General features: G+C 38.1%; 2 protein-coding genes across 5 annotated transcripts; one reads left to right on the top strand and one right to left on the bottom strand.

Annotated features, from left to right (window-relative positions):
* Positions 1–6,681: 6,681 nt before the first annotated feature.
* On the bottom strand, positions 6,682–34,523 carry LOC306994053 (uncharacterized protein). Its single transcript, XM_079604355.1, has 16 exons — positions 34,233–34,523; positions 31,238–31,441; positions 30,802–30,870; positions 27,632–27,674; positions 24,573–24,718; positions 22,530–22,724; positions 21,278–21,364; positions 20,923–21,118; positions 15,154–15,377; positions 14,480–14,722; positions 12,848–13,093; positions 11,982–12,180; positions 11,330–11,535; positions 10,379–10,479; positions 9,214–9,385; positions 6,682–8,675 (listed from the first exon to the last, which is right to left on the bottom strand). The coding sequence occupies exons 1-16, from the start codon at positions 34,438–34,440 to the stop codon at positions 8,287–8,289; spliced, it is 2,928 nt and encodes a 975-aa protein (XP_079460481.1). The 5' UTR covers positions 34,441–34,523; the 3' UTR covers positions 6,682–8,286.
* A 4,272-nt stretch (positions 34,524–38,795) lies between these two features.
* Positions 38,796–118,676, top strand: otud7a (OTU deubiquitinase 7A). Of its 4 annotated transcripts, none has more exons than XM_079603254.1 (13): positions 38,796–38,927; positions 68,223–68,344; positions 72,574–72,704; positions 89,709–89,891; positions 90,809–91,027; positions 94,316–94,417; positions 94,588–94,715; positions 98,609–98,721; positions 101,479–101,606; positions 102,906–103,055; positions 111,940–112,054; positions 113,326–113,410; positions 113,727–118,676. In XM_079603254.1, the coding sequence occupies exons 3-13, from the start codon at positions 72,620–72,622 to the stop codon at positions 115,242–115,244; spliced, it is 2,826 nt and encodes a 941-aa protein (XP_079459380.1). In that variant the 5' UTR covers positions 38,796–38,927; positions 68,223–68,344; positions 72,574–72,619; the 3' UTR covers positions 115,245–118,676. The 4 variants fall into 4 exon arrangements, with proteins under 4 accessions (XP_079459380.1, XP_079459382.1, XP_079459383.1 ...); XM_079603256.1 differs by lacking the exon at positions 38,796–38,927 and adding an exon at positions 46,431–46,623; XM_079603257.1 differs by lacking the exon at positions 38,796–38,927 and adding an exon at positions 46,431–46,645.
* Positions 118,677–119,742: the final 1,066 nt, after the last annotated feature.

Genomic DNA, 119,742 nt, shown 5'->3' with positions numbered 1-119,742 from the left:
AGAGTCTAAAACTACTGAATATTTTGGGCAGGTTAAAAAGAAAGAGCATAATGCTCACAGAAAGAGATGAATGGATTATGTTTGTACTTGTTAAACTTCTTGAGTTGGCAGTGTTGCTGTCACATACCAGTGGCTGAAGTAATGTTTCTGAATATGCAAAATTACCTTATGTCCTAAATATGTGTAAGCAGCTGCATTTATTATTATTTTCATACCTTTGCATATGGCTGGGCGATACAGCTAAAAAATGTATCATGATATAATGTTTCATTTCATTTGGTATCGATAATTATTGGAAATGTTTTTATCATTTTTAAAATAAAAACCTGCAGACAAAAGCCTGTAACCACTGTATTTATTAAATATCCCCTGTTTTTATAGCACCAAATAACCAACTAAAACCAAACCTATTTCAAGAACGAACACTGCCTAAAATTACAGAAACCATCTTTGTAAAAAATTATTTTAAGTGTAATTGATTGTTTAGTTTGTCTCACTCCCATTACATTTCATGGAGAGGTTTATGGCCTATACTGCATCCAGCCACCTGGGGGGCGATCGAGAGGCTTTGGCTCCACATTTCAGAACTTGTGTGGCACGCCGCCTTTCCACTGCACACGACAAACGACAGCCGTCGGACCGGAAGTCATTAATTCCAACTTCAAAATTGTCCGACATCATTGTTTTAACTTTTATTTTTTTTGGTAAAGGGTCTTTGCACGTTCACTTTGTAAACACTAGGTCGGTACTTCCGCCTACGTCACACGCAGTGGTGTGCGGTGCATTTCACACAGGTGTGAAAGTGAAAGTGTGAAAGTGAACACCACTAGGCCTTCAGTGGTGTCCTACCTGAATTAATCCACCTCTTAATATGCTTTTAATAGCACACAGACTCTTTATAATGGTTGTGAAAATGCGGTTTTATTTTGCACCGGCAGTTAAAGGGTTAATGCAGTGAGTTCGGAAAAGGCCGGTAAGTTAAAGAGAAACGAGCCAAGTCCCAAAATCCATCCTTATTTCTTTCCTCAAGAAGACTTCAATTACTCTGTTGTACAGATTAGCATGGGCGTTTCAGTCCCAACAACATTTTCTATCGCCATGGAGGCTGAAAGTCGAGTCTGTCCCGTCCTATTTCTGGCATAAGTTTTAATTCGGTTTAGAACTCCCACCCAGGCTCCCTCTCCCACCTCCTCCCATCATCCATTCCTCAACCATGCTGTCGCCATCTCCTGCTAGCCCCCCAGCTCACCCACATGCCACCTTCAGTGAGGTGAGCTTTACGCGGGTCTACCAGTGTTCAGCTCCAGCATGGTCGGTGGATCCCCGGTCTCCACCTCCAACCTCCGCGACCAGGACTCTACCTCGGCCCGTCGATCCATCAGCTCAACCTTGGCTCCTACCTCCCTCATCTCCACCGTGGCCCATCAGTCCACAAGCTCTGCCGGGCTCCCTCGTCCCCTCGGCTCCGCCTTGGTCAGGTCACATTGGTCACATAAAACAGAAACAAAACACAACATAAAATCTGGCATAAAAATTCCTCTCTCGATCTCCACTGTCGTCGCTCCTCCTTTTATGCTTCCGCTCCTCCGTGAGAGATAGAGACCGGTGCGTCGCGCAAGTGTAAAATAGTATCGTTCAATAGCAAAGACGATAAGTTCAATAGCAAAGTCTCTGAAATAGCAAGAGTATGCTTTGTACTGTATGCTTTCATTTGCTTTCATGCATTGTTTTCCTTTTGCTTACTATGGTCTCTGGCAAAAAAAATTTTTTTTTAAGTTTACTTGAAAGGAGAATACAGAACAGTACATAACACAATGGATGGTTATTACATTACTACTGTGATTATGTGACTTTATTATATTACTTACAACTGAAATAAAATGATGTGCCAGATCTTTAAATCATGGTAATTCCTCTCTGGCTACTGTAGCAAACGGGCCAGCTGTGCGTGTCCATACACACAAACGCCATTTTCACGGCGACCCCAATAAAGCACATAAAGAGCATGTTTCAAGCACACAACACACGGGTTCCCGGTCCCCCTTCACTAGGTGGCCCCCTCCCAGTTGTCACTATGACTTTGCCCGAGGCGAAAGCCTTTTCAGTCAAACCAACACTCAGTATGTGCACAAATCACAACATAAAGGTATCTGTTCCCCTGTGTTAGGCGGCCCATCCCTGAACATGTGTCAGACCATTCCCGGTGTGTTGAGTTGGGTTATAAACACAATAAAGCGAAGCTACTCGCTCCAATTCGCTCGCAGACACCCAAAGTTTCAGGCGGTTCTCGAGACTTTGGTGAGAAGCAGAGTGTCACGTGCTTCGCTCCGAAATACAAAATGTATTGGCAAAAGGGGCGATAGAATTAGTCCCCCCCCCCACCCCGCGCTAAAACATTTGTGGTTTTACAGTCGCCATTTTCTGGTACCGAAAAAAAAAGACGGCGGCATCAGACCCATATTAGACCTAAGACATCTGAACAAAGCTCTCATGAGACGGCCATTCAGAATGCTAACTATCAGACATATCCCGAGGCTGTCTGTGCATTGCGCTCAGGCTTGTGTGCTCGTCAAATTTAAACCGGGAAGGCGCGCCGCCGCGTCTCTCATACACAGTTTGAAAGCACACTAACAAGTATCTTGCGAGTGTCCTCGATGGATATTGCATAGCATCCTCGATGTCGGATTCATTTAGCAAGGTGATCTACGGTGAAGGTGAACATCATGATAACAACTAAGAGGTGAGTGGAACTTGTTTACCCGCCGGGGTCACATTTAAGCCACAGTCATTTTGCAAACAGTTTATTCGGTCCTTGATGGCATCGGAGGTGTTATATTCGCTTGTTGGACAGATACACATTTTTTAACCTTGATTAAGATTGAATAAGACCCCCCTCTCGATCTATTATGCTCTTGATATGCCATTTTGCTGGAGCTGTCAAGGTAGCCTACCATGCCAGTGACGTCACGGACCGTTGAAGTTCAAGATGGCTGCGCCCTAGTAACAAAACAACTAACTAATATCACTGTTTGCTCCCCTTGTAACTACTTCAGCAGTTTTAAGTGTCCTACCACAAATAACAATGATAACACATCTGTTATATCTCTCTCAACACTGTTTAGAGCACAAGTTATTACACTATTGACTCTTCCCCCTTCCGATGGGGATGGGGAGGATAATTTTCTTTGCCCCGTTAGAGCTCTGAATGTCTATTTGGAGCGCTCCGTGTCCTATAGGCAGTCAGAACAGCTCTTTGTCTGCTTCGGTGGCCGATCCAAAGGTTCTCCAGTCACGAAGCAGAGGCTGTACAGATGGATAGTGGATGCCATCTCTTTACACCTCTGTGGGTCAGGCTTGCCCCATAGGCACCATATTCGACTAGAGGCATGGCCTCGTCATGGGTGTGGTGTGGTCCTCTGGTTTTCCTATTCAGGACATTTGCCGTAACCCGAACCTGACAGGCATTACGATATTTATGTCCGAGCCCGACAGTTAAAATCCCATTTTTTTCTCATACTAATGACACATGTACGTTTGTTTGTGTGGAAAGCCCGCTTTTATTAAGCAACTGTAGAGGCATTCGGAAATGTCAACAGATGAGCGCATCAGCGCGCACGGAGCAACAAGCACACTTAACACAGGCGCGCGTGCACGTGTTTCGTTGTCACAGCTACATGAACAAATTTCTGCGTAGACGGATGTTAGGGTAATATTTTACATGTATTTTAATCACCAAAACGAACGTTTGCATCAAGTGAAAGCATCAGGCTATACATAATAAGCTGTTTTAAATGTAAAGTTCAATGCTTTATCGCGCTGATGTGACCGAGCCCGACCCGAACCCGAACATCATTTCTAAATATCTGTCCGAACTAAAAAAACAGTCCTAATGATGTCAAAACAAAAAGGAGAAAAGAGATAACTCTTTTTAGTCTTACCAGTTTTAGTCCTAACAGTGCTTGTCAACAAATTGAATCTGTGTTTGTACATGACATTTTGGAAATATTAACTACTTTACTAGGTTTAGTTCTACTAGTTTTGATAAACATAAAGAGAATGTCCAAAATAGACATAAGATCTAATCAGATCTGGACAGTTATCAGAGTTCTATGTAATCCATAATATTTATCTTGCTCTACCACCCCTTACTGTAATTTAACAGTTGGTTAAGGAATAATTCATTTGTTTGTAATACCCAGTGACGCCATATCAACTGTGACATAATGTTTGTACATTAGTGCAAATTTGACAGAGTGTTTGGCATGTGGGGTGTGATGTGAACCATTTCTTGGCAATGACGTCTGTTCAGATTCACGTCAAACATTTAATGACCTTTCAAAATACAGGGTTGTAGCTTGAATGATGACAGTTGTTGTTGTTGACAATAAAAAAGGCTGTGTCAAGCAAGCAATGTAATGATGTGAGTTTAGGTCATTCACACTATAGAGATGGACAGGAAACAGCTCTTGCAGTCAGAGGCTCCCGGCCCCTCCCAGGATACTAGGATTCAAATAGAGAAAACTGCACCTTGAAATGACGCAATATTTAAATTCAAAGTCACTGTAATCTAATTTCCATTTACATACAGAAATAATCCCATTGTAAACACAGGGATAGATAGTAAACAAGATAATAGAACAGGGAAAATTAAAGTGTCATGACAGGTTTTTAGTGTTCTTGGACCATTGTCTCTTGTTGGTTAAGTTTTGTCAAGGATCTCAGCAGTAATACACATTTACACATACACAAGTATTTTATACATTTGGGTGGGTAAATGTGTTTCCCTCGCTTCGTTGGCTTGGAATTCCAATGGGAATATAGGGGGAGACAAGGGGCCTGCACCATGATGATAGTTGAACAAACTCAGGGTTACAGGATTAGTTTCGAGGTGACAAAACCAAACCAATCCAACCAGGCTTTGTTGCTACCATGCCGATCATCAACTTTTTTTTTGCCAACTCAGGCTTTGATACTGAGTTTAGGAGTTTGTGTGACATCAGTAGCGAACAGCCAATCACATGCAGAGAAAGGGTGAAACTGCAATTCATTTCTCGTGAGAGAAGCAGCGCGATTCACTTTTCTCTTCTGCAGAATATGAAAAATATTAAGAATTTTAACTAATTACACATCTAACATATGGCCGTCATGACATAGCGTAACTCGTCCATAAATAGATGCCAGAAATGTGCATCGAAGTATAACATTTATCATAAGAAGATGCACAGGCATAACTGGGGCATGGCAGCGTGACACAGTTCCTTGTTCCCTCTCAGGGAAACGGATTAAAAACGTAACCTGAGATGCGTCATGGTGTTGAAGCTATGGGAACTTCAGTTTCAACGTCGCCATGCCCACAAGTCTGTGTATAAGCACAGATACTAATTGAGCGGAGACTGGATTTGGGTCAACCCTGAAGGACATGGGATTCTTTGATTCGTAACCAAACTGTAGAACCTGATGAATGTGTGAAGAGAGTACCAGCCTGCCACACCACAGACGTCCTGTACAGGTACACCCTTTGCAAGTGCTTTGGAAGACGCTACTCTTCTAGTGGAGTGGGCCCTGACTTAAGCACGAAGCCATTTTGCGCCAATCTATGTGACATACACTGCTTGGTTGACCGCATTACCTCTATTGCCACCACGAAAGCATACCAGAAGCTGAGAGGATATATGCCAGTGATTTCCAACCTGGGGTTTGCTAAATGAAGTTCCCAAACGTAATTTCGGGAAGAGTGAACCCATCTAATCTTTCTATTAACTGTCGGAGCATATAAGCACCCGCTCACCTTGCTCTGGCATCAGCTGTTTTGGGATCCCTTCACCTCCTCAACTCCACCAACATAATATCTGCATCTTGCTACCAGACTCATCATCCAAGCATTAGCAGTCCCAATGGGGCGTAACAACTAAAGTTAACAACAGTCGCATGCTGGCACAGCATGAACCGTAGGTTTTATTTTGTGTGAAAACATGGCTGAAAGAAGTGAAAGCGCTTTACATCCCGAGTTCTGAGGGAAAGTATATGAATAAAGTAGTGTTTATAAGCGATGCGCTGCTTTGCGTACAGCGGTTACCGGGAAACATGCTCTATTTCTGCTGTTCCATAAGCGCCATCTACTGTCAGAGTGTGTATTTACATTTTGATATCGACTGCCTGCAGTTTTTGTTTGTGAAAATCTGACCGAATTTCTGTGCTGTTGTAAATTAAGTCCAGTTGATGGAATATAAGCAAATGAATCATTAAGAATTTTGATTGTTAAAGGGGTTTCCTGGAAAAAAGTTTCAGAACCACACTGATCTATGCCACTGACCTGAGCGCTTGACATAGATTCTCAGAACACCGACCAAACATAGCAGGTGGAGGCTCTCTTGCTCCAGCGTTTCATGAGACAAAGGAAAGAAAGCCCCCAAAGTGACCAGCTGAGGAACCGCAGTTTGGTTTGTGGTCCGGTCTGGTGTGCAAAAAAACTCTCTGACATCTCGTGGTGCCAAGTCTAAGCAGGATGAGCTGAAAGAGGGAGGTCTCCTATTCTATTGAGTGATGTTAATGCTAATAACAGGGACTTTTATAGTATTCTTTCTGAGATTGACTCCAAGGATTTAAATGGGGCTTCCGTTAAGGCTCCTAAGACCAATGCTAGGTCACAGGAAGGACAGTTAATTTGACAGAAGAAAGGTTGTGATCATGAAAAACTTTTTTTTTTTATGTATGCAAAGACATTTTCAAGACTTCAAGAAACAACTAATAAAAATACAGAAATAATCTTAATCTGAAATGGATTGAATATTCTTTACTAAGAAAATATAGGATCTCTAAATAAACTGTCACCTTCTAATCACCCCCCAAAAATGTTTGGTACCACTTTTTAGTAACCATCATTAATAACATTAACAAACATTACATTACATTACATACAGAGTTATATTACAATAACATAACAGTCTACATAGATGCTGGCATCAATATTCTGAAATTCCAGATAAATATATACAGTATATAAGAATAAACATATGAAGAAAGAACATAAAAAAGATTCTATCATGTATCGATTTAACATTAATTACACAGTTGTCTGTTGTTATCATCTTCCAGTCCAGTGGGTTTTTAGTGGTCGACCGATATATCGGCTAATATTTGGCCATTTTTAATGATCGCATCGCCCAATAATTTTTTCTGTTTGGCTGATAGGTTGGAAGCAGGTTTTTTTTTTTTTTGACAGCCAAGACTTTAATTTTGAAAGAGCTGGGAACGCCAATGCCTAAGAGTCTGAGCTCCCATTTACGTCTTTATTAGTTTGCTGTCTGTCCTGTCTAATAAATTATTAGACAGAGCTGTTAAACACAGAAAGTAAACAGTATTCCAAAAAGTTTTTGCTATTATTAATAATTGAAAGACACTACCTATACTTTCTCGTACTGTCAGTATACAGCAATACGCATTTATATAATTTAAACAAGTCTTTGAATCTAAAAAAAACATTTTAATTTCATAAACCTTGCAAAATTTGGCAAATCCAGCTGTGAAATCTTTTTATAGCCATACATTTATACATTTGTACATTTATAGCCATTATAAAAACGTGTGTACTCTTATTATTTATATTTTTAACAATTTCTTTATTTGCGAAATACACTATATTGGGATTAAAAAAGCAAGAAGTTGCGATCTAAAGTATATATATCGGTTTATTTCGCAAATGTCATATTACATTTCAAATTATGTATTTATAATTTAGTAAACATTATGTAAAATACATATACAGGTGAAACTCGAATTTTTTTTAATATCGTGCAAAAGTTAATTGATTTCAGTAATTAAATTTAAAAGGTGAAACTAATATATTATATAGACTCATTACATGCATAGTGAGATATTTAAAGCCTTTATTTGTTATAATTTCACAATATTCCAATTTTGTATTTGGGGTTTTCATAAGCTGTAAGCCTTAATCATCAAAATTATAACAAATAAAGGCTTTAAAAATATCTCACTTTGCATGTAATGAGTCTATATAATATATTAGTTTCACCTTTTAAGTTGAATTACTGAAATAAATGAACTTTTGCACAATATTCAAATTTGAGTTTCACCTGTAAATTCAATTTGAACAATTAGCATGCGTTTTTACTATATTTAAATTAAATAGTGTGATGTATATTGGCCAACCAGCGAAAAAATCGGCATTGGCATCTGTGATCAAAAAATCAATATCGGTCGACCACTAGTTTTGACCACAGAAGTGTACGTGTAAAGAATTAGTAGAATTTATTTAGTGACCATATTTTAGGTTCTGTTGAGATGTGTATTCTCAGTAGCGTCCTCCTCATCTTGCTCCTCCTCCGTGTCTGGCTCGTGGATGAAACCGTAGCGCCGATAGACGGATCCATCTCGGCTGGTGTAGACCACATCTGCCTCGTCTCCGCTGTCCTCTGGTTCTGGTACTCCGTGGGGCATGGGCCGGGCACTGGCCTCCCCGCTCAGCCGTTCATAGCTCTGTCTCCAGCATAACCTTTTTTTGGCCCTTGCCTGTACCAGAGCAAACACAACTAGAGCTAGCACTACAGCTAGCAGCAGAGCAGCGGGTAAGGCTGCAGATGCGTGCTGTACCGCTTGGGACCTTAGAATAACTTCATCCTGAGTTTTACTCGGAACAGGTGCCTCAAGACACAATGCTGTAAAAACAAAAACAAAACAAAAAAGCTTTTTCACTGTAAAACATGTACAATAAATATTATAGACATGCATGCACATGCACCTGTACAATAAATATTATAATATTATACTCAGCAGCATTTAACTAGATAGTTAGATTTTGCAAAATAATTGCAAAAACATTTATACAGGTGGTTAAGGGATTTAACTTTTCAAACTTAATTATACATTTTTGGCTGTGAAACTGTGCGTGCTCACAATATGTGACTGAAACCTATAATGTATAACTAAAACATGTTTTTTTGTGTGTTTTGTGACTGTTAATAGTAAAAAAAATAAAAATAAACCACAACAATTTGACAGCTATAGCAGAAAGGAGTATTTTCAGTGAATTATGGCATATGTTTTTCATCTGTTCCTCAATAAAAGCAGTTGTGTGGCTTGCAAGTCATATAGAAAATGTGGTAAAACAGGAAATATATGACTCCCATTGTAAAAATGCATGGCATTGTGTGTTTAATAACCCAATTAAAAACTTAAAAATTAAATTAAAAATACCTGAGGCTGTATCGCAGAGACAGCAAGTTCTGTCCTTCTGCCCCCCCTGGCAGCAGGGCACACACTGACTGGCAGTGGCATGTAGAGCAAAACCCGAATGACAAGTGAGACAGCTCTTTGGCCCGGAACTGGAACAATGTCTACAGGTCTCGTCACAGGGTTCACACACTCCCTAACACCATTGAAAGAGATAAATGTGGAATTAAATCTTTTGTTCTGTTTGACAGTTCCAGTATATTGTTGGCTTATTCAAAAAAAAAAGGAAGCGAAAGGGCCTCACAGAAATGTGAAGCATATCATTTTCTAAAAACTTGAATTCTGTGAAAAGTTGTATTATTTGATCTGTAAAGCCATTAAAAAAATTATCACTTTTTTTGTTTCAGGGTTTATAGTGGTGTATGCTGACAAAATTTAATATTACCTTATACAAACCTTCACACTAAATTCGTGTTCAGGTTTTATTCACGTCTTGTGTACACTATTGAAACATCAAGTATTTTAATGTTTACGGACAGACCTCACTGTAACCTAGAATTTGCTCAAAGAACCAGTTTTGATGATTTGTAAATACTGCATGATCATTATCATTTATTATACATCTGATGTGTTTTAGGACACATACTTAATACAAACAAGACATGATGATTATTCTGGGAATTTTGTAGTGCCTTCAGATCAAAAGATTCTTAAGAAAAATTCCAGTCACACATTTTTTTTTTTGATGGTTTCGTCTTGATAGCCAACGCTAAAATAAATCTAAAGAGAAAATTCTGTTATAAAGAGTTTAATAGTTCAGCATTTACTTTATAATCTTTAGACTTGTTTATACTTTGTTAAATTGTGTAAACTTAAAACTGCATACTATGTTTTAGTCACAGATATTGTTGTCTTGCACAATGAACATGACACTATTTTGCGAGCAAGAAGCTGTAATCTTTTAAAATGGCTAATCGGTATATTTCCTTCCTGATCAATGAATGACATTCTAACAGACGAACATTTGTTACAACAGCCACGTGATGATGTCTCGCATATGGATTAGGCTACATTTTTCAAGAATTAGTAATGATAGTTTTCATCTTTCGACATAAATAGCAGTAAATGACGAGTTACTACTATAAATACAGGGATAAACATCCACACCCACTCTGACATGAGCACTTACTCCCTGTGAGTAATATCGGCTCTCCTCGCAGCGAGGGTAACACACGCCATCCTGCAGGACGCTGCCCCAGTCGCACGTCACACATCCCTGAGGAGTGGTATCTGTAAACAACACAGAAACACGCAGATGAGAAAGGGCGAGGCGTATGTGGTTTCCTTCAAAGAGTTTTTCTTCCTTCAGGGGAAGTAGGCAGGTAGAAATTAATTTTCATTGTTTCATTGTATTGTGCCATAAGTTCAGTTGATTAAGCTTAAATTCTGAACCCAAAATATTCCTTTTAGAGTGCGAGGTCATTAGTAAGTATGAGTGTCTTGTAACTACTAGATTTCAAATCTCTTTCTTTTCTGGGAATCCTGTTCCGGCTGAACTTCCTTAGACATGAATGCTAATAGATTTATCCAGGAATTATTTACTTTGATGGTTAGGTCAACAGGTTTTATTTCATAGCAGTTTCTATAGACCTTGTGTGTCAGAGAAACGAGGGCGCAGCCATCTTTAGAATACTGTCTTTGAACTTCCATGTTTGCGGTCGCTCTGTATATTTCTATTCTTTGGCATTGCGGTCCATGAGTAATGAGCTTTTGAAGTGGATTTACTTAATGTTAAGTTACCGAAAGTTATCATGAGGATTGTAATGTTTAAAGCAGATGTCTTAACAAATGTCAGTAGACCGGGAATATTTTGAAACGAGCAGTTCGTTCATAAATACGCAAGATCGCTGTGAAAACAGACCGAAAGACAAAAAAACGCAGAGCTGAAAAGGAGCGGGGCTACATAAGGTCTATAGCATGCGTTTTAGCACATTAAAACCAATCAGCAAACTGAATATCCGTTTGCATTGATATTTTCAGATCAAACAAGGGCCACCATATAATGATAAGAATGAAGATTGTAGTAGATGCTGGCATTACAGAATCTCATAAAATATAAGAACAATGATAACAGAAGCACCTGTGCAGGACTTGCAGCTGGTGTGGCACTGTCGGCAGCTGTGCCCGCTCTCAAAAAAGCGCTGTGGACACTGATCCACACACTGTCTGGTGCCCTGCAGGTCCATCAAAGGAGGTGTGCACACCCGGCAGGCGTCCGGCCCTGGGCCCGTGCACTGCTCACAGGAACGGTCACACTTCTCACAGCGCTCCTCTGAGCTGTAGTACCTGAGGACGGGACATCAAGACATGTATCTCTTGTTGTTATATGCAGGCAATGAAGAGGAGGCAGGAAGTTTCTGTGGAATAAGATCAAAACAGGCCAGAATCGAACCTGAATTTCACATTTGAGCAACACAGCTCGACATATCGGTAGCTACGCCACTAGGGGACGGCTCTGATAGCTGTACAAACCTTGCCGTTTCACCAGGCCATAACAATTTGACCCATGTCAAAGTCATTCTTTACCTCATTCTACTTTAAGTTATGAAAAGTTTTAGGAGCAATCAGCTTAATCTAACTCTGGTACTAGTTGCTTTCCTATCTCTTAATTAGCCATGGATGGATGAAGTTGTTTGTGTGTGTGTGTGTGTGTGTGTGTGTGTGTGTGTGTGTGTGTGTGTGTGTGTGTGTGTGTGTGTGTGTGTGTGTGTGTGTGTGTGAGATGATCTCACCCTGTGGGACAGTGGCTAACACAGAGATGAGAGAGGAGATGAAGGTATCCTAGTGCACAGCTCAGACAGTCTCTGGGAGACGCCCCAGTGCAGGTGGCGCACACATGATCACAGGGCATACAGAAACCCAGATCTACCCCGTCGGCCTCCTCATGGGCACTGTAAGTTCCCACAGGACACTTGCTCACGCACGAACCATCTGGAACACAAACACAGTCTATTTAAACCAGTAAATTTAAGTAGAACTTGTACATTAAAACACCACTTTTTTGTTTCTACTGCACTTTAGATCCAAGAGAGGGATTAAAAGCCAGATCACAACTGATGAACACTTTAATTCAGTATTAAAGCTGCAGTCGGCAAGTCTGGCAGATTGAGGAGACTGTTGAATGTTTACAACTCTCATGCCCCTCCCCCACTATCACAGAGCACCCTCCCATCGAGTTTGCGAGCTCATCAGTGATTGTGCATTTTTTCTCTCCGCCATCACGCTTCGTATAATCCAACACACCTGCGAACTTCAGGCGTGTGCATGTGATATTGTAACATGCGCGAGGGGGGGTCTGTGGCATGTGCACGAACTGTGATTGACAGTCAGATCTCACACAGCCCTGCGCTGATTGGACCAGAAGAACCGGGAGCGGTGGATTTTTGCTAAACAAATAACACGTTGAAAATGTATACATCAATAATTAATCACAACTACAGGTTGTGATTCAGAGGAGTAATTGGGTCCAAATAAATTGGGTACAACCCCATCTTTAAAAGATAAAGTTTTGCAAAAGCATAATAGGGGTTTACACTTTAATAGTAGATCTAAAGTAAATAAATAGAAATGTATTGACACAAGTTCAAGTCATACGTACTGTGGAGGTAGTTGGGCAGGGCACAGGTCTGGCAGTCAGTGGATCCCGGCCCCTCGCAGGACTGGCAGAGCCGATGACATGCTTGGCAAGTGAACTGGTTATTTTGGAGGAACGTTCTGGGCGGGCAGTCTGAATCCCCGGTAACCCCACACATCATGGTGTTGGGATCAAGAACGAGACTCTTTTCGCACTGAAGACACTGGGTGGGCTCAGGACCCTCACAGCGTGCACAGGTCTGGTGACATTCTACGGAGCCAAATATGGGACATATAAGAAAATAGTTTATATTTGTTTGCACATCAGCCACATTTATCTACATATATTAAATTATTGCGATTATAAGCAGTTTTTCATATACTGTAGACAGTATGGTTAGCGTATGTGTAGTTGGTTGTTGTTCCATCTAATCCGTTTCTTTTTTTAAAACAACAGGCCGGGCTAGTGTTGCCACCTTGTGGACAAACTAATTAAAGTGTGAAAAAATTCAAGGTCCATGTGCGAGCTGAACCGAGTATGCCATGTTAGAAAAAACACAATGTGCACAGTATGTGCACTTACATCACGTACGCTGTACGCGTAAACAAAAAAACAAATGATAGACTGTGGAACAACAAGCCAGGAGCAGTGTTGCCATGATGACAAACAAATGCGCATGTGCAAGGTGAGCGAGCGTACACATGCACTCTTAGAAAAAAATGGCCTGTGCATGCTATGCTGATAATGAAATTTACCTCATGCACACTGTATGCATACCTTACCATAAACATTAAGCTCTAAGTATACTTTAGGTGTACTTTTAAACTGGAGTTGCCGGTATCTCTTAATTCCTTCACACATACGTTCTTCAACGCGGGCATTTATTTCCGTTGCGTCTTCAGTAGTTTCTTGTTATTTTGTCTCATCCAGTTCCATTTTACCATGTGTGCAAGCTAAATATACAAAAATGTAAAGAATGTGATTAGCAGATTAACTGTTTTGTCTTGCCAATTTACACATTCAAACTATTTTAAACGCGGAAGAGGCGAAAACCTGGACTCGCACGCTGTTACCTGTGTACGCACAGCTGCACACACACCCAAAGTTTCAGACAGCGCTCGGACACCAAATTTATTCCTTTTTCGCGTTTACTTGAATGGACACATACACAAAATGATGTCAAAATACCCGTCTCGGCAAGAATTATCTCAGTTATGCCATAAGTCAACATTTGAGAAAGAAATCGGATGTGTGTCAGTGTATTTGGTCCTTGCATTCGGTCTTAAAGTGGCAGCAGCCTAATATTCCTGCTTTTGTCTGTGTCATTAATATAATGTAAAAAAATAATAATAATACAGCTCTAACCAAGATGACCTAAATATATTATTTAATATTACTAATATTTAAATTCTACAGTGAACAAATATATTAGATGCACGTGTGTTATTGTAGGGACATAGACATTATATTGTCATGCCCCTAAACATGACGCGGAACAAAACAAACTGTGATTGGTTGCGTTACATGTCAGTCAAAAGTCCTCTTGGGCGGTCCTTGGCCAGAGTCCAGACCTTCTGCCGTCAGTCTGAAGGTCTGGCTACGCGAGACTATGTGCACCCCTGCTTATAATACATTACATTACAGATAATACTTCACCCTGGCATTCTTTATCAGAGGTCTGGTAATAAGTGCCCATTGGGCACACCTCCAAACACGTGCCCTCGTAGAGTTTTGGGGTGAGGGAAGAGCAGGTCTCGCAGTCGTCAGATAGGGGACCGGAGCAGGTGGCACAGGTGGGATGGCAGCTCACACAGACCCCCTTATCCAAATCTTCAAAGTAGCCCTTCGGACAGACCGCCTTACATGCCCCGTTTAGGAGCAAATAGAGAAAACTGCACCCTGAAATTAAATAGTTACACAATATATTTAAATTTCAAAAGAATTTGAATCTAATCTCCACTGAAAGTAATTGAGTTGTATTAACTGATCTGTAAATTTGCACATGGATATATAAAGCACACAAGATAATATTACATGGAAGACTAACGTAATGTCATTCTACAGAAGTGACACTGACAGGTTTTCAGTGCTCATTTTGGCTGTTACTGTTTCTACTCTTGTTAGGGGATATTCAATTTAATGAATCAATCAATATTACTATTGATTAGCATTACCAAACATGGACGTTTTATAATTATTTTATTTTAATACTGTGAAGCTGCTTTGATACAATCTGTATTGTGAAAAGCGCTATACAAATATTCTTGACTTGACTTGACTTGACTTAGTGACGTTTTGGCAGAGGATCTCAAGCAGTAACAATCACTCACTAGTGCAGGTGTTAAAATTGGAGCACACGTCACAGTGAGGAGCACAGCGTCTGCATGTGCCGTCTTCTGCCGCGTAGCTCATGGGGGCGCAGGTTTGCGTGCACTGCCCGTTGGCCAGATGAAGGCCTTCTCGACACGAAAGGCACTGCGTGCTCGTGCCATCGCAGGTCAGACAGAGTTCATCACAGGGTTCACATGTCCCCAGCTCAGTCTCAAAATAACCTCTGCAAGAAAAACAAGATACACGTTTTGTCATTGCATTGATGAATGTATGCTACTGAGCGACGGTTAGGATTAAACAAGGTTATTTGGCTTTCAGTTTTGCTTATTTTCTTAGTGATAGACTAGACGGATTTCAGAAAAATGGCCTTCTATAAGAAGTGAGGAGCATTTATGGGTACAAGTCGGGAACCGGCCTACCTTACATATTTCAAGGGTGCTGAGTCCAAAAAAACTGGTACCCAAGCGAAATTTTGAGTTTTTTACCTTCTAATTTGCATATCAAAATGGCTGCCAAATTGCCTATCTTGCTCAGTCGTTGGACCATTTTCCCCTAGTTTTTTTGTAAGTAGGCAATCAAGATGAGGAAATTAAGTTTCTAGATCGATAGTCAAGGGTCAGAGCAAAGATATAATGGAGGCTCACTGCCTTTTTTATGTATATATATGCAAAATACCAACTTTTAAGGTGAAATTAAGCATTATTTGTGTCATTTTTTAAGGCTGACATAAATATTCAATCAATATCACTCTTAAATGTTCCCAGTGTATATATGATATGTGATGTATTCCATATTACATAATAACTAAGAAAAACACCATTGCAAGTTGTCTGAGATTAAAAATTTTTATGCAAATTAAGCATTTGTTCTCTAAATTCTAAGACGGGAAAAACCCAGGTGAATAGTCTCTCTGTCACTCACATGCACGCGTGCGCAGGCCGCATACACACACCCCTCCCCTTCCGTGCACGCCGCGTCTCCATGAGAATGAGTGATCAACGTTGAAAGCAAGTTCGCAAAAGGTTGGTATCTCGTGAACACCTTTACACAATCACGCATTAAAAAGTGGTATATTGTCCCGAGAAGCGATTCACTTTTAGAAAGTTAACTAGTCGCAAGTTTGAGGTAAGATGCACTTGGGCTGTCGATGTCAAAACACTAGCCTATAGCCTAAGCTGTGATTCAAATATTAAATAATGTTATGTTATAACACATTACTGTTGTTTAAATACACTGTTGATGTACAACAGTGTATTTACAACAGTAAACAGTACAACAGGGGAAAACCTCTGTTCCACAAGATATTGAAGCCAAAAATTATCCTTAATTTTGAATTAATGTAAAACGTGTTGCGGCAGCATGCAGACATAGGTAAGACGGCTCGCGTGCCTATTGGCTGTCCTGCGGCAACTGCAGCAGCCTATCGAGAGAGGCCCATCGTGACGTCAGATCCAAAGGGGGGGCTTCGCGCCCACTACGTCACGTCCCGCCGAAACGGGCGTGGCCTGGGCCTATAAATACAGCTCGATGGGCTGATATAATCTGGTTTTTCGTCGCCGAAGTGAACCAGAGCGTGTTGCAGGCACGGCAAAGATACACAGTACTCGTTCCCTCTTCTAGTAACCGAGTACGTTCTCTTACGAGAGGTTCTCTCATACTGCGTAATATTTTATGCTACGGGGAACACAGTGTAAAACGGAGAGTCTGAGAAGAGAGGCTGGAAGCATCATTCCCCAATAAGTAGCATCCTAAGGGAGCTAATCACATCAACAGTGTTCCACACAGTCAGGGTGAAAATGTTCAGTCTTAACTGGGTAACAGTATGGGTCTTACTCAATGCCCATGGAGTTATTTTATCGATCAGCGAGCGGTGCTCAAGCAGTTTCAGTATTCTGAGCCGAAGCAACAGGGCAGACAGTACTGATTTTTAGACCGAAAGTAGTTTAGCCTGCAAGGCGGGAACCTCTAGGTTAAAAAACCTTATAAATGTAGACGGGGAGGCCCAGCCTGCCGCCATACAGATATCCTTGCAAGGTAATCCCGCTAGACCACGCCCACGACGAGGCCATGCCTCTAGTGGAGTGCGCTCTGACACCCAAAGGACACTGCAAGCCTTTAGAAGTGTAGGCCAGTGCTATGTCATCAACTATCCACCTGGATAGGCTCTGTTTCGATGCAGCTAGTCCCTTAGAACGTCCGCTGAACGAAACGAAGAGCTGCTCAGTCTGTCTGAAAACAGACAAGCGAGACACATAAGCTCTTAATGCCCTGACTGGGCAAAGGAAGCTCGCGTCCTTTTCCTCGTTGTAAACCGGCAGGGCAGACAGGGAAATATCCTGAGCCCTGAACGGTATGTTGAGGGATTTAGGCACGTAACCGTGTCTTGGTTTGAGTGTTTCAAATGTTTCATGTCCGATAAATGGATTGGCTCGAACGGGGCACCTTTCATGGCTTCCAAAACCGTAGAAAGGTCCCACATGGGGACTGAAGGGGGTCTGGGAGGGTGCAGCCTCTTGGCTCCCTTAAGGAAGCGGATGACCAGATCGTTCCTCCCTAGTGACTGGCCAGTCGCTGGTTTAGTAAACGCTGCTATGGCCGCCACATAAACCTTGAGCGTGGATGGAGTTCTGCCCTTATCCAGTAGCTCTTGAAGGAAGGAGAGAACTTCCGTAACCCCACAGTCTGGGGTGAAAAGCCTCGAGCTCTGCACCAGCCAGAAAACACAGACCATTTTTGAGGAATAGAGTCGTCTAGTAGATGGGGCTCTAGCCTGCGTGATCGTGTTTAACACTCCCTCCGGGAGGTTAGCGGGTACCCGTTGATGGCCCACACATGTAGGGACCAAAGATTGTGCTGAGCCCAGACCAGGAAGCGTTCCGTCAGCCTGTAAAGGTTTCGGGACCTGACGCCACCCTGGCGATTTATATAGGCCACCACTGACATGTTGTCCGAGCGGACCAAGACGTGGTAGTCCTTTATCTGGGGACAAAAGCACCTCAGCGCGTTGTCGACTGCCATCATTTCCTAGACAGTTAATGTGTAGAAGCTTCTCCCGTTCTGACCACTGGCCAAAGAACGGTCTGCCCTCGAGCACCACTCCCCATCCCGAGGTGGAGGCGTCCGTGGACACCACCTTCACACTCAAGGAAGTCCCCAGGTTTACACCTGACTGATACCAGTCGATTGCTCTCCAAGGTTTCAGAGCTGAGACGCATTTCTGATTGACTGTGAGGCGAAACAGACCAGAGGCCCATGCCCGAGGTGGTACTCGCGCTTTTAGCCATAACTGCAGCAGGCGCATGCGAAGCAGACCCAACTGGAGTACTGATGATGCTGACGTGACGCTATTTGTATTTGGAAATACACGTCCTTCAGATCTATTCACATAAACCAGTCCTCTTGGCAAATCTGCGCGAGGATTTTCCTGGTTATGAGCATTCTGAACTGGCGTTTCACAAGCACTTTGTTCAGCTGTCTTAGATCTAGAATGAGTCTGAGAACCCTCGGGAAGCTTTTCCCACGCATTTGCGTGAATAGCTTGGGGTAGACACTGTTGAGTGTCTACATGCACTGTTGAGTACAAATACACCAAAAGTACATCGTGGAAAGTCTGGAAAATGCACCATCAATTGCTCAGCAACCTCGGAATTGGTGATCTCACGGAGGAGACTCAAAGATCTTCAGAGGCTTTTGTCTGCAGAATATATGATGTGCATAAAACAGACTCTGATGATGCAGCAAGGCATATACTTTTCTCCAGGACAGGTAAACCTGAAGCAATGCCGGCAACAAGCGATGCGATCTCTGTGATTTGGCGGGATCGTATATAATTTTTTCAATGTTTTTGTTTCATGCGCGCCTTTTTTTCCATCTTTCGCGAAGAATGGAGGCTGCGTTGAAGTGATTTGATAGTGTTTTGGGTGCCGGGTCATATCGCTATACAACTACTATTCAATTTGCAGAAAGAGAAAGCTGAAAATTATCAGAAGAGCAAAAACAAAAAGAATGATTAGATGGAGATGAATGACATGTATACCAGCATGCGGTAAGGAACATTCTTCTGTTTATAATATATCATACAGCTAGACCTATAATAACGGCAAGGCATTTCCTAGTAAAGCCTATTGACGTCATATCAGGGAGATAAGTCAGTAAATTTGAGTAAAATCACAGGCTTTGGTTATCCCGTGTGAATGCGCCACACGAAATTCAGATGTGTGGGGGTCATTTCTAAATCACACGTGGTCCTCAGATAGTACTAATCCCGTGCGAATAGGGCTTAAGAGTGATATTGATTGAATATTTATGTCGGCCTTAAAAAATGACACAAATAATGCTTAATTTCAACTTAAAAGTTGGTATTTTGCATATATATATATACATAAAAAATGTATTATATCCATTATATCTTTGCTCTGACCCTTGACTATCGATCTAGAAACTTAATTTCCTCATCTTGATTGCCTACTTACAAAAAAACTAGGGGAAAATGGTCCAACGACTGAGCAAGATAGGCAATTTGGCGGCCATTTTGATATGCAAATTAGAAGGTCAAAAACTCAAAATTTCACTTGGGTACCAGTTTTTTTGGATTCAGCACCCTTGAAATATGTAAAGTAGGCCGGTTCCCGACTTGTACCCATAAATGCTCCTCACTTTCACTTTTTGGGTACATCCCATCTAGACTATGATACATTCCATTACATTTTATTTGAAGGTGTCATTGTTTCACTGTAATTATAGATTTAAGTATTGAGTAATAGCAATTAACTACATGTACTTTCTATAGGGTTGGGATTAGGTTTCAGTTTTGGGTCAGATGCATGCTATACATAATCTATAGTTATTACTTTAGTAACTACATGTAACGTGTAACAAGGACAATGTAAAATTAAGTGTATATTTTCAAATGATCCAATCAGCTAAATTTCAACTTTAAGTGTCACAGGAAAAATATATAATATATGCTGTATATTGTAGAATATATTTCTAACTGTATTTCATCAGATAGATAGATAGATAGATAGATAGATAGATAGATAGATATCTTTTGCAGATTTTTGCATGCTAAATATCTCAACAATATTGAAGAATTAAAAATCCTTCAATAGAGTCAAATCACAGTAATATTTAGAGTCTATAAAAATATGAATGTTTATAAAAAATATACAAAGTTTACATTGACATTTCTAGCTATGTGAGCATTTATTAATGTACATCAATGATGTTATATAAAGCATTTGATATATTATTGGGTTCAGTAAGAGATTGTGTTGGATCAGCAATACAGTAAAACAGAAAAATTGTAAAGTATCATTACAATTTAAAATAACTTATTTCTGTTTTGATATATATATATATATATAATTAATTTAAAGCATTAATTATAACACCTTGCTGTATAAAACTATTGATTTCTTAAAAAAAAGAACTCGGTTACACTTTGTTTTAAGATGTCATTGTTACAGTGTAATTATATATTTAAGTACTGAGTAATATTAAGCAACTACATGTACTTCCTATAGGGTTAGGGTAGGATTATGATTTGGTTGAGGGTTAGTTGCATGTAATTATGCATACTTTACTGTTATTACTACGGTAAGTACATTATGTAACAAAGACACTGTAAGATAAAGTGTTAACAAAAACCCTTACTGAACCCAAACTTTTTAACCGCCAGTGTGTATACAGTTGATTATATTTTAAATATATGATAAATAGGAGCGCCTGTAAAGCATGTTCCAGAAGTCACAGCCACAGCGACTCACTCTGGGCACTCAGACCAGCAGCTGCCCTGGAACAGATAGAGCTGGTAAGAGTCCGTCTTACAGCTCACACACTCGTCTCTGCTCTCACAGGCCTCACAGTTAGCAGAACACCTCTCGCACAACAAACTGGAGCTGTTTCCAAAGAAGCCCAGAGGACAACGGTCTACACACACGGAATCCTGCTCCAGCATGTATCCTAGCGCAAAAGACAGTTATTAGAGTGGATGGAAAAAGCAAACAGGCGGCTTATAAGTATCTTATGTATTCATCAAGTTCTAATGAAGCAGGAACCCATTACAGGGAAATGTTTATGTTTATCCAGTGGGAGGGAAAGGAAAGCTAACCTATACGTTACCGGTAGCACAGGTGATGCAATTCTGAGCCTTGGGACCGTAACACGTCAGGCAGGATCCATCACAGAAACGACAAGTGCGACTTTCCCCTTTGAAGTAGAAAAAAAACCCACACAGTTATAGTTTTCCTTGATTTACTACAGGGATTTTCACACTTTTTGATGCCAAAATATGATGATTTGATTAAAACCTTAAACGAAAATGAGAAGTGTTGCTTTGATAACTGAAATAAGTTAAATTAAAAACTAAAACAGAAATATAGAAATGTTACAAATGATCAAAACAAACTTAAACTAAAATGATTTAAAAAATGTGATATAAAAATAAAAGCTCCATCAAAATATACTATAATACTATAAGAATTACACTATAAAAATATAAATACTGTAATATAATATAAATGATAATAAAATAACATTGATGAGGATCTTCTTAATGTAAAGGCAGCTGTATATTTTCATATATACAGCTTTTTGTCAGACTTAAGGTGTATATATGAAAAGCATTTTTCATATAGACCTTTATACTGTGTTATGAAAAATATAAATTGTGACAAAATTAAACAATTGGGTTAAAATTTTATTTCAAATTTCCTTCTTTCACTGTATTCATATATATATATATATATATATATATATATATATATATATATATATATATATATATATATATATATATATACATACATACATACATAATCATATATACAAATATGAAGGAGGTTTTATGCATGTTTATGACACCTGTCATTCAGTGTCATTTGCTCAATTATTACATTTTTAATGCAAATATGACATTGTTTGAGATGTCTTTGTCTCAGAAAGAATCGCCACTATTCACTGCGCCATCATTGCACGCGCCAGACGGAGTATCCTGAATAACCCCGCCATTTTTAAATAGTTTGGCCAGAGATTGCGTGATATACCCATTACTAATATTATGTAAAACAGCATACACTCGATTTCCTCCAATGTCCTGTGTGTGTGTGTGGGCAGCGGGTGTGTGTCGCGTCGCTATGACGACCAGGTACTATTGAGGAGGTACAATCTGCAATGGAAAACGGAGTGAAAAGCGAGCCGAGCCGAGACGAGGCAAGTCGAGTTGAGCTGGTACTGGTAATGGAAAAGCGCCATAAGTGTAGTACTACCAACAGAGGGCAGTATTACACCAACTGTAACAGGCATGAGCAAATATAAAACTGAGGGCAGACTTATTCTTTTTATTGTTCTTATATTAAATGTCAGAAGTTCTCACCATCAACATATTGGCCTTCGAGGCAGCTGATCACCGGGCACTTCCCGTAAACTGGGCGGCTCCAGCCACTGCATCTGTCACAGTCTCTCATTCCAGAGCCGTGGCAGGTCAGACAGGAGCTGTGACAGGGCTGACAGCGCCACCCTCTGGTGTCTTTAAATGTGTCTGCTGGGCAGTCCTTCACACAGGTGCCGTCTGAAGGGTTGAATGCAAAATGATGTAAATGTATGTCCACAGACTGTTTATCCTCTTATTTTCACTTGTTTTAACTCTTTACTTTGTGTTGTGATTTTCATATATAGTTGTACAGTTGTGAACAATACGTACTGCATTCAATTTCTTCACAAAGTGTGACCATTCAAAAGTCTGGGGTCAGTACACTGTAAAAAGTGATCAGTTGACTTAACTTAAAAAAGCGAGGAAATCCGTTGCCTTGAAATGATTAAGTAATTAATCCTTAATTAAAAAATTAAGTTTGTTCACATAACTTCATTTTTTCAATTACGCATAAAGTTTATTACTTGATAATTTTAAGCCAAGGGGTTTGTCAACTGATACATGATACATTTTTACAGTGAAATAAATTACTTTTATTCAGCAAGGATGCATTACATTGATCAAATGTGACAGTAAATAATGTACTGTATAATGTAAAGATTAAGATTTCTATTTCAAATAAATGCTGTTTAATTGAGCTGTCTGATCATCATCAAAGAAGCCTGAAATCCTTTTTTTTCCATGAACAAAAATAATAATAAAGCATAACTGTTTTCAACATTGATGATAATAATGAGAAATGTCTCTTGAGCAGCAAATCAGCATATTAGAATGATTTCTGAAGGATCATGTGACACGTTTCACAATATTACTGTATTTTTGAACAAATAAATGCAGCCTTGGTGAGCTTAAGAGACTTATTTCAAAAACATAAAATCTTACTGACCCCAAACGTTTGAATGGTAGAGGTTCACAGGTAATAAATACAGTCAGTTGTGTTATTTCACAGAATATTATTGTAGTAATAATTAGGAATAAGCGATGTTTATGAATTTTGGACTGAGTGTATAATCATGAATCTTAAATTTGCATGAATGAACCACTCACATTTTGCATTAACCATATTTGCATCCCATTTCTATTTCCTATTCAAATAAGCGAGCAAGACTGAGTGAATGCTGCAATAAAGAGCACACGCGAGGCTCTATCAGGCATTCTCAACCTTTTTTCTTGTTGGACCATTTACATAATTAATAAATACAACATAAAGGGGTTTCAGTCATAATAATTTTCGGGGATAGTTTATGAAACATTTTATTAAATGTAAATGAAATGTACATAGGTTTCGTCATGGTGAGCTGCTGAAGTCATATTGAAACGATTTAGAAAGTGAATTGTTTCATGGCTGAACTATTCATGTATGTATGTAAATAATATAAGCAATTTGTTTTATCTTTCAGTAAAAGATTGTTTTTAAACCCTTGACGTTTAAAGAAAAGTGTTCATTTTTTATTATTTTAATTGTTTTTAATACAATCTGTTTGGTCGACCAATGGTAAAAAGTTTATTTTACAAATCTGTTTGGTGATGTGAAGTGTTGCATATATTTATTATTCATTTAATATATTTCCATTTCTATAAATATATTTACATTTCTGTTGAACACAAAAGAATATATTTTGAAGAATGTTGGTAACCAGACAGTTGACGTAACCATTGACTTGCACTGTATTTTTTTTCTACAAAGGAAGTCACTGGGGTCCATCAACTGTCTGATCAACAACATTCTTCAAAATATCTACTTTTGTGTTCAACAGAACAAAGAAACTCATACAGGTTTGGAACAATAAGAGTAAATGATGATTTGTGGGTGAACTACTCCTTTAATGTAGTTTAAATTCAAATGAAAGATTTCATCTATAAACATTATACAATACTGAACGCTTGATAGACAAGACTTAACCGGCCAAAGTAACGTGACTGAAACAGCAATGGCTATCAGACAGGAAAATGAGAGCGAACGTTCAGAGGAAGCAGAGTACGCACTGTTCAGGAAGTATCCGCTCTGGCAAGTGAGACACAGGGCATCGTTCCAGCAGTCCACACACGGATCTATGCAGCTGATACACAGTCCTCTGCCCCGGTCCTCATACGTCCTCTGGGGACAGTGCTGACGACACTGGTGTCTGTATCTGTAAAGATAGATAACAGACAACAAAGGCGTTTCACATTTTGACTGCATTGTTTAAAAAGTGAGCAGGCCTTCAACATAATATGTGAGGGCTGTTTAGTAGAATAAGCATGAGCTTTTTCCAGGTAATGCCAAAAACACAGAAATTCACACAGCTTTGCACAATCTTGCAGGTCAGTTCTGAGTGTGGTTGTGGAGAATGCAGCCTCTTTTGTTGTGTTTACTTCCTTCTTTCCATTAGCAGTAATGGTGCAATTCACATAATTTGTGCCTTAACCTACATTGAAATTTGGCTGTTTATATATAATATATAAAAAAATACTGAAACTTTAACTAAACATTTAGTGAAAAAGAATATAGAAATAAAAACTAATTCAAAATATGAATAAAAACTATACTACACTCTTAGAAGAAAAGGTTCTATAGGCGCTACGTATTTGGAACCCCTAAAAGGTTCTACACTCTTAGAAAAAAAGGGTTCATTGGGGTTCTATATAACCATAGGGTTCTTTACTCAACTCCAAAGAACCTTTTATGCTAAAAAGGTTCTATAATGACAAGAAAGAACCCTTTTGGTTCTTAAAAACCCTTAAAAAGGGTTCTGTATATAGAACCTTTTAGGGTTTCCAAATACGAAGCGCCTATAGAACCTTTTCTTCTAAGAGTGTAGTGTTTCAATGATACTAAAAAAAGAAGAAGATGCTAATAGTTGGTGTTTCCCTTCAGCATTTTCTTTGCAATATCCAAAAATAAAAGTTACCGTTTTTATCCAATAAACTCCTAGACATGCATCGAAAAAGTAAAGTGACTGAATAATCTGCTTAGAGAAAAAAAAAACATGCTGCCATTTTGTCTGCGTGCACTAAATGACAGATTATTTATTACATTTAATAAAGTGTCAATGTTTAAATTTTCAGTTTTGCACCAATTTCTGTGGATGTGGCAATTTCGCTCTCTTTAAAAGCATGCTTCCATCGCCGTTTCATTTGTGAAATATTTGTCATTTTTCGCAACTTTGGAAACAAAGCTAATGATTTCATTTAAATTCAACACAGTGGCAAACTAGTGAATTGAGCTGGTGGTTAAATTGAATGGTGTGTGGTTTTCTGCACTCAAATAATGTGCGCAAAAGTGTTGAAAAACCTCAATATCTGACAAAATCAATACCCTTCTATTACTTGGACCTGTTTGAAAACTAGCTTACGAAGACTTTGGAACGGCTTCAGAGCAGCAGCTGTCTTTGTAGACTTACTTTTGAATCAAAGACGCAGTCTTGATTCACAAGCTCCACCTTCAGGGTGAGGGATATAATGAACTTGAGACTTTGGGGCTGTTTGTTTCAGTGCTTTGACAGAGGGAGCACTGGTTGGTAACCAGAGAACACTAACCACACCAGAGAAATGAACACCATCCCAAAACCACAACGCACCTGCCCTCGGCAGCATTGCTGGAATTATTAAGCCATCAATCCTTCAAATCAACCTTTGGGCAATAGAGCTCTGATAAATGAAAGCGTCAGAATGAAAGATCATCTGGGGGGCTTTTAATTCAAAGTCTTTTGTCATAATAATTATATCATGATTCTTAAACCTGTTTTATAGACCATTTGGGAAGAACACTATCTTCAAATCGACCAATCAATCTTCTGATTATTGTGTCCACATCAGTGTCTATGCTAGAAATGTGACATTGAAGACTGGAGTAATGATGCTGAAAATTCAGCTATGCATCACCGGAATAAATGATATTGCAAAATGTATTGAAATAGAAAATGTTTAAATTTTTTTATCGTAATAATATTTCACAATATTACTGTTTAGGTAAATGCAGCCTTTGGTAAGAAGAAGAGACTCATTAACATCTTACCGACCTCAAACTTTATCCAAATTCTTATTCTATTCAAAACTAAAAAATGTTTTTACTTTTTTTGTAAATCTATGAATGTGCTGATTTGTAATCTATGACTTGTAATCTGACTATATGAAGATAAAATATATATATATATATATATATTTTAGCGATTTTAGCATTTCATAGTTTTGACGACTATCATTATTCTAAAATGTGGAAAATAGTAATAGACCGCACGTTGACATGATTGGTTACAAGGTAGTTTGTGACGTAAGGAACTCCAGCGATTTCAAACCGCGTTTTTAAGACCGACTTTTTTCACTGCAGTTTTTAGGAGAAAATACTCAGCAATGGTGTTGACTTATGAATTTACACATGGTTTGTTTTAAAGCATATTAAAAACTCAGCATAGACATATAAACAACATTAAAACCTTGATTTTCACCACAGTGGGTCTTTAAACTCATATATTACTCTAGTTAAGCAGTTGATAAGCATGGCTGATCAAGTGCTCCGTCTGAGACACAGAGGTGCCTCACATTGGAACTCAACACTTAACAAGATGTTTTAGTGGGACGGCGGACAACAGCAGCCATGGCAACAACGCAAGCACAATGAAAGCATGAGGAATGTTCAGCGGGATTAACATTGCTCTTTTCCTCTCTGAGTGGACATTCATTAGTCAGGAGTCTCTCGTACAAGACACTCCAACTCTCTGAGCAAAGAAAGTCCTTCAGCTTCAACCGAGCGGGGAAAATATGGGCTCAAATTAGTGAGGAGAGAGAGAGAGAAGGACAGATTGAGTGAGTTGAGGGGAAAACTCATAAGAGGTGCCTCTATGTCGAGCAGCCTGGATCTCAGGTAACCGCGTGAGACTTAACTGAAAGTGAAATCTGATGCACACAATAGTTGGAGGCCATAACACAGGGAGAAACACACAATCAAACCTCTGTTCTCTTCAAAGTATCTCCGCAATATGCTCCAGAAGACTTCAACGTAGCTTAAATTGCATAGCAGCAGAAATGAACTGACAAATATTTCTAAAAATACAATAGTAACTTACAGGAAGTATCCGTCTGTGCAGCTGTTGCAAACCTCCGGCTCATCTGTTGTGGACACAAAAATGGCAATGATTACACAGACCTGAATCTTGAAAAAAAAAAAAGATTGGAAAAAAAGCCTAGTATAACCGGATTTGATGATGCTGACTTCAAAAATATCAATGCAACTTTCGGTAACACTTTACTTAAAGCCTTTGTGTATAATGCATTATAAAGGTATTCATAATGTACGTTATAATGCATTATACATCAATTATCATACATAATTGTAAGCAAATACATTATGTAAAATGTAAATGATGCAAAATGTAAGATGTAAAATTCTTGTTACATCTGCAACTGGTTGTTTGTCATGTGTTTGAATTATGTTTTGCACCTATCTCTGTTGATTAATCTCCTAGTGTATTAAGCCCTTAGGTTTTACATGGTTGGTTGTGCTATTGTTTTTCTCCTTCGTCACTGTGTGCTCACTGCAACCTGGAGGACCACACAATGGACTTTTTAGATATGGCGTGCCTCACCTACTATCCAGACTGCTAGTTCTGCATATATTTCTACACCAGCCTCAGCGAGTGGCCCAAGGCACGCATGCTTGTGGATGGTCCTTGGGGGAATTTCACCGTCTATGTAGAGTGGGTGCTGGTGAGTTGTGGATCTTTATTCACTGTCTGTGCTGCAGAAGAATAAATCACTAGCCCCACTCCGGACTCAGAGCCCAGCCAGCCACCAACCAAGCCCATCAAGGACAGGATGCCAGAGTCCAACTGCATTGCATTATAAGGTGCAGACACAGGGCCCGAGCCCACCTCGAGGCCAGCACCAGAGCCGATTACTGACCAGGTGCGTGAGCTGGCAGAATCATCTGTTCCTGTTGGTGTCCTCTTGGAGTTCGAGGGAATGGACAGGAGCCCCACCTATACTCCTGTGAGCTGTGCAGGGTCTCGGTAACTTTATTTAATGGATTGAAAAATGTGAATCCCCAAAGTCTCCTGTTGCCGCTGGTCCCGCCCAGCTCCAAATCTTCTGTGTCTCCACTGATCCCGCACAGCTCCAAGTCTCCTGCATCTCCGCTTGTTCCGCACAGCTCCAAGTCTCCTGCATCTCCGCTTGTTCCGCACAGCTCCAAGTCTCCTGCATCTCCGCTTGTTCCGCACAGCTCCAAGCCTTCTGTGTCTCCACTGATCCCGCACAGCTCCAAGTCTCCTGCATCTCCACTGATCCCGCACAGCTCCAAGTCTCCTGCATCTCCGCTTGTTCCGCACAGCTCCAAGCCTTCTGTGTCTCCACTGATCCCGCACAGCTCCAAGTCTTCTGCATCTCCACTGATCCCGCACAGCTCCAAGTCTACCGCTTCTCTGCTGGTCCCGCACAGCTCCAAGTCTGCCGCCTCTCCGCTGGTTCCGCACAGCTCCAAGTCTTCTGCGTCTCCACACAGCTCCAAGTCAGCCTCCCTCTCCTGCCTCCTCTGCCTATGCTAATCACTTCACCCCCACCTCTGCTGGCTCCCTTTAGTCCCTCTGGTAATCCTCTGTTTTTTTATCTCCAGCTCCACCTTAGCAAATGGATCCCCTGGCTCTGCCTCGGGCTGCTGAGCGCATCACTTCACCTCGGCCCATCGACCAGTCGGCTCCACCTTGGCTCCACTAGGAGTCCCTTGTCATCACTCTGCCTACGCCACGGTCTTCCGAACTTTCGGCTGCGCCTCGTCCCTCCACCCTTTCGGCTCCTTCTGGCTTCTTCTTCCCTTCAGCTCCACCTTGGTCCTCAGCAGACTTGTGCAAAATTCTGAATTTCAGAATTGGCCTCCATTCAATTTATGAATTGGAATTTTAATTGAATTGACTCCGCCCCACAGGAAGTTGAATTTGAACACTTCAGTTCATTTAAACACTTGTCGCTAGTGTGTGTCATATGTGTCATATGTATATGAATTTCTTTGAATTTTTATTGAATTGCAATTCTGATTCCTTTCATTCAAATTTGAATTGTAATTGCGTTTTTGACATCAATTCAAATTCAAGAATTGAATTGAATTGAATTGGAATTCAGGAGTCATTCTCAATTAAATTCTGAATTGTGCACAAGCCTGGTCTTCAGTCCCACTGGCTCTGCCCCAGTCTTCCAGCACCCTGGCTCCACCTCGGCCGCTTGTCACCACGGATCCACCTTGGTCTCCATGATCTACGGTGTTGCCCATTCTCTGTATTTCATCTGCTCCGCCTGGGTCTCCAACTCTCCTGGTGGTCAGATCTCTGACTCTACCCTGGGTCCACCCACATTCGGTTTCACCGTGGGCCTTTATCATGGCTGTCCTCAGGGTCGTCAGCTCTCTATCGCCTGCTCCATAAGGGTTTCCTCTGTCAGCCCATTCTTGGTCACATCCCTCTCTAGCTCCACATCCTCCTCCAGAGCTCCCACCCTCTCTCCTCTATTGGACTCCATAATCATTGCATAAATGATTAAAGACTGTTTTTGTTTATCTCCTTCATCATTGTGCACTCATTGCAACCCGTTGCAGGCAAAAACATCTGGGGCTGCGTTTCCGAAAAGCATCGTAAGCTTAATAAGATCATAGAACTATTGCCACCAATGGTCTATACGATCAACTTAGCTCACAATGCTTTTGTGAAACGCAGTATAGGTCATGTTTGCATTTTCTTCTGTCACAGGCCATAATTCTGACCTTGAAATCAGGATTAGGCATAAAATAATGTCATACATGTGGAAATCGTCTGAGAATTGAGCAAAGAGTTGTAAGCTTGCTCAGATTAAGACTGGAATTGTGTCTTTGTGGCAGTTTTTCTGGTGATTAAGGGATAATACAAGACTTATTCACCTTAAAAATGATCGTCAAAAGCAAAAATGCAACAGAATGCAAATCATATTGTGTGAAAAAGTGTGACATTCTAGAGCAAAACAGACTCTCTTTTTTTCAGAGCCAGCACCCCAAAAATAGTAAGAAACAATTATAGGATTTCAGCAAATATGATGCAGGTTATTCTGCTAAGCACAAAACTAGTACATAACAGATAACCAACAGGAAAATAATTGGCTGAAAGAAATGCATATTAATGAATAATTAATTGTAATGTTACAGAAATTACATAATACTGCGCTATTAATTAAACATAAAATACTATACACATAGACATTCAAAGTTTGTGTTACTTACCCGTGGAACATGCTTTACAGCCGATACCGCAGTCTATACATTCTCGCGTATCCGGGTCCTGAACCTGACCTGTTCAAGCAAATGTCTGTGAGTATCAGACTTTTTGTATGTTACATGATTACTTATAAGTTATGTAATAGCTAGTTCTTGTCATCAAATTTGATTAATTTGTTTAAACTGATGTTTAAGGCATGACACTACAGGTGAACAGGGTAAACGTTTAACAGTTAATTAATCACAGTGACAGTACATTAAGACAATTGTTTTGTATGACACAATCTCTGAATTGTTATGTTCATATGCAAATCAATTAAAATCAAGTTAGCAAAATCAATTCTAATTTAATTTAACAAATTCGTTAAGTGAATCTGGAACTGCTGCATGTTGCAACGCAGTATTAGAATTCACCTTCAGTTTTGTTAAAGGAAAAACTCACCAACTCCACACAGGACTGTCAGACAGATGCCACTTTGAAGCTTGTATCCTTCTCTGCACTTGGCACACACGTTGGCATCAGCACAGATCTCACAATTAGGCATACAGGGAAGGCAGGTGTACTGGTCTCGGTCCGGATAAAACTCTCGTGGGCAGTGTAGTCTGCAGTGACCCTGATACAGGAAGCGCTCCTTCCCCTCCTCATCTGCAATGACCCACAAAATCCATTTAACATGACACGGTGACTCATGAACTTATTTAAATGATGATCCAGTTACAGTAATCAGTGGATAGAATAAGAATTTATTTTGGATATAAGAAGCTCCGCGAGTATATATATCAAACCAAGAGTATTATAATGCCAGGAGCTTTTGTAAGAAATTTGTACCGTATGTCCTTTGTATGTCCTACCAGTCAAATGGTTGACTAGCTTTTCTCTTAATAAATTACTGTATGTTTAATAATATCACATTGGTTAAAGGTCATTCCAACACTAGCAATCTTGGGTGATTGTCATGAAAGCATGAGCATGTGTGATATTTTTAAGATTCAGAATTGTTTTGTATTTTGACATTATTAACATGGGTGCATTTGAACTCCCAATTGTCATTACTGTGAGATTTACTTGTGAGTTTTTACAATTCTGTAGTTCCAACAGTAAAAAATAATAATGTTGGAGTAAAACAAATCATTATATACTTTCCACAAAAATAAAAAGCAGCTATTTTCAACATTGACAATAAGAAATGTTTCTTGAGCAGCAAATCAGCATTTGATTTCTGAAGGATCGATCATGTGACACTGAAGAATGGAGTAATGATGCTGAAAATTCAGCTTTACCATCACAGGAAAAAATAAAAATTTGAAATATACTAAAATAGAGAAGTTCTTTTAAATTGTAATAATATTTTAAAACATTATTGTTTTATACTGTATTTTTGATCAAATAAATTCAGCCTTGGTGAGTAGAAGAGACTTCTTTCAAAAATATTACAAGGTCTTACCGAACCCAAACTTTTGAAAATATATTTTGAAATAATCATGATTTTATTAAAAACAAAAATTGTTTTCAAATTCTGGCACTGAGAACTGGGGGAAAATATTGGATGCAAATCTTTGCTGTCCTAAAATAGATTGCACTTTTTAATGCACTGATTTGAAAATTATTTTGAAGTGAAGTATTACTTCAGTTCTTGGCAGGTTTTGTGAAATAAATGCACTAAAAGATTAAAAGCCTGCCACACTATATGCTTATTCTTCCGGCAAACAAATTGCTACTATATGAAACTCAAATATCAACATCTGCTTGTGTCCATCATGAACTCTTCTTTAAATAGAAACAGTAGTAACTATCTGGCTGACAGGTTTTGCCAAGACCAGGGCACATAAACAAGGGCTATGGAGAGTGAATTGGCACTTTTGGCAATGTTGTCACACACTGATGGATGCAAGGCCTCCCCCTTCAACCGGCCCGGGCTCCAGGGAGCGAGATTAAGAGTTACAGCACTCTTCTTTGAGATGCTTGAAAAGGAGGGATGGCAACCATGAACGCCTACTAACAGAATTCAAAAGAGTGGCTTGGTTTGCTAAAGACAAGAGTTTGCGTATTCATTCTGTACTATTAAAGGAATAGTTCAACCAAACATTTAAATTCTGCCATCATTTACTCACACGCATGTCGTTCATATGCATCAAAAGGTACTGTATTTGATTTGAAAGCTATAGTGTATGGCAAGATTATTGAACAATGATTTAAATTTCGAACTGTTCCTCCACTGAAAAAGAAGTGTCATCAAAACGTAGAGATAGGTGTGTTCCAATTCGCACCTAATTCTGCACTTTTCTATGTTATTTTGTAGTATAAACAATGTGAGTAGTGTGTGCACACTGAAAATTGCAAACGACAACAATCCAATCAATTCCCGATGGACAAAATTAAGTCCGGCCCTAAAAAAAATTCTTGTTTGAGAAGCCTTTTCACTTGGATTTATATGTCACAATGGGGAAGAAAAGACTATCACAACTTCGGTTTATAGCTAACTTTAAAGGAAGGCATCAGACTTTGATGCTTTATAACAGATTAACCATTTAAAATGTAGATGGTTTAGTACATAGTGCATAGTATAAGTGCATATAGTGTACAGTACATCATTTGGGACACAACAGAAAAGATGTTACACTTTAGTATAGGCCTACGTCTATACCAAAAGGCTAGCTTTAAGGCACAGTGAATCTGAAATTGCTGAGACTGAGGCTAAAGAAAACGCAGGAGCTACTGTCAGAAGTATCAGATAACTAGAGGAATTTCCAAACATTACCAGAAACATTATCAGCTTTCCTGATACTGAAAATTAAGTGGTCTCAAATTTTCCCACTCCCATGTTTGGCAGTTGAAAGAATGCTGTCAAACGTAGGTAGATAAGGCCTACTGTTCAAAAGCATAGTCGATTCATTTGTGTGTAAAATTACCTTAATTTCAACTCTTCCTGTAATTAAAAGTGGGCACGACACTTTCATGTTTGAGGTCACTAAACAAACTCTCTTTTGAGGTAAAGCACTCTTTGTCACTTTGATAAATAGGGAGAGCGGCTTCATTGTTTTTCCACAGCAGCTGTGCAGGGAGGACTGGGAGGTTTGCCTTCCCAATTGTCTCTTGGAAAACCCTTTTGTGAACCTGCACAATGCTGCCACAGATTCGTACCACAATGGCCAAAACAACCCAAAAATGATTTTGAGTTCAATTTTAATCCGCACACTAGCGACAACACGTAGCCTACTTACAAACAAAAGTTTTTCCCTGGTATAACTTGCTTTAAATTACATAGTAAGCTAATGTTTCCACAAAGTAAAGAGACATCGCTGTGATAGAAAATAAATAAAGTTGCGCATGCGCGCTGACAGCAGGGATATGCACGGTCCAAATGGAGGCACCTGTTTTATTCAATTATACTTCAGCGTTAAACTAAAGAATATAATAGTAGTGAACTCTCACTTACCTAAACCACAAGCGGCGCACTCGTATAGCTCATGACCCTCACACTCCGTGCAGGTGGGGTGACAGAGAACGCACTGATTTTTTAGTAAGAACTGTCCGCTGGGACAGGACCGCATCGGGGATTTGGCTTGAATAAAATCGAGACAACATAATGATAAAGTAAACAGTATCAGACCGGAGTTCATCGTTCGCGATGTTCTGCAGCGCATCTATTCGCCATACACACTCACACACACACAGTTCATCCAGTGAAGTGGGTCAGTCCTGCACTGCCAAATGACAACGAGCGTCTAAATAACAAAACTTGCTCAACAAGTTGCTTTCAAGGGGATTGGTCAACGGGCCTTTGGGGTCCACCCATTCCTCTGGTCCTTTTTGCATTTAATATCTGAAGGACAAAGGTAATGTTATGCACAAACGGAAAACACTGAATTATTCAGTGCTTCAACCTCCATTCTAACATTTTGTTAAAGCATATCTAACTGAGAATATTTAACAGTAGGCCATACCTGTCAACATTTGGGTACTGAAATACGGGAGATCTGAACGATGGGGGGGGGGGGGGGGGGGGGATCTGAACGATGGGGGGGAGGGGGGGGGATCTGAACGACGGGGGGGGGGGGTTGCTTGGTTAAAAACAAAAAAAATTATGTGATTACTCACGATAAAAAAAACTTGTTTTTTATATATTTTATAATGTCATAATTTCACATTTAATCTCCAAATTAATGTAGAAACAACAAAGACCGTATATTTTAATTATTTGTCTAAAAGGTAAGAAATATACAGAAATTTTATAAAGTTATCAAACAGTTTGCACTGCATAAATGTTAAATTATACATAGATGAATCATTATTAAAGTTACAAATGTTCTTTTGTCAAGAGCAGTGAGTGTTTTTCTCTGTTCCCTGTGTTCTTTGATTAACTTTACTGACAGAAAGATTTTTTGGCTACTGTGTCTTTAAGAGCAGTCGCTGCTGACAGAGAGACGCACGCGGATCTCACACGCGCATCATTCTCTCACAACTCTTCTTTGTTCATTTAAAACTATTTAACTAATTTAAGAGTGCCCAGTCTGCTCTTATGAGGATAGGCTACTCGACAAAACGGACATTTTTGCAGAATTGCGTGTTAGTTCGGTCAACTTCAAGCCGAAAGAGAACTCGATTCCGGCGCTCAATTTGTCTTTGCGTGAATGGTTTAAAAGCATTTGCAAGAATACAAGCGCATCATATAATGTAACGCCAGCCAAAGGATGACAGAAAAAACGTATGCTGCGTTAATTACGTGAAATATTTACCACGGAGTCTTCTCCTCCCATTTCTACCAGTGATCGCTTTATTCAACTTCCCGCGTCGATCTGCGCACGTCAACAGCGCAACTGAGTTGTAGGTTGCCAGGTTTAACTCACAAATGGGTTGAAATGTGGATGATGTGTTGATTGCGCGAGTAGGATGGGTTTCATACAAGATCTGGCAACTGGGCAACCTTGGAATAATATATTGATGTGATTATTCATATAACAACGTTTGGGAACACAAATTACGGGAGTTTCACGGGAGAAAGGACAAAACGGGAGGGGGGCGGGAGATGGGTGTGAAATACGGGAGAGTCCCGGTGAAAACGGGAGTGTTGACAGGTATGCAGTAGGCTAATGCACAGTTCATAAGCTACCCCTTTATATAGCCTACAGTAGCCTACTTAAATGTGTAATAATAATAATAGTAGGCCTACAGTATTATTCATATTTAAATAATAATGCATTCTTAGTAATAATAATAATAATACTATTGTTGTATAATACCGTAATTTATACATTTAATTAAATTTAATTTAATGTGGTAGCCCACTTTAAAAAACATGGTAAAAAAGGTAACACTTTACAAAAAGGTCTTATTTTTGTTTTAACACTGTAACGTTTCTGCCTTTAAACCGTTTTAAGTACAATCAACTTGGATGTTTGAGTCATTTCAACTTAAACTGACCCTAAAAAAAATTGTTGAATCTTGTATAACATAAAAAAAGTTTAAAATAGCTTATTTTGATAAGTTAAAACAATGTAAAAACATTGCAAACACATTTATTGTTTTATAGTGAATAAACATTAACATTAACTATAAGAAATGCTGTAGAAGTATTGTTCACTGTAAGTTCTTGTTAACTATAACTGTTAACAAATGAAAATTGTAAAGTTTTACCATAAAAACTTTAAACTATAAAAATATATAACTAATTCATCTGAGATTATTTAACAGTAATCAGTATGTATTTCATAATGTACAGTGGTAATCATTTTATTCATATGACTAAATTATATAAATGGTACCGTACATTTTACAATATGGTAAAACATTATATTTTAAAAGGAACTGCAATTTATTTTATGTTAAAATGTGTGTTAGAAATAAATAAATAAGTATAATTTATTTAAATAAATAATGGACCAACAAATTATTAAGGCAATATTAAGACAATCCCCATAATTCTCAGCACAATCCATCATATATTAGATTTTGTTTTTAAAAAGTTTCTAAAGTTAGCCTATAATAGTTGCACATTCATTTTGGCAAATTTGCTCTGACTCTAAGATATATGTGAGCAGGATTTTTAAGGCATAACATAACTGGATTAAGGACATGCCCATTAAACGTTTGCTATTAAAGCTCCAGGTTGTTTTTACTCGCTATTTGGGTCACTTTCCAGTTGAAGGAAGTCTGCAAGTTTCAGAGCTTATTGGGTTTTTTTAATCTCACCGTATTTCCTTCTTTTCAACCCATTTACACACATGAGATGTGATCAGCTTTTCCCTTGACTTCATATTCCAGATTTATGAAATGCACATGCTGCATGATATTGTTGTCTCGTGCGTTTCTCATATTTCTGCCCCAGAGGACTTCAGCTCTTGTGAAGCTGTCTTGGCCTCATTGGTAAACAGATTGTGTGTGCTAACTAGCCTAAGGTATAAAACAATATATTCTCTGTGGATCATTTTGATATATTGCCATAGTTTGACATACAACATTCCTAATGTTGACACTATTTTTGTATAAATGGGTTAATAAATAAAAATGTTATATAGCTGCAATATTTTTTTTTGTCTTATATCCATTATAAGGGCTTTCAAAGAAGAGAAAAATTGTGTTTTTAGAGGACCCTGATTCATAACCTGTAAATCCTATTCTAGAGTAGGCCTATGTACTGACCTCTGTGCAAATCTATGAAGACAAATGACCAATAGAGGGCGTCAGAGTGTACAGTATTGGGGATTTATCCGTTCAAAATACAGGGCCTCCTTTGCTTTAGTAGAAAGCCTTAGTGTATTTGTAAATATTTTCTGTTCTTTACTTGCTAAACCAGCAATACACTTAACAAAATAATTAACATATTTAGAGAAGCAACACGGTTTTTTTTCCTATATATTATTATTATCATTATTATTATAGGCCTGTACAATATAATATTCTCTGCAGTTACAAAATGCTTCAATTAAATTCAATGTCATGGCATTATAATCAATGGCCATATTGTCCTTACATATTATTTCCATTTATTTATTATTAGATGAGTACACTGTAAAAAAAATTAAGTTGTTGCCTTAAATGTTTTAAGTACAATCAACTTGAATTTTTGAGTTATATCAACTTAAATTACATTAAACTGACTTGATAATTTGTTGAATCTTGTGCAACTTATAAAAAAAGTTGAAAATGGCTTAACTTATTTTGATTAGTTAAAGCAATGTAAAAACATATGTTGTCATAACTTATTGATCATATTATTGTTTACAGTGTAGGCTATATTTTGAGTTTTGAAAAATCATTCAAATAGGTACATAACTAACAAATATTACAAATTGCAATATTAATGAATAGTCAATCAACGCCAAGTACCATCTTATTTCTGTTGATTGACATTTGAGAAAAGTTTTCCATTCAAATTAAATCCAATTTTGAGGAATAAATTATTCTGAGAAATGTAATTTAAAAATGTCCAAAAACTCCATTATATATATATATATATGTGGGCGGATTTTTTTTTATTTTATAAAACAGAAAAGTAGAATAGAAAAATAAAACAAATAATACAAATTTCCATTGTCGTTTAAAAAAAAAAAAAAATATATATATATATATATATATATATATATATATATATTCTGTTTTATAAAATAAAAAAATTAAGGATGGTTTCAAGCCATTACTAGTTGTGCGAAATGGTCTTTGAATATAAATACGTAATAATTCACATAAATACAAAAAAACATGCGCCTTTATCTATCAACATTATAATATTTTAATATTAATAATAGTACATGTTCAAATAGTCTTTTGCTTTTATACCAAACAGTAGCCTATTGTTTATAGTCTATATATATATTATATAAAGTAGGCTACCACAAACTGAGCCAGCAGTCCTACAGGCAGCTGTTTTCCAGAGGTGGGCGGAGTCTGCAGCACATTTCTTACGTCAATCAATAGACATGAAAGGGGGATGTGGGCGGAGTCTCTTGCTTCTTTACGTCATTCAAGTGGGGGCAAGAGATGAGGTGGGCGTGTCTTCGGTGGCACTGCTGCATCAGTGAATGACATGAGGATGTGAAAGAATACAGCGGGTTGGGCATATGATTTTAAAGCCATTCTCGAGCGGACTGATATATGGACGATGAGGAATACACCAAGGACTGACTGAGGAACGGTAAGACGCGTCTTAAATAATAGCTTACTGGCACGAGGAGCATCTGTGTGTGCGATAAGAGGCTGTAGGGATCCTTGCGCAGGTGCACCTGTCTTCTGTACGTGGCCGGACCGCTATAAGACGCATCTTGCGGGTATACAGTGTTTTTATTTATTTATTTTCCCAATCGAGGCCAGTTTCAACAAAGGAACTTGTGTGGCATAATAAATAGCCGATTATTTGCTGGATTTGAGGTAAGGGCGTCTTTCAGCGCATCATCATCAAATCCATTGCGATATGATTGGGGATTGAATTTTCTTTGTCTGTACACACATTATATGACTATATATCAGTATGGGTTGGGACTGTTGCGTAACAGGCTGACAGGGGGGGGAAGCCGTTTGTGGATTACAAAATAATGATCAAATATATCCTATTAGGCTGTATTTGATGTAAGAGGAGGATGATAGGTGGATGCATTCATGTTCAATGCCTCTGTAGGCACAAATCCATAGAAGAAATCAGCATGCGTGTGTGTGTCAAGAAGGCTCTTTGGTTATTCGACCTACAGATCCTTTTTTAATATATTGCCAACTTTAGGTGCTATGTATGGGCTGAAGGTACCTGTAAACAACCTACTAGCTATCCAATGGTGCGTTTAGGCCCTGAGCTGGGCTGTTGAGCTCAGTATTTTTTTTTTTTTTTTTTAGCTTAAAGGTGCACTCAGTAAATTTTTTTCTCAACCAAAGTTTTAGAAATGCACAACAGTTTTGGAAAAACCTGTAAAATGCTGAGATTATTTGTAGGCTACATTAGGCTGGTGGTTCTCAACCAAGTGGTTGCATTCAATTTCCAGGGAGCTTCGAGATTACTTATTTATAATTATTAAAAATAAATTAAGGTACATAAAGCGTAATGTACAGTTAGTTGTTGCTGGTCACAAAGTGGCTAGTTACTAAATAAATAAATAATTTGAAAAAATATTATATTTGAATATAATTGTATAATCTTGTAGAGACCATCTGCGCGGGACTGCTTCCCGAAATTGTTCTCCTTAAATTATATCTTTAATGGAGCACATTTGTCATCATTCCAGAAGTAAATATATTGTCTATATTGCTGAATTGTTAAAAAATATTGTTTAATCACATAAGTTTGAGAATCACTGCTCTAGGCAGTATAAAAAATATAAAAAATAACTCTTATTTTACATGGAGCGGGTCGCCCCCTTAGGCACCATTTTGAGATCATGTGACCAGAGTTACTAATACTTCTATTACTAATTGCAAAAATACTATTTTCTTTATATAGCACTTTAAGCAAGTGCTTACAATGCTATATAAAAAATAATTTAAGCATAAAAAGAGAAACATACAGGAAAAGAAACAAAACAAAACATAAAACAACTGCAGTTAGAAAACAAACGCCATACATCCAGGCCAGTAGGTGTCAGTATAAAGTCCAAACACTACTTGTACTTTTATGACAAAAATTTACTGACTGCACCTTTAAGCTTAATTTGATTCATGAAATATTGTTGCTTTGCCTTAGTTAAAAAAATATTGGGAATTTCGTAGCTGGCCAAAAGAGTATGTTTCGCCAAAGCTGGCCAAAAGAGTATGGCCAAAAGGCTACATTTACTCTGTTACTTTGTTTGTGCAGCGCAGAGCAGCTCTCTAACACATGACATGACAGACAACTAGTCGTCCAGTCCAGTTGCGTTCACACAGCACAGGTTTTCTGAGTCCTTCAAATAACTGAACTGTGTGTGAACATAGCGTATTAAGGAGTCAAATAGTGGACGTACAACCGTATTCTGCTGCTGTCTGAACATGGCCTTTAGATTCCTGACGTTGACTCCTGAATGATTCTAACTTATATAACAGTGTTAATGTTGTGTGCTTGTGGTTTCTTAAGAATGGAAGTCATTCGGGAAGTTATTGGAGGCCTGAATTCAAGCTTGGCCTCTAACGCTGTTGTCAGTTTGTTTTAGCATCAAACAGCACTCACAAGAACGCATTGAATACCTTGAAAAATATTTTCTTTTCTCATTAACAGCTTCTCTGTAACAGGAGACTTTCATCCATTGAAGTTAGACATTTCTGGCAATGTGCAGACAGGCTTTATAATGGTGTGTGTCAAGCAACCGTTTGTTTTGTCTTTGAGTTTTTCATAATGTTGATTAAAAAAAATATACTGTACATTTATGTGCATTTTAGGATATGTATATATACACATCGGCCACTTTATTTGGCACACCTTGCTAGTACTGGGTTGAACCCACTTTTGGCTTCAGAACTGCCTTAATTCCTCGATTAAATGATTCAACAAGGTGCTGGAAACATTCCTCAGAGGTTTTGGTCCAAATTGACATGATATGATCACGCAGTTGCTGAAGATTTGTCGGCTGCACATCCATGATGTGAATCTCCCATTCCTCCACATCCCATCCCTATTGGATTGAGATCTGGTGACTGTTGAGGCCATTTGAGTTTAGTGAACTCATTGTAATGTCAAACCAGTTTGCGATGATTTGAGCTTTGAGACATGGCGTGTTATCCTGCTGGAAGTATCCATCAGAAGATGATACACTGTGATCATAAAGGGATGGACATGGTCAGCAACAATATTTAGGTAGACTGTGGTGTTTAAACAATGCTCAATTGGTACTAAAGGGCACAAAGTGTGCCAAGAAAATATACAACACACCATTACACCACCAGCAGCCTGAACCATTGATACAAGGCAGGATGGATCCAAGCTTTCATGTTGTTTACACCAAATTCTGACCCTCCATCTGAATGTCGCAGCAGAAATCGAGACTCATCAGACCAGGGGCGTTTTTCCAAACTTCTACTGTCCAGTTTCGGTGAGCCTGTGTGAATTGTAGCCACAGTTTGCTGTTCTTATCTGACAGGAGTATCACCGGTGTGTGTTCTGCTGCTGTAGCTCTTCTGCTTCAAGGTTTGACATGTTGCGAGTTCAGAGATGCTCTTACCTAGGTTATAACCAGTGGTTATTTTAGTTCCCTTTCTATCAGCTGGAACCAGTCTAGCCATTCTCCTCTGACCTCTGGCATCAACAAGGCATTTTCACCCACAGAACTGACGCTCGCTGTATATTTTCTCTTTTCAGACCAATCTCTGTAAACCCTAGAGATGTCTATGCGTGAAAATCCCAGTAGATCAGCAGTTTCTGAAATACTCAGACCAGGCCGTCTGGCACCGACAACCCCATGCCACGTTCAAAGTCACTTAAATCATCTTTCTTCCTCATTCTGATGCTTAGTTTGCTTAGTTTCGTCTAGACCGTCTACATGCCTAAATACATTGAGTTGCTGCCATGTGATTGGCTGATTAGATATTTCCGTTAACGTGCAGTGTACCTGATAAAGTGTCCGGTGACTGTGTATATAATATTTTTAAAACCACCTGAATTATCCAGCAATATTAATTTCTGATATTGTAAAATAACTAGGCCCTTGCAAACTGGATTACAATCTGAGTTGACAGCCATTATTAATCCTACTAGGGACTTAAGGTTAAACTCAAAGCATTAGAAAATAGCAAAAAGATAAAGAGATATTTTCTTAATCCCAGAAGGGAAATTTTGAAAAGGTGAATCCGTGAAAACAAGCTCCGACAGTACACTGATCCGACAAAACTCGACGAAGTGTCTGTTGCCGGCTGTCTGTGCAGACCTTCACCCAAGTAGGTGGCACACAAGAATACGAATGACCTTGACCTGATTGTTTCAAATGCTGCCATACAATCCAGGATGCCCCTATTGACCCAGCCTGCAAGACTCCAGCTTTCTTTTCCAAAACATTGATGATTTGGAGACAGATGGAACGATCAGGGCAGGGCACCAAAGTGGACACCCCGGGCCGACGCAGCCACTGTGCAACGCGACACCAGGGGACAATGTTTGGCAACTGATCAGTTACTACATGTAATTCTGTCCATGTCACAAACACTTTACTAGCAGAGCTGAGGTCGCTGAGATCGGCTCCACAGTCTGACATTCACTTTATTAATTTGTTACAAGAGATCACGGACTTGGGACGTGGCCAGAGTGAACAAACAATGCTAAAGAAATTAATAATAATAATAATATCTAATTTTTAAATATTTATTGATCTGATGGATTGCCACTTGATATCCCATATTTAATCTTGGGTTTGAAGCTAAACCAGTTGATATCCACTGTTTTGTGCTCTATGACTGATGTATTTTTCAAAATATTATCAAGATTGTGAAATACTTGATATTCCAATTCTTAAATGTGTAAGTAAATGTATTTTGTGTTTTAAATACTCTAATAATGATTATGTTAGTTGATTAGTAGGTCAACGAGCAAGGGCGCCAATGTAAGCCGATACTCCATTTAATAGTGTATAAGAACATATGCGCACAATAATGTTTCCCACTTGTCCAGTGTCTGCACTATTTCTCTCCAAATGTTATGAGCGATAAAATGTATTTGATATATTTTAAACTAGAGTTGTGTGTAACTCTTAACCCCTTCATACAAGTTCTCATCAACAAAAGCATTTGTTGTTCCTGCGTCTCCAGTAGTTTGTTGTTATTCTGTGCAAAAACATTCAAGGCGCATGTGCAAGGAAGTTGAACTGGCTAGAAAGATTGAGCTGCATGCATACAGGGATGCAGGGATGATGTATTTTTGTAGGCCAAAATTTGGAAACGAGTTAGTATTTTAGCACTTCCGGTTCCGTCGTCTTGTAGTCAATGTTTTTTTTTAAATATTTTTTGGTTAAATGCTTGAAATAAGGTCTGTGGTGAACACAAGCTCAAGTTTTTTGCATGTTTTATTCTACAAAACAAAATACCCTCTTGTGATTTAAAAAAAAAAAATCTTTTACTTGTAAAATTAGGTTGCTAGCAAGAGGCTAAATGGGACTACAGAGCTTGTCGGGACATTAAATGTCATCTCATCTACTCACTAGTCCACCTTCACAGCCTCGTTGTGTTTGTTACCGTGCTCTTACAAACTAATATAACTCAAACTTTCAGCGAAAAATGTAAAAAAAAAAGAAGACTGAAATAGTTGTTGGAAGCATAATGATGGTGAGGTTGAAGTAATGTGACCGTGGTGTAGTTCATTTATAGCCTACGTTTAGCTTTTGACTTCTGCTGATATTTACACTTCAAAATTGTGTTTTGATGATTATCATGATTATCAGATTATCATGATGAACTAGAACAAAACACGTAGCAAGAACCATAAGCTTTTGATAGTCACAGACCTTAATTTATGCAATAATCCAAAACCCAAATAAAGTCCCAAATAGCACCATAAAAGTGAGTCCATACATATATATTCCAAGTCTTCTTAAACCATATGATTTTTTGGTAACACTTTATTTTACAGTGTCCTTGTTACAAATGTTACATGTACTTTTTAATTTTGCATAATTACATGCAACTAACCCTCAACTAAATCCTAATCCTACCCTAACCCTATAGTAAGTACATGTTGTTAATTAAATCTACTCAGTAATTAATTGTATTATTACACTGTAACAATGACACCTTAAAATAAAGTGTAACGGATTTTCTTTTTTTCATTTAAATTCTGGTCCATTGGAACTTTCCATCATTATTCTCTGTCTATGCATTTGCAAACTTGGCACATCAAGAGAAATTTAACTACCAATTGCCATAAACACATTGTATGCACTTCATTGTCAGTCCCTGTTGTAGGAAAGTATCTGCCAAGAACAAATGTAAATGTAACCAAGAGTGAGGGAAAATTTAGTATATCACCGTCCTTTTCCCTAAGATGTAACTCTATAAAGCATAACATCCTCCACATTTTTAGACTAGGCTATATTTAGTGTCAACATGAAAGTGGTTTAAATATAGGAAATAGCTGTTGTATTTTGCATTTAACTTTTGGAAAAGTGTAATGTGTTGTCCTTTTTGATTGTTTGGCTTGGTAAAAGTTGTCAAGACCATTTCAGTGTTGCTCAACTGGGCTTACAAAGGAAGCTCATCCCATCAAAGGCAGAAGCTGCTTTTTTTCCGCAGAATTCCATCTGCCTCCCACCTCATTCTCCAGAAGTTTTAGTCCTTGAGATGAGATGAAATGAGTCAAGTGGCCCACAGCAATCAGTGCTCAATCACTGCACGGGGCTTTTGAAGTGCTCCCCGCTCCCTCCGCGGCTCCACAGGTGGGGAAGCAATGTTAAGTGGTCTGTCCACAAGAAGGGAGAGGTCACCCAGAGGGCAAAAGGGATTGTCGGGGAGGAGCGGTCCACGGAGAAAACGTAGGGAATGAAGGGATTGAAAAGACAGCGGGAGAAAATCAGGAAGGGTCGCGCAGGTCAGAGTGTGGGACGGGGTCGTTCTGTGATGACTTTTCATTTCCTGAAATCTCTCTCGTTCACGATCTCCGTCTCTAATCTCGGTGTTAACGTTCATGCTGATTGTCGGGCCGTGCATACAGACACTCAGATACTCCAGATCAAGGAAAAGCTTGCCAGTATAGTTATATATAGGCCAAATCAGGCCACAAAGGAAGATGGATGGATGGATGGATAGATCCATAGTAGCATGTGTATGTGATGACCTTTGAGACAATGTTCACTTTAATCCTATTTGAATTCAAAGTGACGACTGACAAGATGTGTGCTGATGAGTTTAGATTGTGTGAAGCAGAGTGCAGAGGTTTATAGAGGAGAATATGGCTTGTTGTGGGATGTGTCCTTGTCTGAGGAATTGTAATGAATTTGCAGCTTCTCAAACAGTTCATTCTTTTGTTGTGTAAAGTTTATGCTGACCTGAGATTAGGGATGTACTGAATTTTGGCAGAAGTTATTTTAAATTTGTGTTTTTATAGATTAGCCTAAATTTTAGAAACTTCCCCAGCTATAATTTTTTATTTTGTTCATATTTTTTCTGAAGAAAGACAAACATAAATAGTGACGAAAGCCAAATTTGAAATGCCACGGATAAATATATTAAAGAGTAATCCATTATTATTATTATTTTTAATACCCCTCTACAAAATAGTGTATTACACAGTTAATATTATTATAATATCTGGGCTGTCTTTTTCTTTTATGTATTTCTTTTACAGTATATGCAGTATTAAATATGGATATTTGTTTTTGAGATTTGCTAAAGATAACATTTAACAACATTAGTATTAGTGTTTTTAAAAATGAACTTCAAGGCAGTGTTAAACGATGGCAAAGTTAATCTAAATGTTAAAATAGGAGAATGAGCTGTACAATTAAATATCCAATAATGAACCAAATACAGATAAATAAATAAAATAATGGCGTAATCATACCACAGTTCAAATATTGACAACAATAGCTTTTCTAGAAATAGTTCACCCAAAAATTGAAAGTCACAATTCGCTTAATTAAGTCCTTGAGTGTTTTGTAACCAAACGTCATGACGTCACAGAACTAAAACAAGTCACTTGCTGTATTACCTAGTAGAGATGTCCTCAAGAAAGATCAGCTTGTCCTCATGAGCCGAAGTGAGAGTCAAACTTCAGACGTGACTGACAGTCTGTGGAGAAATTCAAAGTGTGGTGAGGAATCAAGCTGACAGCTCAGAGACTGGACCAGGAACAGAGGCCATGGGACGGAGGACCTGACAGGTTAAATATGCCCCTCAATCCGACAGACGTTGGGTCAGGTCAGGACTCGCTGGTGTGAGGCTGAAGAACATACTGGAGACGGGTGAGAAGTTCTTATGATGGAGGTATGAGGACAGGGTTACTGAAGGTCAAGGTCATGAATTTTAATTTGTTTGTTGATCTAGATCAGACCTGGGCATTGTACGGCCCCCGGGCCACATCAGGCCCTCTGGCTATCCTTGACCGGCCCACGTAATGTAATTGGTAAATAAAAGCTGGAGTCCGTAATTTTTTTTTATTTTCTCAATATATAAAAAATTAGATATTGAGTGTGTACATCATGAATCAATGTTCCAAACCGTGTTTGTGTCTTATCCTGAATCACTATGGTACACCTATAATCAGTGTTTATATTCGGACTATTTTAGGCCGGTCGAGTCGGCACCGCTGCAGAGTAACACTGTCCCTGAGTGACTCGTCATAGACATGAGAGAAGTAGTTCCGGCTGCAATGTTCTTCCGCAATACGCATGCAGTTCTGTTTAATAACCGCTAGAGTGCCAAAAGTTATGGACTGCTGTCAAGGCAACTGATTTTGTTTATTTTATTTACGTCAGTCACAGTGTGTGTGACATGCACCTTCACTCAACTGTATTCGCGCTCATGCAGGACAGCGTTCAAGAAATGCGAGTTTACCGTTAGCCCTTAAATATGTCAGCTAAAAAAAGAAAGTTTTTGTGAATGTTAATTAAATAGTTATATAATTGTGTGTTGTGTTAATTTAATTAATTTCATTTACTGTTTTTCTTTTTTGAGAGAGATGTAATATATTGGGCAGAACTGAGTTAAGTGTATTGGTCCGGCCCTCTATAACCGCCCCAGTTTCTCATGTGGCCCCTTGGGCAAATTAATTGCCCACCCCTGATCTAGATGCTTCTTGATGGATCTACAGAAAATTACACTCATATAAGGATCTGATTGGATTTATAATTAAACCAAGGAAGCAATATCTTGCTCATTGGTCCATCGTTAAAAATAAGTAGTCTGTAATGTATAGTTTGTTTTGGGTTCACGTTTCATGTGTCCTGTATTGTCATGTGACTCCCTTGCCATCATGTGATCCTGCCATGTGCCTCTCTTGTGTCAAGTTGCCATTGGTTAATATTGTCTTAATTATGTTCACAGGTGTGTCTTGTTTAGTCACTAGTCCTTGTGTATTCAAGCCCTCATGTTTGCCATGCGTCTTGCTCTAGTATTGTTTGTGTAACCACTGTTTGGTGAGTTTTCAGATAATGTTTAAGTTTATAGTTCCATGTCAAGCCAAGTCTTTGTTTAATTTGAGATTGTTCATGTTTGAATTTAATAAATACTGCACTTGGGTTCTTCAAACTTGCCATCAGTGGAATCATTACATAGGCAAGCACTGATGATAATCACATTGTTTATTGCACAAGCTGACTGGTTTATGTCGCATCTGGAGCCAATGAGCTTGCTGCTCAGCATTTACAGTAAATGACTGGTTAGCATTCACCATAGCGGTTTGCAGCACGTTTTCAGAGTTTCTCTGAAACCCTCCAGCATCCCCAGCTCCACCTGTATAGATCTGCTATAGGTAATTTTATATATGCTATTTATGCAGTATGTATTTGCAGAAGAATGTACCTGTACTTGTTTGTTGTCATGATAGAAATAGACATAGCCTAAATCCCGTAGCAGATCTAGGCAGGTGGAGGGTTTCAGAGGAACTTTGATAACGTGCTGCTGGATTAGTCAACAGAATTAAAATGAACCAGACTATTTAAATGTTGTGTAAGGAATCTCATTGGCTGCTGTATCATCAGAGGCCAATCAGATTGTGTCATGTGGTAATGATGTGATTGCCCTCGAGTTTCATGACTAGTTATTTCATTGTAATTATCTTTTGAAAAGGTTGACAGAAGCTCCTTAAATAACATTGGAAATATATATATATGGCCTATATGCATATTATTAAAATGTTCAATTAAATGTAAATATTGTTGGTTAATTTGAAAGCATGTAATTCCATGTCTAATTTACCAAATTTCTGAAACTTCCCTGGCTAAAATTTTTTCATTTGCTAATATTTTTTTCTGAAGAAAGACAAAATTTTAAATCCCATGGGCGGTGAATATGATTCACCCATCTATAAAATAGTGGATTACTCTGTAAATATCAATCCATGGCATTTCATATTTTGGCATTCTTCTTAATTTATGTTTTGCTTTCACCAGAAAAAAAAAATACGAAAATAAATGTTTTTATTACCATATTTAAGCAGATTCTGTAAAATTGTATGGGTGTTTCCCCTGATTTTCCCCCAGAATAAGCTAGAAAATATATTCTGTGTGGGCCTGGAAATTTAATTAGCTGACGTTTTGATTTTTAACAGGTTACACACATTAGACTCATGTGTGACTCAAACAGTGATGCATTTACAGGAATCTACAAGATGTTTGAGTAGGATGTGGAAACGAAATTGGCATTGATTCCATTGTTGTTCAAGAACAGCTGCAGGAGTAAAAATCTGAATGGGGATTTTAGTTCACACTTGTAATATTTAACCTACAGTATGTTCTTGATGTCACAAGTGTTACAGGATGTTGCAGTAATACTGTTGTTAGCACGTCATCTTATCACCATGAACTTTTAAGAAGTATTTCATGGAGTGATTTCAGTCTCCCAATGATTTCAGGAGTAAATAGTTCAGAAGTTGTTTAAGAGGTTAAATAGTGCTATGTCTTTGTCTCCTATACATTTTCACACACAGTTAGCATGCTAGTGTTGTGCTTTAGCTGTTAGACAGCACAGTAAAATCCACATTTAGAAGCTGCCTTCAATTTTGTTAACTTTGCTGTTACAGCTAAACATATTTAAGCCCATGTGTCAACATTTAGTCAACATGCACTGAATCTTGAGCATCTTGTGGCATGAACACTTCATTTTTACAACAGCAAATATTTCCATTTTCTGTTCAATATTAGGCTAAGAAATGGCCACACATGTTAGTGTTAACAATGCTAACATTATCAGTTGTTGTTTATCTTCTAATTGAGGCGGCGTTTGGACATTTTGAGGCTGCTTTTTTGCTTTTGTTTTTATTTGACACCAGTTCATCTGTTTTGTGAACAATAGCTCAAATTTGTGGAGGCGGGTGTGTTAGCTCAAATAAGGAAGCTAAAATCTGCCCTTTCTGCCTTTTCTTCACTGATGCACGTTATTCCAAATGCAGAAATCTTTCATTGAAATCTCTTAAATTACTTTCCTTTTGAGGGGTCGTTTACGTGACACATTTTTTAACTAAAAAGGAAAACGTTTAATCCATTTTGGCCGTTCATTTACACGGCAGCGGCATGTCGGGGGCCTGAAAATGCAAACAACTGTGAGAATAGGTTTCAAAGTGCAAGTTTTTGAAAACTATACCGTTATTGTCAAGATTCAAGATTGAAAGCGGTGATGTCATGTGCATGCATATTACGTGTTCAGTCTATATGTGCGTAGTCTTTCTTTACAAAGTGACATCGCCACCTACTGGCCTGGCATTAATAGTACAGGGTTTTTAGTCGTTCTCACGGGTCCGTGTGAACGGGGATCATTTTGACAACATTGTCATCTGTACATGAAAAACGAAAAGGAAAAACTTTTCAGTTTTTAGGACATCGTTGTCTTGTAAACATGCCCTGAGTTACGGTCACCTTATTTTACCTCTGTCCATAAGGGCTTTTCTCACTGAAGAAACATTTTCATAGTTCCTGTAACTATTGGCCCCTTTTTGGCGTGTTTGGACCGCAGGAACCAAACGATTATATTTCTAGAAACGCCTTTTAGGGGAATTTAATAAGCTCAACCAGTGACTTAAGTATACGTTGATTAGTCAAACGCATGCCATATGAAAGAGGCACCTTCCATTTTTAATGGCACATACTTACTCCAGGAACTATCTCCATGAACATGGAAAACAGTGATAGATAGCATTTATATTTCGCCTTTTTGTTGCGAATGCAAGCAGGAAAATGGTCCTAGGGGGAAATTTAGTTCTCGGTGACCAGTCCCCTGGTGGCTAGTTCCTATAATAACTACCCAATGTAAAAACCCTTCTAGTTTGTGATAGCCATTTGCCTTCATTTTGGGAATAAAATGAGTTGCAAATGCCATTTGTGTTGTTTTTACTAGTTAATGGCTGTCTAAATGGCACACTTTATATGGTCTCTGTTTGCACGTCCATGAAGTCCAGAGACCGTAGTGTGTCCTATTTGTTAATTTCAGTTTCAGAACAATGATCATGAGCATTGGCCACACTCTAAAAAATGCTGGGTTGTTTCAAATATGGACAAACCCTAACATTGGGTTAAAAATGTAATTAAAAAATGTAACCCAACGGCTGGGTTTGTCCAAATTTGACCCAAAATTGGGTTGAAACAACCGAGCATTTTTTAGAGTACCGTGTACACTAGTTTCTGTATTATTACCCAACAGTCCATGGCAAATAGTGGTCTGCAAATGCTGATGCTCCAAAACTTGAAGCTCCATAGATATATATACACTAACGTTTAAACGTTTTTTTTTTTTTTTTTACAGCTGGGTGAACAAGTAAACTTCATGTTCTTTCTATATTATACTCACTAGACGTAAGTAGGCCATTCCTCTACATTTGGAGAATTTCTGCATACTTCAACTAGGCAGAAGTAGGACATGAATTAAAAAAATCTAGACCGAAAGCATCTCTCAGTAGCGTAAGAGAACGACGTAAAGAGAAGAATGAAGGAGGGGTGAAGGATACGGATGTTTGGACTCTTCTCTAAAGGAAGAGAGGGGGCAATGTCAATCGTATCTGGAAGAAAGCCCTGTTGAGACACATAAGTGAGACAGTGAAAATTCAATTAAGAGGGACGCTGGGTGTTTTGGCACAAACAAACACACCCTCGCTGGACAAACGCAGGCACATGATGAAGGGCTGGTGGCCAGCGGTGACATTCGTACTGTGGTGTTTACTCTGTCATGGGGGATGGGTGCAAGAAAATGACAGCCCAGACACAAACTGACACACAGCAGGCAAAGCAAGCTCAACAGACACGTCACCTCCTCCCAATGTCCCTCTGAGCCTTTGTTTCCCATCAGCACCGTCTCAGGAGGCAACAACGAGCTGTTGTGTACCAACACTACTACATCATTTCAAAGTCGAGTATTCAAGCAATTGAGAACCAACAAAGTTGAGTAATGATCAATCCTCACCCACACTGTTTGTAAATGCGGTTTAATGTCATCAGTCAGATATGCTTGATCGACCTTTGAGGATGTTGTAGTTTTTGCTGTTTTAAATCTAACAAGCTAGCATTGTTTATGTATACTGTACGTACGTGCCTCAAACGTGGACTTGCACGTTATTTGGAGTAGGGCCCTATAAAATACAGTTTATTTTCCGTTTTGATTGTTCTGGATTCTGTTTAATGATTAAATTAAATATTAGAAAGTTAAATCTGACCCTAAATCTGTTCTATTTCCCCCAAATTCCATTTAAAAGTTTCTGGATTCCATTTTAATGGTTTAATTAAAATGATAACTAATTAAATGTATATACGTTTAACAATTTAACAGTTTATACACATTTTTTACAGCAATTTTACAGAAATTCCGTGTTGTCAGTTTTTCTGGAATTATGATATAATACAAATGTATTATAAAAAAAATGGTGGAAATAAAATGAAGGTATCAAACATTTAAAATTTAAATATCTTCTAAAATGTAATTAAAAGAAATTTTAACATGCAACACAATAAAGGTTTACTTTTAAAACTAAAACACGGAGAGAAAATGGTGATTCTAAAAGTACATTCTACTGTACAATAGTAAAAATATATCATTCACCATTTTTATTTAGGTTAAAACAAACTTTTATTTTGACAGGTTGTCATGAAGATCTTTAAGTTTCTGTGTGTTATAATATATACGAGTTTTTCTCATACGAAATGGTGAAATGCTGGTGATGTGGTTCTCAGAACAGCTAGAGACAGAAGTTGAGCTTCAGTGTGTGTGTAGTAGACAAAACTGTGGCGCTCATTCACACAGAGACATGCAGAACATGCAAACCTCATATGTAAATAGTATTGTAATATTTAAAGACACTTGTCCATATCATGATTTGATTTATTGTACAGCCCTGCTTTTGATTTATTACAGTAAAATATCTTTACAGGTAAGACAACCTGCCACCTCAGTGTCGACATTCATCTGTGAAAAATTGCACCTTGCTCCATGTGTCACTCTATAACAAATTACATTTCATTTAGGGAAATCTTTGGAATTGTCTTCATGTAAATCACCTGATGGACCCCTCTAGATTTGGGTCAACTGATGTTGCATTAGCTGAGCTCTTGTTCAGATGGCTGAAAAGTAGGACAGAAACAAGAGAGAGACACAATGAGAGAAAAGGAGAGGCCCGGTTCTGGCTCAGCCGGCTCAACCTACCGCTGCGTTCTAAGCCATGTTGGTTGTGTCTGTTCCCATGCCAATCCGTAGAGAGTCCAGGCCCAAACACAGAGCCTTTACTAGAAAAGGATTGGACCTGAGCCATGCATACAGAGACTGCTAAAGCTAGCAAGCGAAATCTGTTTTCTGCCTTTACTTCAGTGGACAGTATTTTTTTTTTTATGTGGGAAAATGTCACGATTTACAGGCATTAGCTGGGGATTTTATTTTGGACTAAATCAGAAAAGATAACGTGTTCCTCCCATCATTCAGAAACAAACCATCAACGATTTTTGACAAATGTATAGTAATTGGTCATTTAATTCCATACAAATCAACACCTCTGAGTTTAAAAGAAGAAATTGGCCCTTTTCATTTTAGGAAAATATTTTTGGACATTTTTTATTGCTGTAGGCTGTTGTGTACGGACTACAGTACATGAACAAAATAATGTTCCCATCTAACCGCAGAAAGAGAAAAAACTAAAAGAAGACTTTGAGTGTCAATACCAAAGTTTCCATTTCACTTTTTGCAAAATTCCGCAGCCTATTTCCAACCAATTAGCCTTTTACCCAAAAACTTATTTTTTTTTTTCGTTTTACAAGCATGTCATATTGATGTCATCCTCCAGTATATAAAATAATTGTCACGTTTATATAGTTTTCTGTATATTGCAAATTCTGCACATCCAAGATATCCACAAATCTATGTAAAATGGAGAAACTAATGAGACCATGACATTTTACGGCTTTTATATCGAAACTCTTTGGTCATTTTTGTGAGAGAGATGCTAACGGTCTAATCAGATTCAATGAGCTATGCTAAGCTATGCTAAGCTATGCTAAAAGTGCTACCGCCAGACCCGGAGATCGGCTGAATGGATTCGAAAACGGTAAAACTCAACTGTTTAACTCTAGGGGAGTTGTAAAATGAGCCTATTTCCAAAAAAAGTGGAGCGTTCGTTTAAAAATGTGGAAATGAGCGAAAATAATCTAACACAACCTCTTATTTACATAAGGAAAACATATGAACCAGTTACTTGTTTGACTAGTAAAATGATTTGTCGTGCAAGCCATATGTATATAACACATGTTTTACATTTGTATTGTATACATGTTGCCATAATAATAGACAATTTAAAAGGTTATTTCGCCCCGCTAGCGACAGCCCTGGTTAGACATATATGATTGGTGCATGAACCGTTTGGCATCTAAATGCAGAGATTTTATGAACTTCACCAATATATGTATTTATCAGTGTGATGAATATGAGGTAAAAAATACATGCACTTTTCCGCCTTCAATGCCAATCTCTCTCCGTCAGGTTTGTTTAGACGCCTGCTGGCTGTGAGAACTGTATTTTTGAGTTTTCCGTCAGCTGGTGGAACAAACACTTGCACGGTCTGACTGGCGGCTCTGCGGATCCAGATCACGAGCCGAGGCGTCAGGGACGAAGTTAGAAAGGGAAGGAGGGGGTGACGAAAAGCGCTCTCCTCACGACACTTAACCCCACTCGTTGTTTCCATGCGAAAAGACTTGACCTGAACCAGCAGAAGTTAGCCCTCCTAGTCCTCATGCTAGAGATGAGATGGGTCCACCGTGGCCGACCTCATTGATCTTTGGGAGTATTTGTGCAGAAATGGAACTAATGTGTCGGACGAACTAGCATTAATAAACCCGTCTAAAATTAATGAAGCCATTTCCTCAAATGCCATAGATGTGAAAAGGAATCGAATATGCAGATAGTTTTTTTCTCAGCTAGTAAGAACTAATCACTCATTTCAAAGTGGTTCATTCTCCCACAATGCTCAGCCATGATGCTTAGTTCTCCTTTAAAGGAATATTTAATAAAAATGTCATCATTCTCACTGTTACGAATCTTTTTTTTGTTGAACACAAAAGGTGAATTTCTGAGGAATATCCTGGATGCTATTTAGTTTAATTGAAGCAAATGAGAATTAGAGCTGTCAAGCTTTCAAACTGATAAAAGTAGTCCATATGACTACAGGCAAGTCTTTTGGCGTGATATGGTACACTCTAAAAAAAAAAAAAAAAAAAGTTGCTGCCTTATATTTTTTAAGTAATCAACTTGGATGTTTATGTCATTTCAACTTAAATTAAACATTACACTGACTTTAAAAAATGAGTTGAACTTTGTATAACATAAAAAAGTTGAAAATTGCTTGATTTATTTTGATGAGGTAAAGCAATGTAAAAACATGTTGCCATAACTTATTGATCATATAATTTTTACAGAGCTTTGTGTGAGAAACAGATCAAAGGCTGTTATTAAAACTCCACTTCCAATTGTATTGGAAAAGAGCAATAAGCACATCATTTAAAACATCTCCTTTTGTGTTCCGCAGAAAAAGAAAGTCACACGGGTTTTAATCTAAATAAATGATGAACTATCCATTTAAATATTCCCATTTGCTTTAATGGAATCCCGATTATGATCTACATAACAGTGCCTTGTACCTTGTGCGACTGGAGTTATTACCGAACACGTTGACATGCTCTTGATTATGACTTGAGTCTTAAGCAGATCCGGTACATATGCTCTTTCCCGTCTTCCGTCCGGCTTTTAACACACACACACACACACACACACACACACACACACACACACACACACACACACACACACACACACACACACACACACACACACACACACACACACACACACACACACACACACACACACACACACACACACACACAAGCTAACCATTGTGGCTGGAGGAGGAGAGATTGGAAGTGAGTGATTGAATAGCCTTTTCTACTCTGCATTGAAATTCAGTCATTGAATCTGAATCAGGTTCCAGCAGCAGAAGCACTTCCCGTGACTGCGGTTCAGTGTAACAGTATCCCTTCACTTTGGGAACATATGTTTATTAATAATAAGGCATGTGTTTGTGGATGATATCAGTTTCATTTCTTTAATCATTTCTTTTCACAGTAAATAGGGAACTAATACTGGAATTATTCAAAACAGAGGACCTCAAAAACGTTCCAATATGGGTTTTATTTAAAAAATAAAAGCTGTTTGTTTTGAATTTCAACAGAAAACAGTGCATCTTGTAAGAGAATTTGATATATTCACAGAAAATCTTGACAATAGATTCAGTTCACAAAACCCGTTTAAAAGATTCATTCATAATTCAGACTTAGTTCTAAAGTCAATCACTGAATATATTTTTTTAATACTTTATTTATTTATTTTATTTTAAATAAATTATTGTTTATTATTATTGTTATTATTATTATGTTTATAATATAATATAATATAATTATTTTACCACAATGCAATAGATTTAGCTTGACCTTTCATTTACAGTCTGATGAATGAACCTGAAACAAACTTAAATGATTCATTATGTGGCCAAAATTTTCACAGTTTTACACAGAATTGTATTAAAAAGGCAAAATAAACATTTATTTCTGAGATGATAACTGAACGCCACTCACAACATACAATCTAGTGAAGCCTGTTTAGCATATGTTCATACTGCATGTTTTGGGTGTTTAATTTAGGTGGTTGTGAAATTATCTTTTAGATATTTTATATTTGGTATCCATGAAAACTATGATATTATGAGCTATGATGATATCTATGCTTATTCTTATCCCATTCATATTTTTATGCACAGCTGAGCCATCATAACTCTCTTAAATTATCTATGCATTTACTGTACGGCTGTGATTAATTGTTTTTAAAATATTTTATTGTGGGCTGCTTCTTTTTTTAAGGCTTTCGTTGACCTTTTCGTTGACCTTTCAGCCATTTAGACGGTTTGTATTGCAGCTTTGTCTTGTACAGGAAATTCAAAAGAGGTTTTCAGTTCACAGCTGAGCACATTATCATAAAATGTCTGGTTTGGCAAATGTACCGTAGACTCAATGTACTGAATAAGCCTCTTACCTCATCAGTCATGTGTAGACCAGACATCATGACATTACGCTGGAACAAGATGTCACATCTAAATCTCGATCTCTCTGTCTGGTTATCCAATTTATCCAGAACTTGATTTCAAGTCCACACAAAGGTAAATGTGTGATTTCATATTCCATTAAGAACCAGAGACCTCGTTTTACAAGCATGTCTTTTGGCAGAATGTTTACTATGTGGGTCTTTACATGCTTGAATATAGCCTACTGATTTTTAGAATTGCATTAGCAATTATTTATTGTAAAGACCCCATTAAAATTGCTCAAAAAGCCCAATTATTTCCCCTGTGTTGAGGTCTTTGCTGTTGAAACAGGAAAGGTTGGATGGAACATATCGTAGCCTATAGACTACATACATGATTTGCTGCTTGGTTTTAGGGGGCGGGGCATTCTTATTCTGGGGAGCCTTTGATTGGACAAAAATCTGTGCAGTGCAGGATGAGTCATCAATCATTTTTATCCATTTTCCCAGAAGAAAAATGTGTGAACAAATGTTAAATGTGTGTATCTGGTAAGAGTTCATTTAGTCAACTTTATGCAATATAAAATTATGTTTTATTTTTATTCTAGCAATTTTATATTTTTAATATTATTATAAAATAGTACAAAAAAAAATTACTGAAAAAAAATTAATCATAAAAAAAGTAACATCTATTGCTAAATTGGTGTCATAAATAAAAAAAATGTTTGGTTTTAATTATATTTGGGAAAATATTTTTCTAGTCATAAAACATCAAAACACTATTTAAAAAACTAAAAACAAAACAAAACTAGCCAATAGACATGATTTGGTGCTGATCAGGGGGTTTTAGGGGGCAGGGCATTCTCATTCTGGAGAGCATTTGATTGGACAAGAATCTGTGCCGTGCAGGATGAGTCATCAATCATTTTTTTTTAATTTCCCAGGGAAGAGAAATTAATAAGCATACATTTTAAATCTGTATATCTTGTAAGATTTCATTTTGACAACTTTTTGCAGTACACATAAAATATGGACTTTACCCTCATAGCTGATACGCAGACTAAAGGGCACACAAATGCAACTCAAGTGATCTTTAAATAGTTTTTTAATTGATCTTTTAATAATTTGTAGCATATGGGTTCTCTGTATTGAGGCCATGCAGTGTTTAACCACATGACAGATGTGTAAACTGAAGTGCGAATGAGTCTGGTATCTGTGAAGATCTGTATCGGTGAAGAATCTGTTCCTGTGAATGCAAAGGCACGCAAAACACGATCACAGAGACAAATTATTCATAACTGTCTTTAATGTTGCGTGGCTTGTCATTTCCACCCACATTTTATTTTGTTGTTGTGACATGCGATGAAAAGGAGACTGGCCGTCATTCACTACGCTTAGTTATTTCTATTTAATCACAAAACAAATTCAAAACGTGCTAAGATTATTATTATTAAGAATATTTTTGTAATATTGTCATAATGTGATAAAAGTATCAATAAATATAATTTTAAAAATAAGTATATAATTATAAATAATAAAAAACTTTGCCAGAGTTTATATAAAAATATAAATGTATCCATAAATATAAATTTTTCTGGAATTTTTTTTATTATTATTATTGATAAAATACATAGCAAGAATCAACTGTAAATATAAATATCATTAGATATATTATTACATTAAAAAGTATCTAATTATATATTACTATTATATATTAGAATATCATTATATAACGATATATGATATTTGAATTTGTTTTATTTTGGCAATTTTGCATTATTTGTATTATTTGTTATTTAATTCATAATAAAAAACAAAACAAAAAAAACAGAATTAAAGTGACACAAAAACAGATTTTTTTTTTTTTTTTTTTTTTACAGCTAAATCCTACAATTTAAAGTGGTTTGATAAATACCTTGTTTTTTGTTTATATGTGCTTGGAAAAAGTTGCTGTCATGCTTACAGTGGTGTTTTGTTTTGAATTAGTTTTCCGAAACCAAGAGTTGCGGTAGCTAATGAAAATATTATGTCATCATCACCCTTATTAGATTGCACATTGGAGTCTAACTTGAAAAGCTGGCATTAAACTGAGCCCAGCAGAGGGGTGTGGAGACTCCATCTGGTGTTCCTGGCATCCAGCGGGCACAGTGTTGCCCTGCCCAGCCTCACTGATCTCCACAAACACAGAACACATGCTTCTGCAGGTACTTCAAGTCACCATGAAGTTGACCATTTCTATTTTTTATGGAATATTGCAGTATTTAGTGTAAATGATTTATCCGTGCACCGACCCTGGTGTTATATTAAATCAGACAATTTGATCGTGAACATGTAGGAAATGCAGCTTACAGGATCAGTTTCTATGAACAAAAAAACATCTGTAATATAGTGGAGAATACTGAGTGTTTGTTTTGGGCTAGTTGAGTCGAGATGCCTCAAGCAGCTGGGCTGTTGGCCGATTTTAGTCAGCAAAACACAAAACCCCATACCTCCCCTGTGCAGGTGCAGGTTACGTGGGTGAGGTGAACCCATGAGGCCGTGCGGCCCATAGAGACAGATCCATTCACGTCTGAGACAAGAGACTGAGAGGTTTGACAACATACAGTATCAAGTCTTGTACTTTAGTGCTAAACTCAACCTCAAACTCAAACACACAGCAGACGATTTATGCTGGGTGGATTTCAGTGGATTTTATCCTCACCAAGGCTGCATTTATTTAATCAAAATACAGTATTATCAAGATTATTACAATTTAAAATAACTGTTTTCTACTTTAATATCTTTTGAAAAGTAATTTGTTTCCGTGATAGTAAAGCTACATTTTCAGCGTTACTCCAGTCTTCAGTGTCACATGATCCTTTAAAAATCATTCTGATAAGTATAAGAATATGGTGCTCAAGAAACATTTATTATTATCATCAGTGTTGGAAATTATAGTTAAGGTGCTTAATATTTAATAAACAGCATTCATCGGAAATAGAAACTTTGGTCACATAGGTTCCAATTCTCACTATTAACTAACTACGACTTTTGCCTCAATAAACTCATAATTACGGCTTATTAATAGTTAATTAAGTTTAGGTATTGGGTTGGATTAAGGGATGTAGAATATGGTCTTGAAGAATAAGGCATTAATATGTGCTTTATAAGTACTAATAAACAGCCAATAACATAGTAATGCATGCTAATAAGCTAATAGTGAGAATTGGACCCTAAACTAAAGTGTTACAGAAACTTTTTTGTAATATTATACATCTTTACTGGAACATTTCTATATGATTTTCACACTTCACGTCCCCAAAAATGTAAAAATAAATATCAATACAGAAATTAAAAACATGCATATTCAAGTCACCAGTATGAATTGCATTTTTTAATGTATTTTTGAATAAATGGGCAGATATAGACAAAAAAAATAACCTTTGTTCAAGTAGTTGGTATTTCAAACGTTATTACGAAGGTTTTTTTTAAGTAAAATCTCCCTTTGTGACTTGCCTTTTTCCCTTTTTGATAGCTTGTGTCATTCTTAAAGCCTTCACTTGAACAGAGGAGTGTTTCTCTCTAACTAGGTCTGAGAGACTGAATCTTCTCCGGCTTGTTGCTAAATATAAAGGAGGCGCCGTTTCACAGGAGGGTGCTGGTTCTTCTTTTAAATCCCTGTACACTTTAGTGTTTTCTGATTTGTCTCACAGCAGCAATGAACATGGATGAATTAGTTGCTTGTATTAGCCGACAGCTGGGATCGGTAACCTGCAGTAACAGCTAGCCTAGCGATGACAACATTGCTTCTGAATGTTAGCATGCTAACAATCTGAGCAACAGATTGCATACCATCCACTCTATATTACGGCAATTTGGATTTAATATTTTAATATTTAGGACTGATAATTGGTTATTAGATAGTTTAGTAAAAGGCCATCTGTTTAGAATAGTTAGCATAGTTATCCTGTGTGTTTTTGCTGACTCACATCCTCATCCACTGGAGAAATGCTTCTGTATGGTCATGTCCTTTTTACGTGTCTCCGTGAGGATGTTCTGGTATGTTATGAGTCCATACTTTCATCATCGGTCATCATCCACAGACATAGTGTTGTTCGTTAACTGTTGTCCTCCAACACATTGATTATTAGTAAGCCACGCCCTTTTCCTGTATGAATATTTATAAGTAGGAGTCACCAGATGGGAAATCAGTGTTAATGTTAAGGGGTGATGTTTGACGGAAATAGTGCAGTGCGAGCACCTTAGTCTCAGGGAAATTCTCACTTGTCAGCAGCGCAAACAAGCGTGTCTACAGGGATTCAAGCTGAGAATTGGAATTTAGCTTCAATTAACGCCTAGCTATTAGCGACCATTTAACTGTAACAAAACTAGATTGTTAGATTTTCTGTAGAAAATGAGTTGTTGGTTGTCGCGCAATGACTTTAGATCAGGTTTTTGTTGGTCAATTGCGTAGTCTATTTCAGTTGCCTCAAAATATCAACGCGCCAACAATGCGCCTGAATACACTTCGTTCTCACACCAGCACATCCATGAGCGCACAAAGAGGCGCAAATGCATTTGCTATTTCGAAAAACGTGCCGGAGGACGTGAAAAAGACAACCGCGAAAATGACACCGCGCCTGGCGCTGCATTGATTGGTCCCCTGAAAAAACAACCCGCGGCAACAGTGTAAAAATAGCCTAATTTGGCGGGAAAACCACGTACTGGGGAACGCTGGTTATGTACATGTAGGAAGTTATTTGGCTATTGTTGGGATGTTTTGAATGGTTACTACTGGCCTAAATCAAAAGTTTGCACCTAGAAAATGTATGATTCCTGGCTCACTTAATGTTCGTTTCGAGTTTTCAGTATTAAGTTATCACTCGTTTGATCTTTGGACTAGTTTCTCATTGTTACCAGACAGTAAACAGGCTACAGTGGTTTGGTATTTTTCTCTTTCTCTCTCTGTTTCTCTCTACCTTTCGCCTGATGCTTTTTCTTGTGGTGACACAGGCTTCAGCACGGAAGCAAGTTCTTCTGGTCGTGAGAAGCTTCTGCACGACACGCAGTAGACCTACAACAAACCCTCCACATTATGCAAAAACACACTGTATCGAAGACTGAGCCAAATGAGCCAGCGCTGGAGCCATAATTACACTCATCTATTTGTTCTATCTTCATAATCGTCTTGCTGTAACTGCAAAAGTGATTTATGAGGAAAATGTTTGTTTAATGTGTGTTCAGTAGTATTAAGGCACATGGGAACATCGGAGAACTTTCAAGATTTTTTTCTCACATGATACACATGAAGAGTTGTGGTTATAATATAATATAATATAATATAATTAATGTATAATGTTATGTAAAATTTCAAATTTTTAAATTGTTAAAATATTTTAAATTTTATTTCTGTTTTTTACTACAGTGAAAATTTATAATTATTTTAAAAGATGATAATTATTCATATTATTACTATTATTGTCTCTACTGTATATATGACAGGTAGTTGGTGACATATATATATATATTTTTCATATTTCATAATTGAATTTTTTATTTAATTAAAATCATTAAAAAATCATAATTTTTCACACAATTATTATTTCTGCTCACACACACACACACGCACGCACGCACACACACACACACACACACACACACACACACACACATATATATATATATATATATATATATATATATATATATATTTTTTTTTTTTAAGAACAGAAAAATGTATTAAGAGTGAAAATTGTAAAGTCACTCATATTGACTTCAGATGGTATCAGATGGTATACCTTGGTACTTTGTTACTAAATGATTACCATATTCCACTTATCATTTTTAAGTTATTGTTATTACAATTATAGCATGGTATTACCATAGTACATGTCCCAAAAACATCATAGCCACATGGAAATGACTGATGCTACGGGAACAGAATAAAGATTTGTTGCTTTGAATTGAAGAATTATTATTATTATTATTTTGATAAATTATGATTTTATCGAGACCTTTAAAAACAAAAAAGATGGAATGAGTTCCTAATCAACGTTACTGTCGATAGAGCTTAACCTGCAATATTTAGCTTTTAATGACTCGATTAATATGAAAAACAAAAACAAAGAAAGCGCGTCATGCGAGGGTTTGAATGGCTCCTTGTATGCAGTCAGTGTGCCAGTCTTAGAGAAGGCAGCACACAGTTTTGTAAACTCTGAGTCTGGCCTTGTTAAAGCACACATGGATGAGTGAGCACTGCGTGACATGTCCTGAGTCTTATTTTCATCGCTGGGCTTGTATCCCAGAATTCCTTGGGGTCGCTAGACCTGCAGCTGTGTCTCTTTGGCTTTGCAGGTCTATGAGGTAATCGGCTGCATGTTGAAGGCTCAGAGTCAGGGAACGCAGCCAGGCGTGTGTGTGTGTGTGTGTGTGTGTGAGATGTGTATGTACCTGAAGAGCACCTGTGGAAGCGGTAGTAAGGAACGTTTGAATAATGCAACACACACAGATGTTGTGTGAATGCTGTGTCTCCACTGGCAGGTGTGATCGATGTTGGTCATTATGTCCAAGAGTGTCAGCAGAGCTCTTTAACCTTTCTTTACCAAAAGCTTCATAGATCAGCGATGGATTCATTTGAGTATGTACATTCATCAATTTTTATAGACATGACAGCAGTGTCGGTTCCATGTCTCTAGACAAAATAAAATATGTTGGGCATATATTGTTAGCGTGTGGCTGCTATGCACAACAACAGGTTAAACTCAAGATCGCTGCAGACAATTAGTAGAAATCGCAAACCACACCAAGTACAAAATGAGAACTGACAAAGAACAATTGAAACAGGGGTATAAAAAGCAACTAAACTATATACAGGTGGAACTAATGGGTGGATATACAAACAAACAAAGGAATAAATATAACCAAGGAACCAAATTTAAACAGAACGGAGAAAGAGGAACTAAAGGAAACAAGGCAGAAAATTAAACATTAAATTCAACAAAACAGAACATAACCCACAAATAAATGCATAATATAATATAATATAATATAATATAATATAATATAATATAATATAATATAATATAATATAATATAATATAATATAATAGCATGTTCATTTCTGTGATTCATATTTTCTCATAAAAGTTTAATTTATATTTAATATTGTTATTTTGTATATAATATATTAAATGACATTATACTATATCATTACATATATTTGTATGTATGTAAATCCAGTTACAATTTTACATTATACATTATACATCAATATAACAATATATATATATAGTTTTATATATATATATATATATATATATATATATATATATATATATATATATATATATATATATATATATATATATTTATATAAATAATAATCTTCATAATAATATAATATATATGTATAGATATTAAATATTATATTATTAATAAAGAGATGATTCATTGACATTAAGTTTAAGATTTGAACTTATATTATATTATTATCAAGTCAAATTTAATTGCATATAGTGCTTTTTAAGCTTTACAGAAAATCATGATGTTAATGTGTAATATCTTAATATCTAATTTTATTTAAATAACAATTGAATATTAATAAGAAATATTCCATTTATAAATAATAATAAAATAATACTACTGAAATATTAATTAATACAAAATAATAATTTATTAACATATACCATTATATTTTATAATATATGATTGTGAATCTGATACATATTGTATTGAGTTTTTATTATTTTATTTTAGTTTTAACAATCATATTATTATATTAAATTATTATAAATTATATTATAATTATATTATTTTTGTGCATAACATTGCTACAGTATATCATTACAATACTGTATATTATGCTGCATTTGTACAAAAATATATGTAGATACATTTAAGTTCATATTAGAGGTTTTTTTTCGTGTGTGTGTCTTAATACCTTTAAAAAATTGCGCTCGCACACACACATGCACTTACTCAATGTACATATTATGTAGAAATTGTGAGTAATTGCTTCCCATAATTCTCACACTTGCTTTGCATATCAGTTGGGTGTGATGGCACATTTTTCCACCGCTGCCAGACGTCTGACACTCTGAAAATAAACCTCGCAGCCTCTGAGCGCAATTCTGAAGGTTACTGTGTTAAATTTAGCCGTGGAAACATTGATGATCAGCGGGAGAACAGGGAAATGTGATGAATGAGTGCGTGGCTGTTGTTGATGGTGACAACGGCTCCTTTGTGGACTGTGAGCTGTGGCCGTGTGGAAAGTGTTTTATATCGGAGGTGGGGGTGAGAGCGAGGGTCTTTCTCGCACTCACACTTTTACTGTGAATGTTTTCCAGCTTGTTAACGTGGGCTCTTAAATACTAGAAGGCTTCAGGTCCTTGTGCTCCCAGGTCAATGCGACATGATGACGTGTAAGCAAACTGGTTCATGTTTTCTGTGAATGCACATGTGGGTGGAAGTTATAATTGTTTGATAAATAAAGTATGTTCTTTTTTCAGTTTTTCGAATTATCTCCATTTATACTTTTTAAAAGCTTTCTTTGGAAACCGTGGGTGGTAAAATGCCCTTTTCACAAGATGTGGTAAAATAAGTCTGATGTCCCCAGAGAGAGTGTGTGTGTGTGTGTGTGTGTGTGTGTGTGTGTGTGTGTGTGTGTGTGAAGTTTTAGCACAAAATACCCCACAGATATTTTTATATAACATGTTAAAGTTGTCACTTTTTGAGGGTTTGTAAACACGCACTGTTTTGTGCCTGGCCCTTTAAATGCAAATGAGCTGCTGCAGAGGGCGGGCTTTCAAGATCTCACGTGTGTTAGCAGCTGATTACCTCACGCACACACACTAACATGACAGAAACTGTTCTGCCTTTAATGGTAAAACGGAGTCAGACAAAGATGGAGAGACTCAAAAAGAAGTGACAACTTATAGAAGCAACAGGACGTCTCTGAATGGTTAGTTGATGAATTTACGTTGCTGATGTGGAGTTAACTATCTTCAATTAGCATATTCTGTCATTGTAATCTATAAACCGCTCCTATAGGAACTGTTGTGAGATGCACACAGAGTGACTTTCTATTACATGTGAAAAGACAGATGCTAAAGTTTGAGCTGACTCGCAAATGTACTCTTTTACAACAACTTTCCTCTTCTCAATATGGACTGTGTTCATGTATTTACATTTTAGGGTTGGTGATGTCACTAACCCGTGAGGAATGTAGTGTAGTTCCTTCCAGCCGTTTGTTGTAAGTTAGTCCTTTTCTTTAAAAGCAAAAATCTTCCTTTGCTGAATTAGAAATACTATGTAGATTGCAAACCTGTGAAGAATTATTGTTCTCCAGTGTTATATATCTTTATTTTTATAAGTTGTAGGCCTATATAGTCAACATTTGAAGTGGATCAAAAAAAGTTAAGACAAGATCGGGTATTGTATAACTTGATGAAATGTTTTGATCCACTTCAAATGTTGACTAAAAAATAGTTTTGTCAGTTTTTAGGAGCATTCTGTAACACTTTATTTTGCAGTGTCCTTGTTACATATGTTACATACCGTAGTAATAACAGTAAATGATGCATATTTAACTTACATGCAATTATTAACCCTCAACCAAATCATAATCCTACCCTAACCCAATAGTAAGTACATGTAGTTCTTCTGTGTGCTGGATGAAATGACAGGGAGGAGAGGGACATGTACAGCATGCACAGCTGTGAATTATGTCTTGTGATTCTTGCTTGTCGAGGTTACGGCGGCTCAAAGGACTCTTGCTGTAGAAACTGCTGCCGTCTGAGACTTTTGGGCCTGCTGAAGCATCAAATATGTATTGTGTATGCATAATGTTTCTGTGCCTGTAGAATGACCTCATCGCTGATAGTGTACACACGCACACACACACACACACACACACACACACACACACACACACACACACACACACACACACACACACACACACACACACACACACACACACATCGCTTACAAATAATACCATAGTTTCCACAAAATTACTTTAGTTGCTACAGTTACTACTGAAAAACTATCATAAATTATTATGGCATCTCTTTTTCTGTGGTTTTATTTCTTATTTGACACTGGCTAATAGCATAATTCAAAATAATTTGTAAAATGATTAACCAACCTACCTAATTTTAAGCCCTGGAAAAAATATCTCAGGAGTTTGTCTCAAAATGATAAAAAAAAAAATAAAAAAAAAATTGCAATGATATTTTTACTCTTTTCAATTCAAGTCTTGATTTTGAAGATTTTTACTGACAAACAGTGTAAATGACTGTAAATGATGGTGGTGTAAATTACATTTATTTATTTATTTATTATATTATTAATAAACACATAATTCATTGATATTAAGTTCAATATGTGACTTTGTGTCCTCTCACAAGAAATAGTCATATAAGCAACAACTACTCATGTTCGGGAATATTGAAATCCTAGAACTGGTCCTGTGGTTTGTGAGCAAACACACACACACACACACACACACACACACACACACACACACACACACACACACACACACACACACACACACACACACACACACACACACACACACACACACACACACACACACTCCGTCATCTCAGAAATACCTTGATAAACTCGCTGTGATTCATGTCTGTTATTAGATGGTTGACAGGCTTTGTCATCTGTCATGAAGGAGAATGATGTTCCTAGTTCATGTAAAGCATTACATCACTGTGATCAGTGAATACTGGGCTCAAGCTTCGGTCTTCACTCGGCTCTCACATTCCTCATCTCTACTACTTCAATTCTGATCTAATCAAATGTCCCATCTATCAAAAATGGATCTCATTGCCCCCCCCCTGAATGTTATGAACATTTTCCCGCAGTATCACTTTCAACACTTGAGCACCAAACCTTTGAACATGTATAATATTTATTAAATAATATATATACATATTTCAACACTGAAACGGGGTAAACAAAAAAAACTATGCTTTTAAAATGTGGCAAAATAAATGAAGGCAAAGTTGTTGACACAATTTGAATATTTTGTTGATAAACGTGTGTCTATAGCTTTCACTCTCTGTTTAGTGATGTTAGTGACTGTAAAAATGACATTTTTTACTTTTCACTTTCCGTTGCAGCTATGACCACTGCTGTGTTTGAACAAAAACAGCAAAATAAGATTGCTGGGTTTTTTAAGAGGGTCAGTGGGATATTGGGTCACACTTGCATAATGTGCCTAAAGTCAGACAACATTACTGTGGTTTATAGGGCACAAGAGTATGTGAGATTTGTGCGCTAATCGGTTTTCTCTCTCGTTTTCTTATTCTAGGCCTGCGTTTAAGCCCGAGTCTCCCTCACCTGCCAGCCATGGACTAGACCAGAGGAGTGTGTGACCGCAGACATAACCATGGTGGAGAGGTGGCTGCTCAACTCCCATTGAGAACACAGAAAGTAAGAATGCCTTTATTCATGTGCTCGTCTTTTATTTCGATGGTTTCAGAGGAACTTCACGAGGCCCACGCGGAATCAGTTTCCACGGAAGCTTGATAAAAGCTCAGCAAATTTACATAGGATTTTAATGCCGGTCATTGCATAATTTTCATTTACATTTTTCTGCACTGTATTTGTTGATTTACCTGGTCTTTAGTTGTGTAAATGTTGAAATTATATACATTTTATAGTCACGGTATGACGAACTCTAATATTTCAGCTGCTAGAAACTGCTCTTTGTACAATCTTGTACAAAATGTTTTGTAATTTTTACTAATAATTATTTTAAATAAATGTGTGGTAATCATATACAACTGCAACTTATTGTTTCAAACTGGAATTCATTGGTCAAAATATACAAAAAAGTACACTGTAAAAAAAATATTTTCATGATTTGTTATCACAACTTTTTATCTTTTGTCAAATCAACTTTCATACTGTAGAGATCTCAGAAATTAAAGTTAGCATGTTCACTGAAGATCTAGAGGGCTATTTCTGTTATCAAAATGGGCACAAACCATTTTTAAAATGCGTTTTGAAACACTAGCAGAATTTTTTATATATATAATGTATATATATAAATTGGCTGTGGCCACTTTAATCACAACATAAATCCCGATCTTAAACACATGCTAGAAAGGACATTGGGCTAAGATTGCACTAAAGTTTTTTTGGGCTGTGGCTTTTGACATATTCATGTTTGAGTTTTATCGGATGAAGATCATTGTGATGGTATTTGCCTTTATATATATATATATTACAGAATGGGTCATTCGGGGCAGTGGTTCCGTAATTTAAATTCATGTGAGGTGTTTTATAAACGGTTATACCCAAATACAGTACATTCCAGTGGTTTAAATATGGAACCGCTGGATATTTTGAGCTAATGGTTTGAGTGCGTTACCGAACTGGTTTTGCTTACGGCACGGCCCAACGCAGCCCCATACGTATATACCTCACAAAGCAAAGAGCAGGATGTAAGTGGGTCAGCTAAACTGCTGCTTAAGTGCTGGGCTTTCTGATAAATAATGCAAGGCATATGACAAGAAAAAAGTTTCCTTATCTTGATATGATGGAGATATATATGTTTTTGGTGTTTTTGGTGTTGTGTTTAAACACAAAAACATGTAATGATAGATATATACAGGTTCAGGATTAGCCGTTTCTTGTTTGCTTTCTTGGATGCATTGCATAATATATTATTGAAATATAATCAATATGGCGATATGGCTTAGTGCGACTGTCAAATAGCATTTACATGTGTAGTTCATCATGATACATCTCATGATACATCTCGCTGGCAACTCTTCAAAATAACAGCTTGATGGTTTAATGTTTGAAAATGTAAAAAATATTATTAGTGTTAGTAATGTCATTTTACAGTAAGATATTTTTTTCGGGGGGGATATTTTTACAGTACAATAGTATTATTACAAGATATTTCTTATTTTGTTTAATATTTTTATTTAAAAATAATCACAATTTTAACTTTGAGTTTATGCTTTCTGAAGTTGGTTCTTGTAAAAAGTAAACACCAGTATGAACACCCAAATTTTGAAAAAAGTTTGTTCAGCCTTACAAGGATTTTACTCTCAAAAACGTCCCGAGCAGTACTATTCCAGATATATAAAAAAATATATTAAAAAAAAAATATATATATATATATTCCACTTTTTCAAAAATCACCCCACTCACTCTTGAATGATTAATTATTTCCAAATTTAAGTAATCTAGCAAAAAATCCTGTATCTTTTAATATTGCAGCCTATATTGCAGAAAAACAAAAACAACATTCCAATATCATGCAGCCCTAATAGTAAGTATGATATAATTGCTAAATGATTTTAAATCCATAAAAAATACAATCATATTTCAAAAGCAAAATTCCTGAAATGTTTACAACTGAATATTGAGTTATTATACAGTATAGATTGTATGTATATATGTTATATTTATAATATGTTCTATATTTGTATTTTTTTAATTTATTTTTTATTTTCACACATGTATTAACCACACAGGTTGTGTAAAGGTCATCAGGCTTTCTGCGATTATATCATTCTGCCATCTGTTGGAACCTGACAAGATCTGGCATCACAGATGTGACCTACAGTTTCAAAAAGCACAAAAAGAAACCAGCCGCCGGTATTGTTAATGTGTTCTGTCTCTTAGAGGGTGAATGATCTAATCGTGCGTTTAATTCTGCAGGGTTAGTCAGGCTTCTCTAATGGCTGTAGCAGAATGTTATTACAGGTTTTGTAGTCTTACTCAAAGTGCAGTGGATTTGAATCGTTTGGAAATTCGCTCTCGGTTGTTCAGTTTAGATTCGTGGCCGAAAACATGCTTCATGCGAGTGTGCAAAAATTAGGTAAAAGTTAGATTGGAAGTGTTTCTGTGGGACCTTTGTATAATCTGCGCTTTTTTTAAAAAAACAGCTAGCTATTAGCATGCTAAATACAGCACTGCTGCTAATAATTTAACTAGTGGGACGTTCAGCTTTTTCTGTTGCACTCCGTAGTGGGAAGTTAAGCCTTTTCTTCACTATAGGCAGCTCCACATTCCTCTAATTTTTGTGTCATGCTCCTTAGATGGTGCGGAAGCTGCTGGCCATCGGTCCGGTCGCCTTACACACGGCACACGCGCACGGATAAACAGTCCTCTGTTATTGCAGCTAACCTGTAGGTGTTGCCCCCTCCCGCCAGCATAGTTGGTTTGGACTGATCTCACCAGCATCAAACAATGGCGCATTTCATAAGCCAGTGACAAAAATGGCCTTGAGCAGAATGTCACAGCCAATATAGCCCAGCATAAAAATCCCACACGGCATAATGTCATCACAGTGTTGAAACATCACACCAGTCTGTCCAGTGGTATGACTCACTCACATGGCCATGTGACACTGCGAACACACTGCGAACACACACACAACTGGTTATTGACCCACCACAACTTAGGGCCAGATTTACTAAACAGGGGAAATTAGCATGAGAGCGCATGCATAAAAGCTTCCATAAAAGCGTTGATGGGAATGGAAAGTTCTGCGACTAACGACAAATTAAAGAGCATAGAGGCAGCCGGATCATTTCCATAATGACCAACGCAATCTACCAAAGCAGCGCAAATTTGCGTCTGGTTTAAGACATGCTTTTTTGGGGGCGGTAAATAATGGCGCAAATACCAGTAAATTGACAAGCGGAAACCTTAGTAAATCACCTTGCATGATTCATTTAAACATTCTCCTCCTAAAAATTTTGCGTCTTAAAGGGAAAATCCTACAAATGCATATGCAATAAGGTCAGCCGCAAAAATAACTGTCCACGCCTTTTCACCGCTTATTTTTCACTGTCTTTAGTAAATCCTGACATTAGTTTTTTAATGCCAAAAGAGCGCAAGCTGTTAGTAAATCTGGCCCTTTATATCTTAAGGCCTGTTCACACCAAGAACAATAACCATGTCTATAAGAATAACTATTTGTGTCCACACCGATGCATGATATTAATCTGTTTATCATAAGCACGTGCTGCAGTTTTGCTGCCTGTCGCTTTAAATTCTCGAGCACTTTAAAGTCGGGTGGATTCTGATTGGCTATCAATGTTTTTATCAGTTTTCAGCTGAAAAAAATAAAATTTTGAAAGTGATTCCACTGATATGGTTCCTCTGTGTCGTTATCGTTATAGCTGTGGTGTGGACTCTGCTATTCTTTTACATTTAGAAGGATATTTTAAACTATATCATTATCGTTATTGATATCAAAGTAACATTCTTTAGCAACACTGTGACCTTAGTAAAAGCACAATATATCTCACTTTTTCTTTTCTCTAATTAAGCCACATTATGCCCAACAGCTGCGTTCCACATTGTCTTGGGGAGTCTGGAAGTTTGTTAGTATTCCTAGCAGTACGGTGGGTTAATCATACCCAGTGTCTCTCCGTCAGCTGTTGTGAAATCAGTTTCTAGACAGTTTCTAGACAATCCTCCATATCCATATCACTCCATATCACTCATTCCTCAGGGCCTATGTATCTCTGATTCATTTGAATGTGATCAATGGCAAATTTCTAAGTGCATACTAGCTTGATGTACTGGCAATGCTTCATTTTGTGCTCGGCCCATGTTGTTTTGTTGATGTTTTGTCTTTTTTATGATGTTTTACATTGATTTATATGATATTTTATGTTATTTCTGTGTAGATGAGAGTGTGAAGCTGCAGGGCAGGCAGCACAGCCACATGATCCCATGACTCTGGACATGGATGCGGTCCTGTCAGACTTTGTTCGGTCCACAGGGGCAGAACCGGGTCTGGCACGAGACCTGCTAGAAGGTAAGAGACCTGATCTGCACTTATTTTTCTTATTTTTTGGAATGATGCTTAAGTATTGGATGATAATTTTGCTCAGATGTCTTATTTTTAATATTTTATTGGTTATTAGTTTTAGATGCATAATGTTACATGGTAATGGTACCTCATTTAAGGGCCCTAAAAATATTTATGTAAAATATAAATATTTTACACTAAAGTTTGACAACCAATCCAAATATTTATCGTATAAAATTTAAACCATATATCTATTGTTCCTTGTTTTTTTTCTTGTAACATACTTTCTAAAGCATGCTGTGGGTTTGTGGGGACGGGGGGGGACGGGGGACGGGGGGGGGGGGTAATTGAGAAAGAATTGAGAAAAGTCTTGTGAGAAGTGTCAGTGTCTCCATCGTGGCATGACTGGCCATTCACACAATAAATCCCTCCCATGGTTTTTATGTGGGTTCTGCATCCACAAATCAGTTTGAACAATATTGGTGTTAATGGGAAGAGTAATTAAAAAGTGAAGAACTCACCAACTTTATGCCTTTACACTTTACACCTGCTTTATGCCACCTTAAATTACTTAAAAGTAACCATAGTTCCTTGAGAAGGGAATGAGATACTGTGTCTGATGTTGACGCTAAGGGGATGCCTCAACTACTTAAATCTTGGTGCAACGTCACCCTGTGGCACGTGATGGCATACCACGGAAGCTATAAAGGAAACCCTGAACAAAGCAGCGTTAGCTTCTAACTAGTCTCAGCCTCAGATATCACACCCACGGACCGTTGACTGAATGTCTGATGCATATGGCACACTTAACTGGAAACACTTCAGGATTTTCAAAGTCGTCACCTGGTTGGTTGAGTTTTACAGGATGTCCGGGAGACGTGTGTGTCGCTGTCTGTGTGACAATTTCTTTAATGGTCCGCCTGGAAACAATGGCATGACGCCAAACACCTTCCTGGAAGAAGAACACCGTCGTGTTTAAAACTGTGACAATGAGCGCTTACCAGGATCAACTAAATGCTGGATTTTCAAAAGAATGTAAAGTTTGCAGCTCCCTTGTTGCAATAAACTTGCACAATGTTCTTCAATTAATAATATACAGATGCACACCGTCTGTTATTGTTGGGACATCGACTTTACATTTTACATGATGCGGGCCAAAACAAACTGTGATTGGTTGCATTACACGTCACTCAAATGTCTTCTTGGGAGGTTCTTGTCCAATGAAAGCTGCGATAGAGTCCAGACCTTCTGCTGTCAGTCTGAAGGTCTGGCTACGCGAGACTAACTTCTGACTGGCTAAAGCAAGCCGCTCATAGGCATGCAGGAAGAATGGCAAGGTGACGCAGTGTCTCATTCCCTTCTCAGGGAACAATGGTTACAGTTGTAACCTGAGACGTTCCTTTTGACGGAACTCCATGCTGTGTCTGATGTCGACGCTATGGGGAACGAAATACCCCATTGCGCCATACTGACAAATGCCTGTCTTAGTGTGAAGCTCTCTGGGCACAACTTAGGACAAGAGCATTTGAGACCCCGGTGCATAGTCCAGGCCCAGGCTGTAAAAATCTATAAATGTGTGTGGGGGAGACCAGCCCTGGGCCTCAGCCCCTGCCTCGACAGGATGTCTGCTCCCTGATTCAGGAACCCAGGGATATAGACTGCTCTAAGGGAGAGCAGCTTGCCCTGAGCTCACAGGAGGTCTGGTGTGCCAGTCTGCAATGAGGTTACAATCTCAGACCCGCCTGATGATTTATGTACAAGACTACAGATGTGTTGTCTGTACAGACAAGAACATGATAGCCTCTGAGATCTGGGTAGAAGTTCCTCAGAGCTAGAAATAAAGCCATCATCTCCAGTCAGTTGATTTGCCATGAGAGATGATACCATCTCCACAGACCTCGAGTTGAGGACCCAGCCTGTGAGGGAAGCGTCTGTTGTTAGCATTTTGCAATGACACGAAGCCCCTAGCACAGGTCACAAGGACAGAAAACAATGTTTCTTCCACATCACCAAGGAACGAACGCATCTGCGCTTAACCTTGATCACATGAAATGGGTTACCCCTCTGGGAAACCCCTTGGTTTTGAGCCACCACTGCAGTGCTATCATTTACAGAAGGCTTTATCATTTGCCATGAGTCCCAACAGCTTTTGAAACTGTTTCACAGGTATGGCCTGGCCTAGCCTGATTCTCTTGGGGCTGGAGATGCAAGAGGAGAATGGCTTATTCCAGGACCACCTCTGTCTGGAGGTCTGGAAAGAATGGTAGGCCCAGACGTGGAGGTTGTGTTTTACAGGGCAGGAAACGCTCATCTAGCTTTCTTTTAGAACACGCCTTCTCGACTGGCCAATCAAGGTTCAATTAGGCCACGGCACAAGCGACAACTTCCACCAGCTCCTCATAAGCAGAGGATAGAGGTTGCAAATTCTCCAAATCCCCTGCCACGAGGCTAACGATATCCACCTCCTCAGAGCTGGATAACGCTAACATCGGGTTCTTACTCTGGGCGGAAGAGCGGGCTTCCGGATTAGAGTGCGGATCGGGCCGAATTTTTCAGTCCGAGCCCGGCCCGCGTCCGACAGAGCAGTAACCGAACCCGACCCGAGCCCGACAGGCATAAAGATATTTATGTTCGAGCCCGACCCGAGACCGGCAGTTAAAATCCCATTTTTTTCTCATACTAATGACAATTGTATGTTTGTTTGTGTGGAAAGCCCGCTTTTATTAAGCAACTGTAGGAAGGCACTCGGAAATGTCAATAGGATGAGCGCATCAGCGCGAGGGAGCAACAAGCACTCTTAACACCTGGCGCGCGCACATTATGCACGTGTTTCGTTGTCACGGCTACATAAACAAATGTCCGCACACAGGAAGACGGATGTTATGGTAATATTTTACATGTATTTTAATCACAAAAACGAACGTTTGCATCAAGTGAAAGCATCAGGCACATTGGCTACCTACATAATAAGCTGTTTTAAATTTAAAATGTTCAATGCCTTATCGCGCTGATGTGACCGAGCCCGACCCGAACCCGAACATCATTTCTAAATATCTATCCGAACCCGGCCCGGCCCGTCGGGTACTGGCGGGTCCCGTCGGGCTCGGGTCGGGTATCCATCCTCTATTCCGGATCCTGAGTGAAAGCGTTGAAACCTGCAGGTGAGAGCTAAGAAAGAGAGAGCTGGGCTCGTTTCAAACTCCTCTGCGAGCTCCATCTGCGACACCCATGATCCCAAACTACAAGGGGTGAAAACCTGGCCAATCTCATCAAAGAGGGCCTGGCGGGAGCGGAGCGTCCTAAGAGGAAGATGCTCACCGTGAGCGCAGTACATCTCTGTGTCTGTGACCACCATGCCACCTGCAATGTTTACCGAGCTTTGATGACTGATGATCTAAAAATATGTTGACTATTAAAAAAGAACAGCTAAACATCTGTTCACAATTTAAATAAAGGTAATCTGAAATTTGTAACTGCGTTTTTTAAAGTTTCTTTTTTATAGAATAAATAGAACTTGATGAGAAATATACTTGGTTTTAATAAATATAACATTTATTACATTGGTCATGTAAAAATACAAAAACTGTATTTTTTGATAGTGTAAGTAATAATGTTTATTTATTTAACCTGAAAATATCAACAGTAAGTTTAACTGGAAATGAACTTATATTGGATTAGAAAAGATAAAAAGCAGTGAGGACTTTGCCTCATTTTAGAAAATCACTACGTGCCACTGATGTACTGTATATATTGCTGAGAATGTCATTTTCAGTGTCAACGGTGCTTTTGATTTACAGTCCTCATGCTGAGATTGCTTTTATTTCTTTAATGGCTATATTAACTGCAAGAAATGTGTAATAGTATGTCAGCTACATTATTTGCAATGATTTCTTGCAGCTCAACACTTTTTAAAGAAAGTAAGCATCTTTTAAGATTTGTACCTCATCTAATATCTGAAATAAAGCATCATGTCGTACATTATTTTTTTTAATGTTTTTTGAATATATATATATATATATATATATATATATATATATATATATATATATTATATATTATATATATTATATATATATATATATATATATATATATATATTGAGGTTGATTATGATTTTTGCCTGAAGTGTGCTTCTGTGGAGTTTATGGTTCCGTCAAGCGCAAAATGCACCGTTAAATCTACAGTGCCACTGCTTGAGATTTCAGCTAAGTTATTTTCTCTAGTATCATATGTTGATGTGCAACTTTTCTTTTCATGATGTCTATTGTAATAACCTTTGTCTTGGCCAGCGCTCAGTATGCTTAGACCTGTGTTTCAACTTTCTGGTCTCTTTAAGCTTGTTGATGACGCTTTTGACTCGTTCCAGACTCACTTGAAGGTCCCAAGGCTTCTGCTTTTCTGCTGTGATAAGGGTTTTGTGCTGGTCTACTTTCTGCTCTGATTTGCAGCAAGGAGGGCCTGCCACGATGGGCGGCAGGGCAGATTTAGGGCCCGGTGTGATGGCTTTACGACCAGGCTCCCCCCAGGAGACCTTTGTGCCCATTGAGTGGAACTCATTGAGGAGTGGAGGGCGGCAGACACTGGCACACAAGTGCAGTCTGTCCTGAAGAGATGGGCCAGAGAGTGAGAGTGAGAGACATATCCACAAACCAAAAGGCAAGGCCAAGTGGAGAGAAATATTCCGTCTTTAGAAAAGATCACGGAGAGTAGAGCCAGCAAAAGAAAAGAAGTGTAGCCTTTTGAGAAACAGTGTTCAAAGAAAAACAAGAGAACATGAAGGTGGACAAGAATGAGCTACAGTATATGGCTATGTTCCAGTCCTACAGCATCATAGACATAATAACATGTTAGAAAGTCATTAATACTTCTAAAGACTTAGAATACAACAACAAGAAAGTAGAAAAATAAGTTTTTCAGAAAAATAAGCACTCAGATTATAATGGCTGAATAAGTGTACATTCATGTATGTACGTAAACACACACCTGCTTCAGCGAGGCCCTCACTCAGCATCAGCTATAGAGCCCTGCATTTCAGCCCGAGCCCGACGGGCCCCGACTTATTTACGCCCCTAGGGCCGGGCTTCGGGCCAATTTTCACGTCATAGTTCACACGCGGGCCGGGCCTCGGGCCTGTTTTAGGCTTATCCTTCTTTTTATAGCCTATTTCAGACATGTATTAAAATTAAATATGAGAAGTTGACGATGGAAAAACAAACATAGAAAGACGTTTTAAACCTATCACACTGACATGACTGACACATGACAGTCTGCTCGCGCTCGCGCTCACACACACGCACGCACACAGGTTTCCCGGCGGCACGACCCAAGCGCATTCTCGATTTAACGATTCTCAGCGCAGCTGGAATAGTTAAAGAAAAAATTACGACTGGATTAAAACCTTCCACTGTGGATGCTCGATGCTGTGCTCTGTGAGAGACTGTTCTTAGCCATGTTAGGGGGCTGTCTTGTTGGTTTTCGTTTGAAAACGACTTTATTTTCATCAGTCTGTTGGAAACTATTGGAAATAACAATGGTCATGTTCTGTAGTGAAGACTTGATTTTTAAGGTAAGATAATCTGCATGTTTGTTTTTAATTTAATGCCATTTATTTGATTTGATTAGATTGTAGGCTATAGCTCATTTCGTTTACGAGCGCTGTTGCGACTGTGAGCAGCAGAGCAGTTTGCCTCAGCTTTTAAAAAATGAAAATAAACGTTTAAACTATAACTGTCTATGTGTGATATGGTTAAGGTGTTTTATGGATTTTATTGTAGCCGAGTAAAGTGTTGATTTGAGAGGCTAACGTAAATGGATCAAACATGTTTAACTCGCTGTCGGCTGCTTGGTCGTCAATAAAAAAACAAAAAGAAACCGAACATTTGTCTAAATTAACTTTATAAAGAAATGAAAAGAAACATAACTAACAAAACGGAACTATTTTAATGGCTGCAAATAGTTTGCCCTAGGCCAGGCTACAGCTGTGTAGCCTATATAAAAAAAAAAAAAAAAAAAAACGGGTTCGGGTCGGGCTCGGGCTGATAATTATGATGAGCTGTCGGACACGGGCCGGGCTAGGGCCTGAGCGTCTCGGGCCAGGGCCGGGCTAGGGCCTAGATTTGAGGCCCGTGCAGGGCTCTAATCAGCTATAGGTTATAATGGCTGAATAAGTGTACATATACTTAAACACACACCTGCTTCAGCTAGGTCCTCTCGCAGCATCAGCTATAGTTGACTGTTCAGCTGCAAGTGTTGTCCTCACCTGCCTGGCCAAAGCCACCTCAATCCCACACCTTAGACCATCACACATCATCACGTAATGATATTACCTGTCTGTTTGGAGCCTGACACAGATAGAGCAGGACTGTTTTTAACTGGAGTAAGGAGAAACCAACTCGATCTCATTGCAATTCATACGTATTTAACGAGGTGGCTAATTCGTATGAATTTATACAACCTCACCTGTACAAATTTGTACGTTTTTTGCGAAATCGTACATATTTTAGGAGTTGCCCAATTTATTGAATTCATACGAATGACCTAGCCCTGACCCCACCCCTAAACCTACCCATCACTGGGGTTTAGACAAATCGTACGAATTCATACGAATTGGTCGTGACACAGCGTTGGAGAAACACACCAGTCCTTGCTTTACCATCATCACACTGGTGCAATGAAAAGCACATGGAATTTTTTTTTTTTGAGAGTATATATGTAACTCTTATTTTTAAATTCGAATAATTTCAGATTAATGTAAGCAGTATTTTTTTTATTGATTTGTTTAAGTATCATTATTCATTTAAATTAGTCTCGTGTCATCATTAAATTGCATTTTTTTTCTAAAATCATATACTATTGTTTGTTATTATTTATAAATGATAAAAACACTAGTTCAGATTAATTTAAGCAGTATTATTTATTTATGTTATGTACTGCACTATACTATTATTTATGTATGTACTGTTACTCAATTTATGCATTATACTCATATATATTATTATAGTTCACCTATTGTAATTTATAATATAATGTATAGCAAACATTTATATACTTATTAATATAACATTTTCAGATTTTAGAAATTAAGCATTATTTATTTAATTTAGTCTTGTATATTATCAATAAATTGGATAATACTTATGTTAGGCTCTATTTTCTATTTCCCCCTAACAAATCTAAGGGGGTTAAACCTACAAATCACAGAAAACATTCTGCATTTTCAAAAAACATTACTTAGTATGATTTACAAGCTGTTTTCCTCATGAGGACCTACAAAAAATGTCCCCACAAGGACAAGAATTTTGGATAATGCCATCTTTGTGGGGTAACGTAGGTCCCCATGATATACCTGAACCACACACACACACACACACACACACACACGATGCAACTACTACTTCATTTCCGTAGATTAAGCAGGTTGCTGAGTGTCTGATCCAGCATTTATTCTCCATAAATCATGTCATAGAGTGAATGCACCGAACCAGCTATTTTAGATGTTGCATAAGCAATCCTACTATCTGTGATCTAATGTGCATTTAAGGCCCTCTCTGAGAACTCAGTGTTGATAGATAGCTGTTAAATGCTTATAGCAAGCATGTTCCTCAGAAAATAGATCTAGGATCAGCACCTTCCTGCCCCAGTCTACAGTATCATAGCAATCGCAAAAAAAACACACATGTCTGTTCTCAGATCAGTATAACTGCTCTACTGTGAGGCACTTCTGTAAAAACAGTTAGGCTGAGGCTTGTTATTCAGAATTAGCAATTTGTTAATGCTCGTTTAATGGCCCCACCGCTGACATTTCACTGAAACCGAAAACAATCCTGCCTCTAACAAGCCGTAGTTGTGAATGAAAAGGTTATGAAGTGCCTTCAGTCCTCCTCCTAGATTCCAAATAAATGGCTCCGCTGCAGTCAAGCAAAACATACTTTGTATAAGGAAAAAGCTTGGGGAATAACACCTCTATTCACATGTTTATGGCTTATTAGGTTTAGAAACAAAATGGTGATTTTCTCCCAATGTGCAGTTATGTAATACATTTTATCATACAAATCGTATAAATGCGAGGCGGTTCCCAGAAAGTGAACAGCAGGAATGTTCTCATCATCCCGCACATGCGCTTGAACAGGTCGAACGTCGGGTACCTTTCACTCCATGCATACTTGCAGGAAGAAGTGGAACTATTGAACGGGAGCTTGTCTACTGCATCCCAGCCGCCATCACACACACCTCTCAAGTGTTCACAAAGCACTGCATGGACCATGATATTTATGTAACATGCACTCAAAAACCATATGTCTGCAATGCCCTGTTTGTGCCGCCATGTTGCTATTATTACTAGGCATTTTTGCCGCTGGATGTTTTATTTGTGGCCGGTGGAATTGTTCATAGCTTCTGAAAGTCTGATGATTTGGACAAATGATTTGGAAACACCCACAACACGCCACTAATGGTCTCTGTTGCACATGATGCCAGTGGTTTGTTCACTTCAAGTCACTGTGAACAAGTCACTATGATTCTTCTCAGAATCTTGCAGGGAAGTTTTTAACCTACAGAATGTTCTCCAATGGTTATTTTTTACAATAGAATATTTTATTTGATAGAATCGATTGAAAACTAGGTTAAAAGAGGGTAACCTTGATTTTGCCAAGTAGGACGTGTTCCTGGATCAACATATTTTGTTAATCCTGGAACAACGTTTCTGTCCGAAAACTTAGTCCTAATCATATCCCTAACCCTAAGTATCCTTCGGCCATCCGCGTTCCGCGACGGACCGCTCGCTGTCCGTGTGACATAATTTTCTTCGTCAGGAGGACGGTGCGTGCACAACAGTGCATGTGTGAGTGACTTGAGCACTTGAAAACAAAGTCCACGAGATACTGTGCACGGTCCAAGAAAGTATACTTTGAAATGTTCGCGTGTTCAACTGCGCTCGAGATGGAGAGCAGAACTCAGAAAATGAAGTATACCTTGGACTTACCCATAAGTTATCCCTAAAATCAAAGGGAAATGATAGGTGAATAGCACCGATGTAGAAGCACCTTGTACGCCTAAACCCGACAAAATTGTCCCTCAAATCTGATTGGTGATTGAAATGTTGTTCCAGGATCAGGAACATGTTGTACTTGCATGGTGAAATCACGTTTACCGTTAAAGGAGACAAGAATGCAGTCGTACAATCTTCGTTTCAATTCAACCAATTGAGACGGACACTGCATTTCCATTAATATCCTCGGGACAAATCCAGTTGCAACATATTGGACCTCATTGATGAAACACAAGCAGAAGTTTCTGTAAAAACAATAAATTCATAGCAAGAATTTACACAAGAATACACACAATTTAAACAGAAAAATACCTGAACTAACGATCAGGAGTAATAAAAGCAGGGATGTTAGCTGTATTTTTCAGTAGCATGAAGCCTTGCTGTTTTCAATATAAAGTAGCATTTACAGTAACAAGCTGTTTTTTGTGGTTGTTGTTTTGTTTCGTGTTTTTATCCTAAAAAGAAGTGTATTTTCTGTGCCCAAGTGAGCTGAGGAAATAATCAAACTGGAAAAACAGCTGGGCTAGTCATTCCACTGAAAAATGTATAGCTAGCATAACTGCTTTTATGCTAGTTACTCCTGATCAGCAGTTTGTAGGTCAGGTATTTTTTCTTTTTCAGATCTCTTAAGACACTCTCTAGAGATTCACTCTCATAAAATGTCTCTCTTTCCCAAGTAGCACTGGGAAGTCTGATCTTTTTGATGTGCTGTCACCTTTTCTGACATGCTTTTCGATTTTTTTAACCAAAAACATGCAGCTGTTTTTTCAAGTAAATTCTTATGATATATCAAAGATCTGTATATAAAATATCTGATATTTATATAATTGAATACACATTGCCCACTTAAATAAACTTATGAAAAAGAAGCGCACTTAATTGTATCGAATGTGCATTTGAAGTGCACTTCAAATCCTAAAAGTACTTAATAAAAGACCACTTAAAGAAAGTACACTCATGGCTGTTTATGAAACGGGGAAAGCTAACATAGCTGTTTTTTGTTAGCAACTTGTAGTGTTGTATACAGTACATACTAAATATAAGCTTAACAGTAGCTTAACTGCTGTAAAAGTTGGTTCTGGATTTCGCACTGACACCTGCTGGTGTGGATGGATGGCAGTATTGCTATGCGGCTGCTAATGGTGCATTCCAATCCGTATACTTTTGCAGTATTCTAAGATTTTTTGTAGTATAAATAGTGATATTAGTGTGTTCACACACTGAAAATTCCCAAAAGAAAAAGTACACTTTAAATACCCGGGAGATGCACTTAATTAACCGGAAAACAAAAACAAATTATGGAATGTTGGACACTTCATGCACTCGACTGTCACAGGTTTATTTACCGCTGCAATTTACCAATCAGACTCCAATGCTGAATGACAAAATAACCATAGAAAATTCATACAATAAACGGTTGAGTACACACACTAGTGCATAGTGCGTTTGGAATGTCTTTTGGGACGCAACTTTGTCCTGAGCATGTAAAGCTAATATATTCACATCTGTCAGTAGACTGGTAGGTTATGGTTAGATATTAGTGTTCAGGTTAGTAATAAGTTGACGTGTAGTTGCCAAGTTACTTGAACTACAGGGATTCTAGTCAGTAGAATGTCTGTTGGGGACCAACAAAATAAAGTGTTAGCAGATATTAAGCAGACAGTCTACTAATACTCGACTGCTAGTCGACATGTAGTTGCAAAGTTACTTATAGTTAGTAGAATGTCTACAGTGGACTATCGAAATAAAGTGTTACCAAAAAGCTCTTTGAGAACTACATTTCTCACTGATCTTTTCACCTACCAAACCTCACAAAACAGCTCTCCGATCAGATCAAAGATCTGCCACAAGGCTCAAATGATCCTTTGGCTTTGTGTGTTTAGGTCGGATTGACTGATAGATTGTGGCAGTGGAATGATTTGTCCCTGGTTGTCAGCGCCACTCATCATTAACACGTCATCCCACCTGGCTGTTGTTGCCCTCCAACGGCTCCCTGCGGAACCACCGTCACAGAAGCTGTTGTGGGAAGCTGAGTGGGAAGGGCCTCGGCGTTTCATCGCAGGCACAGGCCCTTTGTGTGGTTGTTCTGGGAAAAATGACTCAGCCAACACTGGCAGACATTTTGCTGTGAGCCTTGTGCTTCATTCAGAGTCACTATTGTGATTGAGAGATTACATTTCATGATGGCAATTCAACAAGACCCATTATAAATATTAAAATTAAAAATTATTTAGTTGTGTCACCAATGAAGCTATATTTGTGGTTTTTGAGGGGTGTTTGTCACCCTCTAAAGGACTGATAAGGTATCACAACTACTAGTTTATGTAGTACACTACTGTTTGAAACATTTGTTGTTAAATAATGTGTTTTACATACTATACTAGTTGAATACAGTGTGTGCAGTATGTAGTCAGCTGAAAGATTCTCATTTTAGAAACAGTAGTGATTGTCACTGTGAGATATCCAGTGTGTCGTCCCTTCACATCACATGGGTGACTGACCATTCGCACGTGTCACTGTATTAACAAAGTCTCCCCAACATGGATAAAGCGGAGTTGCTGAATAATGGGAAAAGAAAAGGTTAATTACTGAAGGAACATCTTGCAGAAGGACTGCGATTGTCCTCGTTCATTAGCAAAGACACAGAGCACCAAATTAGAGTTGTTCGGTTGCCCAGGTCCTTTCTTTACCTGCTCATTTTGTCTTGTTTGAACAAGGAAATTAGCATTGAAAGTTGGTTGTACTGCTTTAACTTTGAATTACAGCCAGGCCCTTGCAGAATATATAATATAATGTAATGTAAAATAATATAGTGCTATAGTTAGTGCTGTCTAATTGAGATAAATCACATCTAATATAAAAGTTAGTAAATATATATATATATAGACACATATATTATATATTTACAAACTTTTATGTTAGGGGAGACAAATAATCGATTTGACAGCACCAAATAATATACTATAATATATAATATAATGAATATTGTTATATTTATATTGTATTAATTACCAAAGCAGTACGGTGAACATTGCAAAATAGTATATATATATATAAATAAATAGTAATATCTGAAATATATATGGAAATATAAAGTAATTTTATTTATATTTGTTCTTATATATGTATATATAATTAAGTAAATGTAAATAAAAGTAAATCATTAAAAGATATATAAATATATAAACTCAATACTCAAGTCTCAAATTCACATTTTGAGTGATTCACAAATTCACATTCAAATTCACATTTTCAAATTCACATACAAATTCACAAATTCACAATTCACCAGGATATCTGGAATCAGTTCAATATCATTATTGATAATAGCTGATTTTTAAAATGTAACAGGATTGAACAGGATGTTTTCCTTTAAAACCCTGCAAACATTTCGCTGTCAAAGCTCCCGAGGGTACTTGTTTAATTAAATTATGTGTTTGACCATGTTTGTAACCGGAAAACGTCCAGCTCTAGAATTTAAAAGCACTGATTATTGGCATATTTTATATATTTATGTGGTCTGATTGTACCCGCAATATGTGATAATGTCTACAAAATTCAATTGTACACCTAAAGGACAGCCAGAGGAGTGATAGTCAACAGGAAGCTTCCATCCACCGCCTTCAGCACATTGATTGAGACACATAATGCTTAGTAAACCGCGAAACGCATGTATCAGAGGTGCTGAGCGGTCATTCGATTAAACCTTAAAATGTCTTTTAAAATTTCAGGCCGGTCAAAGGATGTACAAATCCATAAACTACAATGAGATTTTTATTGATTGATGTGGGTCCTGGTGCTACTAAGATTACAGTCAGAATGTAATAACCCTGTGCAGACCGCCAGATAGAAATCTAGCCAGTTAGCAGGAACATGTATGCTAAGCTTCAAATTATAAAAGATTTTAGTTTTAGGAAGATTTATTTATTTATTATATTATATTCCACTTGTTTTTTTATATTATTTATTATATATAATACATTGTAAATTATACATATTTTATGTAATTAAATCAGTGCTGTCAAATCGATGAATCGCATCTAACATAAACGTTATATATATTATATGCGATTAATCGATTCGACGGCACTAAATTAAATCCATACAAATTGGGGTCACTGGTCATTAACTGTGATGTATTTAAATATATTTTGAATATTTACATTTAAGCAACTTTAGCATTATAAATGTGCAGTTACAAATATATTGGTATTTAAATATATTGGACCTGCACAGTGGGTATATAAAAGATTATGTAGTATATTATATAGTATAAATTATAGACTAGTTTACATTTTACATTATGTAGGAATATAGGTTTTTGCTATCCTTGCAGGGACATTGGTTTCCTCAAATCCTGAAGCACACACACACACACACACACACACAGGCTCTCGATGGTTAAAAGGACCTGTTTCTTTGGTTTCTGCAAGGCCTTTGGGTTACGGAGATAAGACAGTAGCTGGAGGACATGGAAGCAGCTGTGTGTGTGTGTGTGTGTGTGTGTGTGTGTGTGTGTGTGTGTGTGTGTGTGTGTGTGTGTGTGTGTGTGTGTGTGTGTGTGTGTGTGTGTGTGTGTGTGTGTGTGTGTGTAGGAGTCTGACTGTCATTTCACGTTAGATGGTTTGGCTTCTGTGTCTTTCCTGTGATCTTCCTCCAATTTTCCTTGGTATGAACTTTCTGTAGTTCTGTACACAAAATGAACTGAACAAAAACAAATCTTTATTGTTATTTCATCAAATTGTCTTCACTCAGAGCACGCTGGAGAAAAACCACAAGCGTTTTGTCTCCCTTTATTATCGGGCTTGATGTGAAGCTGAGCATCATTGTTTAGGGTTTGTGGCACTCGTGTTGGCAGATGATGTAATTGGGATTAAACTGAAAAGCCTTATGGGAGTTGGCAGGAGTACACAAACAATGGCTCGGGGAAATGAAAAAGGGAAGACCAGGCCACATTCATTAACAATAGGGCTGCCCCCAAATAGTCGACTAAATGTTAGTCGATATGAAGAGGGCTTGGTCGAATACATTTTCATTAGTCGGTTAGTCGCAAAAAAAAAAAATCACGTGAAAAATTTACGCAATCAAGGGCTGCGCACAATGCGCAGTCATTGTATGACATGACATCAAAGCAACGAGAGATCAAAGAGATCTATGGTGGTAACTAAAATAAACATATTTCGTTTATATTTCATATTTTATATTTCTTCTTCTCACCGATTCCTGATGGTTTAGAGAGGACAATTACTCGAGTCGCCCCGTGTAGTTTCAACGAATAGTACAACGGCGAGCGCGTCAAGTATAATTCTCCTCGACCGTTTGGAGAGGCGCGCGCGCAGTCAGCGGAGACTCGCGCTCGTGCGGACGCGTCGAGTATAAACAAGGCTTTAGCCCTGCAGGAGGGTGAGCCCGAACCGAAAAAGGAAAAGCAGGCCGAGATATCCATGCTGATGCCCATTGATGAGGAGGAGCATGCAGAAGAGATGAACTAAAAATGTACTTGGCAAATAAAACAAAAGGTTGATTCGGGACCATTGGATAGGTGGCAATTTTTTTTACATCGATTTCCAAAGCTCGCTAAAGCAGCTAAACGCCTCCACTGTATCGCTTCCACATCCACTCCATCAGAGCGCATCTTTTCAAAGGCCGGCTTCATTGTGAACAAGTCGAGATCTTCCCAACAATGTGGACAAGCTGGTGTTCCTCTCACATAATATGAAAAAAATAAAATCGAATTGAAAGCTTAGGTAATAATGCTTAATTTCCTTTTTGTAGTGTTTCTGTTTGCTATCCGTTAGGCTATAAAATAAAAACAACAACGGGTGTTTTATTTTATAACGGGTATAGGCTGTACAAAATTAAATACATATTATTTTTATTTATTCGTTTTTATATAGCCTAATGCAGAAGTTGTTTTTTATTCTGTAAGAAAAATTAGTCTGATGTTTGCAATTTGTTGTTTCAGTTAACTCATCCGTCGTCTTAATGGCAGTTTGCGGCTTTGCTCTGATATTTTTGATTTGTATTAGTGTTCTTTAAATTAGCCTATTTGTTCCACATTTTGTCTTAAATATAGTTTAATTGTTCTAAACAATTTAATCAAATACTTAGGCTGTTGATTTGTTTGCAGCCTTCTTTTTTATTCTAAGTTTTGGCGTTGTGCGATGTCCCGTACATTTATTAAATTGTTCGGTTTTGTTAATTTTCCTTTTGAACAATATAAAAATTCTATTAATTTTCCACTGTATTTTATTTTTATACCAAACAGCGTTTTTGATACAGTATTTATTTTTTTTGTTTTTTTTTGCCTTGTTTTGTAGGCCTAAGTTACTAATAAGTTTATTTAATTTATTTTAAAGAACGAATTTTATTTTATTTTATTCAAAACTGACATGTAACTGTTACAGTTTGTATTTTTTTGATAATAAATTATTAAAATGCGCAGGCAGTCTGATTGCCGTTTTATGTTATAATTAGCCTATAACGTGCACGCGCTGTATGCTTTACTATTCTGTTTTAAGCGCTTCATTTTCCTTTTGAACGCGCTAATATCATGCTTTAGCATTTTCTGTCATATGGAAGTGTTAAACTTCAACTTGGACTATACCTTTCCTTGTATATACGCAAGTTTTATATTAATATCATAAATGAACGATTATTCGACTAATTGCTAAAATGCAGGAGTGTTAGTCGACTAGGAATATCTTTAGTCGGGGGCAGCCCTAATTAACAATGACCTCCCATTTAGTGGGCATGAAACATTGTTCTTGATTTTCGATCCAAGCAAGACAGGTCTTTTAATATATTTGCATATTTATATTGTTGACAACATTGCTTTACATATATGTATGTATATCCACTGAACAAAATTATAAATGCAACACTTTTGTTTTTGCCCCCATTTTTCATGAGCTGAACTCAAAGATCTAAGACTTTTTCTATGTACACAAAAGGCCTATTTCTCTCAAATTTGGTTCACAAATCTGTCTAAATCTGTGTTAGTGAGCACTTCTCCTTTGCCGAGATGATCCATCCACCTCACAGGTGTGGCATATCAAGACGCTGATTAGACAGCATGATTATTGCACAGGTGTGCCTTAGGCTGTCCACATTAAATGTGCAGTTTTATCACACAGCACAATGCCACAGATGTCGCAAGTTTTGACGGAGTGTGCAATTGGCATGCTGACTGCAGGAATGTCCACCTGAGTCACTTCCTTTTTCCTTGTAAATTGGTGTAGATTAAAAATCATATATTTTTTATCAGTGTTAACAAAGGACTAATTTGGGGATATTTGGTGCACAGCATAGTTTGGAGTGTGTGTGTACTATTATCTTATCAGTTTTAATGCAGATTAATGTGGCGCTAACAAACTACAGCCCTCAAGGGGACGATAGAGTTAATTTGTCTGTACCATTAAACAGGATGTGCTGTTGTGGAGTTAGCTAACTATGGCTGCTTCCGAAATTGCATCTTGATTAAGTGCTTTTTTTGAATAAGTAATTACATAGCGACCTCTAAAAATGTACGTTCTATATAGTATGAATTTAATCTGGATGTATTACATTCGCCATGTTTTCATTATCATGTATCCTACCAGTGTCAGTTGCATTGCTTTACTCACTGTCATTCACAAATCCTCTCCCGTGGCCTCATGGGATAGTAAAGTGTACATCATATGCACACTTCAGAATCTCACCGGAAATAGTAGGTCATCCAGGTACTTTTTGCTTTCGGACATACTTCTTGTCACATGACTACTATATAGTAGGGAAGTATGCGATTTAGGATGCAGCCTTTTAACTTTTTCTGCAAGATTATTTTCTTTGCTGCTCCGCTCTGCCATGACAGTTTTCAGTTTGACCTGCAAGAGAAATTGAAAAAGTAAGACCTTTTACACTTAAGCATTAGTATATGCTCACCATGTAATCATCAATTCTGTTGTTTATTTGTGGTGGATCAGGTAAAAACTGGGACCTGAGCGCCGCTCTCAATGACTATGAGCAGCTCCGGCAGGTCCACACGGCCAACCTGCCCCACGTCTTCAATGAGGGCCGTTTCTACAAGCAGCCGGAGCGTAGCGGCACCCCGCAGCACATCAGCAAGCCTGAGCAATGCCCCCCAAAACAAGAGGACAACACTCAGGGTGAGCAGAGCTCTCTATCGTTTTGACTTATTGGTGTTATTTCTCCATATTTTCTCTTGTACCAGTTTAAAGTCGGCATGAAATGAAAATGTCTATTTTCTAAATACGTAATTGATCTGATTGTGAACAATACATTCATGTTTCATTTTATAAATATTTTTGACCTTGTAAAGTTTCATCAAAATGTCAGAACGGTGAAGTGACAGACTTCTCTTTGGTGACGTATACTGGACTTCTCCAATAATTTTCTAACAATCGACATCAAACTCACATTCAGATCTGCCTTCATCCAGTCAACAATTTGATGAATTGAACCAAGTCCCCGCCCTACATTTTCTTCTTTTTCAATAATCAGTTTCACACGAATGTACATCACTGTAAAGAAAGAAATGTCTGTCACAACTCCTATTTCATTGTGACTTCAATATGCAGAGATACTATAAGTTAGCCATTTGTAGGTTGGTTTCTTTGAGAAGTGTAAACACTGTGGCTCTGTTTGTTTGGGAACAGCCCGGCAACAACATTGGCTTAACCAATAGCATGAGTATGGGGCGAAGGAAAATAACATAAGAGGTATAGAAGGGGTGGAATAATAATTGTACATTTAATTGATTTTTTAAAAAATTATTATATAATATATAATTATTGTATAATATATAAGCAAAATTAGCATAAAAACATTTCTTTTATGTATTTATTTTTATATTTTGCAGTGATGATTCATAAGCATTACAAGACTAAGAGCATTGATTAAGATAGTAAATGCAGTTTTAATTAAAAAAAGAGAAAAATGGATTTTAAACATTAAAAGACCAGGAACATTTATTAAGAAAGTGAATCTTGTCTGTTTTTATTTCACATCTCTTGCCCCTCTCTCTCTCTCTCTCTCTCTCTCTCTCTCTCTCTCTCTCTTCTAGAGAAGCGTCTGTCTCGGGGCATTTCCCATGCCAGCTCTGCCATCATGTCTCTGGCGCGGCTGCAGGTTTCAGGGGATTGTGCCAGGGAGCAGTTCCCCCTAGAGATGCCCATCTACACATTCCAGCTGCCCGACCTGAGCGTGTACAGCGAGGACTTCCGCAGCTTCATCGAGCGAGACCTCATCGAGCAATCCACCATGGTGGCCCTGGAGCAAGCCGGTAAACCACAAACACTGCGCTCAGATCAGTGACGGAGCGAATACAAAGCCTAGCCTTTCATTACAGTGATGATAAACACAGGTTTATGATCAGTACTATTGTCAGCTTGGATTGCACAAGATTAACTAGATTGCTAGAATCAATGCAACACAACCGCAACAGAATTAAACTAATCCCTGATCTTGGATCAACTGCAAATCCAAGCGGACCAATGAACAAAAACATGCACTTACCAAATAACATAGCTCATGCCAACACCAAAATTTAAGATTTCAACGGATAGTTCACCCAAAAATAAATGTCTGTCATCATTAAAATATCCATATTGATATATCCATACAAGTATGGATCAATGACATGACTCTTTATTTATTTATTTTTAACTTTGTCTATTACATTTAAGGCATGTAGTACATTCAACTAATAATAAAAAAATAATGATAATCATAAAACAGGAAATTATATAATAAAAGACCCCATACTGACCCCAAAGTCAAAGTCAATAAGTCTCTTAAAAGTTAGTTTTATGAAAAGGAAAGGTTAGTTTAAATTTAACATTAAATAAAATATTTTTAAAAATGACCTTGAAATAGATTTTTTTTTTAATGATTATGATGCACTTACAAGTTTTCAGGGTGTAAGAAAAAATGTTTCCTTTATATAATTACACCACTTTGCATTTTTAGAGTCATTAAACTGAATATTTTCTTGAATGTGGTACAAAACCATATGTAACCAACAAAGTTTCTAAGAAGCACATATGTTTTAAACTAGATTTAAACTACAACCCCAAATCCAGAAATGTTGGGACATTTTGTAAAATGCAATACAATCAAGAATCTCTTTAACCTTCATTTAACTGACAACGGTACAAAGAAAATATTTTAAAAATGTGCACTGACCATCTTAATTGTATTTAGTAAATATAAACAAACTTTTGATTTTGATGGCTGCAACACTCCAAAAAAGTTGGGACAGATGCTAAAAAGTGAAAAGCTTATATAATATCCAAGTTAAGACTCTTTTTACACAGTCCACAATAAGTAGTAAAAGGTGAGTGTATTGTGATTGAGTGTAAAATCAATGCAAGCAAAGATGGGTCATGGCTCATGGGTCCTTTTCTAGATTTGGGCTTGTATATAGTTAATTAGCAAAAGATCAAATATTACAAGGTGCATTTCCAGTCTGTGCAAGCAAAATAATACGTAATAGCAATATGTTAACTGGTTGGAAATGGCCTCGGGACTTTGGAAAAGCTTTTGGACTGTGGGAGGAAGACCCTGTCCCAAGGGAGGGCTGAGGATAGAGGCACTGACGTTCCCTTGCAGTGAGCTTCACCAGCTCTAGAGAAAAGAGTGGGTGATAGGTCAATGCCCAGTGCAAACCGCCTCAGGGCCGAGCGCTTGTAGAGGACTACTTATTCTGTTACTGCATGCCATGAAAAAAAAAAAAAAGCTTGAGCTACTCACTGCAGTTGTTGTTCACTCAGATGTAAAAAAGTAAGACCTTTTCACCGGTATAATGTTAGCGTACCTAAAAACGCCACCCACACTGCTGAGAGGGACTGTTAGATATTAGATTTGTACTGCACACTTTCCTCTCAATGACTAATTAAACACAGAACAAAAACACAGCGGTGAGAAAGCAGCAGTTAAGAAAGCATCCGATCATGAAGAGGATACGTTTGCACAAGCTCTGCAATTCGGCACTCCAATAAAGTCACGTCATGTTTATTTAGGGACCACTTGATTACAATAGTTTGCTTTAAAACAAGCAGCTATATAGCCTATAGTATTGTATTATATAACATTTCAAAAACAGTTTCACTGTCTCTTTCAATTATAATTACAACCTACATTTCTACTATAAACAGGCTTGGGAGGGTTACTTTAAAAATGTATTCCGTTACAGTTACAAATGACTTCATAGAAGAAGTATTCAGTAACGTAATCCAAGTACCACAATATGAAAGTAATGTAATCTGATTACTTTTGGATTGCTTCAAGGTCAAATATTATATAAAAAATAAAAAATAAACTTTTATTTTTTAAGAATTTCAAACCTACTCTATCAAGCAGCGCTTAATATAGTGTTATTATTGTCAAAATACTGATTTATTTAATTTAAAATGAAACCATTGTAATCCTGAAAGTATTCCCCCTTTTTTTCAAAATGTAACTATAATCTTATTACGTTTTTTTGACGTAACTTTAACAAATGACAGTTACTGGATTTTTGTATCCTGATTACATAACGCCGTTACATGTATTCCGTTACTCCCCAACCCTGACTATAAAGCGGCTCTCTAGTGTTCATGTCTGACCTTGATGGACAAAATAATGCTTTGCAAAAAATAAAGATGGAAGATGGCGAACGAATGACAAGGAGGCACAAAAAAATTATATAAAGTACACAAGAGTATATACAAGCATTAGTTGGTTGTTAGTCGCACACACTCAAAACCGTGAGTGTTTCTGCTTTCACGACCGTTTTCAGGCCTTCCCGTTGAGGTCTCTCCAGAGCTGGAAAGTTTTTCTAATATTAACGCGGGTCCTAAAGCTCTTGCCTGATCATGACCCTTCTGACCCTTCTTTTTCCAGCGATATTCCTCTGAGCTTTTCTCTTTTGTTATGTCTCTCAGCCATCTCTCTTTCTACAGTCTTCAAATCTCCCTCTTGCTCAGCTCACTTTCACCTCCCATTATGAGTGGACACGTCCTCCTGATTGGCTATAAGTTTGTTATGGTTCTCGGTCCAATCCACTTTCAACAGATTCTTGCACCTTTAAAGGTAGGGTAGGCAATTTTCAGAGCGGCTAGCATTAGCAAATTAGCTTTGAAAGCATGAGATCCCTTCAGAGCTTCTCCAAAGCCACACCTACTTTAATGTCACGGGTTTCCATATCTTCAAATGACAGTAGTTATGGGATGAATGCAGCATAAGCTTGTTGTTTTGGTTTCAGGAGGAACTGTAAAAGGTGGCAAACAAAAATTCGGACCGAATGCAATGATTGGACAAACATTTTATGGTCCTACGTCTTCCACAGACAATATATATGCATATAAATTTGGTTTTGCTATCAGGGTGGGGAAGATCTTTCTTTTTTTTTTCTTTTTTTTTTACAAATTGCCTACCCTGCCTTTAACCAAAGATAATTGCCAGTAGGCCTATGACCAGTAACTCTATAAAGTTTAAGACTAAGTTTTAGCTTTGAGAGTGTGATGGAATGTTGAGTGGTGTTTATTAATCCATGTTTAAGTAATGTCAGCGTGTTTAAACCGTTCCGTAGGTCGTTTGAACTGGTGGTCCACCATGTGCACCAGCTGTAAGAAGCTATTACCGTTAGCCACAACAGGAGACGGCAACTGCCTTCTGCATGCAGCTTCTTTAGGTGAGACTTTCACAATTCACATTCATTCTCAAACGTCACATGTATTACATGAACACCTGTAACATCTGGACTGAAGAGAAGTGTTCAGTGTCAGATTTAATGTGATGTTCCTTTAATTAGAAATACAAGATACATATGGTGTCGTATGTCTGACTGTCCATGTGTTCCAGGAATGTGGGGCTTCCATGACCGGGATCTGGTGCTGCGGAAGAGTCTGTATGCCATGATGAAGAGCGGAGCAGAGAGAGAAGCTCTGAAGAGGAGGTGGAGGTGGCAGCAGACTCAACAGAACAAAGAGGTTGGCAACTATCCAGCTAACAAAAATATGTTCTAAGAACATTTTGCTAGCGTAAGTTTTGAAAATGTTACTTTGACTTTTCTTTGAACGTTCAAAACGTCCATGTTAAAAAAAAGAAAAAAAAAGAATGTTTTTTCTTTTGTTATGCGAACATAAGGCGAACATTACATTTGATAATTTTGGAAACATTATTAGAACGTTACTTTTAAATGTTCTCTGGACATTCTGAAACAAGTAGTAATATAAATTGTTAAAAAGTTGGACGGACGTTTTGAGAACATTATTAAAGACCACATAACTTATGAACATTTAAGATACTGGAAGAACGTTTGTTCATAAATTTCTCTCCAAAAGTTATAAGCAATTAAAAATATATTTGTACTTATAAACTAGAGTTGTGTGTATCTCTTAAACCCCTCACACAAGGGCTCAGCTATGCAGTAGTTTGTTGTTCTTTTGTCTCTTTTCTTTTTTTAAACAACGGGCCGGGCCAGTGTTGCCACCTTGTGGACAAAGTAGTTATTGCAAAAAAATGTTTTTTTTCATAATCAAGGTGTATGTGCGAGAAAACGCTGGCTGCGAACATGTTATGCCAATGTAGCCTAATATACGTGTAAAAACTGAGGTATACTTTGAGGAATTTTTGCTTTTTTTTATAGTATAGCTGAGAGAGGACAGGAAGCGAAGTGGGAGAGAGAGGGGGGCGGGGTCACAAACCGGGACTCGAACTTGGGTCACCCGAAGCGCAACCGCGCTACATGTTGGAGTATTGCCTTTGCCCGTCAACATTTTTAAATGAATATAATTAGCATCACCATTATCATTTTCTTTCTGGTCTAAATTACTACTACTTCTGTTATAGATATCGACAGTTATAAGAGAACAAAATCAAGTCCTTTTTTTTGCCATTTTACACCTAGGCTATTACAAGTTTTTGCTATTTTAGCATCTGTTAAACAAGGCCTCAGACATAAAAATAATACTTTTTTGATTTAACATTCAAAACATATGCTAATCCCAAAGGATTCAAAAAAATGGTATAGATAAACTGCCACTTCCCTCACTGTACTAAATAGCAGCACTGCATGTTATGCCATCACTGTGTTCGTGATGGTTTTTGTCGACGTTTACATTCCTTTTAGTTCTCGATTTGCTTAGCTGCCTACTTAGATAATACAAACTCAATAAATGCACTTCTTGCAAGTACTTTGGTAAGAAGCTGTCTGCCAAGTGAGTAGCGTAAACATTAGCCTGCAGTTCATAATGGCTTTCCCCATAAACACCCCTGCTGATTAGCTTGTGCGTTTCCTCCACAGCTTTTAGCGTAAGAGCTTATTGCTGTAACAGCATACCGGAGGACAGACAATCAGCAGTGTGATCGATAGCAGATCCTTGAATTTTTTATTATTAGCGGTACTGTTTTCATTGTCCTGAAGGCCCAGAGCTCTTGAATCAGCCTTTGCTGAATGAGGATCACTGATTAAAGTCGTATGAAATGAGTGGGTGTGGATGGAGTGGAAATGTTTGTGTGCATAAGGGAGTGTGAGAGGTGGATGAGTGTGAACGAGTGGGTGTGTTTCCTTTAGAACTTGTGCATGTTGATGCCACTGAGATAACACAGGGTAGAAAACTGAAGAATTAAAAGTGCATGTGCCGAGGAATTATTTTAAATGTGTTGAAAACGTTCAGAGGTGTTTTCTTATGTTTACACAACCTTCCTGCTTTTCCATTCAGTGACAACTTGTTTTTCTCGCTGTAACTCAAGCGTGTAAGTGTGTCAGTGTATGCAATAGTTATGTGTACTGACAAATAAAGGGAAATCTAGCAATTTATTGAGACTATAGACAGCTCTCAAACTGATTTCCAGCCCAATCTATTGAATTGCCATCACTGTCAGGGCGATAATGTATAGCAAATGCATTCTTTTTTAATCACTCATGTATTGTAGAGCAGCCATTTAGATTTAATGGTGTCCTTAATAGGACCTACTTAGATAATAATAAATCATGTTTGAAATCATCAAAAAAATCCCAAAATAAAATGTGTTGGGGAAAATTTACTTTTACGTTTAAAGGATAAAAAACGTTCAAAAAAAAATTGCTGATAATTTACTCACCCCGATGCCATCTAAGATGTCCATGTCTTTCTTTCTTCAGTCGAAAAGAAATTTAAGTTTTTGAGGAAAACATTCCAGGGTTTTTCTACACAGAATGAACTTCAATGGCAACCATCTATCCCAATGTTCAAAAGAAGGTTCAAATGTCCGTCTCAATGCAGCTTCAAAGTCTCTACACGATCCCAGTCGAGAAATAAGAGTCTTATCTAGCGAAACGATCGGCCATTTTCTAAAAAAATTAAATACAATTTTAACCACAATTGTTCGTCTTGTGCTGGTCTGCGATGCGCCACGCATTACATAATCACGTTGTAAAGGTCACGTTTACGTCATCTATCTACGTTTTTTTGTCGGTGTACTCCTGTTCAAACAATTCTCATTTTCTAATTTTTTCCTCCAACTTCAAAATCGTCCGACATCTTTGTTTCAAATTTTTTTTTTTTTTTTTGTGACCTTTCCAATGTGATGATGTAATACATGGTTCGTCGCAGACCAGCACAAGACGAACAATTGTGGTTAAAAAGTATATACAAATTATTTTTTTTTCCCGCTAGATAAGACCCTTATTTCTCGACTGGGATCGTGTAGAGACTTGTAGAAGCTGCATTGAGACGGACATTTGAACCTTCTTTTGAACATTGGGATAGATGGTTGCCATTGAAGTCCATTCTGTGTAGAAAAACCCTGGAATGTTTTCCTCAAAAACCTAAATTTCTTTTCGACTGAACAAAGAAAGACATGGACATCTTGGATGACATCGGGGTGAGTAAATTATCAGCAAAAAAAATGTTTTGAAAGTGAACTAATCCTTTAAAGTTACGTTACTTTTGCATCGCTTTTTCTCACCTGGGCTGGGCTTGCTTGTTTGTTTTTTAATAGCAAATAAAAAAAACTGGTAAATGTAAAGGCCCTTTCACACCTGAAGTGAAATCAATAAGCCTCAAGCTGAAGGGAATGCAAATTCATGTCTGTATAGTAGAGCACAAACCAAAGTTCTGCTGCCATTCTGTATTCAGAAAAATATGATACTGAAGAAGAAAGGTCAAAACTCTTACTTCAGCAATGAAAACACAAAAAATGAAACACAAAAGTTATGTTTATCTAAAGTCATTTTTGCTTATTAGTACATTGGAGTGGATAATCGAAAGTCAGCAACAAAGACACTGGTTAATAAAGTGAGATTAAATACATAAAGTATATTTGTGTTATTTAACTCTTTCCTTGGCTTTCCGTGTTTTCACTGTTATACGGAAGGGGGGCGCTATAGAGTACCGAATCTCCTGAGCAAAGCACAGGAGAAAAAGATGCAGAAACATGCAATGTATCATGCATCATATGTAAGCAAATGCATATGTAAAAAAAAAAAAAAAAAGGAAAATAGGAAAGATGTCAGTAAACAAACGGGAAAACAAAGTAACTTGCATTACTTATTTGAAAAAGTAACTCAGATATTTTGTTGTGAAATTAAAAGTAATGCGTTATAAAATATATATTAATAAATAAAAAATATATACATTATATAAAATATGATATAAAGTAAAAAAAAATGCAGCTAAAGGTTATTAGAAAATGTATTAAATTATAAAATTCAATATATACATGTTTGAGCTTAATGGGTTTTTAATAAATATAAAGTATTTATTTATGGTCTAAGGACAGGCGGTTTTGACAGGAGTGATGGATATAAAATGGAGCATCTCCAGTAATATACAGAGGAAACGTTGCAAGTAATATTGTGGGACATGTTGTAAATCAAAAAATCTCTTTCTCTCTGTAGTCGGGGCTGGTGTACACTGAGGAGGAATGGGAGAGAGAGTGGAACGAATTGCTGAAGCTGGCCTCCAGTGAGCCACGCACACACTTTAGCAAGAACGGCAACTCCAGTGGAGGGTAATGCTCACCCACACACCCTCACACATTTACATATGATGTTGTTATGTCACTTTCGGTTGTCTTTCCATTCCCACCTGCTCTATAGATATTCCGTTTCAGTACAAACACTTCCTCTTTTGTCAATTGTGTAACCATTTCCAACAATACAACATCGAATGCTACGGAATAAAAAAATCATATCAGCCTCCGACACACATTTACTCATCATAATACACACATACGCACATTACATTTTGTAAGACATGAGTATGTCAGAGGTAATTTGCAACGATTTCCACTTCAAAGTTTGACTACAATGCACTCAAACTATGGGCGAGCTATGTGCTGTCCCAGCATGCCCATCTTCAGTTCCCATAGATCGCTCACACTGCACTCAGACTGCTATTAGAGGCCACTAGAGATTGACTCCATCCAGCAGCTACACTTAACACTTGACTTTTAGACACTGTCATTTTTAAAACACAAAGAACCCATCAAGAACCTTCTTTAGCGATTTGAGGGACTGTTATAATGCATGGAGAAGAATGCAGTGCATGGTATTGAGCTTATTATGTGATTGAAAAAACACTTTATGCTCATTTAAATGTGTGCCACTGCCACCTGGTGGCACTACTTGGAGTGTTACATTGTATTTGGCTTCATTCAGGATTGCATATTGCTAATACTCTTTCTGCAGTATGTATACTGTGCACAATATGTACATTTTCTGAAAGGCTATACCCTACTGTATTTGCCAAATTGTACACTGTGAGGAACATTGTATCCCGCAATAATTTGTGTTTGAAATTTTTTCCCTACTTCCATTTCCAGTGGGACACATGAACCAGAAGTAATGTCAGCCTTAAAGGGATAGTTCACCCAAATTTGAAAAGTCTTTCATCAATTGCTAACCCTCATGTCATTCCAAAGCCGTAAGACTTTCGTTCATCTTCGGAACACAAATGAAGATCAGATTATTCTCATTTTAGCTTCCACAAGAACAAATGAGGTTCATTCTCATGATACGCAGCACTTTTGAGCTTCCGGAAGAGGCTTGTTCTCGTGTGTCAAGCAGGTTCGGTTAAGCTTCTGTTTAATAAAAGCCTAAATTCAATCTGTCCATCATATAAAGCGATCAAGACTTTTCAGAAAATTTGGACTAATTTTAGGTTGTTGAGGAAAGTAAACTATCCCTTTAATTTAGCATGATAGCAACAATGTAGCATGATTAATTATGTTATAAATCATGTTAAAAATGTGTAAATTCTCAGTTTTATATGCTGAGGAAACCACTGATATTCTCTAGGCTAATTCTTCTCCAAAATGCAGTTCTGTGTCTCTGTGGTGTTTTCAAAAAAAAATTCTGTTTGAGAATTGTGACCAGTCCCGCATAGCAACACTGGCTCAACCAATTGCGTGCATTCGGGGCGGAGCTATCTGTTTCTTCGACCAATGGCAGACAGTGGGAGTGTTAGGGTAACCTGTTTGAAAACAGTCAATATTTTTGCAGTTCCATTTGGCGACGCTAGTGCTGCAGAATACAAACCAGAACAGTTGAACTCAGGTCACAGATCAGCGAGGTGGAAACTCTGCGCTGGAAGTAAACAGTTGGGTTTGGTTTCTCCTCAGTAGTGTCAACTGAAGCGCTGCGGTTGAATTCAAGATTCGACCGCAAATTCTTGAATCTTGCTTCAGAAGGAAACGTACCCCTTACCTTTAAGCCTTATGAAATCATGCTGACTGGAAAGTGAAAGCATCAACCGCCAGGTCTCTGGTCATGCTTCAGAGTCTTCTGGCTTGGAAAATGCAGCTTCCTGTTTTTCTCAGAGAGATCAGGGTTATGTGTGCTCTCACAATAGTGAGCTAAATATGAACGGCTTCCTTTTTACTTGTGTACAGGGACTAAAAGGTTGAAACATCAGTCAATGTATTCAGCTATAAACAATGATATAAACAGTTATATACAATTCTTTGTAAGTCTGGTACAGTATTTTAAAAGTATCTAATACAGTTTCAAAACACTTAAGGGATGCGTTAATAAGTCGCTCTGCGTGATGATGAATAAACAGATTAGTGTTGATACTGTGCATGAAGGTTATTAATTGGATGGGTTTGCCTATTAAAAAGCTTTTTATGAGTTTGGCAGCATTTCCGCAATGGAGAGAGGAAAGTTTTACATCAATACTGTAGGACGGTGATCCATTTCAATTTGAATCCTTATTAATTTTAGCAACATTTTATGGACAATTAGGTACGAGATGTTAAAAGTATATACTGTGAATAGTCACATGGTCATTTTCTGTGCTATTTAGCTGCTACATATACTATTTTTAAAAATTTGTCGAGATTATTCATTATATACTGTACACTACATGCAGTAACAGTCCATTCTGAACGCAGAAATATTTCTAAGTGCTTTACAATGCATTTAGACAATATGATGATAGCCTACAAAATTTCTTCTTCAGATTTTTATGTAAGCATTAAGTATCTGCTGTCTGAGTCTAAAGCTTTCTCAAATTAGTTGTAGATCATTAGACGTGAGATTGTGGTGAATTGGAAGCTGCACACATTATTAACAAAATGCTGCTTTAATTAGAAAGTATTGCCTGTATTTTTTTAATTTCCTTACTTTCACCATTATACAACCGCTCTTATGTCATGAGAATTATATTGTACATCAAATATACCACTATATGTGTGTGTGTGTGTGTGTGTGTGTGTGTGTGTGTGTGTGTGTGTGTGTGTGTGTGTGTGTGTGTGTTTCTCCTAAAGTGTGGACAACTCAGAAGACCCGGTTTACGAGAGTTTGGAGGAGTTCCATGTGTTTGTATTGGCCCATGTTCTGAGAAGACCTATCGTGGTGATAGCTGACACCATGCTCAGAGACTCCGGAGGGGAAGGTAAGATTCACAACCTCACTCACTTTTCCAGCTAGAATATGTGCTGTTATTTTATTTTATTCAGACCACTAGATGGCTTTATTGTTTTCTTTTTAACCCTGTTTAAATATAAAACAACTTTATTTTCTTGTGGAAAACCAATTAAAGCTGTTATAAAGAGTTATTAAATACCTGATAACTCAACTTTGTGTGGCTGTACATGCTTGAATGTTTTTAAAGGATTAGTATGAACCAAACCACGACTTTCTTGTGGAAGCTTGTTTCCGCCACTGAATACAACATAAAAATGGTAATTGCGACTTTTTATCTCACAATTCTGACTCACAAATCTATTTTTTTTCTCAGCATTGTGATACAAACTCACAATTGCGAGTTATAAAGTCAGAATTGTGTAATGTTAAGTTGCAACTGTGAGTCATAAAGTCAGAATTGAAACGTGCAATTCTTTTCCTCTCAGAATTGGATTTTTTATAACTCTGGAGTTTATATCTCGCAATTCTGACATAAACCTGCAATTGCGAATTTATATCTCGCAATTGTGAGCAGTCAGAATTGTGAGGTAAAAAGTATTTTTTATTCCATGGCGAAAACAAGCTACCATACTTTCTTTTGTGAAAAAAACCCACCTTTAAAACGTCAAAAAGGAAACAAAAGCTTGTTATTTACATGACTTGAACACTCGCACCAGTTTTTATATGAAAACTTTGTTAGAAACAGTTTGAAATGATTTAATTTTTCACTGAAAATATTGTCTTCTGCCCTAGTTTTCCATGTTACGTTAATGAGAGTAGTTTCATGAACAAACTATTCTTTTGAGTCAAACCTTTTCAGTTCAACAACTGAAATGTAAAGTTCATTAATTATGAAACAACTTATATTCAGCGATAAAGCAGCTCTACAGAAGACAATAGTGCCATTATTCAGCTCAATTCAGTTCAAGTTTTGTTCTCATCCGATAGTGTCAGTGCAGTTGGATCAAGAATATTGCAGAACATTAATTGTCCACAATTAAGTAAGCCAAAGGCAACAATGGCAAGGGACCCAAACTCCATCAGATTCCATTCATTTACAACTTTGGACTAATTCGTTTAACTCGCTGTTTCAATGATCCAATGGAGCGGAAGATTCGCTTTTATTTTATTTGTGTATGAACTTATTCCTTTATGATCCAGTTCCACCGGTGTCAACCAAACATTGTAGTATGAATTTAGTCTTTAAATTAAAAGTAGATGAATTTTGAATTGAAGTTTCATATAAACAAATTAACTTCTACTATTTTTTTTGGTGCTTGCCTTGCAGCTTTTGCCCCCATTCCCTTTGGAGGGCTGTACCTGCCGCTGGAGGTTCCTCCCAACCGCTGTCACTGTTCCCCGCTGGTTCTGGCCTACGATCAGGCCCACTTTTCAGCCCTGGTGTCCATGGAGCAGAGAGACCAGCAGAGAGAGCAAGGTAGACACCAAAACCATCAACCGATCTCAGCAGATTGAATTAAACAATGACACAATGAGATGATACAGCAGTGGTTAAGTAGGTATGTCTAATTGATATTAACCCTTAAATGCATGAATGTTTCGCCAATCAATATTACATATTCGGCTCTTTAGCGACCCGGATCTATATCTAACACGGATGGATATGTACCTGTAGCAATTATATAAAACTCTCCTGATATTAGAGTAACGATTAAAGAAGAATAAAATAAAGCATATTTTGTTACCTTTTGGGGCTTGGAAGAGTTCACATTGAGCAGATGTTTAATACCATCATCACTGTCCTCTTCAGAGCTCATTTCCCAGTATATTCAGCATCTGGCTCATATTCTCGATCTCAAACATTCTCAAAACTATTATTTTCAACATCTTCAAAATCAATATTTTGCTTCTTCAGCAGATCCACCACCAAGTGACAGTGACTCTAATATTTGACTGCGTTTAGTACTTGCTCTGCAGTAAATCGCTGAGCCATTGCACGTTTTGCTGATGATACTCTATTATGAATGACATCCCTGGTCACTAAAGACCTGAGGTATGCGTTTAAGGGTTAAAGTAAATCTAGACTCTCCAGATTTTGTGGTTAATTCCAGACAGATATTTAGGAAGGAATGTTAAGTGATTAAATAGTGTTAAAAGTTTAAATACGAGGTCAAACCTTAGTAAATCACCATGCATGATTCATTTAAATATTTTCCTCCCATAAATTTTGCGTCTGAAAGGGAAACTCATATATGCATATGCAATAAGGTCAGCCGCAAAAATAACTGTCCACGCCTTTTCAGCGTCTTTAGTAAATCCTGACAGTAGTTTTTTAACGCCAAAAGAGGGTTTACTCCTGCTCAAGTTGTTAGTAAATCTGGCCCAAAATGTTAAAAATCACAGTGCACATTTTGTACACCGCATACTGTAGAAATGTTATGAAAAAATCATAGTATGCAATACTAAATGTGTGTGAACCTGAAGTCAGTGAGGTTTAATTATTTGCTGATTCAAGCTAGTAGTTTTAGCAAAGAACCGACTCGCATCCATCTCATGCTGAGTGAATAATGCAGACCTGAAATCTAATTACCTTTGATCAATTATTAAAAGCACATTTCGTAGACTCCAGTCGATCAGAGACTGAAACTGAGAAAAAGGAACTATACTGTTTAATACGGTTTCAGACTCTCTCAGGGAGTCTGGCTGCCAGTTAAGTACATTATTAGCTGTCTGTCTGAATTACATCCTCCATTCTAGACCATCATGGTTGATCTTGTAATCTGTATAGTATAGTGTAAGTGTAATGTGCAATACAATGTGCCCCCTCAGAAGTATGATCTGTACACTTTCCAGTGTGAGGTAAAAAACAACACACAACAGGCTAATGTTGTCTAGGGCTGAATGGGAATGCTCTCTCTCTCTCTCTCTCTCTCTCTCTCTCTCTCTCTCTCTCTCTCTCTCTCTCTCTCTCTCTCTCTCTCTCTCTCTCTCTCTCTCTCTCTCACACCATTTCACGGACACACTGAGGCTGTCAGTACAGTGAAAGCTGTTATCCTCACACACACAAACACAAAAAAATAATCCTTTAAATCTGAATATGTTTTGTGAATTTTTTCAGAAAATTGTACCATTTTAATGGAGGGAGTAGTCACATGTTGATTGCCTTATAACGTTATAGAAAAAAAGCAAATGTTTTTCTTTTCTTAAAAATGGCCGAAAGTCATGTAATGACTTGCAGTTGTGACAACTTGCCCCACATAGTGTGATAACAGTGCTGGTTCCCTCGACAAAAAAACCCTATTTAACCTCTGTCGTTCCATTTAGCCACTTGTTAGCAACCGCCAAAAGCTTTAAAACATGACCAGAGGATATTACTGGTGAATATGTTGTAGAATAAAACATGAAAGTATCTTGAGCTTGTGCTTTCCACAGACCTTATTTCAAGCATTTAACCCTTTCAAAAAGCCCATTCAGGACAATGGAACCGGAAGAGCTAAAAAGCTAAAAGCTTTTCAGTAAACCCTGATTAGAAAAAAGTAAAAGTTTGACAAGCCCCCAAATGTAAGTTTGCTAAGTTAACTCTGATTTGTTTTATTAAAGAACATATTTGATGAAGTTTTGTGCCATAAAAATGGATGGAGACCGCATTGTCTGTAGTTTATGTAAATAACATGTCTGGGTGATGTTTTTTTTAAAAGAGAACGGATTGGTTGAGTGTTTATCCCACTAGATGGCACTCTCTCCTTCTGTTAACCGCAAGAAACCTCCTCGCACACCCTCACGTACCCGATGACCCCAAAAGCATGTGGTCGGTTTGAAGCAGCGGGTTGTTGACAGATTAGAAGCTGTAGTCGCATTTCTCCAGGATATGAATGACTGACTCCTCTGAAAATAAAATAAAAACACCTTGCTCACTCCCGTCTGGAATACAGGAAATTGGTGGGTTGCCAATATTTTTTTTTTTTTTTTTTTTTTACGTGTCATACTGGATATCATTTAACATTCATTCATATATTATATTACAATTATAACTTTTACTTATAAAAGTAAGTAAAAGTTTAGTTTATTATAACTAAACTAAACACAATTGATTAAATAACTCACCAAGTAGTTTCCTCTTGCTTTAATGATAATGAGACACCTGAGCTACTTTATCTGATAACGTTTTGACAGGTTAGAAACTTTCCTCAAGAATGACCTAATGGCAAATTAATCTATAAATTAAATCCAGATGGGGAAGTCATTTGCAGTTGTGTGTGGTGGAATTAAATGATCTCAAAAATCACACAGAAGTCTCGTCCACACAAATTGACAACACAATTTTTTTAGGCATTGAGGAAAAATCATGAGATAGCAAAAAAAAATGTTGCTCTAATTTATGTTTTTAATGATCTAAAATCAAAAAAATTCTGAGTAAACCTAGTTGGGAGTCACTGCTTGTGCTATGCAGAGAGGCGAAGGAGCGTTTGCCTCGGTTCCTTCGGAGCCAAATTAGGTCAAATGATGCAGCGTGTCTGGAGACAGTTAGTGCCATGAGGCTCCACATACACATTTACCAGTCCTTTACACAAATGTACACACACAACAGGGCATCTCCCTCTGACTCATTTCCCCTGATTCTATTCTTACCCGATCCCCCTCTCTCTTTCTCTCTGTCCCTAAAGAACCACTTGGCCTCTGGCGTTTAGGGCAGATCAGTCCAGACCAACCCCTACGTGTGGTTTAGGCCCTAATCTGCTCCTCCCAAACCCCTACCTCCCTTCTTCCACTTCCCGACAGAGAGTCTGTCTCTGTGTGGCTGTCTTGGTGGGTGATACCCCCTACCCCCTCCTCCCCCCCTCCCGGATCTTCCGCTCGGGTCTGCCAGGGAGTGCCCGTCTGCCCAGTGTGTGTTCAGGTGCCAGCGGTTTCCCGAGAACACTGAGACTCTTTTGTGTGTGTGTGTGTGTGAGTGAGAGAGAGAGAGAGAGAGAGAGAGAGAGAGAGAGAGAGAGAGAGAGAGAGAGAGAGAGAGAGAGAGAGAGAGAGAGAGAGAGAGAGAGAGAGAGAGAGAGAGTTGTGTGTCAAAGACTGACTTTTTTACGAGTTTTCTGTCTTTCGGTATTTGCTATCTTTGAACATCTATGCACATCAAAAAATTACACTCTTTCTCTTGCAGAAAAGCAGAGCAAAATTTTGGATGTCTAATCCTGCACTCGTGGGCGGGTCATTTTTTTTGTCCAATCAAATTTTTCAGAATGAAAATGCTTCTTCACCCAAAAATGAAAATTCTGTCATTAATTACTCACCCTCATGTCGTTCAAATTAAGACCTTTTCGATATTTTTTTCTACCCCTCCATTGACAGCTATGCAACCAGCACTTTGACGCTTAAAAAAGTTCATAAAGAGGTCGTAAAACGAATCCATATGAATTCAGCGGTTTTGTCCAAATTTTCTGTAGAGACTCGATCGCTTTATATGATGAACAGATTTAATTAAGGCTTTTATTCACATAAACAGAAGCTCAACCAAACCTGCTTGGTTCTTTCTGAAATTCAAACGTGCTGCGTAACATGAGAAAGAACCTCATTGGTTCCTGCTGAAGCTCAAACGTGCTGCGTTACACGAGAAAGAACCTCATTGGTTCCTGCTGAAGCTCAAACGTGCTGCGTTACACGAGAAAGAACCTCATTGGTTCCTGCTGAAGCTCAAACGTGCTGCGTTACACGAGAAAGAACCTCATTGGTTCCTGCTGAAGCTCAATCATGCTGCGTTACACGAGAAAGAACCTCATTGGTTCCTGCTGAAGCTCAATCGTGCTGCGTAACACGAGAAAGAACCTCATTGTCCTCGCACATAAAGCAAACATGCTTGAGCTTCCGTTTACCACAACTGATTTGATAAATGTTTAAATGTGAATAAAAGCGATCGTATCTCTTGAGAAAATGACTAAACAACTCTATTTATATGGATTAGTTTTACTTTAGACAGCTTTACCTGTCTCGGAGCTGTCAATGGAGGGACAGAAAGGTCTCCGATTTCTTCAAAAAGATCTTTATTTGTGTTCTGAAGATGAATGAAAGTCTCACGGTTTGGAACGACATAGGGTGAGTAATTATTGACAGAATTTTTGGGTGAACTATCCCTTTAATACCATATTCCTCTGACTAGCAATACAGAGTAGCATAGTTATCAGCTGTGATGTAAATTAAAGCTGTTTGTAAAAAAGAAAAGAAAAGGGACGAGCCTGTCAGTATGTCTATAGCTCAAACTTCCTGTTTTAAAATGCGTCACCAAAAGGAAGAAAATTGCGTCAAGTCAATTCATGGGGTTTTTACATTAGTAGTCTACTTTTGGCTCTCTTTGCCGTTGTCATTCTTCCTAAAAATAAAAACAAATCCTCAGACTCTTATTCACCAACACACAAACACACACACACACACACACACACATTTGTTATTTTATCATGGTGAGGACTTCCCATTGACTGTGTTAAGCTAATTGTAGTAGTTATACCTCAACATGTTTTTCCTTTAATTTTGTAAATAAGAAGTTATTTAGTTATTTGATTAAACTATTTTCATGAAATCATCATTTAGGCACTATACAGATAGCAGAACCTTTACCTATTCCTTATGGTTAGACAAAAGCTACACAATAATAGTCAAGGTGAACAAAATGTGGTCCTATACCTTTCATCCAATTTTCTCTTTTTCAGAAATCATTCTTTGACCACAGGGCAATTGCTCTCATTGATTTTAGTCATTGATTTAAAGTCAATTAATTTAAGCTGTTTTTGTGTTTTATGGCCCTTTAGAATCTTTTTGTTGTTGTAATAGAGGCACTTTTCCTGCGGTTTGCAGACATACTAAATGGCTTCCCTGTGACGTGCCATGCTAGTACTGCTTTAATGCACCTTCATTTTTCTGTGGTTACACTTTATATGACACCCGTCAACCAATAGGAAACGTGTGTTGCTATTTTGAGTCACGCCTCTCCGGTTTTATGAAGACCTCTATTTTCTTTGGCATCTGGCGGGCAGCTTTTAAAGTTTCATCTTGTAAGAATGAAAAAGCTTCTTGTGCCATGACCAGCTCACACCAAGCTTGGGTTAAAAACATCCAAACGGCAGATTCCATCAGCAGTAATTATCAGGAGACTTGCGGATATTTCTGTAAACAGTTTGCATGTTATATGTGGCCCTGGAAAATATGTTTTTCATATTTTCATATCTCCCTCTGAGATTCATGTCGAAGCTTTGTTTAGCTGCATGATTATTGTTTACAATGGCTGTAAAATACACAGCTGGGAACGAAACTCCCGAATTCACACCTCATCAAGCACAAGCACGGTTTGCGTGACTAAAGAGGACTAATTGTTTTCCTTAGTGGGCGCAACTGCAGTGATTGATATCACCCACCAGAGGGGGGAGAGTCAAGGAAACCTCAACGATCCTAGGAAATAATGCCTTGGGAGTCACTTGACAGATATTCCCGCTCATTGCCTGTCTAACTTTCCTCAGGCGGTGCCATGTCGTGCAGTCAGACCCACTCGGCATACATCAACCTCCATCTCGTGCCAACAGAATAAACTCGGCATGTAATGCGCTTGTAATGTAGCATGTCAGACTCCATGAGCAATGTTGTCTGTCAACAACTTCTGTTTGTATTATCACGGCAGCGCTCAGCAAAAGACCTTTTTTACAGTCTCGTCATCTTCTGGTTACTTGTCTATTATCACTCGCTCTGATGTCTCCTGTTTATTCAGTCAATGTATTTGGGTTATAATAACAGTACCGAATACAAACAAATATTCCAGGAATCAACGGCCCTTGTTCCTTGAGAGCGGCCCTCGACGTCACAGTTTTCGAGCGTATGCGTTTGAAGTGGGTCAGTCAAGGACAGGTCTGCATGACTGCCAGAAGGGATACAAAATACATTATGCTCCAGTCCCTCAGGGTAGAACTGGCAGTGGTGGTGTTTGGACCTGGAATAAGCCCAACTGGTAACAACAGTGCGAGCTGAAGCGTGTGAGTGTGTATGCTAGGCCAGAGAAAGGAGGACAGCTGCAGTGTAGGAGTCAGGACACAACCCCACATAGCTCCAGCGTTCACCGTCTGACCCCACTCTGGTGGGAAACTGTATCTATGTGTGTGCAACGGGGAACACAATGGGGTACTTGTTGGCCCACGTGTATGAATTGTATGTTATTCCGAACAGTGTGTGCTCTACTTTGGGAATTCCACCTACATTTCTTTCAGTTTGGACTTTGGATGCTCTTTCTTGTCCTGGTGTGACTCCCCAAGAATTTGACCCACAAAATGCTGGAAGAAACCTCATAGCCTCATATGCGCCTGCAGTTTGTGTTTCAATAATAGTGAAAAGAACGTGATGGTTGGGGTAAATGATTTTGGAAGCTTAGATGTTTTCTTGGATCAAAGTTTTTTGTTGGTCTTGGAACTACATTCCTATCAAAGAAACATAGTTGTATATGAGCTTTGAGATTGTTTCTGTTAGTCAGTGTTATTCTGACATTATTTTCTAAGTTTTTTGTTTAATTGCCAAATTTCTGTTGTACACTACCCATAATCCCGAGAGATCCGGCTTTAATCCACCAATCAGAGAAGTTTCTGTTACTATGAAAACAAGAACCACGTCATAACAGCTCAGCAGTGACCTTCCACTCCCATGAAATAGTGTGAATGACAGTCTCTCTATATTCTTAAGCAACATATATATATTTCTATCAGAATATTTTTGCAATTAACTTCAAAACTATTTTACTTTTTACTTTATAATCAAATCAGTAGTTTTATAGTAGGCATATTTGGACATTCAAGACAAAATGTCTTTGCTGAAGTGAAAAAGTTGGGAATTCTTAGACTGAGATTTTGGATTATATGAATGTTCAGTAGACCAGCTGGACATTTTTGGTGCTTGTTGTTGCCAGGATTGTGAATTAAAAGACGTGAGTGGGAGGCAAAGTCGTGTGCTGATTGAAAATTTAACAGGGAGGAAGTGTGTTTCAAGTGTGCTCATGTCTTACTGTGTAACATGGCTGAAAAATACACTTCTCTACACACTATAGTTTCATAATTTGGCTAAAAATAACATACTGTGATTATTTTGACTTATTGTGATTTGAACTGCTTTAAGATAAACTGTTTGTTTTTTTAAATAATAGGTTTTATATGTTCCTCAATCCATGTCTTGTGAAATACTGCTGTATTTTTCTCCATTTTCGATCTTGTGTCACATTATTAGATTTGTATAATAACTTGTAACTGTTAGAAATTTGTATCATGAACATAAGTACATTTTGTGGTAAAATAATCATATAGGGACTTATCATGAACTGATTTTTTTTTTTACTTTTTTTCTGCCTCGCTACACAAAATGTATCTGTCATTGACCTTTTCTTACACACACACACACACACACACACACACATACACTCATTCAGTACTGTGACTCGATGTCTCTCACTCCTACTCTGCATAGTGTCATTTAAATGAGTCACCGAATAGCATTATGTTCACTGTGAGCTCTACCCAGCAGTCACCTGGCAAATGGCAGGCCGTCCATGAAGAGAGGAGACAGTTTGTTCTATCAGTGAGTGCATGTTTGTGAGAGTATGGTCACAACCAGAAGGGGCTGGAATGTCCTCTGTTCAAACATGCTGTATTTTCCAACAGTCACGAGAACTGAATATCTCTCTTTATCTATTTTGCTTCAACCCATTCTCTCTTTTCAATTCCTGTGGTCTGAAAAGACTAGTCAGGTACAGTGATGAATAGAGTGACGTGAAAGGGGGGAAAATGGAAGTAGTTAGAACGGATGGAAGGCTGTAATATTTTCTTTTTAGGAAACAGTGCCGCACCCAGGCCTGTTCACATATGTCTCGCGTACCCCTTGATTAATGTTGAAATGTTTTTCCTGTCAAATGGGTGTTGGAAGCATTGAAATATGATTTTTGTTTCTCTTACAAGTTTTTTTTTTTCATACCTAGTAGTGGAGGAGTAATGGATGATTTTTTGTGAGGAGCAGCCCACTGAGTCAGTTTTTAGGAATAATTCACCTGAAAATGAAAAATCTGACATTTATTCACCTTTTGTGAAAGTGAAAGACAACATTATGCACTGAAAATCTTCACCTGTTAAATTAAATATTTTTAAAGTCAGTTTAATCAAACAATGACAAAAAAAGTTTTGGGTGAGCTATCCCTTTAAGAGAAGCTAAGCAGTGTAGTCATTAATCTGAGCAAGAACACTCTTTCCCTAATCATAATATCCACCTATTTGCTTGTTGTAACCTGGTTTGCATCCCATTTCTGAATGTTACATCTAAATCTTTCATGTTTTCTTTTTGTCCCTCCCTTTCAGCCGTCATCCCACTGACTGACTCTGAGCACAAGCTGCTAGCGCTGCACTTCGCGGTGGACCCTGGGAGGGACTGGGAGTGGGGGAGGGATGACAATGACAATGCTAAGCTGGCAAAGTAAGACCCCTCTTTGTCACGGTGTGGAAGGATGAACCCAATTGCAGACAGTATGCAAAACACACAAGGTTTATTTACAACAGAAAACAGGGAAAACAAAACCCACGAGGGGGTAAAACAGAGGTAAGGAAGGTTGACTAACAAACAAGACTAAGTAGACTAAGAACTGGGGTATACCACATACAACTCTTCAGACAAAATACTCACAGACTCTGACAAAGGTTTGACAATGATTAACAATGAACCGACACAGGACAGCAAACACAAGGGTATTAAATAGGGAGACTAATGATAACAAAACAGGTGACACAGGTAAAGCAATAATGACTAAATGAGGATAACATACAGGTGACACAGGTAAAGCAATAATGACAAAACTAGGATAACAAGGAGGGCGGGGCTAGATGACGAGACAACACAAGCACATGGCCCAACAAGGCCATGTGTTTGCACATAAAACATGGGTCTGTCATGATCCTGCCACAAGACTTAAAGACAGACAAGGACTAGATGGCAGAATCATGACACTCTTTTTCTCTCTCTCATCCTCCATCCACCCCTACAGCAAGCTTAGCTAAATTAAATGAATAACTTGTGAGCATGCTCTAGCTTGAATGAGAGGTCATTGAGACAAAGGTCAGGTAGGGCCAAATGAGGGCATCTATCTATATGTTATCTTTACCATATGAGGGATTTAGAATGGTTAAATCTGTCCAGAAGGTCCCAGCACCAGGCCACATTATCCTCACAGAGGTCGATCTGAACTTGAATGACTCATCTTAAAGCTTCATTCAACAATTAAAGCCTGTACATGTTCCAAACTTTTATCAGTTGCATATTCCTGCATTTTGTCTTATGGTTGAGAAGATTTGTGCAGGATATTTCCAGTGACTTTCCAGAGGTCAGCCAATTAAAGCATATAAATAAATTGCAGCAGCACCACCCAGCTATGATTTACAGAAGGAAGGACTGAGACACAAAACAAACATCTGCGATAAAGCAACTGTAATGAGTTGGCCCCCACTCCATTGGCTCCATAATGGACTGATGAATATGAACTAATTGCTGTAATTCTCTGGAAACTAGATTTATGCACTGATTGAGGTCCTAGTTGCATGCCTCAAATGGTTTGTAATTTCTACCATTCCTTCACTGGCACGTAAGAGATGACAAGAAATTGCAGCAGGCATCATTCAAGCCGATAAAAACCTTTTGTGCTACAAATGAGGTTTTTAGAAAAGATGTTTGACTATGTTCTCCTCTCACTCTAGTCTTATTCTATCACTGGAAGCTAAACTAAACCTTCTGCACAACTACATGAATGTAACATGGATTCGAATTCCTTCTGAAACAAGGGTAAGTGGTCATCCATTTATTAGTTGACAAAAATTCTCCTGGAGGCAGGGCCATGTACATGTATTTTGAGGGGCAGTTCGGGCCACCCCCTGAAGCTTCAACCCTGCTCCAACACACTTGACCTTTTTTTCACATATTCCTAAAGACCTTGGTTAGGTGATTCAGGTGTGTTTGATTAGGGTTGGCACTAAAATCTGCAGGATGGTAGCCCTCCAGGAGAAGTTTTCTTTCCCCCATGTTTTGTAATATTTGACAACATTACTTTGGTAAAGGTAACCTCAGTTTTGAGTCCTTATGACCGATCTGTGTATTACAGGCTCCCTTGGCTCAGCCCGAGTCGCCAACAGCCTCTGCAGGTGAGGATGTACAGTCTCTGGCAGAATCCATGGACTCAGACCGGGAGTCTGTTTGCAGTAACTCCAACCTCAATAATGGAAAGTCAATGAAGGAGAAAGACAAGGACAAGCAGCGAAAGGACAAAGACAAAACACGAGCAGACTCAGTGGCCAACAAACTGGGCAGCTTCAGCAAGACTCTGGGTATCAAACTTAAGAAGAATATGGGTGGACTTGGAGGACTTGTCCATGGCAAGATAAGCAAGTCCACCTCAACAAATGGTAGAACGGTAGAGAACGGAGAGCAGAAATCTAAGAAAAAGGACTCAAAAACACGAAAAGGGAGCAAAGAGGAGTCAGGCCAGTCAGCCAGCACATCCTCCTCAGAGAAGACAACCAGTCCCTCGCCTACAGACCGCGCTTCTGGTAGCTCACCTGTTGAGAGACCGCCAGGATCAGGCAAAATCTCGGGTGATCGGACACTGGACAACTGGAAGTACAGCACAGATGTCAAACTCAGCCTGAACATCCTTCGAGCAGCCATGCAGGGTGAGCGCAAATTCATCTTTGCTGGGTTGCTGCTCACCAGCCATCGACACCAATTTCATGAAGAGATGATCAGCTTCTACCTAAGCAGCGCCCAAGAACGCTTCAGTGCTGAGCAGGAACAGAAGAGAAAGGCTGAGGCTGAGAAGAAGCCTCAGACCAATGGGGTGGCACTAAAGAAGCCCGAGCAGGAGAGTGTTTTCCAAAGGGAGCGTTCAGATAGCTCTCCACCTGAGAGTTGCTCACCGGTGTTGCACCCTAGCCATAATCTTTCCCAGGCTGTGAAGGTCCAAGAAAGGGGAAGCCCAAAGCTTGCTGCTTCTCCCATCCCGATACACATCCCAGTCTCCATCCCAGGATCCTCCATGTCTCCTGTCCCTTTCTCCTCCCCTAGTAACGGTGCTAAGAGACCCGGACCAGTCCCTGTTTCAGCTCACTATAGCCATACACCACCTATCCAGAGGCACAGTGTCATTCACTTGAGGGAAGTCAATGTGCAGTCATCCAGCTATCAAGATGAGTCCTACAAGCCAACGATAGGCACTCTCAAAACTTGTGCCACCTACCCCCAGCAAAACCGCTCACTGTCCTCTCAGAGCTACAGCCCAGCCCGCATGTCTGGCATTCATACTGTCAATGCTGTAGACACCCTACCGTACAACATGCCTGGGGAACATAAGTCCCACACTTATACCAATGGCTTCAACACTGGCGACATCCGGGACTGTCTGGAGTTCGCAGATGAGGACCCGATGCCCCATGCCTGGCTGGGGCAGGACAAAACCAAAGGGCAGAGTGGTGTTTGCCCAATGTACTGTTTTCAGCAGAAACGCTGCAGGAGGGATAACTGCACCTTCTATGGCCGACCCGAGACAGAGAACTTTTGCTCCTACTGTTATAGAGAGGAGCTGAAACGCAGGGAACGAGAATTGAAGGTGCACCGACCTGGATAGCCCTGCAAACATGCACACATATATAGCCACCCCCAATGTGCGTGAAAAGAACAGCAACACCACCACCTTTTTGCACTTTGCAAGTGATACAAAGAACTAGCATAACATTTTCCTACTATATTTAAGATCGGCCTCCTTGTATTCTTGTTACTTTACTCTCAATAGCGAACAGACATTGCTTTACAATGACAGGAAGTGCAACCAGAATCAGTTTACAGCTTTGGCCAGAGATTGTGTTATTGTTTGTTCTGTCCAATTGAATTCAGTCTTTTACTTGTTCTAGAGTAAAAGCTCTCGTCTGTGCATTTTGCTCAATCTGTGTTGTAAAACTCCTTGTACATGCAGAAAGAGATGTAAAAGCATATGTCAGTCTCTAATGGAGTTTCCCAAATCATAGAAAGGAAAACTCAGTTTAGAGGTCATTATAATGCAATACTTCACAGCATAGCTCTTTGGAATCTTAATACCGAATAACATTGATTTTGCTGTGCATTGCAAATAATTACAAGGGAGGGAGGTCCACTGTTCAGCACTCTGATTTTTTTGAAAGCAATAAGTTTGTTAACAACCGCCACCCCTCCCCCCTTTTATCTATGCATTCATGACGTCAGCCATATTCTACTTTTCACCATATGATTCTAAGGGATATCGATATGATTGTAAAAGGTCTGCTGTACAAGGATTATTATGGTGGAAAATATTCAATATGTGGCATAACAAAGTGTGCTCTCAAATAGATCTTGTGACTTTCCATCATGCACTATATTGTAATATAAAGCCTTTTCATAGGAGGGTTTGCATTCCATCATGATGATATCAAATTAAACCTCACTATTGTGTGCTACTTGACATCCGATACAGTAAGCATTTGACTTCCACTCATTGCTGTCTGTATTTGCAATATATAACAGTCATGCTAGCGAATGCTAAATTACAAGAACCACCTTACCTGAGGATATAAGTATGAAATGCAAACCCAAACAGTATACTTCAGCAGTGGACTGAAGGTGGAAAGCTTATGAAATTGTATGTGTAAACTGTTTAATACCTGTTGGCACAGCTCGGCTACAAGCAACTGGCAACTGCTCATCAACATTCTGTAGCTAACTCATGCTAACACTGCCATGCTTGCCTCTCATGTGCCAAAAAGGTCCCTCACCTCCATTTCATTTGTCCTCAGGTATATTAGTCTTCACCACACAATTGTGATGATCATATACATAGAAGCAACTAAATCTATAAATGTAAAATTGGTTATTTAAAGGTTCAAATCTACCTCTGAAAAGCATTTTAGATTTTTGACTCGTATATTACACAGAAGCGTAAAATCATGTTCTAACAAGGCAGTGTGTAATATATATATATATATATATATAAACTGCAATTTTCATGTCTACAATGGAAACGAAAAATGTGGTGACACAAATTCATAGCCAATCAGAACATGTTTTACGTTTAATAGACAATTAGATTGCACTTTGGGTGGAGCTGCCCAGTTAAACCAAGCAATGGGCAAAATTTTTATGTTGCTTGGTGCAGTAATATTTAGTTTGGACATATGTTTAATTTACTCCTCAATTTGTAGGATACGTTGTTTAACCAAATCTCTACATGTACATTTTTTTTTTTTTTTTTTTTTTTAATCATGTCAGATTTTGCTCACGGCAGTGCGAAAACAGTCACAGACAACAACATGCTAAGCTACTAACTGGCTAACAAACATACAAATGTACCACAGCTCACAGTGCTTGTTCTCATTGTGTGCTAGAAAATCAGGATGTTACAGGTAGCTGCACCAATCAAGTTAACTAGCATGACTAGCGTGTTAGCCACTTTGTGTGCCTCTGCTAAGCAAAGGCCCCACCAAGTGCTTTTCTACTCAATGGACAAGATTATCATAAGAGCAGCGCTTGTTGTGTTTTGTTGTGTGGCAGTGTCCAGGTAACCAACTCCGTGTCTCTGTGAGTGTTTTGTCTTTCCTGGCCAAGGATGTCCACTGCTTTGTTCTCTTCCAACATTTCTACACCTCCACAATTATGTGTATTTTGCCTCCCATCCTCCTGCTTTTCCTCTCCCTCCTTTATATTGGACAAGCTCATGGACTCTCACTGTCTTAGAATTGTAAAATATGATTTTGTATTCATTTGAGAGTTTTACACTACTTTAAATTATTAATTTGCACATTAGGTACCGATGTAAATAGCAGGAGAAAAAGAGACAAAATAAGATTAGTTGTTAACTCTGGTGTCCGTGTGGTTCTTTTAAATGTTCTTGTGGAAGAAAGGTGTGTGCTTGAGTGCTAGCAGACTTGCGTGCCTGCGTGTGTGTTTTTCCTCAACGTTCTGTAATTTGAGCAGCGCCCTAAGCTGCTGTTTCAGTCTACAGCATACAACACCCATATTAGACTGTCTGCCTTCTCATAGGATTGAGCCTTGAAAAATAAAAACTGCAGGTCTTGTGGTGGTCAGCGTCCACATCCCTGCAGTATTTGCTGTCAGTCGTGGAACACGGCATTAGCATGAAACACAGCACCAAACAGCTGCCCCTCAGGTCACCTGTCTAACATCTGCCAGAAAAGCCTCGCCCTGACAGTGAACTCTCTGTTATGTTGCACGTTCATTTAAGATGAACATTCTTCGCATACTGTACATAGAAGGATTTTAATGGCCTTGGATTTAAAGCACAAATCAGGTCACTCTAAAGAACGTGAGGTAAATAGCTTAATAATTTGGGTCACCCCTCAAATTTTAGTCATGCATATTTTAAGCTCCTCCACCTTTGAGACTCTGAGATATAATGAATTGCGAAATACACCGGTGGCTTATCTGTTATTGACAAATGTCATTTGCATCATGCGTGAGTGATTTTATGACTGTCGTGAAATAAGATACTCTCAAGTTTTTGCAAAAGGATCACAGACACACGCACACGTTTTACTGAGAGCTGATGTACGTAATGGCACATGGAAGGGAAGATATAATTCTGCTGATGTAGAAGCTAGGGCACTTTGCCAAGAACTGAACTGTTCCAGCTGTCATAAAGATGTAAAAATGACTTTGCATTCAGCAAACCTGTTCGCTAGTTTTATCAGTGGATTTCGAATTTAAAAAGGGGTCCTTAGTATCAAGTAGTCCAGGGATATCATATTGTTTATATACTTTTATGATGATAAAATAAACAATACAAATTTTAATTTAGTAATAATGGAAATCAAATTTATTTTTCATTTAAGCATTGTGCTCTTTGTGTGGGTGGACTGTCAGGGTTTTTTACCTTATAATCGTACAGAATTATCGTACTTCGCCTTGACTGGTGATCTGACCAATCATAATCTGCCGAATCCGCCATTTTGTCCGACAAAACAGTCAGGAGAGTTAAGCCCTATTCGGATGGGACTAGTTTTCCAGGGGGTCATTAGAGAAATTTGTGTTTCACCGACGTACTTTGCGATTTTAATACCATACGAATCTGCCGAGTCTGTGTTTTTTCTCACAACCTCAGTAAAAATTCCAGAGCAAATGACCTGTTTTTCGGCGAACTCAGTGGTCCTCTGTGAAGTCTAATCCCATCCAAATGCGAATGTCTGTGATTGCTGATGTTTTATTATTCTAATGCTTTTCCTCAAGTGTGTTTGACCTTCCTGAGCTACCGTTTGCGCACCAATCTTGGCAAGCTTTCATTTAGTTTAGTATAGCATCAAGTTCATTCTAGTTCATTTATAGCATCAAATAAACATGAATGAACATAAGAAGGAATGTTGTTTTAACCGTGGAAAGGCGTCAGTACACTCCGTTTCTCAAGTTCAAATCCTCCCATGTTAATCTACTAACTCTCCTGACTGCTTTGATGGACAAAACGGGGGATGGCGATGTATGATTGGTCAGATCACCTGTCAATCAAGCTCCCTGCGAAGGGTCAATTGTTGCATCAAACCTTAATGATGTTTTATTAACAAAGTTAGGGAGGAGCACGCTTAGATTATCTCCCCAATCAGTGCGAGAGCACATACTGTATATATATAGAGCCGACTTACCTTGTGAATTTGTAAAATGGTAGTCAACGTTTTGATTAGAATACACCACATCTGGACTGGCGGTCTCATTCAATTTAGCCTCAAAATGTAAAATGTTTCAGTGCACCCGAAAAAAATTCATTTACGCAGATTGGAACTTCACGCAGCTTCCGTATACTCCATTGTATATGAAGTACTTCTGGTCAGCTGTCGGAGAAAAGAAAAGGCAGCTTAACTGAGCTTTGCCTGTTTCGACAATTGCGACAATTCATGGGATTGTTGTCGGAACTCACCAGGTCGTATATCTACAATATTTTAGTGTTCCACTGCTTCTGTGGAATTATGAAATAAAATGACCCATAACGTGTGTTCCTAACACTAAGTATTTGAGTTCATATTAAAACCTCTGACTCGGGGGCGTGCACAGACCGCAATACGACCGAAAACGCACTTTATTTTTAAATTTAGCGATTAAAGGCCCTGTGC

This window comes from Phoxinus phoxinus, assembly GCF_949152265.1.
Source record: "Phoxinus phoxinus genome assembly, chromosome: 25".
Taxonomy (NCBI): Eukaryota; Metazoa; Chordata; class Actinopteri; order Cypriniformes; family Leuciscidae; genus Phoxinus; species Phoxinus phoxinus.
Note: the sequence above shows the minus strand (reverse complement) of the source record. Positions and strands in the feature narration are given on the sequence as shown.

Bases quoted from the DNA above. Each gene is read 5' to 3' on its own strand.
- LOC306994053 (XM_079604355.1), bottom strand. From the start codon at position 34,440: ATGCGCTGCAGAACATCGCGAACGATGAACTCCGGTCTGATACTGTTT. The intron at 11,536-11,981 runs GTGAGATCATCT...TCCCGTCCTCAG, and splicing joins GTTAGCCACTGTCCCACAGG to GTACTACAGCTCAGAGGAGC. The intron at 8,676-9,213 runs GTATTTTTAATT...TTGTTTTTACAG, and splicing joins TCTCTGCGATACAGCCTCAG to CATTGTGTCTTGAGGCACCT.
- otud7a (XM_079603254.1), top strand. From the start codon at position 72,620: ATGACTCTGGACATGGATGCGGTCCTGTCAGACTTTGTTCGGTCCACA. The intron at 91,028-94,315 runs GTAAACCACAAA...ACCGTTCCGTAG, and splicing joins GGTGGCCCTGGAGCAAGCCG to GTCGTTTGAACTGGTGGTCC. The intron at 113,411-113,726 runs GTAAGTGGTCAT...TGTGTATTACAG, and splicing joins GAATTCCTTCTGAAACAAGG to GCTCCCTTGGCTCAGCCCGA.